Source organism: Cetorhinus maximus, chromosome 17, assembly GCF_964194155.1.
Source record: "Cetorhinus maximus chromosome 17, sCetMax3.hap1.1, whole genome shotgun sequence".
Taxonomy (NCBI): domain Eukaryota; kingdom Metazoa; phylum Chordata; class Chondrichthyes; order Lamniformes; family Cetorhinidae; genus Cetorhinus; species Cetorhinus maximus.
The window spans coordinates 52,089,507-52,233,685 of NC_135895.1; the positions used below are offsets into that span (position 1 = coordinate 52,089,507).

Consider the following 144,179-nt stretch of genomic DNA (forward strand, 5'->3'; position numbering starts at 1 on the left):
AGTTTGTGGACTTTTAGTGAATATTGGTCGATAGGCTATTCCTAGAAATGGAGGTACAGTAGTCAAGGAAGAGAAGGAAAGATCAGGAGATGGATCATGTGAAGGTGAGGGAAAGATGGAAACTGGAAACAAAGTTGATAAAACATTCCAGTTTGCGGTGAGAGCAGGAAACAGTACAGATACAGTCTTCAATATATTGGAAAAGGAAGAGAGGAAGGGGACCCGTGTAGGACTGGCACAAAGAAGGTTTCACATATCCCAGTAAAAGGCAACTGAGATGAGTAGGTGGAGTCAGAAGAGTTTTCAATATGAGGACAAGTGCAGCCAGGTGGAGGAGGATGGCAGTGGGTGGGGACTGGTTGTGCCTCCATTCAAGGAAGAAACTGTGACCCTAAGGCCATCCAGGTGAGGGATAAAGGTGTAGTGGATTTGGACATCGACGGTGAGGAGACGCCTATTCTTATACTGATTTTCATTAACAAGTTATTATGGCATAGAATGCAATTCTGAATAACCATGAACTAAAGAACTGTTCTCCAGTTTTCTTTCTAGTGCGTTGCAATCTTTTCTGTGCTAATTTACAGACCAGTGAATCCCATTAATTTCAGTCTTGGGTAGGATGTGCCACTGCTGTCAGAGGTGCTTTTAGTTAGCTGTCCTGTAAACACTTTTACAATAAATCACAATTTTAACAAAAACAAAATTCAAAATGGTAAATTAAACAAATGTGTATATATTTTCTTTTTAAGTTGTCATTTAACAGCATATAATTCATTTGATTCATGTAAACATTTCACATTTTACACCACTATCATTTTCTTGAAATGTACATTTTATTTTGAAGTACAGTAGCCACTCACTACAACTCTAATATATACATAATCCTTCCTAATCCTCTAACATAAAACTCATGATATGTCTTCTATTTCCCAACTATAGGCCAATTTGTACATAAAGGTCCCACAGACAGTATTATAGAGAGAGGCTACTGTATATTAGTCACATTATAAAACGTTTCTGCAAGTATTCTTATAAAGCTAGTAACACATAAATTTAATACAGTAAACAAACTAAAAACAATGATTTCCACTATTACATGTCTGATTTAAAAAAAAAACCTACAAATTCCAGTGATCTAGTTTGCATCAGGATGAGGTTTTTCGTAGTGATTCCCGCAGAAGTAGTTTTACCAAGTCCAAAACTACTTTGATGTTCTGAGGACCAAATCCATGTGTGATTAAATTATATGGATGTTCCTGCCACATAAAACTATCCATGATTGTGTCAAGATCTTCAATCACCTTTCTGGAGGAAATAAAAGAATTTGGTAAGCTTACACGAAAACATTATAGCTTCTTTCCCCACTGCTCCATTATATACACTTCTGTAAAATAGATGTCAGATTACAAACAGCATTTCCTGGAGCTTACAAGCACCGTTCAAATCAAAGTAATATCCTTCTAATGTTTCAACTGAAGCAGTAATTCACCTGATATTAAGAAAAATAATGAATACAAAAGGAAAAGATAAACACTCAGCTCCCCTCGACAAAGACAGACTTAATGTTTATGTTTACATGTTTCTATTTTTAAAAGTCAAAACAGAACCAACTGAAAAAAACTTCTGAATGCAGTTTTTGCAATAAATAGAAAACATATTAGTTGGTTATCATTTGTCATCTGAAAGTCACCAAATCTATATTAAGTATCCTAAATAGAGAGGGAAGAGGGAGTGAGTAAGGAATAAATAAACTGAGAAAAATTAGCAATGTTTCACCACATCAAAATTCTGCGAAAAGCTCGTGTGTAGGCAAGTCCAGGAATCAAGTTGAAATCAGCAGATGAAAATAAGATTTTTTTCTGATAAATCTTTGTGCTCGCCAAGGTGATGCATGTCAATATATGAGAATTAAACATTTGCTTCTTGTTTCAGTGAATCATGCAGCTCAGGAGGCCACTCATCCCATTGTGCCTGTGTCAGTTCGTGGAAAAAGCTATCTCAATAGTTCCACCCTGCTGATCTTTCTCCACAGCCATGGAAGCATTTGCTTTTCAACTATATATTCAATTTCCTTTTGAAAGTTACCACTGAAGGTTTGAGAGGTTAACCCTCACTGAATTTTTTCCACCCTTTCGAGCAGTGCATTTCGGATCATCATAACTTACTGAGTAAAAGAAAATCTCATATCCCCTCCGATTCCTTTGCCAATTATCCTCAGATTACTGACCCTCCTGCCAATGGATGCTGTTTCTCCTTATTTATTCCACCAAACTGTGGACATCTCTACTAACTCTCTCCTGGTCAGGTGTCCACTCCTCAAAAACCTCCTGGATTTACTTCTTCTTCAAAACATCTCTGAACCTGGACATTAGATTGTTGATGCTGCAAGCTGACAACAAGTTAACTTCATCCCACATTCATCTCTCAGACTTTAACTTTGGACTCTCTCCCTATTTACATGTAGGACATGCCTTTCCGATTTTTGCAATATAGCTACGTAACCTGAATTTCCTCCATGTCTAACTGTGTGCTGTTTGGCTGTTGCTCTGGAACCAAGGCTATTTATTTATTTTTTTCACTAGGCTGCTCTCCTTATTTCCTGTTTCCCATTCATTCAGTCCCCTCCTAGGTAGTACCCCAATGCATCACTGCTCAATTGCTTTTCTACTCTCTTGCTGCAGTGCTAGTCTTTAATTACCCCTTAGATAAGTCCACAGCTACACCTTGCAGCATCATCCAGGTGTGAGTGGACATTGAGACACTTGCTACCCTCCTTACGAGCTGCAACTTCAAACGTTCCCTCCTCTTCCTTCACTGACCTGGAGGTTAATCTCGCAGACCTTCTTCCCACCCTGCTCTCTCAACCTACCATAGCCTTCTTAGACTCTGCTGGCAGATCAACAATCACTGCCCCTCTCCACATTTCCTTGCAGCAAGTTTGTTCATTTGCTAATAAGCCCCTTGCTACCCACAACCTTATGATGGACAAATATGTTGACATCATGACTTTGAGTAAAACTTAGCTCATGGGTGGAGACAACTTGCCCCTTACTACTTTTCACCACCAGGTCGGGCCAAACCAGTAACATCTGATCACCCATTCACATCTTCTCTTCTCTTAAGCACCTCACTTGGCTCCATTCCCTCCTAATCTCATTTCTGCTTTAAAACTTCTGTTCCCTAACGCTCACCAAACCCCATCTCAAATTTCTCCCAGAGAGATCCACCCTCCTTTCCTCCCTCAGCTTAGGCAGAGTGACTCTTCATCTTTAGAGATTTCAATTTCCATCTGAACTCACATCATCTCTCTTAGCTTCACCCTCCTGGTCTCCCTCAAACTCTCCCTCCGTATAAACACTTCCTTCCACTTCCTCACACTTAACCATGCTATCTCACAGGGCCTTTCTACTCCAATTCTCAATCTACCTCAATTACATAACATCTGCCTCAGAAGAGCAAGTCCTACTACAGATGGGATGGGGTTAGGACTGCTAACAGGAAAAATATGTTTTTTAGGCTGGAGGAAGATGTGTAGTGGAGTTCCACAGGGGTCAGTATTGGGACCCTTGCTTTTCCTGATATATATTAATGAGCTAGACCTTGGTGTACAGGGCACAATTTCAAACTTTGCAGATGATATGAAACATGGAAGCATTTTGAATTGTGAGGAGGATAGTATAGAACTTCAAAAGGACATAGACAAGTTGGTGGAATGGGCGTACAGGTGGCAGATGAAATTCACTGCAGAGAAATGTGAAGTGATTAATTTTAGTAGGAAGAGCATGTTGATACAGTATAAAATAAAGGGCACGATTCTAAAGGGAGTCCAGGAGCAGAGGGATCTGGGTGTATGTATGCGTATGCCTTTTAAGATGGCAGGGCATGTTGAAAGAGCAGTTCATAAAGCATACAGTATCCTAGGCTTTATTAATAGGGGCATAGGGTACAAGAGCAAGGAGGTTGCGTTGAGTTGGAGTATTGCGTCCAGTTCTGGGAAGGATATGAAGGCATTGGAGAGAGTGCAGAAAAGGTTCACCAGAATGGTTCACGAGAAGTTAGGGCTGTTTTCCTTGGGGAAAAGGCGGCTGAGAGATGATTTGAAAGAGGTATTCAAGATCATGATGGGTCTGGACCGATTAGATAGGGAGAAACTGTTCCCACTTGTGAAAGGATCGAGAATGAGAGGGCACAGATTTAAAATAATTGACACAAGAAGCAAAAGTGATATGAGAAAAAACTTTCTCACTCAGTGAATGTTAAGGTCTGGAATGAATTGCCTGACAGTGTGGTGTAGGTAGGTTCAATCAAAGCATTCAAAAGGAAATTAGACTGTTAACTGAAAAGGAAGAACATGCAGGGTTACGGGGATAAGGCAGGAGAGTAGCATAAGGTGAATTGCTCATTCGGAGAACTGGTGCAGACATGATGGGCCAAATGGCCTCTTTCTGTGCTGTAACAATTCTGTGGAAGTTAGTGCCAACAGACTGGTTGGGCTAAACAGTCTGCTGCCACATTGCAATTCCTATGTAATTCTATTTACAGTCATTTCCCACTACCCAGCCTTACTCTTAGCCTGAATGATACGGCCAATACAATGCTAAATTAGGGTAGTTTTATGACTCAGTGCCCAAGCAGAGCTGAACTGAGATTTAGATTCATGAAGCTCACTTCACTTGTTATTTATAGGACACAGAGGTGAGATCTAGTGTGCTCGCCCACTGTGCCAATGTTGGTGCTTTTGAAATAAATCAGGGAAAGAGTGCCAACTGAAATATTAATCTATGTCGTCTCCTCTTTTAGTTTCTTACAAACTGCAGTACATTTCCAGAATTATCTATTTCATATTTCCAGCATTTATGTAGATCTTTTCATCTTTGTAAATTGTATGGTTTCATCTGAAACAGTTGGACATTTATTCATTCTTGTGATTCTCCAATCAGCTACATCACTGTGGAGAAAATATAAATAAAAGTCGAGTGCTTTCCAATAGACTGTAAGGTTATTCACAGTCCTTTTGTCTATGACATCTTTGGCAATCTCTTCTTTGCCTCCACCTATCGCTGGCCCTCTATCCAGCTCTACCTGTCTCACCCCCCTCAACCAGCTTATATTTCACATAATTTTTATATTTCTTAGTTCTGACGAAGAGTCAAACGGACTCGAAACGTTAACTGTATTCCTCTCCACAGATGCTGTCAGAGCTGCTGAGTTTTTCCAGCTATTTTTGTTTTTGTTTAAGGTTAATCACAGGTTACTTGTGTCTTGGCACCTAATTTCAGAGTGGCACTGGTGTATATCTGTCACATTTTGCTTGGGAGTGACTCCAAAGAGGAAAATTTCAAAAGCATTAACAATATAAAAGAGGTAGATTATACTGAACAGCTCAGCGAAATCATTAATCTTTTGAAACCTTGTGAAACTTTGAGAGCAGCCTACCACAATGTCACGGTGTGCTTCCCTACCCAGAAAGTGCCTTGAAAGCAGCCTTTGGAGTCACTATGCCTCACTGAAATGTAGCCAAAAGTCCTGGGTCAACTGCTCTGATTCTCTCTGCCCTGGTTCAATGCTTTTATTTGCATAACAGATGTTTTACAGCTATGGCTCAGTTCCTCAAATGTCCTGTCAGAAACTCAAAAGGGTGATAGCTCCCAATCTAAGCTTCAGGTGTCTGCATACTAGTGGAGGGAAGATTCACCTAATACCCTTCCACCAGTATAGGTCACCTTCTTATCCAGTAGGTTATGGTTCAGCATTTAACATCTAGCTAACTATTCCACAGGCTACAGCAACAGAGCTGCAATTAAAAATCACATTTGGCCCATCACGATTGCATCAGTGCTCCCTTTCCAAATACTAGAGTAGATGGAACCATTTACTCTAATCCCATTTGCCTGTGTTCTTTAATATTCTCCCTTTACAACTAACTATCCACTTCTGTTTTAAATGATATTCTGGTTCCTGCCACAATAGCCGCTTGTAGGAAAGCAGTTTACGTCCTACTGACCCTCTGTTTAAAAAAAAATCTAACTTCTCCTTTGTTTTTCCAGAGATAATATCTACCAATTTTCCATCAAGCAGAAAGAATCCGAAACTATTTTATCCTGAGAAAACCTTTCAGATTTGATGACATTTATTAGAGCCTTTAACATTCTTTGAGCTAGTTAAGAAAAGACCAGGGTTTCAAACTTTTCTTCATAATAATGTCACCCCTGGCTTAATTCTAGAAGTCCCTGCTGCATCCTTTCTATGGTTCTAATATGCTTTCTATAATGTGCTTTATGTGAAATGTTCTTTCATAGGTCACCTTTCTAGCCACATGTTGACACATCTAGGTTAACGTTTCAGGTCTGTTTCTCTCTCCACTGATGCTGCCAAACCTAAGTACTTTCAGCATTTTCTGTTTTTATATTGAATTTCCAACAGTATCTTGCTTTTCTGTTCACACATCTAACCTGTTTCAACTACAAAGCAATTCTGATAGTGCCTTACTTTTAATATAGCTATTGTTCCAGATATTAGAACTTGAATAAATACGCAATTATAACGCTATTTTTAGTTCTCAATTTTGCAATACCATAAACAATTAAAAGGGAAAAAAACAGGGGGCTAGCATAAATTGTGCTGAGTAGCATAATTATATGGAGAATCAGTAACAACTTCCTAGTCACATATACATTATAAAAAGATTGTAATAACCCTCTACCAGACAATGTTGCTCATGTTGATAAAAAGCACTGAGGAATGTAGAGAAAATGAGTATCCATTTTGTAATGATTGCTAACAGGGTAAGTTAAAGGGCTTTAGGTATGTCAAAAACACTTGAAAATGTTCAAATATCAATCTTGTGACAATCAATGTTGGGAAATATCTGTCTTCCAGTTGTTCCTTTTGATTTGTTGGTTAGGTACAGACCATATGCAGATCTTTTCAAGGTGACGTGAAAAAAATGTGACATTATGAAGTTTTGTTCTATTACATATAAGCTCTGGGGTCCTAGTTTACTGTTTGTAATACTCCTAGAGTAAACCATAATGTCACAAAAGAAAAGAGTTCAACATACAATATCTGCTCTCATACTGTCTCCAAAATGTGAAATACTAATAAGGGTTACAAAAGAGATAACAGTACAACAATTAATCTTAAAAAATACATTTAAGATTACAGGATATTTATAAGGATAAGTATCATGTTGAATGGTTTAAAATTCAAAGTGAACTAGAAAAGTAAAAGCTTCTGACAAAGATTGCCTTATGAAAACAATTGTGGATGATGAGGGCTGGTAAATCATTTAAAAGATACCCCAAATGCGACAGGATGGAAATATGCAGACCTGGAACTGTGCCTGTAAATTGAAACCTATGAAAAACGCATTCAAAGGTATGTTTTAATTTGCATTTGAATTTAGTAGTAAAGCTGTGACATAGCTACAGTAGGTGGAAACTACCTCAGTAATTAAATGTTTTTGGTTATAAATACATAATTGGTTTATAATGAAGTTAGATCAAGTCCAAATCTTCGTGAAAGTTGTTCCAGCTTGAATGACATCAATGTTTACTCCCAACATGTACACATCCACTGAAAAAATACCACAGATCTGGTGACTGGATTTTTATTACCTGTCATTTATGAGCAGACGACAAGAACAGTTCCAGGTCTCATCTTTTTGTCTTCCCTTTATTCTTTAATTTTTTTAAGTCAAAATTTCATATCAATGTGGGAGAAACAGCACTTATTCTGTTTTGGGTACCCAGTATCAGCATTAGGAAATAAGGTTAGATGACTAAATTAAGGGTAAAATGCTCTCCACTCACCTCTACCTCAGAAAAACACCCCATATGCATCAGTATGAATTTTTCAACTTCCCACACCAGCCATCCTTAAAAACTGTGAGGGCGAGATTGCAAATTGTGATATGAGCCAGTTACAAGTTTGTCAGATATTCTCTGTGATACTGTAATGCTGGTCACTCCTGTAAAGGCCCAAACAAAAGCTGCCATTCAGACCATATTTACACAAATCCCATCATTCTATTTGATTTGAGTAGCTGTCTCTCCTTCAGACAAACTACCTGCCAAAATGTTCACAAAATCATATGAAGTTAAGCAGGAACGTGATTTCTCAGGATGATATTGGTTTTTAACCCCTCTAAATTCTTACTGAATTGAGTAAACCGATACAAATATTGGACAAATTATTCCATGATTGCCGCACTGAGGTCACCAACTTGCTAGAAGGAATTATGCAGGCAAGTTAAAACTTACCCTTTCTTACTACATGTTTGATAGGCGGACTTTACATGGGAAAATATCAAGAAGGGAAGTTGCTATTTGTTTCCATGGTACCTAATATTTCTACCATGAAAACTATCTAAGCAATAAGTTCAGACGTAAGTCTGCACTGAACCAAGTTCATATGAAACCAGCTTGACGTTACAGATGAAGAATATTACCCGATATGTAATTTAAATCGTACCTAAAATAACAAATAGTAACCAGTAACTTCAATACAGTAAAAAAAATGGTTCACATGAAATCGATTAAAATTGGACAACCTAGCTGCCTGCATTACTTCAATCATTTGCTGAGGATAGGAAGGAAGGCGGGTCAGAAACCTCAATGTATCATCTGTGTTCCAATCTATTTTGTATGTAGTATATTGAAAATATTCTCTGTTCTGAAAATTACATTATTGTAAACTTCACATGATAACTCATCAATTTTTCTTTCACTCAAATAATAACTTGTATTATGATTTCTATGAATTATGGAAATTCACTTTAAAGTAAAAGCACAATACCTGGCTGTGATTAAATAGACAACTGAATAGTTTGAAAGGACTTTATACTTTCAGCGCTTTGTTTAAAAAACACAAACATTATCAAGCTGTCACAATTCAAGAGGCATGTCGATAAATTTTATGAATGTGTAATCACAATTTTGAGCCTCATCTGCCAGGAGCATACATCTGCAAACCACAAACTCACTCACCATGATCTTCTGTTGGATTTATAAAATTAGCCCTATAGATTCCTAGCTAACAACTGGCTGCTCATGGCCGTAAATTCAATAGTTGAGTTTCCCTCACCCACTGGATCAGTAATATCTTACTGTTGTGCAAAATGCTGCTTTGCTTTTCAAAGCAAATAAGATCCAAAGTAGTTCTGCAGAAAAAATGTCGACCTTTGTAGCATTTAATCATCTGTTTTTAATAATTATTAGGATTCTCCCACATGAGATTTCTGCAATTGCTTTGATTGGTGGGACAAATTGATTCAGGAGTTGGACGTCTCCTACCTGCCATTAATGCAAACCTTTGAGCACTTTGCCCGAATAGAAGGGGAAACAAAAAAGACTTCAACTTCTCCACCTACCATAAATAATTTTCTCTCCCAATTTCCTACTAGGGAATTATCTATATCTGATAAAACTCACCTCCTATGTGAATAAAAAAGTCAGCCAAGCTTGGGATTCATACTCAGGTCTTCTTGTGATGGGTCCAACATTGAACTCACATTAGCTAATTACCTTGGGTCGTTCTCAATTAAATAGAGATTAGCCACTTGCCTTGCTGCATATATTTCTGACGCTGCTGCATGCTCTGCAATCGTGCTGGCACATTCATCGACAGGAAAGTAACCAAGGTTCAGCTGATGAAAATTTTCAGTCAGTGTTTTTGCCTCACCCTCACAGAGTCGAGTAAATGACGTGTGCAGAGTCCGGTCATAACCAGTTACAGGCAGATCTAGAAGCTGACGAATGTCAAAGCGGTTATCCCTCCTTAGCCTCAGGTAGCTTTTAATGACCGTTTTAGACATTTTTTCAGGAGGGATAATACGTCTCCGAATCTCCCCCTTAGTTACAGGATATTTAACTTTTCTCTTTTTATCATCTGCCGAGGGGAGCAAAGCAGGAACATGGGCAACAACAATTTGTTCTGCAGCAAAAACAAAACAATAATGTTATGTATTTTCTGATTTTCAACTGAGGGACTAGAAAATTGTAATTCAATTAAACGGGATCTCGTAATACACTTATGTATATCTTTCAGCCTAGTAATCCTAGACTCATGGAATGGATGAGAATATGAATCAGTGGGCAGGACTGCTGGAAAACACACTGCTGTTTACATTACATCACGGTGACTTCATCTGATTAAAATGCAGGTGATGCTCAGTGACCAAAGTTCTGATGTTATGGATCTTTATCTCATATTTTGATTGATAAAGTTCATACTACACACAATCTAATCCAATCAAAAATTTACTTTATTATGTTTGATATGGGAAGGGAAAGGTAATCAATATATACAATTATTTTCCCCTATACTTCCACATACAGCAGAATTTAATTGGGTCTGTGTTAATACAACAATTTTAAGCACCATTACTGATCTACACGAAAGAGATATTTGTTAATCAAATTAGATTATGTTAATAGAACTGCTAAAACAATTTAAGTTATGAATAAACTATGTAGTCTTTTGCCATAAACATTAATACAAAATTGAAATGTCCAATTACAATGTTGTGGATGCCAGTTAAAAAATTATATACAAGATTTGAACATTTTGAATGTGACATAACTTCTAATTATGAAAAATTATGGACATACGAACTAGGAGCAGGAGTAGGCCATTCGGCCCCTCGAGCCTGCTCTACCATTCAAGAAGATCATGGCTGATCTGATTCCCAAACACCCCATATTAAATATAAATTGAGATGAACAACTGACACTTTCTAATTGGGAAACTATGATTAAGAAGTACATCATGACTTACAAAATATATTTAACTGTGCATTTTCCTTACATTACTCAGCAGTATACTTATACCAATATCACACTTATTGTTCCTGATAAAATCTGCATTTCTCCTTTTTAAATGGAGTTGCAAACAAATTTTCCATCAATAAAATTAAACCTAAAATAAATGCACCTATACATTATTAAATATTGCAAACAGCTTAAATATGCCGAGAAACATTTTAAAGAAACAATTACTTTAAGTAAGATAACTTGATAAGTTTGTGATTTTATTTCTGAAAGTAGCAAAAATATTTTAGGGCTACTACAAAATAAATCCACATCCTGAGACTTGTAACTTCCTAGTTAGATGTTTTAAAAGAAATAGTACCTTCATCCATTGCTGCAGCATTAAGCATATTACAAGATGGATACGGATTCACGATCATTAACTCTGGTCCTGAATCTGAAACTTAATATTAGAACAGTTAGCTGATATGAGGAAAATATGTTCAAATAATTTTCACATTTTCTAAAAATATTTTGTTCTATTAATTTAAATAAATTTAATTAGCCACAAAATCTGACTGCACAATTCCTTTACTAATGAACAAATCTGGGTGCATTGTTCCTTTCGTAACGAACATTCAAACAAGAGCACTGAAGAAAATGACTATAAGCAAAGTCATTTCAATTTGCATATGGGCTTTATATTGAATCAGAAAATCTATTATAGAATATTAGCATATGAAATTCCTCCTCCTTTCACAGTATTATCAGATGTAATCTATTTGTTTTAAATGGGGTAATTAATATCAGACGGCTTTGAGAAAAACAAGTGTTCATAAATTAGCATCCCAAGGAATATCAAGGCCATAGATTTTCTTGCTGTTTCCACAGTATGACATTTAAGCATAAAAGTGTTCCATACTGGAATAAATACAATGGGTAAAGAAGAACGCAATCCTAACTTCTTCATACTTGTGTCTGCATTAAAACTTTTACCATTATCCCAAAATGTATTCAACACAACACGGTCAGAAGCCTAGCACTACCCTACACCCCCCAGAGTGGAGCATAGTTTATGCTTCAGACATGATTGGGTAACCTTCCAGCCCTAGGATCAATATTCAGGGTGATTCATGAACTATATAGTGATGTGGCTTTGTATCAGGTCCTTCACTCCATGGGCAAGAAATTTACATGCAACTCCAGCTAGTTCCACATATGATTGACAGCACACAGTGTACATTTGGATCAAAAATTTTTCCAAACACCTTTTTTTTTTGCAAACACTACAGAGTTTAATGCCCCTCCCTGCCACCCAAGACCTCAGCAACCTGCACTTCTAAGAGATAATAAAATCCATATAAAACTGGATAGCCCAGTTCATTTGATTTCTGATGCCACAAAATAACTTGCACCTCAATCAAAATATAGGGCATTTGAAACTTAAGAGGATGGAGAGCAGGAGAACTAGAATTTTTACAGAAAGACAATTCTGAAAGGTTTTACTCCAGACCAGGATTCATAACTACTGAGCGCCTTAACTTGACTCATGAGATCCAAAGCGTTATTATATACTTGAGTTCTGGTAAAGCCTTATGCTTGACAGATTCCCTGCCAATTTCTACAAAGTTCAAGTTCTTGAACTAAACCCCTGCCAACAAAACTCTCACTATATTTTGGAGGCAGGTATGACCAAAGTTCTTGAAGTCAGCCGTATAGTCAAAATAAAACAGAAAAGGGAAAGATCCCTAAAGCTATGGACCTTACAGTTCCATTATACTTCCTTAACTGATAATAAAACACTGAACACTGCCCTCTTGCTTGATACCTTTCATCTTGGCTTAGTCCATCTGGAACAAAATAAAGACAGGTTTTGGAGGATTAATACCACTCAACATAATAAATCATAACTCAAAAGCACCTCCACTATGTTCTCCCTGAATGCAAAACAAGTCCTTCTACCAGTTAGAGAAGAACTTCCTTTTCACTATGTATAGAACCAAGTGAGCACCCAACATCCACAGTTAACACCAATGGCTTCTGCAAGTTTCCTCTCTATATATGGAGCAGGCAGAAATGCTTCTGGCTCTATCTGCTCACTCTGGTTTAAAAAAAAACAGCAATAGCTGTAAGAAAGCAATGATTCATGGTACGCCTGCCATAAAAGTAGGACACACACTGCTCTAATGTATTGACTATCACCACCATCTCACTCCCTCACGTTTCTCAAACTATTAATAAATTTGAACAGTCTTTGGATTATGAAGCCAACTTCACTGAAATGGAGAACAGTCGTTGCCTAAGGTATCCACAAAGCTGAAGCTGACCTTTCACATAGACAAAGACAGACGTTGACTGCCTAGGTAAAACAGTAAAAACCAAACTGTCTGTTCTGTACAAGAATATCTCTCTGATACCCTCCACCAGCAGCAATTACACCATCCTGAAGAGATACCCATCTCCACTGCTTGGAAGATCTAATATTACGAAGATTAATGATCATCTTCTCTATTTTCCGTTTCTAGCAGCACTATGGGTATATCTTACACCACACAGAATGCAACAGTTCAAGTTGGTGGCTCACCACCACCTTCTCAAGGGTAATTAAGCATGGGTAATAAATGCTGGCCTGGCCAGCAACGCCAAATAAAAAAATTTACAAATGATGCTTATCCACATTTCTGAATAGCAGTTCTGACAGCTCAACAATTACATTTGCTGACTCTTCTGGGCATGGAGATTATGGGTATAATTACAGCAGCTCCAATTTCTCTACCAGGAGTATGGGGTGTGGGCCAAGTCCCATTAGCTTCAAACATTACGCCTGATGAATACGAATGCTGCGCACATTCAGATACAGAGCTTTTAATTCTGTCTTTTTGCCATGTTTCCCTTCTCTGTTCTCATTTGCTGATGCACTTTTATTTTTATACACTGTCCTTTCGTGTCATATTCTGGTTGTCATCACTTGTATTGCTACCCTACACTATTGCCTTGTCCTTTCACATTAACTTTCTAAATCTCCCTCACATGAACCCTCCCCCTCCAACTATTTGAAGTTTAAAGCCCTCTCTATAGCACAGCATGGTTCAAGTGAAGGCCGTCCCAACGGTACAGCTTCCTCTTTCCCCAGTACTGGTGCTAGTGGCCCATGAATTGAAACCCATTTCTCCCACACCACGCATTTAACTCTGCTCTTATTGACTTAAACCAATTTGCTATGGGTCAGGTAGTAATCCAGGGATTTTTACCTTGGTGGTTCTGCTTAATAATATCACCCCCAGATGCTCATATTCCCTCAGCAGAACCTCTTTCTCAGTTCTATCTATGTCATTGGTACTTACTTGGACCACAGCAACTGGATCATTCTCCCACTCCAAGTTCCTCTCCAGCCTCAAGGAGGTGTCCTTAACTCTGGCACCAGGAAAGCAACACAGCTTTCAGGACCTGCACTCCTGGCTGCAGTATTTATTTCCTCTAGCTACACTGCCTTCTACATTCCTTTTTACTTCTCCCACTTGAATGGTCCCCTGTACCATGGTGCTGTGGTCAGTGTGCTCAACCTCTCTTCAGTCTCTTCTCTCTTCTCACACAGGCTACAAGAACCTCAAACCTGTTGGACAAGTACAAGGACTGAGTCTCCTCTCATGCTACCTTCTGGATCCCCATACCTGCCTCACATGTAGTCACACCCTCCTGTCCCTGATCATGGACTAAATGTGATTTACCTAACCTGAGGAGTGTGACTGCCTCCTGTGTCCAGGTACCCATCCCCCTTCCTGATGCATCGTAGTGTTTGAAGCTTGGACTCCAGCTCATAAACTCTGTTCCAAAGTTCCTCCAGCTGCAGACACCTACTGTGGATCACACTGATGTCTATCAGAACCCACATGCTACAGCTGCAACACATCAGCTGCTCTGCTACCTTTATTGTATTTTGTTCATCTAGTTAGGGTTTCAAATTTAGAAACACAGCTCAATGATAATTTGTAGTTATTTCAAGTAGTTTAGCTAGTTAAGCTATAAATGTAATATCGTATTAATATTTCCCCAGTGCTACTTTAAACTACTGCCCCATTTTGGAGAAAACCTTAAAATTCACCAACCAATCACTTACCTGCTTAGCTAGTTAATGCCTCTGGACTTTAGCTCTCAGATCTCACTGTGTTTCACTCCCTCTTTGACCATCATTGTTCTGCAAAAAACCAGACAGCACCTCTTCCCTCACTGCACTGAATTCCCTCACTCACCAAATCCACAAGTTCAGTACACTGTCTAGCTGACATCTGTGCTACTTAGATGCCACTAATGCATATACCAGCACTGTTCACATATTTGAAAAAGATGATAAACAAAGTGGCAAAAATACTTTATTGCATTAATATTTGATCCAGTAAGTTATAAATCCTGTACTGCATCATGAAAATTTAACATAGAAATTCAAATGGATTCCTAGTAATGTATTTGTGGATTTTTTATGGACGAACATTAAAGATTATTATAAATTAATTGTACATATCTAAGTTAAACTTGCTTCAACAGGGCAAGGGAATCAAGCCTATTTTTAAAACGTTTTACATAAAATCCAAGCGTCATCCCCCAAGTAAAATTCCACAAAATTAAAATTTATTCAGAAAAAGAAAAGTAATGTTCCATCTTCTTTTCACACTGCATACCTTACGATTGAGGGGATCGGCTTATTCCCAATAGAACAAAATTTCACACAAAAGCTGCAAACTTCAGTTGTATTTCATCCTTTCTGTCCTATTGATGCTGTTTTTGGCTCCAAAATTGACAAACGCATGAACTTCTGGTGCGAGCCTCACAGATGCCATTTTTGAGGTTGTCAGCAAGTAGGCAGCATATGCCGGAAGTATGCAGAATAGACAGATCGTGACTTCTAATTTAACACCAACGCTGCCAGCAGCAAGATGGAGCTCCATTCCAATAGCACTATTTAAAAGGAATTATGTACTAGTTTCAGATTAGCTGAACCAACGCTGCCAGCAGCAAGATGGAGCTCCATTCCAACAGCACTATTTAAAAGGAATTATGTACTAGTTTCAGATTAGCTGCTGTTGCTGAATTTGTAGAAGTGTTTGGTGGTTTCTACTGTTATTTAAAGTTGGTGTGGTCTATAGGGTGTGACAGGTACCAGAGAGATTTCAATGAGTCTGCACAGACCAGTTGCTCCAGACACAGGTGCAGTATTTTGTATCCCCTTTGGTCTGCAGCATGTCAGGGAGAATAAGCAGGGAAGATGAACTGCTGGAAGAGGAGGAGTGGGGGGAGAAAAGGCTCTTAGCAGTGTCCATATCTATCCAAGGTCTTTAGGGAGCAAATTTCCTCCCTGAATTTCAGCAAGGAACAGCGAGGTAGATGTCTGTGCTTTACTAAGGATGCGCTCACTAAAATCTGCCATCTCTTGCATCCAGAACTGAAGCCGCAGAGCAAGAACGGCATTACCAGTGGCTGTGTAGGTGACTGTGACCATGAACTTTTATCCATCTGCCTCCTTCTGGGCTACAGCAGACAATTTTTACAACATCTCCCAATTCATCATGTTGCACAGGGTTGGGGTGGGGATCGCTGAGGCTTTGTATGCAAAGGGAAGTAAATACATTTCATTCCCTCTTGTCAGAGTAAAGTAGGTCGAGTGTGCATACCCCTATCATGTAGGTCAATGTCCAGCAGCAGTCAGGATGCCTCCATTCTGCTGCAGTCTGCTTTACCACCTACATTTGAGCCATCTCAGCAAACCAGAGGATGATTACTGGGCGACATGGCTCACGACTCCTGTGCACAGCCTCCACGGTGGATAGCATGCAAAAGCGAGGCTGTGACAAGAAAACTGATTGAGCAGACCACTGAGGTACTTAAAACAGTGCTTCTGCTGCATGGACCTCTGGCTCTCTGGATGTACCCTGTAGCATTTGGCAGAATGGGTGTCAAGACTTGTGTTCTGTTGCATACTGCACAATCTCATCATCACAGGGGCACAGCTCTCATCATTAGGAATACAACAAACAGCTCAGGAACAGGAATCAACAAACACATCTCCTTTCTGGCCAGACTGTACAACTCATCCAACTTCAGCAGCAGTGAACTCAACCTCAATTCTCCATTCAACAGTCCCACCTTCACCTTCCCTGTTACTGACTATCACAGCATCCTCTTGGCCACAATGCTGAAATGAAAGTCACCACAAAACAAACATTCAAAGTCAAATTTATAAATCAAACCATCCAATATTCAATACAAATGTTAACTAATCACCCTTGAACGTTCCTCTGGTACCTACCTTCCATGTGTCTTTTCCTGTTCTAGTGTCCCTACATGAGCCTAGTGGCTGCAACATGGCTGTTGGATGGCTGACTTTCATTGAGGGAAGACTGCGAGTGGCCTTACAAGACAACCTCAAGCACCTTTGGCGTTGGAAGGTCCAGCTTTGGTCTGCACCACATTGGCATAGGCGGCTGCAGTCTGGGCTGGCTGGCTGACAGGCAATAGAAACATTAGCTCTTCATCATTCCTAGTAATTTGTTGGGGAGCCAGATGCTGGACTGCTATGATATCTTAGTCTCTTTGAGCACTGGTGTCTACGCTATGATGGCAGCAGTCAGAGTCTTTGTGGCAGCAAGTTAAGCTTCCATGACTTCAGTCTGAGCTTCCATTGCCGCACCCAAATGTTGAGTAAATTCTGCTTGTGCTGCAATGGAAGCCGAGGCATCAGCTATCAGACACTGCATCATGGCTGGGTCAGCAAGTGCGCTCATGGAGCTGGCAACTATTTCCATGCTAGAGAGGATGGGCTCCAAGTCCTGCACAAAGCCCTGTGCAAGTTCATGCTTGACTCCTCTATTCTGCTTGACACTTAAAACATCTTTTTTGGCAGGATTGCCAAGGCACCAAGCATTTCAGTGTACATACTCTCAGCCTTCTTCTGTAGGCTGCCCCATCAAAGTGCTCATCTGAATCTTCTGCAGTAGAACTCAGTGTGACCTCGCCCTCTGGCGAACTGGAACCTGCGTTATCCTCGTCTCCTGCACTGCATCCCAAACTGAGCAACCGTGAGTTATTTTTTTATTATTCTTTAACGGGATGTAGGCTTCATGGCTGGGCCAGCATTTATTGCCCATCCCTAGTTGCCCTCGAGGTGGTGGTGAGCTGCCTTCTTGAATCACTTGCAATCCATGTGGTATAGGTACACCCACAGTGCTGTTAACCTTGATGTGATCCATTGGTTGTGGGATAGGCTGAATTTGTCTATGGCATGTAGCTTTCTTAGTCTAACGTGTATATGGAGTTCTATTGTAGCTTCATCAGGTTGGTACCTCATTGTTAGGTACACCCAATAGTGCTCCTAGAATGCTGTTCTACACTCTACATTAACCAGAGCTGGCTTGATGGTGTTGCAGTAGTGAGTGATGAGGTTGCAGCAGTATACAGTTCTGCTTCAGCTGATGGCCAACACTGTCTCATCAGAGTCCAGTATTGAGCTGCAAGATCTGTTCTTAGCCTATGCCACTTTGCTTGCTGTTAATGTGAGCAGCACCATGGAAGGTGTCCTGAGTGTGAAAATAGGGCTTGGTCTATGTGAGGGCTATTACATCAATTCCTATCAATACTTTCATGGAGAGATGCATTCTGTGACAATTGGCTCAATGAGTGCAAGGTTGAGTAGTTTATTTCTTCTCTCACTCTCTTCACTTGTCACAAGCCCAGCCTGGCAGCTATGTTCTTCATGATTCTGCCAGCTCAGTCTTGGTGGTATTACAGAATTAGCTTTGATGATGGGCATTGGCATCCCTTGAAGCAGAATACTTGTGACCTTGCTACTGTCAGTGTTTCCGCCAAGTTGAAGGGCAAAAGGTGATAATGAACAGGATTTTTAACCTGTTTGACCTAAAGTCATTTATTGGATTCCAGAATCAAAGTTCTGGTCTTCCAGATTCACTCTCCCCTGACTGTATGCCATTGTATTCCCCACCTCTTGATGTATCATCCCGTCAGTGGAATCTGGGATGTTTGTCGATGGGTATGATTTTCTAAGTATGACTATGTCAAGTTATTGATTGAATAGTCTACGGGCAAGCTCTCCCAACTTTGGGGACTGATACCAATTAGCAGTGAAGAGAACTTTGCAGCATCTAGTGGGTATTTGTCATGTCCCGATTTAATGTTTAGATTGCAGCCAAGGAATCCCTACAGTTTGATTCCCATCTTTCTTTCTAGCGTTTTATACAACCATATTGGTTGCTAGGCCACTTCAGAGGGCAGTTAAAAATCTACATTTGTATTACAACAGGTGAAGACACAGGTTTCCATGTCTAAAGGACATGAGTATACCAGTTAATTTTTTACAGCAATCCCACAGCTTCACGGTCACTTTTGCTGCTATCAGCTCTTCAGTTTCTTATTTTTTTAAAAAACTGAATTTAAATTCTTGAACTGTCAAAATGGGATTTGAACACCAGCTCTCTGGATTATTAGTCCCAAAACATAACCACTACATCACCATACTTATGTTGCAACAAGGAACCAAGAATAGCAAGGGGAAAGTATAGATATATCTACGTTTGGTTTTCCATATAATCAAAACTGTAAATCGCTGTTCGCTAGTTAAATACATAAGCAAGAGAAAAAAGTATAAGCACATATTTCAGCTGTTAAAAAAAAAAACTTGCATTTATATCGCCCCTTGCACAACTTCAAGACTTTCCAAAGTGCTTACAACTAAAAAGTACTTTGAAGCATGGAACCTGCTGCACTGTAGGAAATGCAGCAGCCAATTTGAGTACAGCAAGGTCCCACAAACAGCACTGAGAGAATGACCAGATAACATGTTTTAGTAATGGTGGATTATATTAGTCAGGATAGTGGGGAGAATGCAAATAAAAATTCGATAGATTTATTATGAAAACAGATCTTGCAGTTGAAGATGCATTTTATTTTTAAAAATTAGATACCTTCTGTTATTCTGTCTTCCATATCGTGGTCACCTTTGCTCCTTTCCAGCGCTGCTGTCGTAAGGAACACTGGCATTAGAAAAACTGCTATTTTTGCAAACTTTTTAATTTTAACTTAAAAAGTTTTCCTTTTTTTCTATATAAAAGGTATCAAATGTGTTGCTTTTTTTATACAATTTTTTTACAAGGCTACTCATGAGGGATTAGTGGAAATAGATTTAGTTTGTGATTGGATTCGAGGATACTTGCGGACTTCTAATGATCGAAGGTAAGAGTACAACTTAATAAATCGGCAGTTCTTTTAAAATTCCTTTAATAGAGAAGGTTTGATTTTTCAAGGGGGAACTCCTTTCACAGCCTCATTCAGCCGGAGTGCTCAGCAGAGTTTGTGTTCACAATTTCCTGAAACATGTGCTGGTCGATTGAGGTTCCACATCAGGAACATTCAAAAAATCGACCCTGTAGTCTTCAAGTTAGGATCTACAAAAATTCTCACCGAAAGTAGTACTTGTAACATGATGTTAAAGACATAAGGAAATGTGCTGGGAAACAGGAGAATATTCAAATTATTAATGTATCAACTGCTTCACTGATTTCAGTTAAAAACGTTGAGGTAGTGGACAATGAAATACTGAATTCACAGGACTATTTCAGCAAAAATCAGGTTTTCCAACCTTCTTTAAAAATATTTCCTGTTTTTATTCCCTTAACTTCAAAAAAAAGTCAATTCCCCCCCTACTTTTCAGTAAGATCTCCCTCCGTCTACAGATTTTTTCTTTCCAACAACATCACGGAGTATCCTTTGCTTTTTCACCAACCCAGTAAAGGACCTTTGTTCTTTCATTTCACCTTCCCCAAAGAGTATGATCGATCACTTTAAAACAAAGTTTCTCCAAGATGACTTGTCAAGAGATGAGAAATTGGACCTAGTCAATTTTTCCTGAAAGGCTTAGTAATCCAATATAATAGCCAGAAAGACCAACAGAATTTAAGGTTGGAAAGTGGATCAGTTAGTCTGATGATCCAGAAGATAGATAATCACAGGGACCTGGGATTCTTCTTCCTCCCCCAAAAAACCTTGCGAGCCACTGCCTTAACAGTCCAACTTGGAAAGCATTGTAAAGCTTATCAATGTTCTGTACTGGTAAACTGTGGACTCTTAACCAATTAATATCCAGCAGTACCCCAATGCACCACTGGACATCCCTCAGACTTTTCTCTTGCCAACCTGTACCAAGATTCACTGGCTTAGGTAAGTAGGTTTGTTACTGCAGAGAATGAATGCAAAGTTCACTTCAGGTAAACAGAGTGGTTTGGCCTCAGAGTGTTCTAAGTAGTTAAGGAAACTCTTAAGCATGGTGATAAGCATCTTTTTTTGTTCGACAGGCAGAAACCAACAAGTTGTCTCTCTGTCTCTGACACCAAGTCTCCCGAGAAGGGATCTTGACCTCTCTCTACTATCCCACCTCATCAGCATTTCTTTCTTTTTTGCCGTATTTCTAGAGTGTAACATAGCACATGGCTAATACTTGCCCCTCAAATCGCTATAATGGAAGTGATTGACGAAGGAATCTCTTTACGGCATGTAATGTGCAATTTAGGAATCAAAATTACTTCAAGCAGGATTTTGTTTTGTCTGCAACAGCAGATCTGCCCTGTATGCGAAATAGAGAACAGTTAGAAATCATAATAAACACGAAGGCTCACTCACTTCCCAATACTTCAAGTGTTGCCGAAACTGCTGCCCATCCACCAGCACTGAAATATAACCTTGCATTTGTTTGGATTCCAGCATCCAGCAGCAAATCTTCTTTTCCACTAAGATTCTCTGTCAAGACTTCAACATCAGTTTCATTTGCTAAACGAACATTAGAGAAGACCTCATCCACTACATCAGCTTTCAAAATAGTGTGCAAGAACTCTGGCAATACAAAAACAAGGCATCATTAGGGCTATTTAAAGTACAGTATTAAATATATATATTGTTACAAATCAACATTTTTTAAAATCTAAGCTTGGCACTACTACTTATCAATTTTCTACAATTTTCAACTGTAATGCTGTCCTGACTTTTTGCAGGCTTCAGCCCTTTGCATTGGTTTAATTTAAAAAGAACTATGATTCATCAAAATTACAATTTTTGTCATTGACCATAATTTCCCTTCACTGATGTAAAATGACACAGCTTCTATATTGTGATAATCCTGAACATGTGGGAAAACACATTGCTTCAAATCTGAATCTGCATTTTGAATTCCAAATTAAAAATTGATCATTTGGTCTTCAGCATTCATAGTGAATGAATTTAGAAAATAATTTGAATCAGGGTCATACAAAGGTTTGATCCTGAATCAGTCTAGAGCAGCCATATAACGAACTGCCACACATCCCTGATGTAGATGATAGTTGATGCAGACTAGGACCTTAAAAATGCTTCCTGACCAAACTGTACATAAATCTGTTGGAAACAGATCCACTTATCTTATTCTGCTATTCTTTCCTGATGCAATTTTGATTTTTAGAAGAGACTTTAAAATAATGATCGGTTATTTGCAACAGGCGCTGTATTACATTATTTAAAATGGGGCAGGAGGAACCTTCGCATGAGTTTTCTCCGTCCAATTATTTTACAATATAAAAAAGGTGGAATCATGCACCCTTACCAGGCCCACCATGTTTCATTAGCAAAGAATGGGTATTTATGACAGCGACTGTTTAACAATCTAATCCCACTGGTGGCATAACTTTCCCAGAAGGTATGTAACCAGTATTGCATGTGATTGGCTCAAAAACGTATTCAACACTGCGCTGGGTCATTGAATGATTAGGGAAAATATAGAACATTCAATGTACTTCTTAAAGAAACAAAAATCCTTGCCAGCTGAAATACAGCAAATAAACCTTTTATCCTCACATAAAAAATAAAGTAGTAAAAAGGCAATGGTACTTCTACCAGAAACATCAACAATTACTGAGGTAATAAATGAAACTGATGCCCTAATTAGGTCACCTCCACAAATGAAGCTTTGGTCTAGGTTTTCGTAAAATGTGTATTGCAAAGTAATATTCTTCTTACTAGGAATACAACAGCTTACGTTATTCTGTATTGAATATATTTCTAATTAAACAGTGATATAAAAGCAAAACCCTAGACAGTCGACTAATGAACATTTAAGCATCAATCTTTCTTGACGGTAGAACCATCAAGCGTGGATGAACATTCACAAAAATACATTATGTGGTCTGCGAAAGCAGTTACAAAGGAAAGGGTACAAAATACAGTAAACTTGCATAGTTACTAAACAGCAGTTTAATTGACCATGAAACCACAGAATTACTCTTGGAACACTTTCTTGTTTGATAGCAAAAGTAAAAAATACATTGTTGTTACCTAAAACTCCCTCCTGTCCAGATGGTTCTGGAGGGTCACACTGTAATTCAGGATTGCCAACATCAGAATTTACACGATTATGGGTTAAAGGCCTAATATATTCAGAATCTAAAAGTGGCCCTAGATTTGATCCACTCCGTTCGTGATTTGCCAGGTTGGCCGACCCAATGCAGTACTCTCCAGCTGACACATCTGATGGTTTCATGGTGTTCTCCACTAAGCTTCCAGTTAAACAAGATCCTCTGGACATAGGATGGGGGGAGTGGTGTAGTTCTGCAATGTGAACTTTCCCATTATTACAGTGAGACATTATTGATGAACCAGAGCATTGATCATCTGGGACGGATGATGACCGTTTTCTGTAGCCATTTGATACACTACAAGTGTCAGCTGAAGATATATTGTGTCCAGCTGATTGTCCTGCAGCCAAGGAACTATTACCCAAATGATATTTTTTCAATTCTCGATTTTGACCTCTATTTTCATCTTTCATTACACATTGATCATTAAAGTCTGAGATTTCTTCTTTTTCAGTTTTTATGTGCAGAATATCTGGTTTCTTACCAGCTTGTGCTTCACCCATTGTACCACTGACACCCAATTTCCCTCTGTCACCACCAAACATCGTTTCTCTCCATGAATGGTGTGTAGAAGGAATTTGTGAAACCGATGCTCCATTTCGGACTGCTTTGTCAGAGGATAGAAAAGGCTTACAAGGGCCATCAAATGAATCAGTTTCTTTAGTTAAATCACCATCAATAGTCTTAATTCTATGTGGTTTTCTTATTTGTACAGCTGATGCTAATACATCTTCCAACTGCTTGGATTTTGATGGCAGCAGGCCTCTGGATTTATCTTGATCACATGGTAATTGACAAATGCCTCCAGTCCACCAATGGTAGGAGTGACCAGCTTCACACTCCCATAGAATAGCCAGGATTCCATTTTGGTCTTCTTCAACAATCTCCCTCCAAGTTGGGGTAAATGTACACTGGTTACCATGACAATGGGACCAAATCACCAGCAGTTCAAGGTGTTCGCGTGTTAAGTGAAACACTGAATTGGAATGGCTTTCTTTTGAAAATGTATAATCTGAAAAAGAAAGGAAAAAAAGTTGAGAGGTTCACCAAAAATAGTGCAAATCCTTGCCTGGGTGTATCAAACACTTCTAATTCAACATACCTTTATGTTTGACTTCCATATTTTCAATGTCAAATTCCCTCTAGTATTACCTGCAACAAATAACAAATGAAATGCAAAGTTGCTAGTGTAAACTACATCTTAAATGAATAAGGAGCATCTTTTCACTCAGAAAAAGTACAAAACCATTACAAGAACTGCCTAATTCCACCTCCACAATATTGCCAATCTCAGCCGATACTCAAGGAAATAGATAGGGTAGGTTGAGAGAAATTACTTCCACTGGTTGGGAAGCCTAGATCTAGGGAGCATAGCCTAAAAACCAGAGGCAGACCTTTCAGAACTGAAAATAGAAACACTTCTACACAACAAAGGGTGATAAGAGTTTGCAACTCTCTTCGTGAATGCTTCTAGATCACTTATTAACAAAATTCTTTTAATCTCTGATTAAAGTTAACCAAAGCTATTCAGGAATATGGAAAAAGGCAGGCGTATGGAGTTGGGTTGCAGATCAGCCATGATCTCACTGAATGGAAGAGGCTGAAAGGGCTAAATGGCCTACTCCTGCTCCTATGTTCTCTCCCTACACCAACCCATCTCCTGCTGAAACCTTCATCCATGCTTTTTCATCTCTAGATTCAATTTTTAAATATTTATTAATTCATGGGATGTGGACGTCACTGGCTAGGCCAGTATTTATTGCCCATCCCTAATTACCCTTGAGGTGGTGGTGGTGAGCCATCTTTTGAACCACTGCAGTCCATGTGGTGTAGGTATAACTGTGCTGTTGGGAAGGGAATTCCTGGATTTTGACCTAGCGACAGTGAAGGAGCCTCAGTTCCTTCGCCTTATGGCATGTGGCTTGGAGGGAAACCTTCAGCTGATGGTGTTCCCCTGCTGCCCTTGTCCTACTAGGTAGCAAAGGTGCGGGTTTGAAAGGTGCTGTTGTAGGAGCCTTGGTGAATTTCTGCAGTGCATCTGTTATTTTATTCATTCATGGGATGTGGGTGTTGCTGGCTATGCCAGCATTTATTGCTCATCCCTAATTGCCCTCAAAAAGGCAGTGGTGAGCTGCCTTCTTGAACCGCTGCAGTCCATGTGATATAGGTACATCCACAGTACTGTTAGGGGGGAGGGGGTGGGGGGAAGAGTTCCAGGATTTTGACCCAGCAAGTGAAGGGACAGCAATATATTTCCAAGTCAGGATGGTGAGTGGCTCAGAGGGGAACTTCCACGTGGCGGTGTTCCCATCTATCTGCTGCTCTTGTCCTTCTAGATGGTAGTGGTCGTGGGTTTGGAAGGTACTGTCTAAGGAGCCTTGGTGAGTTTCTGCAGTGCATCTTGTAGATGGTACACACTGCTGCTACTGTGAAACACTGAATTGGAATGGCTTTCTTTTGGAAATGTATAATCTGAAAAAAAATGACAAAAAGTTTAGAGGTTTACCAAAAATAATGCAAATCCTTGCCTGGGTGCATCAAACACTTCTAATTTAACATACCTTTTTGAGGGAGGGAGGGAGTGAATGTTTGTGGATGGGGTGCCAATCAAGCAGGCTGCTTTATCCTGGGTGGTGTTCAGCTTCTTGAATGTTGTGGGATCTGCACTCATCCAGGCAAGTGGAGGGTATTCCATCACACTCCTGACTTGTGCCGTGAAGATGACGGACAGGCTTTGGGAATCAGATGGTGAGTTACTCTTCGCAGAATTCCCAAACTCTGACCTGCTGTTGTAGCCACAGTATTTATGTGGCTATTTCAGTTCAGTTTCTGGTCAATTGTAACCCCAGGATTCAGCGATTGTAATGCCACTGAATGTCAAGAGGAGATGGTTAGATTCTCTCTTGCTGGAAATGGTCATCGCCTGGCACTTGTATGGCATGAATGTTACTTGCTATTTATCAGCCCACTGACCTGCTGTCCAGGTCTTGATGCATATGGACATGGACTGCTTCAGTATCTGAGGAGTTGCGAATGGTGCTGAACATTGTGCAGTCATCAGTGAACATCCACACTTCTGACCTTATGGAGAGCCTTTGATGCTCTCCTGGCTAATCTCCCATTCTTCACTTTCCAAAAACTTCAGCTCATCCAAAATGCTGTTGCCAATATTCCATCCTGTGCCAAGTCCCACTCACCCAATCACACCTAATGCTGATCTAAATTGGCTCCCACTCTTCTTCATCTCAAATTTAAAACTCAAATTGGGGTCAAATGCATTCATGGCCTTGTCACTCTCTATGTCTAATCTCCTCTAACCTTATAAACCTCCAAGAACTCTGCTTTCTCCCAACTTTGGCCTCTGTACACCCCAAAATCCCTTTGCCCCACTATTAGCGCCACACTTTCAGCCATCTAGGACCCAAGGTTTGGAATGCTGTCACTAGGCCTCTCTACCTCCCTCCTCCTCATAACCAATCTCTTTGACCAAACTTTTAATCACCCTTTCCAATACCTCCTCTTTCAGCTTGGTGTTAACTTTTGTCCAATTACACTTTCAAGAAGCATCTTGGGACATTTTTCTACATTAAAGGTGCTACAAAGATGTAGCCTTTAACATCACAAACTATTCTCAGAGATCCTGTTGTTCAAACAAAAATCTATACTGCAACGTCTGATAATTGGAGGCAGATGTGTGAGCTTCTACAGACCACCAGGGAATATGGAGGCATTCATCTCCCCTCCCCCATTGTAATAAGAACCAAACTCACTATTAAGGTTAGACTGTCAAAGAATCAGGCAAACACCATTAGGAAACTACTATGACAGATTATCTCCTCACCACAGTCCATTACATAATCCAAATAAAAACTTGTCATATGATTACGAGTGAATTAAACATAGGCTTGAAGGAAATTGGATCCTTCCATTACACTAAATAATAGATAGTCATTTGGTAACACAGAACTTGAGTGAAGCTGAAAAAAGACTTGTCAGAGATTTTCATCTTGCACTCATCAGGACACTTTGCAAGAATACAAGGGGAAAACAACAATTTATACAGTATGAGAAGAGAGTGTTGATTGGTTGGCAAGCAGACTCTGATGGGTAGAGGTGTTGCCATTGATAATGCACCAGTTGATGGTGACTGATAGTTAACTGCCAAGTATTGTTTGAAATTGAAACCAGTCAGCTTGACCCTGATTGGTCAAGGCATTGCCCTGAGGAAGGAGTCAGCAAATGGCCATCACTTATTTTGTTTAGCTTAAACAGGAGCAATGTGTGCGCATGTTCTTTCTATCTGCAAAGAACAGTGCCCTGGGTATTAATATATGTAGCTTCTATTGCACGCAAATGTGCTACATAATGAGCCTGACTGACTATTTCAAATTGGTTGTCAGCATAATTCTTAACATACTGAGGATTATTTAGCAAACGTTGCCCAATCGTGAAATCACATCTAACGTTGGACACTGTTTTGAGTTTTGCAAGGTTGGCTATGGTCTGTACCTTGCCCATTGTGAACAGCGACCGAGTGATGCTGTTTGATATCATCCGTCACTCTTTGGGACATACAGCCTACATACCAAACATCCCACTGGCACTGAAATTCATATACCACATTACTCATTTGTGTGATTTGTTTTTGGCTTGATGGTAGCAGCCTGTTAGTGGCAAATACTGCTCATGTTGCTTGCTACTGCATAGTAGCAGTGTGAAACGGCTAGCTTCACCTGCTGCTCAAATTTTTGAGATACCTTACCCTTCCAGGTAGAGTGGGCATTTTTTTTTAGGGACAATAGTGGCAGCCTTAGCCCCGTTCATGAGTTTGTGTGATATACAGCGGGAAATGATCTGATCAGGGTAGCCGTTATCCCGCAGGATGCGTCTGATGTGCCCTATTTCAGCATTACGTATATATAGTGAACAAATGGCTCGCGCCCTATTTACAAGGTTTCCCATAAGACCAATCTTATTGCGCGTGTAAGAATCCCAACGCGTATATTGACCAGTGAAGGTAGGCTTGCGGTAGATTGTGGTAGAGATCCCCTGACAGATTTTTCAACTAGTACATCAAGAAAGGGGAGTTAATTTGACTGTTCCATTTCAAAGGTGAATTTGAGCACAGGATGGAGCCCATTAAGACATAAGGAAATTATTACATACAGCTGCAGATAGTGAACTTATCATCCACATATCAGAAATATGCGAGAGGTAGGTGATTAGGTGTCATTCTATCGAAGACATGTTTCTCATGGGACCGACAAAGATGTTTGCGAGAGCTGGGTCTAGAGCGGATCCCATGGCAACACCTACATGGGCATACATGGTGTCGTCAAAACTAAACTCAACTGCGGAAGTGGCTGAGTTCATAAGTTCAATGAATACTAATTCACACAATGGTAGCAGGTCTAGATTGCCATGATATTGTGCTGCAGCGCGAATATCTACAGCTTCCTTAAGTGGAACATTGGTGAATAGGCTAGTACTGTCAAATGAGCACATGGACACAGCATTGCTATCAATATGCAAGTCCTGTATGGCCTTCCCAAATGTGAAGGAATCTTAATGTCTTAATGGGCTCCATCCTGCACTCAAATTCACCTTTGAAATGGAGCAGTCCACGATTGGACAACATTTGCTAAATAATCCTCAGTGTGCTAAGAATTATGCTGACAACCAATTTAAGATGTCAGTCGGGTTCGCAGTGTGCATATTTGCGTGTGCTGGAAGCTACATATATTAATATACAGGGTGCTGTTCTTTGCAGACAGAAAAAACCATGTACACACATTGCCCCTTGTATGGGTATTCTTGCAAAATGTCCTGATGAATGAAGGTGAAAGCTTTGATATGTCTCTTTTTTCAGCAATAAATAACAGATTTTTGTATTTAAAAAGTTGTATTTCTCCCTCTGAAGAAATTGCATATCTGAAGTCCAAGTCCAAGTTAACTAGTCTGAACCATATCAAATCAGGAAACTTCACAACCAGATTCCGCTTCAATATTTATTACTTATAGTAGAGCCAACAAAAATAGTAACTGCCAGTGAGGAAGGGAGCTGTACACTCCCAAGTTGAAACTTAATCTCCAGAAAGTGAAGGAAAATAACTTAGGAAAGCCTTTGAAATAAATTATTTCTGAATATGCAATGTCATTAGTTAGCTGTTGATTATTAAAAACATTGAGTATTTTACTGCTTTTGTTGAAAGAGAAATTTTGTCCTCAATATTTCTTCGATTAACATTTTGCTTCTATTCTGATCAGAATATATTTATACTCATGCAATTAGTACTATTGGCTGAATAACTATCTTGCTTGACAAAATAAGTTGCTCCTACACCCTTGGCCAAGTTCATGTCAGCACTCACCAATTTCTTTTTCTTGCCTGCACCATCAATTCAGATGATCATTAAAGAGCCCATAGTAGCATTGAAGGAGTTCACCCGGTGTCCAGATAACAATCCTCTCTCAACTAACATCGCTAAAAAATTGATTAACTGGTCATTAATTTCATTGCCTGCTTTTGATACATTGCTGGTGCAGAACTGTTGCTGTACTGCCTACATATACTTCATTTCTTTACAGTGATGTTTGAGAAAAGGGTGACTGCCTCAGGTCTTTAATCTGCTGAAGAGAGAAAACTGAGGGGGAATATGATAGAAGTCTTTAAAATTATGAAGTGTTTCGACAGATTGGATTTAGGTAAGCTTTTTGCCATTTTTAGAAGTTAAATACAAGTCAGCTACAAATTAAAGACAAAATGTGAGATGTGGGAGGGACTTTTTGTGAAAAAGATTACAAGTACGTGCAACAGATTATTGGCATAGAAGGTTCAATAAGAAACATTATTGGCTTTCAAGAAGGAACTAGACATGTTGTCAACAAATAAAATTCAGGGTTTTTAGAATTCCATTAAAAGAACACGAATATAGGGGCAGGAGTAATTTAATTGTTTCAATTTATGTGGTGTCCTACACTATGGGTCCAGGAAATGAAATGTATTGTCAAATTTACTGCATGATAAAAACGTGCATCACAACCCACTCAACTAAACGTCTGAATAGATTCAGTAGGAGGAAGGCAGAACTATACAACCCAACAACCTTGGTGCCAATCCTCACCAAAAACTGCAGATAGCATTGCAAACTCACTGCATTATCTACAAGCGACTGGTAACACGCCCAATGTGTAGAGGACAGGGCAAATGTGACTACACAATATGTGGAATATCATATTCTATAGTTGCACATTTTTAAACAATATATTCATCATACATAACGATAAAATGTTGGAGAAATTCAGTGGGTCAGACAGCATCTGTGATGAAAGAAACAGTGACTGACCTGAAACGTTAGCATGAGGAAAGAAAAACAGAGTTAACTGTCCTGCTGAGTATACCCAATATTTTCAGTTTATATTTCAAACTACCAGCATTTTGGTTTCGCAATATTAATTGATTTAAAAAACCAGATGTTTACAAACATGGACATTTAGATCTTAAAATTTTGTTCGTGGGCATCTGGATTAGCATTTACCTTACTGATGCCAATTCACACATGGGCAGCCCTCCCCCCCCCCCCCCACCCCCACCCCCCCAGCAGACCACCCACCTAGCCCAAGACCCCTCAGACCACACCCTCAAGTTCCAGCCCCAACCGTCCACAACCCTCTCAGCTCCAGCCTCCCCGATGAACTCTCTCCTGCATCTCTACTCCTTTTTTAATCCAATTTTTAAAATTAATTTAATTTTTACTCATTTATTTTCAGTTTTTATTTATTATTTTATTTTTTCATTTTAAAAAAATCTTTCTCCCCACCCCACAGGGCCACCTGTCACTTGTTTCTCTGTTGTGATTTCACAGAGTGCTCACCCTTGTTCCGCTATTAACACATTCGCCATTATCAGCAACTTGTTTAGTCCTTACCACTACCATTAAGACTCCCATTGTCTTGTGTCCATGACATCTTTGATTGACAAAGATCTTCTTATCTCCCACCTATCCCTCACATTTCTACTTCTCTTCAGCTCTGAAGTCATACGACTTGAAACGTTAACTGTTTCTCTCTCCACAGATACTGCCAGACCTGCTGAGTTTTTCCAGTATTTTGTGTTTTAATTTATTCTAGCCCCCTCTCCCAGCCCCAACTACTCCCCCCCCCGCCTCCCAGCCCCCCGCCAGCTTGAATCCCCACTCCTCACCCCACCCAGCTCTAACACCCCCTCACAGCCAACCCAAGCTCTTGCCCCCCTCCCAGACCCCTCAGCTCTAACCCCCCTCCCAGTCAGACCCCCAGGCTCCTACAGCCCCCTCCCCCCAGCCACCCCGCAACTCTAGCCACCCTCAGCTCCAGCCCCCCCGCTCTAGACCCTCACCTCCCCCCCCCCCCACCCAAGTTCTAAACCGCCTCCCTCCCTCCAAAAGCTCCGGGCACATGCCAATGGGATTCCTCCCCAGGTTACAAACATTTTAACTAGAACTTTCCATCCGGTTTCCCCGCTGACACTTCCAACCAGCTGCGAGCAAAGTGGTCGGGGTGAATCTTACCGGAGGCGGGGGAAGCAGAGGCTCAGTCTGGGGCCGGGGGTAGGGCCGCTCGCCTCGGCTCACTCTGACTCCCGGAGCCGCTGTGGCTGAGTGAGGCCTCGGGGAGCGGGTCCGGGTCAGCGCGGCGGCCTCTCCTCCTCCTGTCGCTGCTGCTGCCGCCGGCTGGGCTGGGCTGTGCTGTGCTGTGGGAGCCGGGGTCTGGGTCTCAGCTGCTGGAGCCTGATCTGGATTGAAGATGGAGGATGCCCCGGTCAGACTACAGTGTCTCCTCTCGGCCAAACTGCAGCCCGTTCACACCAAACGCAACTTTCGAAATGTGCCTCCCACCAACAAGCCTCACTTTCTCAAAAGAGTGTAGGAGGGACAGAAAGCTTCGCATTTAAATGAGCAACTTTTTTCCCTTTTTTTTAAAAAAAAAGGAAAAGTAAACACAGCTCTGTCTAAATACCTGGAATGTCGACGCTGATTTGTTTTGTTCTCTCCACGGATATTACCTGACCTGCAGAACATCTCCACATTTCAAGAAAGATGTGAAGAATTAAGAGGATGCAGAAAAGATTCAGGACAAGAATGGTTCCAGGGATCAGGACCTTCAGTTACGTGGATAGATTGGAGAAGTTGGGACTGTTTCTCTTTGAGAAGAGCGGGTCGAGAGGCAGGTTGGCCAACTGTTCTGGGTTTTCCAGAACTGTCCCATAATTCAGCCTTTTTGTCCTGCTTCCCAGATCAGGCCTTCCCAGGACATAGTTTGTCCCAGATTTCTTCCGCCTCTGCAGACTGTGTCTATGCATGCATCACTGTGGCAGATTGGTGGTTTGTGCTCAGGGCTCTTCAGCGGGTGTAGGGTGACCAGATGTCCCAGTTTTGCTGGGATATGCCCAGATTTTCATTAAATGTCCAGACAATTTCCTAAAAATTAGTTCAAACATCCTGGTTTTCATCTTTTCCCTTTTTGTCAAATATAAAATAGGCCTGAGAGGAGAAAATCTGTGTGAAATTTTGTCCTTTATCCTATAAACACCCATCAAATTGCATTGCATGAAGCAGACCAGTATCCCTACCCCCCGTCCTCTTGATGTCTCCAAGAGAGTTGTCACTATCTTTTTGCTGTTGACGGCTCCATTGCTGATGACAGCTTTTACATGATCTACAGAATAGGTTTGCCAACTCTAGCTGGACATATTCTTCAAGGTGTCATCACATGACCTCCCACATTCAACTGCCCTCCCCCAGACTCCTGCCATTGGTCATCCAACATGTCAATCATCATGGAGCCCTGTCTTCCCATAGCTTTTCAATGTGTTCTGAATTCACATATGAACAAATGAATCAGAAGCAGGAGTAGGCCATTTGGCCCCTTGAGCCTGCTCCACCATTCAATAAGATCATGACTGATCTGATTGAGGCCTTAACTCCAGATGCCTGCCTAGCCCGCATGTCCTTTGATTACATTGTTTATCAAGAACCTATCTGGCTCAGCCTTAAAAATATTCAGGAAAGCCTCCACCTCTCTCTGAGGAAGAGAGTTCCAAAGACTAACAACCCTCTAAGAGAAAAAAATTCTCCTCATCTCAGTTTTAAATGGGACACCCTTTATTTTTAAACTGTGTCCCCTAGTTCCAGTCTCTCCCACAAGGGGAAATATCCTTTCAGCATCCACCCAGTCAAGTCCCCTCAGGATCTTATATGCCTCAATAAGATCACCTCTCATTCTGCTAAACTCCAATGGATACAGGCCCAACCTGTTCAACCTTTCTCCATAAGATAATACCCCCATCCCAGGTATCAGTCAAGTGAACTTTCTTTGAACCACTTCTAATGCATTTATATCCTTTCTCAAATAAGGAGACCAAAACTGTACACAGTATTCCAGAGGTGGTCTCACCAGCTGTACACCTGTAGCAAAACATCTTTGCTTTCCTTTCCCCTTGCAATAAACAACAACATTCCATTTGGCTTCCTAATAATTTGCTGTACCTTCATACTAACTTTATGTGATTCATGTTTCAGGACACCCAGATCCCTCTGCACCTCAGAGTTCTGCAATCTCTCTCCATTTAAATAACATACTGCTTTTGTACTCTTTCTGCCAAAATGGACAAGTTCACTTTTTCCCACATTATATGCCATCTGCCACATTTTTGCCCACTCACTTAACCTATTCATATCCCTTTTCAGGCTCCTTATGTCCTCTTGATAACTTGCTTTCCTACCTATCTTTGTGTCATCAGCAAATTTAGTAACCATATATTTTGACTTTTGAAAAGCTGGTTATCCTAAGTGAATGTTTTGGGGGTGCAATCCGAGCTAGCATTATCAGGCTTGGGGTGGTTTGCGGGGCTGTGTCAGTAGTCTCATGTACAAATTAAGGACTGATTCCTCCCCCTCCCCTCCCCCCATTCCCGCAGTCTTGGCAGCACCCATTTCCACTGTTTTGCCAGCATGCTCCCCCCACCCCACTCCCGTGTCCTCACCAATACCATCCCTGCCAAGGTGAAGTGTTCCCTACTTTAATCGTCCAGGGTTGGTCATCCTGGTGAGAGGAGATTTGATGGAGATATACAAAATCATGAGGTATCTGACCAGAGTAGATATGGAGAAACCATTTCCATTGGTGGAAGGACTGAGAACCAGAGAGCACCGATTTAAGATGATTGGCAAAAGAAGCAATGGCGACATGAGGACAAACTTTTGTTACACAACAAGTGGTTAGGATGTGGAATGCAGTGTCTGAGAGTGTGATGGAGGCAGATTCCATTGTGGCTTTGAAAAGAGAATTGGATCATTATCTGAAGAAGAAAAATTTGAAGGGCTATGGGGGAAAGGTGGAGGAGTGGCACTAGGTGAATTGCTCTTGCAGAAAGCTGGCACAGACATAATGGCCAGCATCTTCCAGCCCGCCTGTGGCGGGTTCCCCCGCATCAGGGCCGGTGAGCCATTGAAATCTCCGTTCACACTGGCGGAACTGGAAGATTCCGCTGGCACGAGGGGCTGGAAAATTCCAGCCAAGAAGCCAAATAGCCTCCTTCTGTGCTGTAACCATTATAAGATTCTCTAACAATGAAAAAATAAACATAATGAGCCAGAATTTGCTGAAAAAATAACAGCGTGCATCACTCAGAAATTTGTAGCAACGAAGAGACACCCCATGAATTGTGAGACGCAACAAGTTGCTGGATGATTTGTGCTGCTCTGCTATTAGTATTGCAAAAACAGCATCTCACGCTTAACATCTTCATAAGTTTCATGAAGTTGCTTCAGTTGCACTTGAATTGACAATTAAATTATTTCGAGTTATCAACAGTCACAGATTGCAACTCTTTCGAGTACAATCACAGTTCTTGGTTTCCGGGAGTGGGACATGAACCCACAACCCTCTGATTCAAAGGCGAGGGTGCTATGAACTGAGCCACAGCTGACACCTCAATTGACAATTAAACTTGCTACAGAAAGTTAAGTTTCATAATTAAAAGCTTTAAGTACTCGTTTAATGATGTCATAATTCTTAATGATTGCCAACCAACCTCTCTGGCCCATTAAATGAATAATATAGGTGTGAGATCTCATTCCATTAGGCAGTGAATCCTTGTTGGAGGTCTTAAAAATGCCAAGTTTTATATGTTTTTTAATTTAGTTTCTTGCTTTTCCTTTCTGTCTCTTTTTTCTCTCTCAATTCAATCATTCTTTCCCTCTATTAATTTCTCTTTTCTGTACCTAATTTGATATTGTATTTCCCTCATTCACAATCCTTCCTCTGTTTCTTTCTCAATCCTTAAAGCCCATTGGTTAAGCTTAAACCAAGATTCCGGATGACCTGTTGCACCTACAGCAACTTCAGGGCAAGAACAAATTGAGCTGAAGAGTGCAGGAAAATATCTGTCTAATCAGGCATGCCATGAGATGCTCTGCACTAGCTAATTCTGTGCTAATATGCTCACCATTTCTTCTCCAAGACAGATAATGTCCTATGAATTCCACAAAACACCCAATTTCTGGATCAAAGCTCCTGACAATTTAGCCCTTCAACATGGTAAATAGATTGACTGCATGGATTTTGCCAATTTGCTTCATAATCTTTAAGACTTAAATTATTTGAAAGTTTTTGATTAGATTTCTTTGAAGTTTCTCATGAAGACACTACCCTAGGTTTCCCACCTCCTTCCTCCATTTTTCATTCAGCCTTTGCGCTAAGTGACTTCTCATCCATTGGTGATTTCAATCTCCTTTCAGCTCATCTTATTCTCTCTCCCTCCATATAAATTTCCTTACCAATGTTCATGGCCAGCCCTGTGACACTACCATTTCATGTGGCCTCTTTACAGGCAAGTGCATCCCTGGCCGCTTCCTTGCATCCTTCACCACCCACATTCCTATAACCCCTTTCAAACCGTCTGAATCCATCCTAAGAAAAACTCTGCTCTAAGTCACTTACAACCGTACTTTCAAACATTTGCCTTTGGTACATTAGTGCAATGGTTACCTTACTGGATGAATAATCTAGAAATTGTGACTTGAAATATTAACATTTCATTTTGAGAATTTGAAATCTGTTTTAAAAATCTGTCAATTAAAAAAGTGGACATGAAGCTGTCAGATTGTCACAAATTAAACTTGTTCCAATGGGGAAGTAAACCTGTTATCATCTCTCAGTCTAGCCTTTATGTGAGACTGTCCCATGCCAAAGTGGTAACATTTAATTGCCCACTGACGTGGCCGAGCAAACCATTGCAAAAAATACCTTCATTGAACAAACTGCAATGATTCAAGGAAGTCTACCACCAGCTTCTCAAGGCAACTAGGGTTGGCCAGCCTTGCCTGCATCAACCAGAAGATTTTAAAAAAAATTTACCATGATATATCTGTAATTGTTAATTTACTCAACCATTCCAAGCCTGATGTCCTTCTCTCCAGTAAAACTTGCTCTTTTCCAGTCTGGTTGTTCTCCTTAGTCTGGCCCCAGCCTTCACTCTTAAAATCCCATGGACACAGACATGGGTGTATCTGATGCATAACTGATGATAGTTGATGCTGTCAGTGAGAAAGAAGGTGAGGATGTGAAACTGGCTTGTCAGAAGCTGAAGTGGAAAAGGGGCAGGAGGTGGGCTCCATGGCTAAGATGAGTATGTTCAGAGAAAGATGAGGAAGAAAATGGATGGGTGCACAAATCAGTGGTCAGAAGGAGGGTGAACTGAATGTTGAAAGGGAAGGTAAAACTGAAGGATAGTCGGGAAGAAATGGCAGCTAGGTGCATTTCTTCATTTCGGACAAAAGAACTCATGGGTTCCTTGCATTTACACACCCCCCCCGCCAGTGTGATTGAAGACAGGGGTGCTCATTAAATCCAGCAAGAAGTCTAACGGCCTCCTACCTGCCTGCCCTGCCCCCACCGTAATTATACCCACAACAGGAGTGGTGTTGGGTGGCCTGCCCACCAAGGGCCAATTATTTCCCACTTAAGGGCCTCATCCCGCTGCCACTGGGAATTAACTGACGGCAGAAGAGGCCTGTGCCAAGTGGCCAGCCTGCAGGTTTTCCTGTGCAGGCTAGTGGCAGGCAAGGAGGGGGTATCCCTCCTGGGCCCTTCAGAGGGCCTCCCACCCCCCAGGTTTTACCATCATCCCAGATTGTCCTCCCGCCTTTGACTTCTTTAACCCCAAACCCCTCACTCCCCTTGCCAGTTTGGCACCTGGCAAGAATCGCCTCACCCAAATCCTGATCCAACGTCACACGCCTCTGTCCCAAAGTACTGGAGAGCTGCCAGACTCTAATTGGCTGGTACTTCCCTGAGGTGGGACTTCCTGTTCCTGAGGTACAGAAATCCCATCTCCCACCTATTAATGGACAATTGATGGGGACAGGCAGTGTTCTCACCAGTGGGCTTCCCCTCCCCAAGCATAGGGGTAGGGAATCTGGAGCCTCATAAAATTTAGCCTTCAGAGTCTGAAGTTAGGATGGAGGAGGGAAAAGTCTGTAAGTAGTTTATAATGGACAGAAATAATTTGGAGTCGTTGTTGCTTTCAATTATGACAACTGAATAATATGTAGTTTTGGCCAAGGAGACGGATCAGCGGAACAGAGGTTGTCCAGCCAAGTCTTGTGGTGGACAGAAGGCCAGTTGATTGCCAAGTGCATTTGAGGCATTTGGACAGAATCTTGTGCCTACCCTGTGATGAGTTTGGTGACGGGCACGGATTTAATCGGATGGAAGGGTGACAATGGGGGGACCCTGCCACCTTATTGCCTCCTCCCATATTAAATCCATGGTGGAAAGGTCCATAGACAGCCTTCCAGCCTGCCGCCAATTGAGGCCTTGAATTGGGCATTTAATACATAAGGGTCCCATCCTGCCATTGCTGGCATTAATCCCACAGTAGGCAGGAGGCTTGCCATGCGAGGAGCATGACAAGCAAACCCAGGCACCTTTGCTTGGGGGTTCCTGGGGAGGAGGGGGGGATTTCCCTTGTTTCCTCGTTCAAAAGCACTCAGCTTGATTGACGGACCCAGCACTGGGAAAGGTGGAGGCAGCTGAAAGCCACTTCCATCCCTTGTTGACGACCCCACTCCCCAGCAAATCTTGCAACCCCCTCCCCTACATCACTCACCTGTGCCTGGGTCCCTTCTCAATCCTAGGCTGCAGTTGGATGTAGTACCTCTGATTGGCCAGCAGCTCTTGGTGGATGGGACTTCTGTCCCAGGGTCCTTGATCTGGGGAATGCCCACCATTGGGCTGTTAAGTGTCTAAGTGGCACAAGAAGCAGCGAAAAGAGGCAACTTGGGGGTCTTGCCAACTCTCCAGCCAGAGGCCAAAAACCCCCTCGCCTCCACAAGATTCTGCCCATTGTGTTACTAATTAAACACATAATGCCCCCACGCTACCTGTAATTTTATTTTAAACATTTCATTAATGGACTTTTTCAAAACATGAATGTAAATAAAGGTTCGAAAATAAAGGAAACAAAGCTTTAACTTTAATAGTAATGTAACAAAACAGGAAATGAATCTAGTTTGGACATCAACTTGATTAATTACCCAATAGATCCGTGAACTTTGGGCAGAATCTTGTGGAGGCGATGGGGGTCTCGGCTATCGGCTGGACAGCCAGTGAGACCCCCGTGCTGCCTCTTTTTGAGAAGGCCCACCACATCTTGTGCCAATCAGGCACTCAACAGGCCAGCGGCCCTTACTCCAGGATCAAGGACTCCAGGGACAGAAGTCCTGCCCGCCAAGACCTGCCAGCCAATCAAAGGCCAGCAGCTTTTCTGTACTTACTGCCTTCATGGAGGCAATGGTTGTTGCTGGTACTACACCACCCGAAGCCTTAGATCGAGGTGGGACTCAGGCACAGGTGAGTGATGATGGGGGTTCTTGCGGGATGGGGGCTTGTGAATGGGAGAGTGAGGTCATCAGCAAGGGAAGGAGTATGGTTTTCAGTTCGCCTCCCTCTTCCTGATGCCCAGTCCCTCAATCAGGCAGACAGTGCCTTTGAATGAACGACCCCTCTGCCCAGGAGCCCAGAAGAAAACACGCCAGAGTTTGCTTGTTATGCTCCCTGCATGGTGTGCCCTGTGCCTGCCGCTAGGTTAATACCAGCGGCGTCGGGATGAGGCCCTTAAAGGCCTCAATTAGCATTGGGTTAGGTAGGCTGTCATTTGACTCATGATTAACCTTTTTTTTATATTGCTTGATTTCACCATTCAAGGATTAAAAGTGGGGGAAAAAAACAAGAGCTGGCATGCTATTCAGTCCATTCGAGTGTCTAAAAAATGGCAGAATCACAATTATAATGCAAATAAACTTGGGCCTCGGGGTTCTTCTATCACACTGAGAGCAAGAGACTAAGATTACAACTTTACTCCTGTATTCTAGGTGAAGAGTTCACTGGTGTTGGGTGGAGGGAGTACAGTGAATCTACCCTAGTGAACAGAGTTCAGGCATAAAAGGCTAACATTAATACTTAGCAGAGGGACTCGGGGTGTAAAAAAATATTTTCCGGCAACTGAAATGTGAACATAATCTTTGCCAACTGAACAACTTTCCAGATCATCTGAGCCCAAACACACCATGAGGGAAAGTGCACCTGGTGCCATGTGACAGGAGTATTACAAGGCATAGCGTAAAGCAAAACATTCAAGTCTTGATCTCTAAAGGGTGGTTCTTTTGAACTCTTGAGAGATGATGGTGATTGACAGCATTGTAGTCCTTTATTTTCTTGGCAATAGAAGCCTTTGTACTTGGTAGGAAAGGGGACGCTGAAGGGTGGGACATGGACAATGCTGCTGCAAATATCACAGCAATTTAAATAACATTGAACAAAGGAACCAAGTGCATGAACAGTGAATTGAATAAAAACGGTCTATTAGGTCCTCGCTAAAGTCATCAAATTTCTGTTCTATGTATAATTAATCCCATCATTGCACAGCTGACTGAGAAATAAATGGTTGCCAAGAGAAGTCAAAAAATTGAATGGTTTAGATCATTTCCAGGTACATGCTGCTTCCTGATTGGTAGTTTTGGAAAAATTTCAACAATAATTGTTTGATTTTCTGGTGGCTGGTTGTTGATTGAAAGCATTTCCTGTGTGTCTAGTAAATGGTAATTTAAAATATCAGCCATGGCACATTGGAGGCACTTTCCCTTCTGAGTCAGAAGATCATGGGTTCAAGTCCTGTACCAGGACTTGAGCACATAATCTAGGATTTCACTTCAATGAGGTACTGAGGGAATGCTGTACTGTCGGAGAAGATGTCTTTTGATTAAATGTGAAAACCAGTTACCCTCTCTGATAGATATAAAAGATTCCATGGCACTATTCAAAGAGCAGGGGAGTTTTTAGTGTCCTGGCAACATTTAGTCTTCAACCAGTTGCATCAGAAAACAGATTACATGCTCAGTTGTCTCACCGCTATTTGTGGGACCTAGCTGTGTGCAAATGGGCTGCTGCACGTGCTTATAAAACAATAATGACTACACTTTAATAGTACTTCATTGTTTGTAAAGTTCATCCTGGAGATGTATAAAGCACTATATAAATAGTTTTGGATATATTTGCATTTACTCAATGGATGCTTGAGTCAATCATCATACTGATATCATACAGAACAGTCATTTTAATCTTTTGTGAGTGTTGTCCTATTGATTTGTGATACTTTTGAGAGATGTGATGCTATGGAATGTGTAGGTTGCAAGGCTTTCAATGAAATAGATAACATGAACGTTTTTTCAGCTGTTGGGACCTTATTCTATAGAATTCCGTTGCTAAACCCCTCCAAACCTCTCTTCCTTTAAGCCCCTCCTTAAAACCCAATTCTTTGATAAAGCTCTTTTAACCCCTCATAATGCCTTCTTTGGCCTGGTGTCTGTTTTTATCTGATTTTATCTTTATGAATGGCTTTGGGATATTTTTCTACAGTATAGGTGCTCTAAAAATAAAAGTTGTATTGTCCAGATACTCTGTGTTTTATTCAGTGATGTTGATTGATTGGTAAATGTTGACAAGGAAAGCAGGAAAATTCTCATGCTCTTCTTTGAATACTGCACATGGATCTTTTACATCTTCCTGAGAAAGCATGCCGGGCCTTGGTTTTATGTCTCATCTGGAAGATAGTATTGTTACGATCCCAGCTAAGGTTACCCCTGGACAAGCCTGATCCCAGAGTGGAATCCAGCTTGATAGATCCTAACTTTTACTTGTTTGTTTAGATATGTGGAAAGGGGCTACTGAACAGAGTCACTGGAGTCAGCTAATGAAGTTTTAACAAAAGCATAAAACACTTACTAAATAAGAAAAGATGAACTATATTACAATACTCCTTCACCTACAACTATACCATTACCGATATGTACAGATTTGTAAGGACAACACAAGTTACAAAAACCATTGAATACTCTAATGTTCCCAGTAGGTACACAGTCCATGTACATCTACGGCACCCTGTGGTTAGACACACCACATTGAAACCAAGTGACAGATGCCATCTCAACCAGATGCTATGGATCTCTCATCAACACCCCTCAGATGTGAGGCAACCAGTCCCACTGAACTCCATCTTTCACATGAGGGTTTCAAATCGCCACTCTCGAAGAACTCACTTTGAAATCTTCTCCCAAACCGACGCTTTCTCACCGATGCCTTCCGTAAGGGTTCACCTCCAGGTTTCAAACTCTCCTTCTGATGGTCCTTTCCCCTGTTACCACATGCATTCAAGCTGTCTTCCATGCACTCTCTCCCTCACCAACTCAGCTGTCAACAGTACCAGAGCTTCACATGCCCATACCTTCAGCCGTCTCTTTGGACCTTCTTGCCTCTTGCAAGCTGTTCCCACTTTAAATCTGCTTTCTGCAGCTTGAAGCTTGGAGCCTTTCTCTGCCCCTCACTCTTAACTTCACTTAACAGGACTTTTTCCAGATTCCTGTCCTTCCTTTGACTAGAAGGTCTGCTTGGAATTTCCTCCTATTCCACTCCCCTGTATTTTGGGATCTTTTCTTTAGGTTGGGACTGGCTATCAGTCCCCTTTGCTCCAGTCTCTCCTGGCAGCTACTTGCAAAACCAAATGAACTCAAACAGCTTCCAAAATCAAACTGCTATTTTTCTTCTTCTCTGTGTCTTTCTACGGGAGGGACCTGCCTCTCTGGTCTCCTGTTGCTAGGCAACAGTACTTTTTTTTTTCTACTCTTGTTTGCTTAACTTAGCTTGCAGTCATAAAACTCTCATTAGAAATGCAAGCAACTTTTAAAGTGAAACTAAAACCTCAACACACAAATACAGAAATACAAATCAAGCTTAAACTTTAAAGCTAAAACTCATTCCTAACACCTAAAAATACCAATATAACTTACTTAAACTATCTCTATTTCCTAACAGTATCTCCAACAGTGCAGTACTTCCCCAGTATGATGTATCCCAGATAATGTGTTCATATAAACGTGTAGATTAGGATTTCAGCCCAAAACCTCCAGACTCGGAGACGTGGGGCCCAATTTTAATGCTATGCAAGTGGATAGGTTTTTAGCAGATCCCTGTGCAGTTTTCACAGAAGACCATGAGAGTATTCAGCATGCAGGAGTGCTACAACTGAGTCAAGACTGAAATAATGCAGGCAGAATAATTAGTCTTGTCATTGTACTACATGTATTGGTTTGATATCTGAGCCATTTTGTTTGGGGTAATACAAGTGACAAGATTCTGACAAAATTTTAACATTTGTGTTTGTAAAAGCTAATATATTAGCTCTTTTCTAACAAAGTTGGGAAGTTTAGCAGATTTGGCTTTGCACTCATTGCAGTTAAACACATAATTTGTGGCTGCTTTGTCAGTACACAAATCACAAGAAAAAATCTCCTTACTTTCTTATGAAATAGCTTTTGTAGGTCTTCTAAAAGATAATACAATAGAAACAGCCTAGTGTTCATCTTGAACTATGCCAGAATGTTCATCATGTTTATGTCAGGTGATTGTAGGTCAATAGCCTACAATATTTGTTTAAACCACCTTTATAAATCTCAGTAACCTTCATAAAAATTGCTCAAGTTTGTTCCACAGCACACAGTATCTGCATGGCACTAAAGGGAATGCAAGAACAGAAAATATTATGCAACCCTGCCAAGTGTTGCTAATTTTTAATGTAAATGTATTTGTTTTGTACTGATTTGTATTGACTCCCAACTTGTGTTGCTAACATTGGAGCACTATTTCAAAATGGGAACAACTTTACGCCTAATAAAATAAGTCTGAGGAGCTTTTGCCTGCAATCTTTCTCTTCAGTTTGTGATTCCGCCCTCTGACAGGCAACTTGCATATTGGTGAGTACTGAAAATTGCCATAAAAGTGGTTCAACACAAATTAATTATTTAAATAAAATGTACACATAGCGCACATTACTTTCACATAGGCTTACTCAGAGGCAATGTTCCCTCAGTTGAACACTTGCTTTCAATTTGATAATGCTTAGATTATGAAATGAGTATTGACACTGCTCATCACCATGATTCTTGTATGCTACTTTGTCCCTGGAAATTAGTAAACATCAGTAAACCACAACAGCAAAATTCAAGTCATACATTGGGAAATCTCTTTCAAAAAGCAATGAAGGAAGTAACTTCAACCTAATTGAATCAAACGCCAATTTTACTTTGTAATTTTACTTTCTATTGACTAGGTTTTGCTCCCAGGTGATAGGTTAAAAATCTAACCCTATAAATCCATGAAAATAGTCTAAAGTAAACCGTGAAGATAATTTAACTGCGTATGTTTACAAGGAAGTTATGTTAAACTTGTATTAAACACTGGTCCAGCCTCACCTGGAGCACTGCGTCCAGTTCTGGACACCACGCTTTAGGAAAGTTGTGAAAGTATTAGAGAGGGTACAGAAAGGATTCATGAGAATGGTTCCAGGGCTGAGGAAATTCAGTTATGTAAATAGATTGGAGAAATTGGAGAATAGGTTGGTGGGCAGGCGGGGACTCCTGGTGGGCTTCTGAAAAAGCATGAAACCTCATCCACAGGCCAAATGAAGTTTCATGAGTGAACTAAAAATCTTGGAATATTTCAAAATAAAAGTTATGGACATGTCCCGACTCATGTGACAATGTCACATGAGGGGACATGGCAGCAAAATTTTTTTCTCATGTTTATTTGAAGTTTCAAATCTGAGCTGATCTCCCTGAGGCAGCACTTTGCCTCAGGGACGTCTGTGCAATCTTTCGCGTGCATGCGCAAAAGAGCGCACTCCCAGCTCAGGGCCTTAATTGGCCCGCCCACGTAAAATGGCGGGGCGCCCCAGAGCAGGGGTGCCCATCGGGAACCTGTCCGCCCACGCCCACTCCCACACATCCCTCCCGACGGGGGGAAAACGTTGCCCAGGGTGACGCAAGGTGAATTGCTCATTCAGAAAGCTGACACTGAAACAGTGGGCTAAATGACTTCCTTCTGTACTGTAACAATTCTGTGATTCTATATAATAGTATTTGCTATTGTAACAGCAACTGACCCAGAATTGCTGGAGTGGTGCATGTCAAAACATACCCAGTTAGTTAGTCTGTTCACTTCAGCTCAAAGATGTTTTCCTTACAATGTTGCTTGAAGAGTGATTTGTTGCAAGGACATCAGGGCATTTGGGACCTTGGTGAATAATAGAACAAACAATGCATCGCCTTAACCAATGAGATTAAAGAATTGAGGACTGAGGTGAGGCAAATTAAAGTGAGTGAATTCAATCAGGTACTGGAGAACTAGAAAGAGGGTAAGAAAGATTGGATTAAGAGAGGCAGAATAAAATGAGACATAATGGAAATGTAAGCAAAATATGAAATTTAAAATTTGATTTTAAAAATCCTCAATAACACTTTGCAACCTGAAGAAACTCTACATTTTATTTGCTCACTTTCTGGGCCAAAGAGGTTAATTTGAAGTCATTAGAACGGCTATTATACTGTTAATTACTAATATTCTCCGTTGTTTTTAATGGATGATTAAATGCAGCAGTATGTGAGATGCCATTTTTGCAACGCTAACAGCAGAGTAGTGCACATTGTCCAGCAAGGTTTGGCTATTCGCAATTCACAGGCTGTTTCTTTCTTGTCACAAGTTATTGGCCAATTTGCACATTAATAATGACATACATTGTCCTGGTGCCATTACTTTCTCAGCAAATTCTGTGCAATTGTGTCATTCTGAGTAGTAATGGTTTAATCACAAAACATTATCTACAGATTATTAGCCAGTTGTACTAATTTAAATGTATTACCGTTGTCTAAACTTTTATTACTTAAATGTTATCTGCGTGATGCTTTTTGATCAAAATACTGTAATGCCTCTCTAAATGTAAGAGCTAATCTTTGAACAGTGGACTATCATCTCCCTACATGTTCTATCAGTTATTAACCACAGAAGTTAAATTAAATACATTTTCTACAGAATTAAAAATTCTAAGTATTTCCAACTTAAAACATCCATTTGAAAAGGACACGAGTATTTTGAATGTCTTTGATTAATTGATTAGTCTGTTGCTAGCTTTGTTACTGTTTAACTAAGATGATTTGATTTGTCATTTCAATTTTGAAGAGTAGCATGCCCGTTTGATTATCAGGTAATACAAGCAAGCTGGGTTCATTCTCCAAACACACACCACTCCAGGATGTTGCCGCAACACTACTACTGTCCCAGTAGCAAAGAAACAAGGTAGGAGCTGAAAGTGATTACTCTGAAGTAATTATATCAGATGAAAGTAAAGTATATGGGAACAAAACTCCTCATTATATTTTGTGCTGGATTTCACTTTCCTGTTAAATTTTTTACTGAATCTTCCTGATTTCCTGCAAAGCCAAGTTTATTCTATTAACTTCCTTGTTCAATTATATCATTTATTGCATTTTTAAGCTGAATTTTTTATGTATAGGCACTATGGATATTGTGTGGTAGATTTCATGCCGTGTCTTTTGAGTATAATTTCAATATATCTTCTTGCTGTTTCCCCACCTTGCTCTTAAAAAACGACTTATATTTATATAGTATCTTCCATATGTGCCTTTGTTGCAACTCTACTCACCTTTCCCACCCCAATTATTCTTATTCCCCTGTTCCATTAGTTAGATCAGGGCCCTGACAAGGCAAAGATTGGAAGTAGAAGTCCATCTCCACACCTGGTTCATTAATTTTCCAGGCTCTAGCCAACTTCACTTGAGGTTTTGGTCCTGATCCACCACGTGCAATTCCACAAGAGAGTAATTAACACCCTTGAGTCAATGTGTGAACTTGCTTTTACAGGGTGCATTAACCAGGCTATGGCAGTTGGACTAAAGGACAGCCCTCATTTATGTTTCAAAATGTTTTTAAAAATATTTTATGTATTAGATCTGCTTTACATTAAGCTTGCTCAAACTATCTCACAGTGTTGTAAAAAATTTACATCACCTTGCATGACTTTTAGTGGTAATAGAATTCCTTCCTGAAAATTAAAAATAATTGTGACAAAAATAATTTAGAATTCCACAAGGAGAAATAGATAACATATCGATTTTCTTGTGTTGCTCTCAGTTTATTAGATCATCACAACCCCATAATGTTTTACTGTCTTACACAGATATCAATTTCTTATAATTTATTTTGAAACATAACTTGTATCACCGCTCATATTGTATAAAAGCTCTGTGCTAGGCTGCACTCTACAAGGTATCAATCAATCTTTCGAATAGCAGTAAATGGAATGTATCACAGTATAAGTGCTGTCTATTGCATTCTGATTGTATCTAATGTAATGACTTACAATAGCACTTCCAAATTCCATGGTAGGGATATGCTTGTAACTAACTCCTGCTGGCTGGTTCATGCCTTATATTCTGTTCTGATATAAAGTTGCCAACTATTACAAAACTGTGGCTGAAAACAAATCCCTCTGAACTTCTAGGGTACTGTATAGAATAGAACAGACAGTTGCTAAGAATATCCAGAGGTAGGGTGACATTCTTTTCTTGTGAAGTGCAACCATGCCACAACTAAATTCTTTTCACTTTAGCTCCTGGTTGCAATGGAATGAAGTCACTAACTCAGGCCTAGTTATGTGATATACAGCTTAGACACGAGGGACACAAGGGTGCACACTGCCGACTTCAGGGATACTCAGGTGTATACTGCAGGTTCCAGGGAAATGAGAATGCATTGTTTAGCCTTCCAGAAGGGACTGTAGTATAGTCATTCTGTTACTGGACTAGTAATCCAGAGTCCTGTACTAATAATTTAGGAATTTGTGGAATTTAAAATTCAGTTAATGAATTTGGAATAAAAAACTAGTATTGTTAGTGGTGATCATGTAACTACTAGATTGTTGTTTATAAACCGATCTGGTCCTTCAGGGAAGGAACATACGAATTAGGAGCAGGAGTAGGCCACTCGGCCCTTTGAGCCTGCTCTACCATTCAATAAGATTATGGCTGATCTGACTGTAACCTCCCGCCTGCCCCGGATAACCTTTAACCCCCTTTGTTAGCCAAGAATCTATCTAGCTCTGCCTTAAAAATATTTAAAGACTCTGCTCCCACTGCCTTTTGAGGAAGAGAGTTCCAAGGACTCACAACCTTCTGAGAGAAAAATATTCTCTTCATCTCTGTCTTAAATGAGCAACCCCTTATCTTTAGACAGTGACCCCTAGTTCTAGATCCTCCCATAAGGAGAAACATCCCTTCCATATCCACCCTGTCAAGACCCCTCAGGATCTTATATGTTTCAATCAAGTCACCTCTTACTCTTCTAAACTCCAGCAGATACAAGCCTACCTTGTCCAATCTTTCCTCATAAGACATAAGACAACCCGGCCATTTCTGGTATTAGTTTGGTAAACCTTCTCTGAATTGCTTCAAATGCAATACACCCTTCCTTAATTAAGGAGACCAATATTGCACAAAGTACTCCAGATGTGGTCTCACAGTGCCCTGTACAACTGAAGCATAACCTCCCTATTTTTTATTCAATTCTTCTCGCAATAAATGATAACATTCTATTAGCTTTTCTAATTACTTGCTGAACTTGCATACTAGACTTTTGTGATTCATGCACTAGGACACCCAGATCCCTCTGAATCTCTGACCATTTAGATAATACGCTTCTTCTTCATTCTGCACAAAATGGACAATTTCACATTTTGCACATTATACTCCTATTACAGATGTTAAGCTAACTGGCCTGTAGATGCCTACTTTCTGTCTCCCTCTCTTTTTGAATAAAGGAGTTACACTTACTATTTTCTAATCTATTGGCACCTTCCCAGAATCCAGGGAATTTTAGAAAATTAAAACCAATGCAGGAACTATCTCACAAGCCACTTCTTTTAAGATGCTAGGATGAAGTCCATCAGGACCTGGAAATCTGCTATCCTATCTAGAATGGCCTATATGTAACACTAGATTCACAACCATATGTTTGACTCTTGTCTGTCTTCTGTAATGGCCTAGCAAGCCTCTAAATTAAGGGCAATTAGAGATGGGCGATAAATGCTGACCTTAACAGAAACATCCACGTCCTGTGAATAGATAAAGAAAAAAAGGGACATACGGGCGCACCAAACAGATTTCAGGACACTCCTTGTGTTTTTGAGGTCATTCTGGGAACTGAGTTTTCAGATCCCCACCGCACCCCCCCACCCCGCCGAAGCTGGGAGGGGCCCGAAAATACTGGTCCTGGCAAGCACGACGGTTTAAAGATGCTATTCCCAGAGATAGCTCTTGAAAGCATGGCTACTCACCAATATATGGGAGACCCATATAAAGGCACAGAGGTACATGGCAGTCAATACCACCTGCTCTGTAGAACAATCATTGAGCAGGCCATTGTGCTTTTGAAGATGTGATTCTGGTGCTGAACTGGTAAGTACCCTCCAGTACCCTACTATAAGGGTCTTGGTCAATGTGTTGATATGCTGTGCTCTCCATAGCATGGCCCTCCAGAGAGGTGTGTGGACCTTAAGGACAGTGAGGCCCTCATTGGGGCAAAAGCAGGAGCAGGAGATAAGAAAGGAGGAGGAAGAGGAGACAGAGAGAGATGACACTGAACAGAAAAGTGCCCCAGCTGCACTGTGTGGCTGGACACGATTCAGCGTGCAAAGGGCTCATGAGGATGCCATGAATGTCAGGGATCTCCTGATCCAGGAATGCTTCAACAGAGTACCTCTGACCCAGATTGAGGGGCATGGCATGGAAAAGACTCTGAGATATCTGTGCTAACACATCCATGGAAGATGTAGCCTAGAACATCTAATCACTTATTGCCAATGAAGGAAGCTCATCTGCCCAGAAGCTTTGCCCTGGAGAATCCCATTAGCTCATTCACTATCTCATATCACTTTTCCTGGCATGGCAGCAATAAAAGGAGTCCCAGATGTGTGGCTTAAAATGTCAATATTTATGCAGTGCAAATCGAGGAAAACAGTAGAACACACATCAGTGACACACTCAGTGCTCTGTGTGACCCACTGACCTTCTCCTGCCACCTTCCGGGGACAAGACCTCCCTCTTCTTCCTTGTGGCCTCCAATTTAGATCCAAGGCAGCATCAATGAAGGAGCAGCCCTACCCTGAGTGCCAGGCTTCTGGCTTTCCTGTGACATCTCACTTCCCTTGATGGTGTTGAAGGCTTTGGTACAAACCAGCAGCATGGGGAGTCTAAATCAGTCCTATACTTCATCTAACCCAACTCTGTTCCCATTCCCACTGGCTCTAATTGGACAGGGAACACAATCACCCGCCCAACCTATCAATTATGGGCTCACCCCAAGAAAATCTTGATTTTAATCAGTTTCCTACCAGAGCTGGGTTTCTGACCTGAAAACAAACCCAGGGAAGGGAATCAAGGGTTATGGGGAAAAGGCAGGAAAGTGGACTTGAGGATCATTAGATCAGCCATGATCTCATTGAATGACGGAGAAGACTCGATAGGCCAAATGGCCTACTTCTGCTCCTAAGTCTTATGGTCTTATAGCTCCTGTTTTCTGCCTCTGTGGCAAAAGTTCAGCCTCAAGTTGCAACATATGGTTGATAAACAGCTCTGAATAAAGACCTGAAGCCCATTATCTCAAGGTAACTGAATAAGCTAAATTAGGACCACATTTCAGTTTTAGAGTTATTTTGCCCTCACCCGCCCAACCGTGAACTCATGGGATTGATTGGATTAAATTGGATTGGAATCTAACCATCTACCCTTGACATTAAATGGCATTGCCATCGCTGAATCCCCCACCAAAAACATCCTGGGGTTTACCACTGACCAGAAACTGAGCTGGACTAGCCTATAAATATTGTGGTTGCAAGAGCAGGTCAGATGCTAGGAATCCTGCGGCAAGTAACTCGCCTCCTGACTCCCCAAAGCCTGTCCATCATCTATAAGGCACAAGTCAGGAGTGTGATGGAATACTCTCCACTTGCCTGGATGAGTGCAGCTCCACCAACACTCAAGAAGCTTGGCACCATTCAGGGCAAAGCAGCCGCTTGATTGGCACCACATCCACAAACATTCACTCCCTCCACCACTGACGCACAGTAGCAGCAGCGTGCACCATCTACAAGATGCACTGCAGAAACTCACCAAGGCGCCTTAGCAACATCTTCCAAACCCACGACCACTACCATCTAGAAGGACAAGGGCAGCAGAGCATGGGAACACCACCATCTGCAAGTTTCCCTCCAAGCCACTCACAAACCTGACTTGGAAACATATCATTATTTCTTCACTGTCACTGGGTCAAAATCCTGGAACTCCCTTCCTAACAGCACTGTGGGTGTACCTACGCCACAGGGACTGCAGCGGTTCAAGAAGGCAGCTCACCACCACTTTCTCAAGGGCAATTTGGGATGGGCAATAAATGCTGTCCTAGCCAGCAATGCCCACATCCCATAAATGAATAAACAAAAAAAAAAATCGCCTGTTCACAACTCCACTGGAATTATAGAGTCAAAGAGTCATAGAGGTCTACAGCACAGAAAAAGGCCCTTCGGCCCATCGAGTCTGCACCGGTCAAACAAGTACCTAACTATTCTAATTCCATTTTCCAGCACTAGGCCCATAGCCTTGTATGCCATGGCATCGCAAGTGCACATCCAAATACCTCTTAAATGTTATGAGGGTTTCTGCCTCTACCACCCTTTCAGGCAGTGAGCTGCAGATTCCCACCACCCTGTGGGTGAAAAAATTCTTCCTCACATCTCCTCTAAACCTCCAGCCCCTTACCTTAAATCTATGCCCCCTGGTTATTGATCCCTCCACCAAGGGTAAAAGTTCCTTCCTGTCTACCCTATCTATGCCCCTCATAACTTTATATACCTCAATCATGTCCCCCCCTCAATCTCCTCTGCTCCAAGGAAAATCACACCAGTCTATCCAATCTCTCCTCATAACTAAAACTCTCTAGCCCAGACAACATCCTGGTAAATCTCCTCTGCACTCTCTCTAGTGCAATCACACCCTTCTTATAATGTGGATTCTAGAACTGCATGCAATACTCTAGCTGTGGGCTAACCAGCATTTTATACATTTCCAGCATGACCTCCCTGCTCTTATATTCTATGCCTCGGCTAATAAAGGCAAGTATCCCATATGCCTTCTTAACCACCTTATCTACCTGTCCCACTACCTTAAGGGACCGGTGGACATGCACACCAAGGTCCCTCTGATCCTCAGTACTTCCCAGGGTCCTACCATTCATTGTGTATTCCTGTGCCTTGTTTGTCCTGCCCAAGTGCATCATCTCACACTTATCCGGATTAAATTTCATTTGCCACTGATCAGCCCATCTGATCAGCCCGTCTATATCATCCTGAAATCTAAGGCTATCCTCCTCACTATTTACCACCCCATCAATTTTCGTGTCACCTGCGCACTTACTGATCAACCCTGCTACATTCAAGTATAAATTGTTTATATATACCACAAACAGCAAGGGACCCAACACTGATCCCTGTGGAACCCCACTGAACACAGGTATCCAGTCACAAAAACACCCCTCGACCATCACCCTCTGCTTCCTGCCACTCAGCCAATTCTGGATCCAATTTGCTAAATTGCCTTGGATCCCATGGGCTCTTACCTTCGTTATTAGTCTCCCGTGCAGGACCTTATCAAAAGCCTTGATGAAGTCCAAGTAGACTACGTCAAATCCATTGCCCTCATCTACACACCTGGTCACCTCTTCGAAAAATTCAATCAAATTGGTCAGACACGACCTCCCCTTAACAAAACTATGCTGACTGTCCTTGATTAATCCCTGCCTCTCCAAGTGTAGATTAATTCTGTCCCTCAGAATTGCTTCCAATAGTTTCCCCACCACTGAGGTTAGACTGACTGGCCTGTAGTTTCCTGATGTATCCCTTCCTCCCTTCTTGAATAAGGGTACCACATTGGCTTTCCTCCAGTTGTCTGGCACCTCTCCTGTGGCCAGAGAGGTATTGAAAATTATTGCCAGTGCCCCTGCTATCTCCTCCCTTGCCTCACTCAACAGCCTGGGATACATTTCATCCGGGCCTAGAGATTTATCTACTTTTAAGCCTGTCAGACCACTTCAAACCTCCTCCCTTTCTATGCTAATTTCTTTAATTATATCACAGTCCTTCTGCCTGATTTCCATACCCACGTCGTCCCTCTCACTTGTGAACACCGACACAAAGTATTCATTTAGAACCCCACCTACGTCTTCTGGCTCCACACACAAATTACCACTATGGTCCTTATTGAGCCCAAATCTTTCCCTAGTTATCCTCTTATTCTTCGGCCAGGATCTTTAGGTTGGCAAGTGGGGGGCAGGGCTCCCCAGGGCTTCCTGGTGCTTCCTGGCGGACGTCACGCTGGGCAGGTCTAAGTTGGCCGACGCATTCTATATTCTTTTAGGGCTTCCGCTGTTTTGAGCCCTCGGTATCTGCCATAAGCCTCCCTTTTTCTCTTTATCCAATCCTGTATATCCTTTGACATCCAGGATTTGTTGGTCCCACCCTTTATTTTTACTGTTTGTCTTTGTCCTTTGTCTTCATTATCTTCATAGTGAACTCAAAGGAAATTAAAATCTGGCAAGGTGTTAACTGGTTTTTTGTGCTCTTGCTCAATTTGAATTTCACGACCTCCCTCCATATATTTTGCTAAAATAATCCTCTGAATCATAAAGGTAGCTTTCCCCAACCCAACCTCACTATTTTCTCCCACCTCTGGGTGCCATTTTTCAATGCTGGGATATAGTGCCAAAGGTACAGACCTATGGTACCTTGGTAAGTGGCTGTCCATGATATATATGCATAGAGTTAAGACAGTCTATTGCACAGAAACAGGCCATTTGACCCAACCAGTTTATACTAGCATTTATGCTCATCATGAGCCTCTTCTAAACCTCCCCTCTTCTTCTCACTGTTTCAGTATATCCTTCTATTCCTTTTTCCCACATGTGCTTTATAGTTTTGGACTCCCAACACTGGAAGAATTTTCTTTATGTTTACCCTATCAAACCTCTCGAATTATGACCCTGCACAGTAAATGCTTGCCAATTATTTGAGCATGGTGGGGGGAGTTGGGGGGTGGTGCAGGGCAGGGATGGATTTTAGGCAAATTCGCAGATGAGCACAATTTTATGTACGCCTACCATACATACAAATTGCTTTCTAACACAGATCTAGAAATTTTAAAAGAATTAATGTACATCAGTCAGGAGCAAATATTCTGACTGCTTTTTCCCCTTCCTTGTCGAGGTCAACTGTAGTACATGGCTACTGAGATCCCCGCTCATGATCTAGATCAGGGGTGAAATCAAGATCTTTCTAAATAATATGGGTTTATTTATCCAGCAGCAGTGTTAGCTTCTTCATTACTGAAGACCACACTAAATGCCACTCTCACTCCAAGCAATGTAGTGTATAGAGTGGCTGGTGTCACAATGCAGGAAATTAGTTAATCCCTTAGCAGTTTGTAAATCCAGCAGTCACTTTATGTTTTGGTTTAAATGGGCAAAAAGTTCCACACTGAAAGGATTCCAAGATCAAATATTAGATTTGTAATAAATGACAGAACTCGTAGTTAACTAGTAATTTTGGAGCAATCTTTAGCTACTAACTGAAGTTTCTATGAGATTGCATGCATCTTACTTAATTGCACACATAGAAGCTATGAACGAAATTTGGTTAATTTGGGCTTGAGCATGATATCACTGGCATTACTGGTAGTGTATTCTAGTTAAGATCAGGATAGAAAAGGGTGAAGTGGAGCTACTTTTTAAAGATACAACTGGCCTATGGAAGGGGGTTTTTCTTAAGAAAACTAAACCTGGTAGAAATCAAAAGACAAATAAGTGAAAGTCCATAATTGCTTCCTTTTTCATGGTCTGGAACACCAGACTGCTAACATTTAAAGAAAAAGCATGTATTTATATACCACCATTCTCATTTTTGTCATGCCTCAAAGCACTTAACAGCCAATGATATATATTTGAAGTCTAGTCATTATTGTCATGTTGGGAAATGCAGCAGCCAGTTTCTCCACAAAAAGTCTCACAAACAGCAATGAGATATGTAAACAAATAACCTGTGTTAGTCATAGTGTGATATAGCACAGAAGGAAACCACTTGGCCCATCATGCATGTGGTAATTCTTTGAAAGAGCTACCTAATTCATTCCACTCTCCTGCTCTTTCTCCATAGCCCTTCAATTTATTCCTCTTTGTGTATATCTCCAATTCCCCTTTGAAAATTACTATTGAATCTGCTTCCACCACCCTATCAAACTGGGTATTCCAGGTGTCATTTTCAAGCAGGGTATTCCAGGTGTCATCTTCTTTCCTCATGTCTCCTTTAGTTCTTTTGTCAATTATCTTAAATCTAAGTTGTATGTTTACTGATCCTTTGGACACTGAAATCAGCCTCTCCATATTTATCCTTTCAATACCCTTCATGACTTTTTACACCTCAATCAAATTTAACCTTCTTTAATATAAGGAAACCAATCCCAGCCTCTCAAGTCTTTCCACATTACTGAAGTCCCTCATTTTGGTATCACTCTGGCAAATCTCCTTTGCACTGTCTCCAAGGCCATGACAACCTTCCTAAAGTGTGGAATTGAACACAATATTCCATCTGGGGCCTAATCAGTGATTTATAAAAGTTTAGCATAACTTCCTTGCTTTTGTACTCTATGGTCCGATTGATAAAGCCAAGGATCCCACATTCTCTTCTTCCAACCTTCTCAACTTGTACTGCACTTTCAAAGATTTGTGTGCATCCACCCCCTAGGTCTATTTGTTCCTGCACTCTCTTTGGTAAATGGTACCATGTTGTTTATATTAATGTTGGTTGAGTTATGCTTGTTGGTTAGGTTGCTGGGAAAACACCATTGCTCTTTTTCAAAATAGTGTTATGGGATCTTTTGCATCAATTTGAAAAGGCAGGTGGAGTCTCAGTTTAGCATCTCATCCAAGTGATGAGCTCTCCAAAGTGCAGCACTCCCTCAGTACTGCACTGGAGTGACAGCCTAGATTTTGTGCTCAAGTTTCTAGAGTGGGGCTTGAACCTACAACTTGCAGACTCAGGCATGAGTGCCATGACTAACCTATGGCTGACACTTGGAATTTGTAAATACTATGGCCTCAAAATAAAACTATGACAGAAATCTTATGAACTGTAATTCAGTTAGTGCAAAGTTTCAATGAATAATTACAAGATGTCAATGTAAAATTAAATAGCACAAGTCAATATTTGTAAGCATTGTCACTATCTCTTTAATGTTTAGTCACTAATTTCAAATTATTAGGAAAGGCCACTTCCTGTGATAAGAGGAACAAGAAAGAATGCCCTTTGTACTGGAGAAATCCAATACAAGCCATTTCACTGAATTTGATTATATACACAGGGTGAATTTCAGCAAAAGCTGTTTATTATTAATTCAGAGAAGCAGAAATAGTGACGTAACCACATTGTTACTGAGTTCTTAATTCAACTCACTTATCAATTGTTTACCATGTTAGCCCATTTTCTTACCTGGGCTGGATGAGGGAGGGCTGGAGAATATTGTTAACCTAGGCTAGTTATACCTCATTTACAACGAAGTATTGGTCTCATTCTAAATGAGAGTTTTAATATGAACATTTTTTGAAAAGTCTTGAAGGTTTTATTTCAAAGTTTGAAATAAGACTGCAGTTATATGTAGAAGTTTTAGCTAAAGCTTTTGTGCTAATTGAATTATGACCGTATTCCATACAAAACTGACCCCATTTAACTTTCGTCCTTCAGGTTCGACCAAACCAAGGACACCAGAAAGGTAAAAGGTCTGAACAATCGATGCCTGGGCCAGCCAAAGGACAACTATCAAAATAATTACACAGTGAGTGCATTCTTATTTCCTCATATTGCGGCTTATCTAATTACAATGTACACAGAACTTGGTCTTTACTTTATGACATTGATCACCAGTGTTTCAAGAGGAACAGCTCATGATGGTTTCCAATATTATAGGCTATCGATGAAGTCTGTGTTTCCACTGGTCCAGTCCAGCACAGATGGCACTATATTTTGTGGGGCAGGATTTTATAGCTTCTCTGGGAACCGGAATGGATGTGGATGGGACCGGAAAATGCTGGCAGCAGCTGGTGTGCTGGTTTCCTGACCCCATTCCTGATGCTAGCCATTTATGCTGAGGGGGGTTTCAGGGCCACAAGGCTATTTGCCTCTATTAGGCTTGTTAAAAACCTTGTTAAGGCCAATTAATGAAAATCTGAATGGAATTTTCCAGTCGGCTTCCAGTTTCCCAAACTGGGTGTGGGTAGTTTAACCGCCTGAGGGCTCAGCAAGGCCTCCTTTAGATTCTACCCCACCCACCAAGAAATTAAGATGTCAAAGGGCTACAGCTGCGCTGCAGGCCATCCACGATGGAGCTTGCAGATGTGGTCATGTTTATTTTTTAAAATTCCTCAGTGGGCACCTCCCACCCACATGAGCAATGCCCATCTCTCCTGGTGGAGGTGCCAGCTGCCCCTCTCCCCCCTCCTCAGTGCTTTGATTGGCTCCTCCAGCTTGTGGAGCTTGCCCACCCTCCCTAATTGGATGAGGCTCCTGGAGGCGGCCTCTTATCATTCACTTCCAAGTAGATCACTCAGGCTGGCGGACTTGGGACACCATCAGAGTTGGGACCCTCAAATGGTCCGACACTGGAGAATTTTCTAAGGTGATAAGATTCCACCCATTGTGTCAACAAAAGTAATCTATGGGCAATAAACATGTTTTACATTAATTGACTTTGTTCAGTTTAATGACATTTAATGTATTGGAAATTAGAATGAGCTATAGATGGTGTCAAACCATCATATTTATAAAAATCCATTGTTGCCAGTCAATGAAAGTTAGATATTAAATATTTATAAGATAATCAAATGATAAAATTGATGCTTATCAATTCTAAGATATTTCTTTATGTTTTGTTCCAGGAATTGCAATCCTCTGCTAAATCTAATTTCCACAACGATCTGCACTGTCCAGTTTGTCTCCAGACCCCCATGTTTCCTGTGGAGACTAACTGCGGCCACTTGTTTTGTGGTAGGTTTGACCAAGTGAAGGTACTTACACTGTTTTGTACTGAGATGTACTTTTGCTGGGTAAGATTCCTTCTTTCTATTTCTCTCTTTCCTAAGTAGATCTGCCAGTGGTACACAACAAATCTAATCAAATGAGTAGGTTTTCAACCCTAGTTCTTGTCTCTCCCTAAGTCTCTTTGAAACTTAAATATTTCAGATTCACTTGGTGTTTCCTCAGGCATGTGGAATGGTGTGGATGTAAAGTCAAATCCAACCATCTTGAGTTCTTGGTTCACTGGTGGCCTGAAATGATTTAAAACAACTAATGCATTCTCTCTCCCAGTGGATAAGTTCACTATGTGGTGTAAGTACAATTCCTGCCACTGGGAAACACATATGTTTGGATGTTGGCAGAAGACAAGATCAGGCTAAGCTTGGACTCTCCCTGCCCCATGTTTAAACAGCATGCCTATATTCACTGTCTCTATTTATATATCAAGAATAGCAACTTGGGTGCACACCACAGCATGAGTAAGTAAGGCGGGAGAAATCTTTTCTCCACTTATTTCTATTCTGAAAGAGACATTGATAAGATTTCTGTGGGTACCAATAGCCTTTGATATCTTATTCAAGTAGACACTCTTTGCGTGAGATTGCATAGTGATCATCAGCAGCCTATTTAACTGGGGGCCATCACAGGTCGCAACTGGGAAAAGAGATCAAACTAATTTTTTTCATCGTAGTGCCCAAATTATCTATCTGAATGAGATCTGTTAACTCAATACAGCCTGGGCATTGATCCTGGAGTCTTCATTAGTCTCCATTCCTCAGTTCCAGATTGGTTGATGCATTGGCAAAGTGCAGCCTGGCATTTCCAAACGGTCCTTTTTTTGGCCTTAAGTTTCAACTTCTTGCTCTAGGTTTGAAAATATAAGTTCTGAATGAACCAGGATGGGCATGTTTCACTGTAAAAAAAAACTGGAGCTCAGCAAACCCTTTAGATTTAATATTTTGCCATTGCTACAGGAGCATATTGCTACATAAGGTTTGATTTTAAATTATGATAACCTAACTACTGTTTCAAAACAGTTTGTGCAAGATTACTGGCTACCACAATTCTCTTCCCAATAACAGACTTTGTTATCTTGTGTATTATAAATGCTTTGGTCTTTGCTAGTTCTCAAAGTTACTCTTTTCTTTCTCCACAAAATGATACATTCAAGGGGAAGTTAGATAAGTACACAAGGGAGAAAGGAATAGAAGGATATGTTGATAGGATTTGATGAAGCAGGATTGGAGGAGTCTTGTGTGGAGCATTAACACTGACATGGACAAGGTGGGCCAAATGACTGTTTCCGTGCTGTATATATTTTTATTCATCCAAGGGATGTGAGCAAGGCGGGCAAGACCAGCATTTGTTGCCCATCCTGAATTGCTCTTGAGAAAGTGGTGCAGAGCTGCCTTCTGGAACCCCTGCAGTTCAAGTAGGTACACATGAAGTGCTGTTAGGATAGGAGTTCCAGGATTTTGACCCAGTGACATTGAAGGAACAACAATATATTTCCAAGTCAGGATGGTGTATGGCTTGGGGAACTTGCAAGTGGTGGTGTTCCTATGCATCTGCTGTACTCGTCCTTCTAGAAGTTGCAGGTTTGCAAGATGCTTTGGAAGGAGCTTTGGAGATTTGCTGAAGTGCATCTTGTAGATGGTACACACTGCTGCTACTGTGCATCATTGGTGCAGGGAGTGGCTGTTTAAAGTGGTAGATGGGACGCTGATCAAGCAGGCTGTGTTTTCCTGGATGGTGCTGAGTTTCCTTAGCATTGTTAAAGCTACCCTTATCCAGGCAAGTGGAGAGTATTCCATCCTGGCTTGTGCCTTGTAAATGTTGGAGTGGCTGTGGGGAGCCAGGAGGTGAGTTACTCATCATAGAATTATCAGCCTCTCACCTGCTCTTGTAGCTTCTGTATTTATATGGCTGGTTCAGTTAAGCTTCTTAGGATATTGATGGTGGGGGAGCTCAGCAATGGTAGTGCCACTGAATGTCAAGGGGAAATGATTAGATTCTCTGTCCTTGGAAATGATCACTACCTGGCACTTGTGTGATGCATATGTTACTTGCCACTTATCAGCCCAAGCTTGAATGTTGTCCAGGTCTTGCTGCATGCAAGCATGGACTGCTTCAGTATCTGATGCATTGAGAATAGTGCTGAACACTGCAATCAACAGTGAACATCCCCATTTCTGACCTTGTGTTGGAGAGAAAGACATTGAAACAGCTGAAGATGGTTGGGCCTAGGAAACTACCCTGAGGAACTGAGACAATTTCCGTCCAACAACCTTTCCTTTGTCCTAGGTATGATTCCAAACAGTGGAGAGCTCTTCCCCTGATTTAATTTTTCACTACGGCTCCTTGATGTCAACCTTGGTCAAATGCTGCCTTGATATCAAGGGCAGTCACTTTCACCTCACCTCTGGAACTAAACTTTTTTGTTCATGTTTGATAAAGGTTGTAATGACGTCTGGAGGTGAGTGGCTCTGATCAAATTAAGCATTAGCGAGCAGGGTATTGTTGAGTGGGAGTCATTCGATAGCACTGTCAATGACACCTTCCATCACTTTTCTGATGATTGATAGTAGACTTATGAGGCAGTAATTGGTCAGATTGGATTTATCCTGCTTTTTGTGGACAGGACAAACCTGGGCAATTTTTTCCACATGGTTGGTTTGATGCCACTATTGTAGTTCTATTAGAACAGCTTGGCTAAGGGCTTGGCTTGTACTCGAGCAAAAAGTCTTAAGTACTTCAGCTGGTATGTTGTCAGTGCCCATAGCCTTTGTTGTATCCAGTACCTTCAGCCATTATTTAATATCACGTGGAGTGAATCAAATTAGTTGAAGACTGGCATCTGTGATGCTGCGGACCTCAGAACGAGGCTAAGATGGATCATTTACTCAACATTTCTGGCCGAAGATAGTTGCAAATGCTTCAGCTTTGTCTTTTGCACTGGTGTTCTGGAATCTCCCATAATTGAGGATGGAGATATTTGTGGAGTCACCTCCCGTGCTTAGTTGTTTAAGTGACCACCACCATTCACAACTGGATGTGGCAGGACTGCAGAGCTTTGATCTGATTCAGTGGTTCTGGAATTGCTTTGTTTTCATGCTGTTATTCTGTTGTTTAATATGCATGTCCTCCTGTGTTGTAGCTTCACCAGTTTGGCATTTAATTTTTAGTTTTGCCTGGCTCTTCTCCTGGCACGCTCGCCTATATTCCTTATTGAAACAGGGATGATCCCCTGACTTGATGGTGATGTTAGAGTGAATTATATGCTGGGCCATGAAGTTACAGAATTTGATTCAATACAATTCAACTGCTGCTGATGGTCCACAATGCCTCATCGATGCCCAGTTTTGAGCTGCTGGATCTGTTCTCAATCTATCCCATTTAACATGATAGTAGTGCCATACAACACAATGGATGCTATCCTCACTGTGAAGACAGGACTTTGTCTCTACAAGGACTGTGCAATGGTTACCCCTACCAATGAACAGATGCATCTTTTAAAATTCTTTCTTGGGATATGAGCATCGCTGGCAAGGCCGACATTCCTAATTGGCCTTGAGAAGGTGGTGCTGAGCCACTTTCTTGAACCACTGCAGTCCATCTAATGCAGGTACAGCTACAGTGCTGTTAGGAAGGGAGTTCTATGACAGGTTGATTAGTGAGAGTGAGGTCAGGTATGTTTTTCCCTCTTGCTGGTTCTCTCTCCTCCCACAGGCCCATTATACAAACATATGAATTAGGAGCATGAATAGGCCACTTGGCTCCTCGAGCCTGCTCTGCCATTCAATAAGATCATGGCTGATCTGAATGTAACCTCAACCCCACATTCCTGCCTACCACCGGTAACCTTTCACCTCTTTGTTAATCAAGAATCTATCTAGCTCTACCTTAAAAATATTCAAAGACTCTGCTTCCACCGCCTTTTGAGGAAGAGAGTTCCAAAGACTCACAACCCTCAGAGAAAAAAATTCTCTTTATCTCTGTCTTAAATGAGCGACCCCTTATTTTTAAACACTGATCCCTAGTTCTAGATTCTCCCACAAGAGGAAACATCCTCTCCACGTTCACCCTGTCAAGACCCCTCAGGATCATAAAGGTTTCAATTAAGTTGCCTCTTACTCTTCTAAATTCCAGTGGATATAAGCCTAACCTGTCCAGCCTTTCCTCATAAGACAACCCGCCCAATCCTGGTTTTAGTCGAGGAAACCTTCTCTGAACTGCTTCTAATGCATTTACATTTTTCTTTAAATAAGGAGACCAGTACTGTACACAATACTCCAGATGTGGTCTCACCAATGCCCTGCACAACTGAATCATAACCTCTACTTTTGTAATCAATTCCCCTCACAATAAATAATAACATTCTATTAGCTTTCCTAATTACCTGCTGTACCTGCATACTAACCATTTGTGATTCCTGCACTAGGACACCCAGATCCCTCTGAATCTCAGAGCTCTGCAATCTCTCACCATTTAGATAAGCTTCTTTTTTATTCTGCCAGCCAAAATGAATGATTTCACATTTGCCCAAATTATACTCCATTTTCCAGATCTTTGCCCACTCACTTAATCTATGTCACTTTGTAGCCTCCTTATGTCCTCTTCACAATTTACTTTCCTACCTTTATGTTGTCAGCAAATTTAGCAACCATTCCTTCAGTCCCATATGTCCTTCAGGACTTGGCTAGCTCAGTCAATAGTAGTACTACCGATCCACTGTTAGTTATGGACATTGAAACCCCCAACCCAGAGTATATTCTGTGCCCTTGCCACCCTCACTGCTTCTTCCAAATGGTGTTCAACATGAAGGAGCACTGATTAATCAGATGGAGGATGGCAGGTTGTAATTAAGGAGGTTTTCTTGCCCATTTTGGCATGATGTCATGAAACTTCATCGGATCCAAAATCAATGTTGAGAACTCGCAGGACCACTCCCTCCTGACTTATACCACTGTGCTTCCACCTCTGGTAGGTCAGGACATACCTAGGGATCGTAATTGAGGTGTATGGTATGATTTGGTGAGTATGACTATGTCTGGCTGTTGCTTGACTTATCTGTTTTTGCACAAGTCCCCAGAAGTTAGTGAGGAGGACTTTGCAGGGTCAACTGGGCAGTGTATGCCTTTGACGTTTCAATTGCCTAGGTCAACATGGATGGTCTGTCCAGTTTTATTCTTTGACTTTGCTGTAGCGGTTTGATATGACCTCTTGGCTTGCTAGGCCATTTCAGTGGGCAGTTAAGAATCAACCATATTCTATTTAATTCTGTGGTTTTAACCACCGAACCTTCATGCAGTCCAATACTACTCTGAGTTGCTACAAGATACTCAATGGAGCCAAAATACAGTTGTGTTTTTATACTGAAAATAATCAGTGTTTTACTGTACTCCATGTAGAATGTATTACTACATTATTTCATAATGATGACAATAGCTGGTCATACTTTCATTCAATGTCATTGCAGCTGTACTATTAACGGTTATTTTTCCTTTAAATCTGGAGCATGAATTTTAAAATGGACAAGTTAGAGAATGAGCATAAAATTGTAATTTATTCTTGAGGTCAAAGAACATTAATAAATCACTCTGGCTTCTCTATTTTGACTTCTGATGTCATCTGAACTCCAAGTAAATCACAGTTTTATTACCCACTGCTACCCATCCACAGCACTCACAACATCATCCTTGTGTGCCTTTCACTGGTGCAATGGGGATTAATTTTCTTTGATTAAGGGCAATGAAGAGGGTTTATTCAAAGAAGCAAAGCTCACAAATTATCTGAAATGTTAATGGTTTTTGGGGCTGTAACAGAGTACAGGGTTTTTTTTTACATATTCATTGCAAGGCTTTGCAATATTTTAAATATCACTGCATATTCACTATTCATAAAAAGTAAATTACTATCTACCTAAAAAAAGCAAGTAAGTACATTTTTATATAAACTGTTAGAAAAAACAGAATAAATATGTCATAGAGAGATTTGAACAGAAATGAGAAAGCAAACACTTGCTGCAACTTTACTCAGCCACCCTCCTAGGCTGCACTGAAGACAGGATTTTGCAAAATACTTTGCAAGTCATTGTGGCACTCAAATTTCCAGGGATTTGGCTACTTAAACTGGTTTTACACCAGAATTACTCCGGGACACCTTCTGGTATGCAAATAAACTCACCTACTCCCCCTGCTGGTGAATGCTATTATTTTCAAATACTGCAACAACAATAGAACAGCATCATGGACATTTACGAAACTGAAGGCTAAAGTATCCACATGAACAGAAGTTATTGAGATTGCATTTCTAAAGAGGTGTACTTCCAAAGTGATTCACATACTACCTGGCTGCTGGCTTTTGTGACAAACAAATTATTTAAAAATATCATGCAATCACATTGCTAAGTCACACTGTATGATGCTTAGCTGCAGTGGATGATTTATTTTTTACATGGCATCACGAAGAGCACTCTCCAGTGACAATAAATAATTTCTCGCGTTCTACTTTAAAGAAGATTACAGAATTCATGCTCGTAAAATTCTGCGAGAAGAATTCGGCGGCCAACAGAGTGAGCTTATTTTCAACCCATCAGGGTTAATTCCCTTATTTATCAACACGTTAACATAAATTGTTGTTTGCATTACTTTAGAACAAATGTTACCTGATTTGAAATGAGTTATACTACAGAGGGACACAGCAGCCTAGTGATTATGGTATTGGGCTAGTAATCTACTCACCATAAATTCAAATTACATCATTATTTGAGTTCAGTAAAGCTTATGAAAAATGATTATGAAAGCTGCTGCATTGTCAGAAAAGCCCAGCTGGTTTATTAATGTTCTGTAGGGAAAGGGGCTTGTCACCTCTCTTTAGTCTGGTCTACACTTGATTTTAGTCCACATTAAATGCAGATGGGTATCACAGTGGTGTTCACATCAACATTAGAGGGGAAAAAAAATGCCTAGTCCAACAGAGCTAAGTTATTGACTGTAACTTATATCCTGCTCAAGAAAATATACATATGTACAGTTCCAATGTCAGAGTATATAAACTTGAATGTGCAAGAATGTGGGTGGGACAAGTATGTCTTACCTCGATGTGAGGAGTTAAACGTAAGTTCCCAGGAGCTGCTCCTCCAATCACAGGCCATTTCTCTCCTGCGTTTGCTGCTGATAGGCTCACTACAATTTGTGATTGGAGGAGCAGCAAACACCAGCGTTGGTGAATTCGGGGCCCGGGGAGCTGAGGGCAAGGGAACTGAGGGCCGTGGAGCAAGGCCCAGGGAGTAGGGGTATTGGGAAGCGAGGTCTAGGCAGGCTGTAGCGGGGTGTGAGGCAGCTGGAGCGGAGCACAAGGCAGCGGGAGTGGGGCTTACTGGCAACTGACTGGAGACTGTGTGAGAGAGAATGTGTGAAAGAGAGTGTGTATGTTGGGGGGGTGGTGAAGAGAGTGTGGGAAGGGGGAGAGAGCTTGAGAAAGGGGTGAGTGTGCGTGAGGGGGAAAGTGTGGGAGAGAGTGTGGGAAGGGGGCGAGAATTTAGGAAGGGGGGTGTGAGAGAGGGGTGAGTGTGTGAGGGGGAGAGAGTGTGTATGTGGGGGGAGGGGAGAGAGTGTGAGAAGGGGGAGAGCGTGTGAGAGGAGTGAGTGTGTGGGGGTTAGTGAGTGTGAGAGGGGGCGAGTAAGTGTGTGGAGGGGGAAAGTGAGTTTGTGGAGGGGGAGAGTGAGTGTGTGAGGGGGAGAGTGAGTGTGTGAGGGGGAGAGTGAGTGTGTGGATGGGGAGAGTGAGTGTGTGAGGGGGAGAGTGAGTGTGTGAGGGGGAGAGTGAGTGTGTGAGGGGGAGAGTGAGTGTGTGAGGGGGAGAGTGAGTGTGTGAGGGGGAGAGTGAGTGTGTGAGGGGGAGAGTGAGTGTGTGAGGGGGAGAGTGAGTGTGTGAGGGGGAGAGTGAGTGTGTGAGGAGGGGAAAGTGAGTGTGAGGAGGGGAAAGTGAGCGTGTGAGGAGGGGAGAGTGAGCGTGTGGATGGGGAGAGTGAGCGTGTGAGGGGGAGAGTGAGCGTGTGAGGGGGAGAGTGAGCGTGTGAGGGGGAGAGTGAGCGTGTGAGGGGGAGAGTGAGCGTGTGAGGGGGAGAGTGAGCGTGTGAGGAGGGGAAGAGTGAGCGTGTGAGGAGGGGAAGAGTGAGCGTGTGAGGAGGGGAAGAGTGAGCGTGTGAGGAGGGGAAGAGTGAGCGTGTGAGGAGGGGAGAGTGAGCGTGTGAGGAGGGGAGAGTGAGCGTGTGAGGAGGGGAGAGTGAGCGTGTGAGGAGGGGAGAGTGAGCGTGTGAGGAGGGGAGAGTGAGCGTGTGAGGAGGGGAGAGTGAGCGTGTGAGGAGGGGAGAGTGAGCGTGTGAGGAGGGGAGAGTGAGCGTGTGAGGAGGGGAGAGTGAGCGTGTGAGGAGGGGAGAGTGAGCGTGTGAGGAGGGGAGAGTGAGCGTGTGAGGAGGGGAGAGTGAGCGTGTGAGGAGGGGAGAGTGAGCGTGTGAGGAGGGGAGAGTGAGCGTGTGAGGAGGGGAGAGTGAGCGTGTGAGGAGGGGAGAGTGAGCGTGTGAGGAGGGGAGAGTGAGCGTGTGAGGAGGGGAGAGTGAGCGTGTGAGGAGGGGAGAGTGAGCGTGTGAGGAGGGGAGAGTGAGCGTGTGAGGAGGGGAGAGTGAGCGTGTGAGGAGGGGAGAGTGAGCGTGTGAGGAGGGGAGAGTGAGCGTGTGAGGAGGGGAGAGTGAGCGTGTGAGGAGGGGAGAGTGAGCGTGTGAGGAGGGGAGAGTGAGCGTGTGAGGAGGGGAGAGTGAGCGTGTGAGGAGGGGAGAGTGAGCGTGTGAGGAGGGGAGAGTGAGCGTGTGAGGAGGGGAGAGTGAGCGTGTGAGGAGGGGAGAGTGAGCGTGTGAGGAGGGGAGAGTGAGCGTGTGAGGAGGGGAGAGTGAGCGTGTGAGGAGGGGAGAGTGAGCGTGTGAGGAGGGGAGAGTGAGCGTGTGAGGAGGGGAGAGTGAGCGTGTGAGGAGGGGAGAGTGAGCGTGTGAGGAGGGGAGAGTGAGCGTGTGAGGAGGGGAGAGTGAGCGTGTGAGGAGGGGAGAGTGAGCGTGTGAGGAGGGGAGAGTGAGCGTGTGAGGAGGGGAGAGTGAGCGTGTGAGGAGGGGAGAGTGAGCGTGTGAGGAGGGGAGAGTGAGCGTGTGAGGAGGGGAGAGTGAGCGTGTGAGGAGGGGAGAGTGAGCGTGTGAGGAGGGGAGAGTGAGCGTGTGAGGAGGGGAGAGTGAGCGTGTGAGGAGGGGAGAGTGAGCGTGTGAGGAGGGGAGAGTGAGCGTGTGAGGAGGGGAGAGTGAGCGTGTGAGGAGGGGAGAGTGAGCGTGTGAGGAGGGGAGAGTGAGCGTGTGAGGAGGGGAGAGTGAGCGTGTGAGGAGGGGAGAGTGAGCGTGTGAGGAGGGGAGAGTGAGCGTGTGAGGAGGGGAGAGTGAGCGTGTGAGGAGGGGAGAGTGAGCGTGTGAGGAGGGGAGAGTGAGCGTGTGAGGAGGGGAGAGTGAGCGTGTGAGGAGGGGAGAGTGAGCGTGTGAGGAGGGGAGAGTGAGCGTGTGAGGAGGGGAGAGTGAGCGTGTGAGGAGGGGAGAGTGAGCGTGTGAGGAGGGGAGAGTGAGCGTGTGAGGAGGGGAGAGTGAGCGTGTGAGGAGGGGAGAGTGAGCGTGTGAGGAGGGGAGAGTGAGCGTGTGAGGAGGGGAGAGTGAGCGTGTGAGGAGGGGAGAGTGAGCGTGTGAGGAGGGGAGAGTGAGCGTGTGAGGAGGGGAGAGTGAGCGTGTGAGGAGGGGAGAGTGAGCGTGTGAGGAGGGGAGAGTGAGCGTGTGAGGAGGGGAGAGTGAGCGTGTGAGGAGGGGAGAGTGAGCGTGTGAGGAGGGGAGAGTGAGCGTGTGAGGAGGGGAGAGTGAGCGTGTGAGGAGGGGAGAGTGAGCGTGTGAGGAGGGGAGAGTGAGCGTGTGAGGAGGGGAGAGTGAGCGTGTGAGGAGGGGAGAGTGAGCGTGTGAGGAGGGGAGAGTGAGCGTGTGAGGAGGGGAGAGTGAGCGTGTGAGGAGGGGAGAGTGAGCGTGTGAGGAGGGGAGAGTGAGCGTGTGAGGAGGGGAGAGTGAGCGTGTGAGGAGGGGAGAGTGAGCGTGTGAGGAGGGGAGAGTGAGCGTGTGAGGAGGGGAGAGTGAGCGTGTGAGGAGGGGAGAGTGAGCGTGTGAGGAGGGGAGAGTGAGCGTGTGAGGAGGGGAGAGTGAGCGTGTGAGGAGGGGAGAGTGAGCGTGTGAGGAGGGGAGAGTGAGCGTGTGAGGAGGGGAGAGTGAGCGTGTGAGGAGGGGAGAGTGAGCGTGTGAGGAGGGGAGAGTGAGCGTGTGGGGGCGCAGAGAGGGAGGGAGAGTGTGTCCATAAGTCTGGCTCACTCCCAGTATCAGGGTTCTCATTCACCCTCACCTACATACACCATCATGCACTCTCATCCACTCTCAAAGTGGGTGAGTGAGTGAGCACCTCAGACTGGGAGTGAGCCACACGCACCCTATTATACTCTATTACTCTTCTTCATTTATTACTTATTGTTTTTTTTGCTCTGAAAGCTATTTATCTCCCTTTTTTTTTGAAATTCATGTTTAATGTTGTGCCAAATTTTATCTTTCTGAAGTTTGCTCATCCGCCCTATGACTGAGAAAAATGTTGAAATGTGGCTCGCCGCGTGAGAAGGTTGGGCAAGCCTGGTTTAAGGATTTTGATACAGTGACATTGAAGGGAGAGCAATATATTTCCAAGTCAGGACAGTGTGTGAGTTGGAGGGAAACTTGCAGCTGATGGTATTCCCATGTCTGTGCCCTTGCTCTTTTCAGTGGTAGAGCTTGCAGATTTGGAAGGTGCTGTTGAAGGAGCCTTGGTGAATTGCTGCAGTACATCTCGTAGATGGTACACACTGCTGCTACTGTATGCCAGGGTCGGAAGAAGTAAATGTTTAAGGTGGTGAATGGAGTGCTGATCAATTGGTAGCTTTGTCCCAGATGATGTCAAGCTCCTTGAGTGTTGTTGGGCCTCCACTCATCCAGGCAAATGAGAAGTATTCCATCATACTCCTGACCTGTGCCTTATGGATGTTTGACAGGCTTGGGGAGAGAGGTGGTGAGTTACTCACAGCAGAATATCCAGCCTCTGACCAGCTGTTGTAGTCATGGTATTTATATGGCTGGCCCAGTTAAGTTTCTAATCAATGATAATCTCCAGGATGTTGATGGTGGGGGATTCATCGATGGTAATGCCATTGAATACCAAGGCAAGGTGGCTGGACTTTCTCTTGTTGGAGATGGTCATTGCCTGTGTTACGATCCCCGTAGAGATCAACATTTAAAAAGAAATTCAAATTTCCAGTTAATAGCTGAAAGAATGACACAATAAGATTTCACATATTAAGACATTTACTGTAACAATGACTACCAACACTATTGACTAAACACCATCTTTGTAGATAACTTATACTTTAAACCATAGAACAGAATACCCCCCTTCCTATTCTTACCCCAACCAAAGAAACACACTTCACAGCTATTATTTACATTATCTTTTATGCAGACATTAAATTGTCCCAGAATCAATCCAAAGTGACTGTTAGCTCCTGAGGGTTTATTCCTGTTCTTTACTTTTCTCTTTTAAGCCTGGAAACTTGCAACCTTAGAACTATCTTTCACAGTCAGATTTGCATTACTCGGGGACTCTTTCTCTAGCCCAAGCTGGGCAACTCTTCCAGTCTCGTTTTGGTACCCTACAAATTTGGTCTTTTCAGTCTGAGCGGCAAACCATAGAGACCTTGTTGCCCTCCAGCTGCTCCCTCTCTCTTGGTTCCAGGCAGGCTAAAAGCACTGTGATATTCTGCAATGTTCTAGGAGAGCCTCTAACTTGATCATTTCAATGGCTGCCTCTGTATCCTTCCCCATGACAATGTGAGTCACATGGGCCTTGTATCTAAGTAGAAATGCTAATTAGCTATCTTTGAGAACCCAACTCTCTTCATCTTGGAACTAAATTGGACAGTTTAAAGCACAACTGGTTACAATTTGACATCCTCAACACTTCTCTGGAGCTTTGGAGACTCTCAGTCTCCACTGTTAACACATCAGCTGCTGTCAATGTATCCAAGTGTAAACACTGGGGAGATGGTGATGCAGTGGTTATATCACTCTACTAGTAATCCAGAGGCCCCAACTAATGCTCTGGGTTCAAATCCCACCACAGCAGTTGGTGGAATTTAAATTGTTAATAAAATCTGGAATGAAAAACTATTCTCAGTGATAGTGACCATGAAAACATTATAGATTATTATGTGCAACAAATGCTGGCCTGTCTGTGGTGACCCCATCCTATTAAAGAATAAATTAAAAAATACTTTGCACCTTCTTCCCAATGAAATAATCTAAGCCTTCCTTTGGTCGTTAAAAATCAAACCACCCAGGCAGACTTCAGAACAGGTCACATTACCCCCTTCATTTTACCTTAAATTTAAAGACACAGTCCCAGAACATAATCTTATAAAACCTTATAATTGTACATCTGACATTATGTGATGCAGGTGTTACTTGCCACTTATCATCCCAAACCTGAATGTTGTCCAGGTCTTGCTGCACTGAGCCAAATTACTATTCCTTTCGTATCATGTTCCAGCCTGTCTTCTGAGTTGTACAGTTAATTTTGCATCATTGTGCACAAGGAACCATTTTACAGTGACACAAATCTTAAAATATAATTATGGCCTTGGTGCCAGTTTGTGTCAAATTATGGACTGATTTATTTTATGCTGTTGGCCCAAACGCCCTTGGAACTAGGTTAAAATTGTCTAAACTCATCCCATCAGTCTGACCTGATTTTGCACCAGGTTCCAGAACGCAAGAAATAGGAGCAGGAGTAGACTACACGGTCTGTCGAGCCTGCGCTGCCATTTAATTCATTCGTGGTTGATCTTGGGCCCACCTGCTCTCCATATCCCTTGATTCCCTGAGATACCAAAAATCTGTCTACCCCAGCCTTAAATGTATTCAATGATGGAGTATCCACAAGTCTTTGGGGCAGAAAATTGCAAAAATTCACAACTCTTTGAGTGAAGAAATTTCTTCTCATCTCAGTCCTATATGATCAGCGCCTTATCCTGAGACTGTATCCCTGTGTTTTAGATTCCCCGAACTGCAGAAACAATCTTTGAGCATCTACCCTTTTAAGCGCATTCAGAATGTTGTTTCAATGAGATGGGCTCTCGTTCTTCTAAACTTCCAGACAATATAGGTATACTTTCTAAAAGTGAAAGGGCAGTATCACAGCACACTGTCATTCAGTCATTTTATTTTCTTGTTTTCTTTCACTAACAGGGCCATGTTTGATTGGGTACTGGGGACATGGTTCGTGGTTAGGAGCTGTGAGCTGTCCTCTGTGCAGACAAAAGGTATGCTTCAGCCAATATGAATGGATTTCGATGACAAGAAACTGAATTGCCTTAAATCTAATAAATACAAATGGAATGTAAAATGTTGTTTAAATTTGAATTGTGAAATGATACAAATGTGCCAAACACTAGGGATCAGGATGTGGGAGGTGGACTTGTGACTTCTTTCACCCCTGGGAAATTTGATACATAACATGTTGATCAAGAATGGAATGAGTTCTCTGTGTAACTCATTGGGAAGAATTTTCCCAGGCAAGGGGAGGCAGGCTTGCGTGCGTGCAGGGAGTTAAATCCCCTAAAAGAGACTTCGGGTTGGGACCCCAACATCATGCCGCTAGCTTCCATATTTCACTGGGCAGGATTAAAGGTGAAAAGGGAACCACTTTGGATCTGTTGAGAAACCAATTGAGATGCTTAAAAAGTCAATCAAATGCAGTTTTAACCTTTGATGTTGGATTTCACACCTAAGGTACCTGTTTCCTGACGTGTCAGCAATTCGCCAGGGTCACCGAGGCTAGGGCATGGCGGGAAGGGCTTCTTCAGTGAAACTGACAAGCTGGAAAGGCTTTGATCAGTTACACTGAAGAGTTTTAGACATGTCCAGGTGAGAGATTGCTGGCTAAAGCACTTCTCTCAGAGAGGGCTATCACTGTTCAACACATGATTGCTAACTTCTTGGAAGGCACCTCACCTGTCTAGCACTTCACTCACCTTCTGATGTACTTCCAGCTGCCAGCCTTAACCACGATATAGAAGCTTATGCAGCTGCACATTCCATCTATGCTGAGGGGGAGGGGCAAGAGTAAAAGCAACACCACTACCAGCAGCACTTGCAGCAGCACCAGCTGCCTTCTCCTGAGCTGTATTCTCTTCCATAGGGCAGAGGGAGTGGACACCGAGATCCAGCTGGAAGAAAGTGAGATTCCCAATGCAGGGTCGACAGAGAGAGGACCAGCTCCCTCAACATGTGTGAGCACCAGTTACTCAGGAGGCTCAGGTTCACTGCCAACATCTGCACCCTCCTGGAACAAGATCTCCTTCCCATTGGGAGTAGTTGGGTGGGAATGCAATACTAATGACCAGTAAGGTGCCCGTCACTGGAAAGCCATTCTGCCAGCCCCCCTGACCCCCACCCTCTTGCTCAAAAATCCAAGTGCTGGTGAACCATTGTAGCCCATGTCATGGTTCCTTTAATTAGAAATCCTTCCTTACAGAATAGATGTATCAACCCGCCCACATTCCCTAATTGGTCAGGGAGCCTAGAGGTGTGATGATAATGCCATGACTGAGTTAATGAGCCTCAGCAAAGCCTGCTCCTTCATTATTTGGGTTCCCAACCCACAAATGATTCCGCTGTTATGGAAAATTCTGCCCACTCAGTCAATTGTCAGCACTTAAGGTAAGAGTGGGCAAAGAGTGAAACCTGGACAACTATCCAAATCCTTTATTATCCAGAAGGAGATCTATGGCAGTTTTCCCAGGGGAAATTAAGATATGGAGAAGAGTTTACCAAATTTTATAAACAAACATTAGCAGCATCGTACAGGATGATTATACTGTGAGAGGCTTTGGGTGAAGGCAAAAAGGTAGTGAGTCCCCAACTTGAACCCTCCCAATCAATTAAATTCCCCCCACCTCTAAACTCACTGCCAGGGGTGAGTATTAAATTCTGCCCTATGTTTGTGTCCTCCTTTGCAAAACAGTTCAGAAGTTGAAGGTAGACATTGAGCGGAGAAAGTCAAGCATGAATCCAAAAGCCACCCTGAAAACTATATGTAGTGGATAAGTTATGAATTCTTTACCTGAGGAAATTCCATGAGTTCGTGCATGAGTATACATTTGGGTATCACAATTTAAAAAAAAAATTTTATTCATTCACAGGATGTGGGCTTCGCTGGCTGAGCCAGCATTTATTGCCCATCCCTAGTTGCCCTTGAGAAGGTGGTGGTGAACTGCCTTCTTGAACCGCTGCAATCCATGTGTTGTGGGTACACCCAAAGTGCTGTTAGGGTGTTCCAGGATTTTGACCCAGTGACAGTGAAGGAATAGCGATATATTTCCAAATCAGGATGGTGAGTGACTTGGAGGGAAACTTCTAGGTGGTGGTGTTCCCATCTATTTGCTGCCCTTGTTCTTCTAGATTGTAGTGGTTGTGGATTTGGAAGGTGCTGTCGAAGGACCTTTGGTAAATTCCTGAAGTACATGTTGTAGATGGTACACACTGCTGCTACTGTGAGTTGGTGGTGGAGGGAGTGAATGCTTGTGGATGTGGTGTCAATCAAGCGGGCTGCTTTGTCCCAGATGGTGTCAAGCTTCGAGTGTTGTGGGAGCTGCACTCATCCAGGCAAGTGGAGAGTATTCCATCACACTCCTGACTTGTGCCTTGTAGATAGTGGACAGGCTTTGGGGAGTCAGGAGGTGGGTTACTCGTCGCACTATTCCTAGCTCTGACCTGCTCTTGTAGCCACTGTGTTTATATAGCTAGTCCAATTCAGTTTCAGGTCAATGGTAACCCCCAGGATGTTGATAGCGGGGGATTCAGAAATGGTAATGTCATTGAACATCAAGGGACGATGGTTGGATTCTCTCTTGTTGGAGATGGTCATTGCCTGACACTTGTGTGGTGTGAATGTTACTTGCGACTTGTCAGCCTAAGCCTGGATATTGTCCAGGTCTTGCTGCATTTGGACATAGACTGCTTCAGTGTTTGAGGAGTCGCGAATGTGGCTGAACATTGTGCAATCATCGGCGAACATCCCCACTTCTGACCTTGTGATGGAAAGAAAAGTCATTGATGAAGCAGGTGAAGATGGTTGGGCTGAGGGAACTACGCTGAGGAACTCCTGCAGTGATCTCCTGGAGTTGAGATGACTGACCTCCACCAACCACAATCATCTTCCTTTGTGCTAGGTATGACTCCAACCAGCGGAGCGTTTTCTCCTGATTCCCACTGACTCCATTTTTGCTAGGGCTCCTTGATGCCACACACTGTCAAGTGCTGTCTTGATGTCAAGAGCAGTTACTCCCACCTCACCTCAGGAGTTCAGCTCTTTTGAACCAAGGCTGTAATGAGGTCAGGAGTTGAGTAGCCCTGGCGGAACCCAAACTGGGCATCAGTGAGCAGGCTATTGCTAAGCAAGTGTCGCTTGATAGCACTGTTGATGACCCCTTCCATTACTTTACTGATGATCGAGAGTAGACTGATGGGGTGGTAATTGGCCGGGTTGGACTTGCCCTGCTTTTTGTGTACAGGACATACCTGGGCAATTTTCCACATAGCTGGGTAGATGCCAGTGTTGTAGCTGTACTGGAATAGCTTGGCTAGGAGCGTGGCAAGTTCTGGAGCACAAGTCTTCAGTACTGTTGCTGGAATATTGTCAGGAACCATAGCATTTGCAGTATCCAGTGCCTTCAGCCATTTCTTGATATCACGTGGGGTGAATCAAATTGGCTGAATACTGGCATCTGTGATGCTGGGGACCAGCTGAGGAGGCCGAGATGGAACATCTACTCGGCACTTCTGGCTAAAGATTGTAGCAAATGCTTCAGCCTTATCTTTTGCACTGATATGCTGGGCTCTTCCATTATTGAGGATGGGGAGTAAGTTGTTTAATTGTCCACCACCATTCACGACTGGATGTGGCAGGACTGCAGAGCTTAGATCTGATCCGTTGGTTGTGGGATCGCTTAGTCCTGTCTATCACTTGTTGCTTATGCTGTTTGGCATGCAAGTAGTCCTGTGTTATAGCTTCACCAGGTTGACACCTCATTTTCATTTTTTGGTATGCCTGGTGCAGCTCCTGGCATGCCCTCCTGCACGCTCCGTTGAATCAGGGTTGATCCCCTGGCTTGATGGTAATAGTAGAATGGGGATATGCTGGGCCAAAGGTTATAGATTGTTTCAAGTATAATTCTGCTGCTGCTGATGGCCTTCAGCACCTCATGGATGCCCAGTCTTGAGTTGCTAGATCTGTTCAAAATCTAACCCATTTTAGTACGTGGTAGTGCCACACAACACGATGGAGTGTATCCTCAATGTGAAGGCGGGACTTCGTCTTCGCCTCCAACTGTGCCTCCAACTACCGATACTGTCATGTACAGATGCATCTGCGGCAGGTAGGTTGGCGAGGATGAGGTCAAGTATGTTTTTCCCTTTTGTTGGTTCCCTCGCCACCGCTGCAGACCCAGTCTAGCAGCCATGTCCTTGAGGGTTCAGCCAGCTCGGTCATTAGTGGTGCTACCGAGCCACACTTGGTGGTGGACATTTAAGTCCCCCACCCAGAGTACAGTGGGGGACACAGAGTACAGTGCTTCCTCCAAGTGTGTTCAACATGGAGGAGCACTGATTCATCAGCTGAGGGAGAGCGGTATGTGGTAATCAGCAGGAGGTTTCCTTGCCCATGTTTGACCAGATTCTATGAGACTTCATGGGATCGGAGTCGATGTTGAGGACTCCCAGGGCAACTCCTTCCTTACTGTATACCACTGTGCCGCCACATCTGCTGGATCTGTTCTGCCGGTGGGACAGGACATACCCAGGGATGGGATGGTGATGGTGGTGCTTGGGATATTATCTGTAAGGTATGATTCCGTGAGAATGACTGTCAGGCTGTTGCTTGACTAGTTTTTAAGACAGCTCTCCTCCTGATGTTAGTAAGGAAGACTTTGCAGGGTTGACAGGGCTGAGATTTCCATTGTCATTTCCAGTACCTAGGTCGATGCTGGGTGGTCTGTCTGGTTTCGTTCCTTTTTGTGACTTTGTAGTGGTTTGTTATAATTGAGTGGCTTGATAGGCCATTTCAGAGGGCATTTAAGACCACATTGCTGTGGGTCGGGAGTCATTGTATAGGCCAGACCACACAAGGATGAGTGATTCCTCCCTAAATTAGTGAACCAGGTAGGTTTTTACAAACAATCGACAATGGTTTCATGGCCATGATTAGACTTTTAATTCCAGATTTTTATTGAATTTAAATTCCACCATCTGTCGTCGGTCCCCAGAGCATTATTCTGGTCTCTGGATCACTAGTCCAGCGACAATACCACTACACCATCGCCTAAATGATGCCATGACTCTGCCAACAAACCTATTGGCGGGCCTGAGAGTAGATGTAATTAGTTATGTAAAGTCACAAAATATAGTTACTTTTCCTCGATTAAAGGAAGAGGAAAGATTTTGCATTTTATATTTTGCCACTTCATATCCTTAGGTCATCTCAAAGTACTTCATATGCAATTAGGTGCTTTTGAAGTGTAGTCACTTTGTTCTGGAGGCAACTATGACAGCCATTAACATTCAGGATGTTCCCAGAAACAGCAGCAATAACTGACCACTTAGTGGCCATATTTTGCTGTCAGCAGTGAAGCAAGGGCACTTTCAGCTGCAACAAAATAAGTCTCACTGAGAGATCTAGCGATCGTTCTGGCAAGGATTTCAGCTCTATCACCATGCAGTGGTACATTAACTGATTGCAGTGTTCTATAGTGGGCATTCCCAGTGTGGATCAACAGTGATAGCATCTGTCCAATTAGTCAATCAAATTAAAAGATTTTCAAAGATCACCCCACCACAACCGCCACCCCACTTCAAACACGAAACTAAAAGCAATAAAATAAAGTCACTTCTAAAAAAAAATCCATGGAGCAATTAAAAAATTTGGACACATACATAGGGTGAATGTAGAAGCTAAAATACTCTGAAAAACTTTTGAAAACAATTATTGAAAAAAATTAGCTTTAAAAACTACGAATTAATCATTTAACAGCGCTCCACGATTATCAAGGTTTTTTTAAGAGTCAGTCCTGTTGTCCATCAAATTATATTAATCACTTTGCCATTAAAAACCCTGTTACATCTCAATGAACAAGATATAACTTTGTAAGGAGTTGAAATTTTCACTGACATCAGTGATTGCTGGTTCTGGGTAGAGCCATAGCCATCCTGTGACAGAGCCCTGAGTGACAGACCACAAGTTCAGGATTTCCATCTTAATTTGTACGTGCCCAATATCCTGAAATTCTGGTCAGTTTTACAGGTAATGACAATGAATGCTGGCAGTTCACTATCAAACCTATTCCCCTACACCCACCCTCACAAAATTCAGCTTAATGTGTTTTGGTGGTGTTGATTGAGAAGTAAAAGCTCAGCTGGACACTAGGAGAGCTCCCCTACTCCTTAAGTAACACCATGACCCTGGCTTTTTCTTCTGATGGGGCCACCTCTGCCCATTAATTAAGATGCCTTCTAAAAATCAGCCTATCAGCATCCAGTCCTGTGCCAGGTCCTGATGGTACCAGCGAATTGGGTAGTGATTCCCTACCTTTATAATAATTTACTTTGTAAGGGGCAGGCAGAGGCTCTGTTCCTTACAATGCTTCCCAGAAATAGTGGGTACCTGGTCCAACAGGCTCCTTGATGATTTGCAGTGGATTCCATTGGGCTCCCACTGGAGTTATAGTGGGAAACTAGTTGAAAGCCCCCAACAAATTCACTGGTTTCTCACAGGTTGAAACCCCTACTTGAATTAGCAGTCAAACATATCCACCATTAATGGGTAAGTTTACAAGCCCTTCAAAAGTTAATCAAGCTAAAATCTTTTGCTTCCATCTTAGCAGAGGGGCCTTAGTTTCACACCTCATCTGGAAAACAGCATCTGTGACAATAAACCCCACCCTCAGTACTGTTCCTGAAGTGGGGTTTGAATCCACAACCTACTGGCTTAGATGCTGTCAATAAGTGAAGCTGACAGTGTAGAGGTTTAGATGGCTCTTACAAAGACTGCCTGAAGACAATATTGGGACATACATATCAGTTAGAAAAAGACTATTTGACAATGTTGGATACCATTCAATATGTTGAATAAGTGGTTAATTGCTTTGATAGTAGTGATTTTGTGAAAGTAAGAACCCATTCTACATCAAGGCAGTACAGAATAGAATAGCAAAACTAGATCCTATCTTCAAAGATCCATATGGAGTGCATGAAAAATTACTGGACATGAATTATTGGCTTCTGAGGGAGATAAGGTGGCTACGAACTTCCATGTATGTGATCTGCTACCTGAAGTCAAGGTAATGAGTTACCAGAAAATCCTGAGATGACACAGGGAATGGCTGTCATGTTATTGACATAATTATCATCATGTTTTGTATTACCATCTAATGCTCAGTTAAGAGAAATACTACAAGTGGGTATGGGTGTTGGTATTTAGATGTTAAAAGAAAGCACAGCATCTCCACTGAGCCAATAATAAGTATTGAATTTAAAAGCATACATAGCAGACAGATTTGCATCCATATCCTTGACACTTCCTAAATCAAAATATATATATATATGTGCAGGAGAATCCAGACTGAAGAGGGGCCAATTGTTCAACAAAGAAATGCTTAATAGCTGAAAGAGCCCCTGACTCAATCAGGAAAGAAGTTTAGCCAAAATTGATAGAAATTTGACAAACATTTTTCTAGTGAAGCATCGATCTGCCTTTACTGTGTGAAATTGCTTCCTAGTGTTAAATTATGATATCTATATCAATTGAGTAATAGCAAGTACTCAATAATGTGCATGAACAACAAAATGTAATGTTTGCAAATCTGATTATATGTCATTTTAATCCTATTAATTTGAAGTATTTTTGTACTAAAATATTTGAATTATTGAATAAAACAATGCTGGAGTTTATTCACAGTATCCAGTAAATCAAATTAAGGGATAATAAATTAAGCAAAATTAATAAATAAATTAATGAGTTAAGAGTTTGACTATGAAATTCCATTGAAAAGAGCAAAAGCATGCTGCATCCTTCTGTGTCTGCACTCAGATAGAGCAAACTAATTTCTTTCTCTTTTCAGGTGAGCCTGCTCTATAGCCTATTCTGTGAGAACCAACAGGGAAAGCAGGGTCAGCAGATTATACGGGATATTAGAAACTACAACAAGCGCTTCTCTGGACAGCCTCGACCTGTAAGTGTTGTCATATACAAAATCAACCCAACTGTTTGAAATTAGATTCTATGTGAATGAGGGAGGCGTACCACAAGATTATAATCAGATTATTGAGTGGAATCTAATTTTGTAATTTAGGGCAAATCAATGGTGTAACAACATTATCAATGGTGTATGAACAACCATCTTTAATTTTCTTAATCCTGTATACATTCTTAAAATTATACTACAAGATAAAAGTAAGCAATACTGAAAATATAGATTATTTATTCAATTTTAGAACATATGTAATTTTATCATGCTTTGGTTTTATTTGGTTTACTTCGTTTTTTTTGGTTGGTAATTCACCAATGGAGGCAGCATACATTAATACATTGTTCTCTTGCTAAAGGCAATAGGAGAGTGCAAGTGCTGACAAGAATATCAACCTGCCAGGAGCAAATTAAGATTTCTGCCCTCTTGCATTCCCAGTGTCAATCATTAGATGTTGAAGGGATGGATCATAAAAATTCTGTCGAACTTTCAGCAGTGAAAGCAGTTGGACATTTGCTTATGGCTGTTTTGTGTCACATAAACAAGTCAGCTGCTGATGAAAACAATCCCATCATAACACAGCACAATAATGTTTTCAAATGCAGTACCATTCCATATGTTTTACTTACCAGGCTCTTGTTGCCAGCAGCAGTTACATACAATAAACCAACTTTCAATTAAAAAAAAGTTATTTTTTCCCTTTGTAATATATTTAAAACTGAACCTAGTTCTGATGTTGGGGGATACATTGGCTGTTTATTATGGTTTTGCTTCATTTTTAAACATCCAATATTATTTTTCTGTTGTCTTTAACTTATTTTTGAGTGTTTATTTGGGACCAATAATACTAATATTTGACCATTTTTTCTCTCTGACTCCCAGCTCAGTTACAGTGCAGGCCAGCTGCACAGTAAAGGTCCTTCTACTCTGTCTCAATTTCCTATACCAGACATCTATGTGACCCCTGAATAAGACTATTGTTTTATTGTCAAGTTATAGTTAGTTTAATGGTGTGGACTGTGTTCAAAAGTATGAGACTGCTTAGACTAAATATACTTCGATCAGCAGCATTTAAAAAAAAATTCTGTCAGGTTGGCCTGAGTTCCAAATCGGTTCACTGAGCTTTATGGTCCATGACCTCTGCTCAGACCTCTGATTTTGGGTCTCTCAGAATTCCATGTTCTTATCAAAGCTAATTGTAATTTGTGTTCTGACCATTCTCCATCCCCCTTATTCTCTGTCCTTTTGCTCAGTTTGCAGATTACGTCTGTGACATGCCCCTGTTACTCCAGATGGCTTTTAGAGGACTCTTCACAATGGCCGGATTAGTGTGGATCTTCTGTTTGAGGGTTGCAATTTGTTCCATTGGAGCCATCATGTGCCTCACTTTCCCTCCTGATATAATTCCTGAAACATTCAATGGGATCTTGAGAACTGCTGATGACCTGACCGTTGTAACCCTGCTGCTTTTCTGCATGATTAATATTTGCCAGTAGATGGGGCCAGAGCGAACTAGTCTAATCAGTACTACTACCCAAATTAAATAACCAGACTTTTTACAGGATGTGGGCTATGTGCTAAATAAAACTGTAGATATATTTAACAATGTTCAAATTGTTAGTTGTACCTAGGATTTTAATGTTACTATTGCTTGCAATTTTCTATCCGTGTTTGTTGATAAACAGAAACAGTAGAGGTGTTTTTACTTTAACAAATCTGTAACTATTTATGTATTCTCCCAATAATATAAAATGTATTTTGAAAGATCTGGGACGTCCAAACTACTTTTTGGTTTTCTCCGCCACTCTTTTAAACCTTGTGCTCTACACTATGTTTCCTCATATAGTTTTTTAAAAAATATATTTTTTGAAAGAGAAAATTCAAGTGATTTTATGTTTCGAAGTTGGTAGTGATGAAATGCTTTTGGGAGAGCTTAACTGAAAGCTTTATTTCTTCAAAAAGCGAATTAAATCTTTCTTGCTGTTAAGTTCTATTTTCCAACTTCAATATGATGTACGTTTGTGTTTCGTGGGGAAAAAAGTTCATAACATAGATGTTGCATTGAGAGTGGGTCTCCTCAATAAATCCTCCTTGCTTGAATTCTCTCCTTTAGCTGTTAGATTATATGCAAATCCTAAATCTTCACATTCTTCTGATTGATTAACAAAATATTATAGGCTGCTATTTCTAACAGTTAACAGATTGGATCCTGGAAAATGCATGGCATGTGCAATTGCTAAACTGTTTACTACTTTCTGGCAATATTACAGTCACATTTAACCTTGGCAAAGCAGCTTTTACCCCTCCACCACTTCAAAATCAAGATAGGTTTGGTGCAAATTACATTTTTCGAAGTAAAATTAAACAATAATAGGCAGTTTCCAGTAATTTACTGTCCATAATATTTACATGCTGCTCATGCACTGCCCTAAATGTATGTTGAATCCTTTTTAATAGTCTAGAATGACAATTATCATGATTATTTGTGCAGGGAAATGATACTTAAGCAAATGGAGTTCAATGAAGTCAGTAACTTTGAAGAGATGACTTATGGAGCAAAATATGCTTCTCACAGGAGTTTGGTGATGGCTGGGAGATCTTTTATGATGATAAGGGGTCAGGACAAGGTGAACAATGGGTTGGGTTTGGGATGAAGAAGGAAACAGAAGACAACTGGACCAGGAATTTCATTGAGACCTCTACCACTCACCTGCTGCAGCTTTGGAGCCATTCTCTGCTGGTTGGAGTCATACCTAGCACAAAGGAAGATGGTTCCAGGGCATCATTGTAGGAGTTCCTCAGGATAGTGTCCTAGACCCAATCATCTTCAGCTGTTTCATCAATGACCTTCCTTCCATCATAAGATCAGAAATGGGGATGTTCGCTGATGATTGCGCAATGTTCAGCAGCGCCATTCGCAACTCCTCAGATACTGAAGCAGTCCATGTCCAAATGCAGCAAGACCTGGACAATATCCAGGCTTGGGCTGACAAATGACAAGTAACATATGCACCAGTGCCAGACAATGACCATCTTCAACAAGAGAGAATCTAACCATCGTCCCTTGACATTCAATGGCATTATCATTACTGAATCCCCCACTATCAATATCCTGGGGGTTACCATTGACCAGAAACTGAACTGGACTAGCCATATAAAGACTGTGGCTACAAGAGCAGGTAAGAGGCTAGGAATCCTGCAGTAAGTAACTCACCTCCTGACTCCTCAAAGCCTGTTCACCACCACAAGGCACATGTCTGGAATGTGATGGAAAACTCTCCACTTGCCTGGATGAGTGCAGCTCCGACAACACTCAAAAAACTTGACACCATCCAGGACAAAGCAGCTCGCTTGATTGGCGCCTCATCCACAAACATTCACTCCCTCCACCACCAATGAACAGTGGCAGCGGTGTGTACCATCCACAAGATGCACTGCAGAAACTCACCAAGGCTCCTTAGGCAGCACTTTCCAAACCCATGACTTCTACCATCTGGAAGGGCAAGAACAGCATGTTCCCCTCCAAACCACTCAACATTCTGAGTTGGAAATATATTGCCATTTCTTCACTGCCGCTGGGTCAAAATCCTGGAACTCCCTCCCTAACAGCACTGTGGCTGTACCTACACCACAGGGACTGCAGCGGTTCAAGAAGGCAGTTCACCACCACCTTCTCAAGGGCAATTAGGGATGGGCAATAAATGCGGGTTTAGCCATCAAAGCCCATATTCAGTAAATGAATAAAAATAAATGTGCTCTTCTGTCAATACTTAATCAGGTGTTTTCCCTGACTGTCTATATAAGCCGCTTGGGACCTTCCTCTTCTGGTGCTTATGTCCTGAGATGACTCACCTGCTGGCTGCATTTCCTGTTCATTTACTTGGAAAGCCTGAACCTGCTAGAACACTGCCACATGGGGATTCAGCTGGATATTTACTTGCCAACATGACAGACAGCATAATTCTTCCTGACAAGCCTTTGGTATTGAACAATGGCACCACATTCCTCATCAGGAATACAGACTAACTGGTATTAAAGATAACTGTGGTGCATGCTCTCATAGACCTCTTCCACCTGATATCTGTCCAATCCAGAAAAGACAGTCCTTTGAAATGTAGTTGTATCATAGACAATTTAATTCATAGTTTTTATGTTACTACACTACATAGTCAGGCCAGGCCAATTAGGCTTGGAAATGTTGCAGAAAATCTGGATGTGCTGACTACTAGGAGATACGATTTACATAGGAGTTTAAGAAATAGGAATATGAGAAAAGCATGGTACATGGTACAAGTTTCCTGGTATACTCCCCATGGCAAGGCCTCGACCGACCAAAGTTAACTTGCCTTTCTAAAATTTTAATTGATGCTTGGGGGATAACTTTTGCCGGATGTATTCTCCATAGCAACACCTCGACCAATTAGAGTGCACTTGCCAACCAATCAGCACCCTTATCTCATGCAGTGTAAATTGTTGTTCCCTTTGAAATTTGGCATTCATGTGTCTGTCCTGATGAGTGCAAGATGAAAAGCTTCAACAGCATGTCTCGTTTTTTTCAGAGACATTATTATTTTCAGAAAGACTGATTCACAGAATCACACAGTGCAGAAGAGGCCCTTCGGCCCATCAAGTCTGCACCAACATGTGAGAAACACCTGACCTACTTACCTAATCCCATTTACCAGCACTTGGCCCATAGCCTTGAATGTTATGACATGCCAAGTGCTCATCCAGGTACTTTTTAAAGGATGTGAGGCAACCCACCTCGACCACCCTCCCAGGCTGTGCATTCTAAACCGTCACCACCCTCTGGGTAAAAAGGTTTTTTCTCACTTCCCCCCAAACGTCCTGCCCCTCACCTTGAACTTGTGTCCCCTCGTGACTGACCCTTCAACTAAGGGGAACAGCTGCTCCCTATCCACCCTGTCCATGCCCCTCATAATCTTGTACACCTCGATCAGGTCGCCCCTCAGTCTTCTCTGCTCCAACGAAAACAACCCAAGTCTATCCAACCTCTCTTCATAACTTAAATGTTTCATTCCAGGCAACATCCTGGTGAATCTCCTCTGAATCCCCTCCAGTGCAATCACATCCTTCCTATAATGTGGCGACCAGAACTGCACACAGTACTCCAGCTGTGGCCTCACCAAGGTTCTATATAAAAACAAAAAGCTAAAAGCTACTGCGGATGCTGGAAATCCAATATAACTCTATATATAGTTCTATATAACTCCACCATAACCTCCCTACTTTTGTAATCTATGCCTCGATTGATAAAGGCAAGTGTCCCAAATGCCCTTTTCACTACCCCACTAACGTGCCCCTCTGCCTTCAGAGATCTATGGACACACACGCCAAGGTCCCTTTGTTCCTCAGAACTTCCTAGTGTCATGCTGTTCATTGAATACTTCCTTGTCAAATTACTCCTTCCAAAGTGTATCACCTCATACTTTTCAGGGTTAAATTCCATCTGCCACTTATCTGCCCATTTGACCATCCAGTCTATATCTTCCTGTAGCCCAAGACCCTCACTGTTAACTACCAGGCCAATCTTTGTGTCATCCGCAAACTTACTAATCCTACCCTCCACATAGTCATCTATGTTGTTTATATAAATAACAAATAATAGGGGACCCAGCAGAGATCCCTGTGGTACGCCACTGGACACTGGCTTCCAGTCACTAAAGCATCCTTCTGTCATCATCCTGTGCCTCCTACAACTAAGCCAATTTTGAATCCACCTTATCAAATTACCCTGTATCCCATGTGCATTTGCTTTCTTTATAAGTCTCCCATGTGGGACCTTGTCAAAGGCTTTGCTGAAATCCATATAAACTACATCAACTGCACTACCCTCATCTACACACCTGGTCACCTCAAAAAATTCAATCAAATTTGTTAGACATGACCTCCCTCTGACAAAGCCATGCTGACTATCCCTGATCAAACCTTGCCTCTCCAAATGGAGATAAATTCTCTCCTTCAGAATTTTCTCCAACAGTTTCCCTACCACTGATGTGAGGCTCACTGGTCTATAGTTCCCTGGCTTATCTCTACAACCCTTCTTAAATATCAGAACCACATTAGCTGTTCTCCAGTCCTCTGGCACCTCCCCAGTGGCCAGAGAGGAATTAAAAATTTGGGTCAGAGCCCCTGCGATTTTCTCCCTTGCCTTCCTCAGCAGTCTGGGACACAAATCATCCTGACCTGGAGATTTGTCCATTTCTAAGCCTGCCAAACCCTCCAATACCTTGTCACTCCCTATATCAATTTGCTCAAGAACCTCGCAGACCCCCTCCCCGAGTTCCGTACCTTCATCCTCATTCTCTTGGGTGAAGACGGATGTGAAGTATTCGCTCAACACTCTACCGATGTCCTCTGGCTCCACCTATAGATTGCCCCCTTGGTCCCTAATGGGCCCTACTCTTTCCCTGGTTATCCTCTTCCCATTGATATACTTATAGAATATTTTGGGATTTTTCCTACTTTTACCAGCCAGAGCTTTCTCACATCCCCTCTTTGCTCTCCTAATTGCTTTCTTAAGCTCCACCCCACACTTTCTGTACTCCACTAATGCCTCTGCTGATTTGCTCCTCTTGTACCTGCTAAAAGCCTCTCTTTTCCTTCTCATCGTATCCTGAATATCTCTGGTCATCCATGATTCTCTGGGCTTGTTACTCCTTCCTATCACCCTAGAGGGAACATGTTGAGCCTGTACCCTCCCCATTTCCTTTTTGAATGCCCCCCCTCTGCTCTTCTGTAGATTTCCCCACAAATAGCTGTTCCCAGTCTACCTTGGCCAGATTCTGCCTTATTTTACTAAAATCCGCTCTCCCCCAATCCAAAACATTTTTTTGCAGCTCGTCTATTTCTTTGTCCATAACAAGCTTAAATTGTACCATGTTGTGGCCGCTATCACTAAAATGCTCCCCCACCACCACCTCAGCCGCCTGTCCGGCTTCATTCCCCAGAATTAGGTCCAGCATTGCGCCGTCCCTTGTTGGACCCTCTACATATTGACCTAAAAAGTTCTCCTGTACACATTTCAAGAAATCCACTCCATCCAAGCCCTTAACACTATGTCTATTCCAATTAATGTTGGGAAAGTTGAAATCACCGAATATAATTACCCTATTGTTATTGTTTTTACACACCTCCGCAAATTGTGCACATATTTGCTTCTCAATTTCCCACTGATTATCTGGGGGTCTTCAATAAACACCTAAGAATGTGGCTGCCCCTTTTTTATTCCTAAGCTCTACCCACAAAGTTTCATTCGATGTCCCCTCCAAGATATCATCTCTCCTTACTGCAGTAACTGACTCCTTAACTGATAATGCAATGCCTCCTCCTCATTTACCCCCTCCCCTGTCTTTCCTGAAGATTCTATATCCTGGAATGTTGAGCTGCCAATCCTACCCCTCCCTCAACCATGTATCTGTGATGGCTACTATATCACAATTCCACATGTCAATCCTCACCCTTAACTCATCTGTCTTACCTGTAATACTTCTGGCATGAAGGTAGAGGCTTGCCTTACTCCCTTGAAACTTAATGCAGCTGTACTCCTTCTGACTTGATTGTTTTACTATATTATGATGTGTCCCTATTCTGCTAACATTCTGTGTCCCCTCCCCCTGCCAAATTAGTTAAAACTCCTCCCAATAGCACTAGCAAACCCACCCGCAAGGATGTTAGTCCCGCTCTGGTTCAGATGTAGACTGTCCCGCTTGTACAGGTCCCATCTTCCCCAGAAACGGTCCCAGTGATCCAAGAATCTAAAACCCTCCCTTCTGCACCAACTCTTAAGCCACGTATTCATCTGCGCTATTCTCCTATTTCTGTGCTCGCAAGCACGTGGCACTGGGAGTAATCCAGAGATTACAACCTGAGAGGTCCTGCTTTTCATTCTACTGCCTAACTCCCTGAATTCCTGATGCGAGACCTCATCCCTCTTTCTACCTATGTCATTGGTACCAACATGTACCATGACCTCTGCCTTATCACCCTCCCCCTTCGGGATGCTCTGCAGCCGTTCAGTGACATCCCGGACCCTGGCACGAGGAAGGCAACACACCATCCTGGAGTCACGTTGACGGCCACAGTAGTGCCCACCTGTTCCCCTGACTATAGAATCCCCTATTGCTTTTCCTCTCTTCCTGTACAGACAGGCTGCTTGTGGTGCCAGAAGCTTGGCTCTGTCTGCACTCCCTGAAGGAACCAGCGCCCTCATCAGCCTCCAAAATGCAATACCGATTTTCAAGCAGGACCCCAGGCAACTCCTGAGCTACCTGCCTGTTTCTCTTGGATTGCCTGGCGGTCACCCATTCCCTTCCTTCCTCAAGTCCCTTCAGCTGCGGTGTGACCACCTCTCTAAACGTGCTACCCACGATGCTCTCAGACTCGCGGATGCTCCACAGTGTCCCCAGCTGCCGTTCCAGCTCTGAAACCCGAACTTCCAGGAGCTGCAGCTGGACACACTTCCTGCACACATGCTGGTCCCGGGCACTGGAAATGTTCTCGGCTTCCCACATGGAGCACGAGGAGCACACCACAGCTTTGTGCTCTCCTGCCATGACTTATCCCTTTAAATTAAACCTTTTAAATCAATTACTCTAGGGCCTTTCTTTCCGGATGCTCGTTACTACAGAATATACAAACTCTAAACTACAAAAAGACCTTAAACTATAAGCGATAAAAGTAGTAAATACTTACACAACCTTACCCATTACTTACCAGTTATTTCTCTCCCTTGTAGCCTCTACTGCTGCAGAAGGGCAAGACCACTCTCTGAAGATTTAAGAAGTTGGATAGCAAAGAAAAAATGCAAAGAGCACCTCTTCCCCTAATTCCCACTGTGCACCAAATTGCCAATACCCACACTCACTCTGGCTGTATCTCACTCAGGATGAGGTCTCTCCCCTGCTCGTGTGTCATATTAAAAAGAATGGGGGTCAATTTCTACAGAGGTTCTCTTGCTCATCTGCTGTCACTCACTTGGAAGAGCGATGAAAACCTCAGAAAATTGGGTTTGCTGTTTTTCCAGGATTTAAGTGGCACTTTTGCCAAAAAGTGGTATACCAGGAGAACTGCTGAAGCAATTCATTCCCATTGTTTTCTCTCATCTCTGCAGTTGCTGCTGCTGCATACATGGCAGGATGCCATTCAGTGCTGGCATCAGCCAAAGAACCAAAAGTAATAAGTGGCTCCATTAAAAAATGGATCAACATTTTTTAGCTTATTTCATTATTTCTGAAAGGGAAAGAGAGGAAAAAATACAAAGAAGCTGCTTTATAACAGAAATCTACAATAATACAATGGCGATAAAAGCAAAATCAGGCAAGATCATATGAAAGAAAGACTTCTTTTGGTCCTGGTTGCCAACTGTAAGAAGTTGGAAAACCTCACTATCTAGGAACTGGAACTGAAAGAGATTTCGTAATGTTCTCAGGTTCCTGGGACTCAGAGTTTGCAGTATTTACATTGAATAGTGGTTTTCGTAACACGAGTCACAATGGAGAAAGAGCTGCACAATTAGGATACATAACACTTAAATGTTGCAAAATGGCTTTGAATTCTGCCCTCAGATCTTCTCTGATGTTGGAGAGTACTTGGTCTGTCCAAGGCAGCATTGCAAAACTCTACAAGTGCACTGAATACTTAACTGCACATGGCCTGCAGAAATGATGGCCTAAATAGCTCACACCATCAGAAATGACATCTAAGTCTGTCATCAGAGAATGGTACCTCATTATCATAGCACATCCAACAAGTTGAAGCACACCCGCAACAGTGGCAGCAGCATTGTGATATGCAAGAACCAACAAACTGGTGGAGAGTGAGAAATAACTTTGCGTTTTAAATATCTCCTGTCAGGTAGAAATTAGCACAACCATACATGCACCATATCAAGCATTTACTCTGTCATGCAAATTGAAATAGGACCAGTAATGATAGTTTATTGGTGTTATGTTTACATGCTCGTGTTTCTCTTAAATAGAGTATTTTGAGATAGGCTGACAACTTTAACAATTTGAAGTCAGGCTGTGACCGTGGCGTGCATGGGCCTGGGAGAGCAGGAACCACCAACGAAGGTGTCAATGTCACCTCTTAACTCCCAGACCTTATTTTAATCTTTCAAATTAGATTGGAATGATGACACAGCCAACAGGCAGGAGCAGGAAATTACTGACTGAAGGTGTAGAAAGGGGTGTGCTCCTGCTCTTCCTGGCTGACAAGCTTCCAAAAATCAAAAAATGAATTTGCTTGGGTCTCTCCTGGCCTCAGGCACTGCAGGTCAGGCAATGAGTGCTATTGTCACAATCGGTAGTTATGATTGTGTCAGATCTGAATAACCCGCGACATAAAGATAAGGCCTCAGGCAGACAAAACTGAAGGAAATCTGGCAGTTAAAATGGTGGTTGCACAGAAGTGTTGGGAAAGCAGCATTGAAATTTTAACACCCCCCATCCCTACACATCCCTTTCCCAACATGTAGGAAGGGTTTAAATCAGGCCTTCTGTCACTTATATTTTAAGAACATTAGAATTGGTCTATTGTAACAGACTCTAGCCACCTTGTAAACTCACTAGTACCAAGTAATTAATCCATGACTAACAGTAACCTAAAGTACATTTTTGTGTAGATTTACATTACAAGGATAGTGCAGTGCAAAATAAAACTGAAACTGCAGTTGTAATGTACAGCACGGAAATGGAATCTGGAGTCAGGTTCCAACCCAAAGTCTGAGTAAAATTCCTTGTGCATTAACATCCAATTTATAAGAAGCAAGTTTAGTGATAACATGAAAGTGAAACTGCTTACACATTTTAATTGTTTTAAATTAATTTTTTTTGGGGGAAGGCATATGATATTACTTTTCTTCAGTCTTGATTATTAAGAATTCATGTTCATGTTTTAAAAAGGTTCTCATGCAGTACAAAGGTAGTGATGTAGTAATTGCAATTTTATTACCAAATAACTTTTTCACTTGGAAAGTGGTAAAGGATTGAGTGAATTCTGGCCATTTCCTCGCTGTGGCAATCAGATGTTTTGCATGATAGCTCTGTATTTCTTCTGGTGCTCAACAAGCTTCAGGAAGACTTTGTATTTGTTGTCATAAAACCTACAAAAATGTGTTGAAACTATTTTAGTAATGCAGTAAACTTAAACTTCTAAGAAGTTATACCAGCTGTTTTGGTCAGATTTTCTGCAGTTGGAAGACTTTATACTGGATTTAAATAGAATCCTAACACAGAAATGTTCTGTTGCATTTTCAGCTAGAAAACAACAATCTCAGACAAGCTTCATAGGTCCTTAGGCTAAAGCCAGTTTCCCCTCAAATTTCCCCTGAGCAGCATAGATGAGCAGAAACATGGGAATGATGTACAACATGCGTGCCTGCTTAAGTTTGGTCCCCAGATGTTTCCTGTGTTGTGTTTCAATGGCGGAAGAAACACTACCTTATCCCAGTAGTTTTTCTAGAGTTTAGTGGCCGTGTAACGTTAACTCAAATGCTTTGGGGGGAAAAAAGAACTACTAGCAGATTTTTTTTTAAACAAGTGTAAAAAGACACATAACTAAAACTATAAATGCAGCTATTTATTTATAAAAGGCATTAAGTATATGTGAATCATTTCATCATGAATAAATAGCCTGCAGGCAGGAAATGAATTCTGGACAACAATCTAATAAAGGGGTTCACTATAGGTTGCAGTCTAATAGAGGGGTTCTGTAGGAGCAAAAGTCAATTGATTTCTAACTACTAGTGAATCTGGAGGTTAGATCAAAGGTTTGAAATTATTTCCTTTTTATTTGTTACATAGCAGACATTTTCTTCTGTTATTGATTGTGCAATTTACTGATTACAGCTGTGATACTAGGAGCGTGAGAAATTTTAGGAGTGTGATGAACTTATAATTGCAATCTTACTTAAACAATTGGACCGGGTTCTTTTCCTGATTTAACTAACAATATTGTATCATTATGCAAAAGAAACAATTTGTGCAATGTATATGGTTATAAGAATGACACCAATATGTGGAGTATTCCAATCCGCCAGGGTATTCAGCATTGCACTTGTGACATCTGTTCTCCATTGTGGATTGTGTATGCCTAGACCCCAATTCATATGTTTGATAATCTCTACTTCAAAGGAATTAGGTGTTGAGTTTGATACTTAATAAAGTAAAAGATGGAGTTTGAAGAAGGGTGGAGGTTCTTCCGATTTTTGATGACTGAACAGATAAAAGGCTGTTTCACTACCTTATTTAATATACTGGCAGGGGGACGGATTTTCTTTGGCTTTGTATCAAGAAGTTATGCTAACTTCAGAAGTGCAAAGCAGAGGAAAATAGGTTAGGGACCCCTGATGCCAGGAATTCAACCACTTTCCGCTGCAAGCAACGTTCCAGGGATTTTCCAAGGGAGGGGGAAAGAGTGCTTGTACCTAGGAGTGAAGACAAAAGTGAGACCAACTAGTGATGCAGAAGAAATAGAAGAACTTGTTTTTATATATTTTTCACCGCTTCTAGGATGTACAATTGTATGAATGTGATTTGTCCGCTATATGCAGTGGCTGACATAACACCCAAAGAATGTTTATTTCTCTCTCCCTGTAACCAGTTTCCCACAGCTCCCTGATTTCCAGCCCTTTTATTGGAAGCGGAAAAGATGTTAGCAAAAAGCTTTGGCATCAGCAACAGTGAATAGATATGTTTGGATAAAAACATGTGGAAATGTCAACTTTACAAGAACAACAAACTGGAACAGATGTGGAAAAGGCACAAAAATCAAAACTAATGAAGGCTTGAGGAATTGGAAAGAAAGGGCTGAGTATGGAAGTGGATTTAATAAAAAAAGAAACCCTTATTGGTTGAGAACTAGTGAGTAAGCACAGCTGCTTCTCCCCAAAACAAACAGGGCACTTAAGATACACGAATGCTAGAACCAGCAGCTTTCAAATCAATGTGAATGCAAATAGATATTGGCTATTGATTTTTTGCCGATATAAATGACTCCCTCCGTTTTAAATGTGGATGTTTGAAGTGGTGGGAACGGTAGTGTCTTTCACAGCCTCGGGGTGTCCCAAACTGCTTCATGGCAAATAAAATACTTTTGAAATGTAGTCACTGTTGTAATATTCAGAAACAGAAAATACTGAAACAAAATTATTTTTAAAGCTGTGGATTTGCTTAGTATAGCTTTCCTACTTGTTCAGCTTGAGAATGCCAGAAATACCTTTGTGGCAGAAGCTACTTAGGGCGGAATCATCCGGTCCCAATGGCGGTGGGCGTCATGGCCGGCGCTAAAATGGCGAGAAGGTCAAAAATTGGTTTCACGCCGCCCTGAAACCAGTTTGCGATCGTCCACTCCACCTGTCAATGGCAGGCTACGTTTACCACCTCTGCATTTCAAGAGCCTAATTTCAATACTATAGCATCTCATTATAAGCCCTACTCGCCAGAATCATACTGCCACGTCAAATTTAGCGTCCAGAAGTACACAAGCACATGCTGGAGGGCGGTGGGGGGGAGAGGGGATGAGGGAAGCAGCTATGCACTTGGAAAAGCTTGTCAAAAGTGAGTATTCTTCCGCAGTCAAGTGGCCAAAGCTGCCACCAATCGGTCAAGTGGAGTGGGGCGCAGGTGGGTGGGGTTTTGGACAGCCAATGAGCACATTAGGCCAACCAAGCCGTCGCCAGCAATGTCCTGCATGCATGAAGGGGCCTTCAGACTTAACCAAGAGATGTTCCTTGTACACCTTTGCTAACTCACATGTCTCTCTCTTTGATCCTGCAGAAGGAGAACAATAGGATCATGGAGATTGGTGATTTAGTGGTATGCTTCATGGCTTAGAGAGACCAGAGAAGAAGAGAGCAGTAGAGGCGCCTGGCTCAGCAAAGGGAGGAGCATCTCCCTCAAGATTAAGGGGTGGCAGGGCCTTCTGCGCACTCAGCTAAAGGTCCACTGAGAGCTGTTGATCATAGGTGCTTTGCTGGACCCAGGGTCTAGAGATAGCGCTTATCGTTGCTACAGATGATTGAGAACTAGTGTCACCGAAGACTGCACATGTCTAGGGAACTGGTTGGTCACATATGCCACCTGCTGCAGGATTTGGCACCACGGGGACATGGAGGGCATCCATTGCCAGTGGCCAGGAAAGTGATTGCGGTGCTCAATTTTTACTCCAGTGATTCCTTCCAGGGCTCCACAGGTGATCTGTGGGGATCTCGCAAGCCTCCATGCATGAGTGTATCCAGGAGGTCACGGACGCCATCTTTGCGAAGGCATAGAACTTTGTGCATTTCGCCCGGGATCAGGAAAGCCAGGAAGCAAGAGTGCCTAGATTTGCGCAGATCTCTGGTTTTCCACAGGTGCAGGGTGCCATCGACTGCACTCACATGGTGCTTAGATCGCCATGGTAACAAGCAGTCAACCACGCCTACCAGAAGGGTGTCCACTCGCTGAATGTTCAGCTGGTGAGCGACCACCACAAACGCATCCTACAGGTCTGCGCACGATTCCCAGCGAGCATCCACAACTCCTATATCCTTAGCAGGTCTCAGATCCCCAACATGTTCCAGGATCTAGAGAGGCTGCAGGGTTGGCTCCTCAGGATCAAGGGCTGCCCACAGAGGATGTGGCTGATGGCGCCCATGTGGCAGCCTCAGACTGCAGCAAAGCAATGGTATAACAAGGCTCATGCCATGACTCGGACTTTGGTGCAGCAAACCACAGACACTTTGAAAGTGAGATTCCGGTGTCTCGACAGGTCCGGTGGAACAATGCAATACATTGTTTGCTGTGCGCTACACAACCTGGCACTGCAATAGGTGGAGGACTTGGCTGAGGAAGAGTTGGAAGAGCTGCATGTCTCCTCTGATAAGGAGGACGTTGAAGGGGAAGATGGTAATGAGGTCCTCGAAGGTGAGGATGCCGGTGATGGGGTCATCGTGCTGGCCAGACGAGTCAAGCGTGCTCCAGTGGCCCTCATAGCCACAAGATTTATGGAGGATGAGGATGAGATGCAGTGAGGACAGTCTTGAACATTTGACTCCTGTGTGGCTGATGGCAGCGTCGGTGCTCAGGCTCATGTCATGGAGACACAGCAGAGGCCCTAATAGTCGCTAGATTCCAGAAGGATGACGATGATATGCAGTAAGGGCACTCCACAGATCTTCACATTGCCTCTGTGAATGTCTAACTCCTGTCTGGCTGAGGGCAGCTCGCTTGCACCCTGTGATCAGGGTCATATCATGGAGACACAGCCATGAAACTTTAAATACACCTGATCCTTTGTCAGCTTTCAGCACCTGACCTCTTTGGGAGCACAGCGTCAGATGCTAACGAGATGGGGGCCAGCCTCACTTTAAAGATGCTGAGAGCACACAGGGAGAATGACTGAATTCTGTGATGCCTGCACACGACATTCTGGCAGCAATGACAAGCACCATCAAGGTGTAGGCATCACTAATGTGTCCAGTGAGTGTGAAGATGGACCATCACTTTGGTCTGGAGGTTACACACTGCACAGGGAAGAGGCCTTGGACTAAGACACCTGCCTTTATCATGGGCAGGGAACAGCGTTTCATATCTGAGTGACACAAACACTGCTCATCATAACAAGGAGCCAAATCAAGGAAACATTCTTGGGAGTTTATGTACAATCGTGAACATTATGTACAAGTGATTAACACCCATGCCCAGGCTGTGCTGTGGCTCAGTTCATAGCACCCTCACCTTTGAGTCAGAAGGTTGTGGGTTCATGTCCCACTCCCGGAAAAAAAAAGGTCAAGAACTGTGAATGTACTCGAAAGAGTTACATATTCTTAACCTTCCTAACCCTGCCGCTACATTTTGGTGCTCCCCAATATCCACAGCAGAGGTGGAGGCAGCCTGCTTACTGCTACGCCATTTGGGAAGATCTTGGCAGCCGTCCTTTGGAGGGCCAAGACCTGGAGGGCTCCGGCCTGCTTTTGGGTCCTGCTGTATGGAAGTGGTACCCTCCTCAGCCTGTTGAGCTGGAGCTGCTGGGGTCACATGAAGAGGGGATTCAGATGGGCTGGACAGTCCCTGAGTCGCCTGAGTGCATGGCCCTGGGGTGTGCACCTGCTGGTCCTTCTCCCTATGGGTGCCCGTCAGCCACTAGCTAACTCCTTGAGGGCTGGGGGAAGCTGGAGTGAGATTGTGCTACTCAGCTCTCCTTTTGCATTGACACTGTTGGAGGCCAACTATGGCATCAGCGATGGAGTTCAGCCCATGGAGTAGTGCAGGTCCGATGTCCTGGGCCAAGGTCTCCATGGCGGTCGCCATCCTACTAATGTTGACCTTGGTGCATTGACATGCCAGCACTATGATCTCACACTGAAGGTGGATGGACTCCTCCATTGAGCCTTGCAATCAGAAGAGTTCAGCAGACATCCATTCCTGATGTTCCCGAGCTTGCCTTTGCTGAGATATGAGCGAGTCTATAGGCTCCTCATCTGACTCGAGCTCAGCAGATTTCAGGCCTCCAGCAGTCCTCTGAGTGCCAGGAACCTGAGAAGTCCCTGCCTCTGCCTGATGTGGATCAGACAGGCGATGGGCACACCAGGTTGTGACCCCGAGGCTACTCTAGAACTAGGTCGCACTAAGTGTGTGTCTCTTTGCAGGTGGAGGGTGTGGGCGAGGGTGTGGGAGAGCGCTGTGATGGGTCTTCAATTAGGGTGTCATCAGATTCATCTTGCGAGGTGGTCTTGGGGCTTAAGTCGAGGACCTGGCTCCCGGACCCTCTTAGCTGTTTCCCAGATGTGCCTGCAAAAGCAAGGAGAGATAATCAGTGTATGACAGGGAACTGCGGAACAGGGAACTCACTCACAGCATGGTTGTCTGATGGATGTTGCACTGCTGGACCCTCATGGTTGAGCACTGCTGACCTCACCATCAGCACAGGAATGGTCCAGATCATTACCAGCCAGCTTGATAACTCTATTTTTAAAGTCTGTGAGGGCCTTAATGTTGGGCATTCCTCTGACAGTCTGCGACCTCTCCTTTTGGTTGTGTGCCAGCTTGTCCGGCACAAATACAGATGGAGAGAGTGTAAGCAGCACGCCTGCCTGGCCAGATGAGAAGGCTGCCTGGTATGTATAGCTGGTGAGTGGTGGTACAGATGGGATAAGAACATGATCCGCAGGGCAGATGAAGGTGTGTCTTCAAACTGGCAGTGTGTGAGACCCCTGTGACCATAAGATGTAGGAGCAGAAGTAGGCCATTTGGCCCATTGAGTCTGCACCGCCATTCAATGAAATCATGGCTGATCTGATAATCCTTAACTTCACTTTCCTGCCTTTTCCCCATAATCCTTGATTTCCTTACTGGTTAAAAATCTGTCCATCTCAGCCTTGAATATACTTAACGACCCAGCCTCTACAGCCCTCTGCGGCAAAGAATTCCAGATTTACTGCCCCGAGAGAAGAAATTCTCCTCATCTCTGTTTTAAATGGGCGACCCCTTACTCTGAGATTATGCCCTCTGGTCCTAGACTCTCCCACAAGTGGAAACAACCTCTCAGCGTCTACCCTGTCAAGCCCCCTAAGAGTCTTATATATTTCAATAAGGTCGCCTCTCTTTCTTCGAAACTCCAAAAAGTACAGACCCAACCGACTTTACCTCTCCTCATAAGAAAAACCCTCTGTACCGAGGATCAACCTAGTGAACCTTCTCTGGACTGCATCAAATGCCAGTATATCTTTCCTTAGATAAGGGGACCAAAACTGTTCACAGCATTCTAGGTATGGTCTAACTAGTGTCTTGTATAGTTTTAGCAAGGCTTCCCTATTTTTATACTCGATTCCCTTTGAAATAAAGGCCAACATTCCATTTGTCTTCCTTATTACCGGCTGAACTTGAATGCTAGCTTTTTGTGATTCATGCACAAGGACCTCCAAATCCCTCTGTGCTGCAGCTTTCTGCAGTCTTTCTCCATTTAAATAATATTCAGTTCCTCATTTCTTCCTGCCAAAGTGCATAACCTCTCATTTTCCCACATTATATTCCATCTGCCAAGTTCTTGCCCACTCACTTAACCTGTCCATATCCCTCTGTAGACTCTTTGTGTCATCCTCACCACTTGCCTGCCCACTTATTTTTGTGTCATCCGCAAACTTGGTGACGGTATATTCACTTCCTTCATCTAAGTCATTAATACATATTGTAAATAATTGTGGCCCCAGCACTGATCCCCGTGGCACTCCACTAGTTACAGGTTGCCATCCTGAAAATGCCCCCCTTATTCCAACTCTCCGTCTTCTATAAGTTAGCCAATCCTTTATCCATGCTAAAATACTACCTTCTGTGTGGCACCTTATCGAATGCCTTTTGGAAATCCAAATATATTGCATCCACTGGTTCCCCTTTATCTATACTGCTTGTTACCTCCTCAAAGAATTCTAATAAATTTGTCAGACATGATTTCCCCTTCATGAAGCCATGCTGACTCTGCTTGATTATATTATGTATTTTTAAGTGCTCTGCTATTACATCCTTTACAATAGACTCTAACATTTTCCCAATGAGATAATGATCTGTATAAGTTAACTGGCCTATAGTTACCTGCTTTATGTCTCCCTCCCTTTTGAATAAGGGTGTTACATTGGCAGTTTTCCAATCTTCTGGGACTTTTCTAGAATCTAAGGATTCTTGGAAGATTGCTATCAGTGCATCCAATATTTATATAGCTATTTCCTTTAATATCCTAGGAAGCAACCCATCAGGTCCAGGGGACTTATCGACCTTTAGCCCCATTAGTTTCCCTCGTACTTTTTCTCCAGTGATCAGTGATAGTTATTGTATTTATTTCCTCCCCACCTTTTGCCCCTTGATTATTTAGCATTTTTGGAATGCTATTAGTGTCTTCTACTGTGAAGACTGATGCAAAGTATTTATTCAACTCCTCTGTCATTTCCTGGTTCCCCATCATTATTTCCGCAGCCTCATTCTCTTATGGGGTCTATGTTCACGTTGGCCCCTCTCTTGCTTTTTATATATTTAAAGAAGCTCTTACTGTCTGTTTTTATATTACTTGCTAGTTTACCCTCAAAGTTTATTTTCTCCCTCTTTATTATTTTTTGGTCATCTTTTGTTAGTTTTTAAAACTTTCTAATCCTCTGGTTTACCACTAATCTTTGCCACGTTGTATGTTTTTTCTTTCAATTTGATATTATCCTTTACTTCCTTGTTAACCATGGTTGGTTTATCCCCTTCTCTGAACCCTTCTCCCTCACTGGGATACATCTTTGTTGTGAGTCATGGAACTATTTTCTTAAACATCTGCCATTGTTCATCAACCGTCTTTTCTGCTAAACTCCTTTCCCAGTCCATTCCAGCCAACTCTGCCCTCATTCCTCTGTAATTACCCTTATTTAAGTTTAGCACAGTTGTTTCCGACCCTCTCCGAAGTTTCTCACTCTCAAACTGAAAGCTAAATTCTACCAAATTGTGGTCACTGTTTCCTACGGGATCCTTTACTCTGAGATCATTTATTAAACCTGCATCATTACACATTACAAGATAAAAAATAGCCTGATCCCTGGTTGGATCCACAACATATTGTTCTAGGAAACTGTCCCAACTACACTTTATGAATTCTTACTCATGGCTACCTCTGCCAATTTGATTTTCCCAATCTACATGAAGATTAAAGTCACCCATGATTAATGTACTGCCTTTTTTACATGCCCTCATTATCTCCTGATTTATTCTCTGTCCTACAGTATAGCTACTGTTAGGGGGTCTATAGACTATTCCCACCAGTGTCTTCTTTCCCTTGTTATTTCTTACCTCCACCCATATGGATTCTACATCCTCTGATCCAAGATAATTTCTTGCTATCATACTTATTCCATCTTGTACTAACAAAGCTACCCCACCACCCTTTCCTTCTTGCCTGTCCTTTCAGAAAGTCACATACCCCTGAATATTTAGTTCCCAGCTTTGATCTCCTTGTAACCATGTCTCCATAATGGCTATAAGATCACACTGACTAACCTCTATTTGTGCCATTAATTCATTTATTTTGTTTCGAATACTACGTGCATTTAAGTAAAGAGCCATTAATTTTGCCTTTTTACCATTTTTTCCCCCCTTTAACCCTTTTTGCTGCTGCTTTTTTATGTTTGTACACTCTGTCCCTTACGGTCACTCTCAGTATCATTACATAAATAGCTTCCCTGCAATGCTGCCAAATCCTTTTTGCTTTGTAGGCCCTCTCCAGAACCCTCCCCCGCTCAATTTATTTTAAAGCCCTCTTTATAGCCCTAGTTACTTGATTCATCAGGACACTAGTCCCAGCATGGTTCAAGTGAAGTCCGTCCTACCGGAACAGCTCCCTTCTACCCTAGTACTGGTGCCAGTGCCTGATTAACTGAAACCCATTCCTCCCACACAAATCTTTGAGCCACGTATTTAACTCCTTGACTTTATTTACCCTGTGCCAGTTTGCCCGTAATAATCCTGAGATTATTACCTTGGAGGTTCTGCTTTTTAATTTAACTCCTAAGTGTTCAAATTCTTTCAGCAGAATCTCCTTTCTAGTACTATCAATGTTATTGGTACCAATGTGGACGATGACAACTCGATCCCTCCCATCCCACTCCAAGTTCCTCTCCAGCCCTGAAGAGATGTCCTTAACCCTGGCCCTGGACCAGCAATCCAGCCTTTGGGACTCACACCCATGGCTGCAGAGAGCAGTATCTAGCCCCCTAATTATACCATCGCCTACTGCTACTACGTTCCTATTTCCTCCCCCCATTTGAATGGCTCCCTGTATCACGGTGCCATAGTCAGTTTGCTCATCCTCCCTGCAGTCCCCGTCCTCATCCACACAGCTTGCAAGAACCTCATAACTGTTGGACAATTGCAGGGGCTGAAGTTCCTCGAACCCTACCTCATGGGTCCCCATACCTGCTTCACCTGCAGTCACACCCTTCTGCAGAGACCAAATTTGAATTACCTAATTTGAGGGGTTTGACCGCCTCCTGGAGCAAAGTGTCCAGGTAACTTCCCCCCTCCCTAATGTGGCGCAATATCTGCAGCTTGGACTCCTTAACTCGGGTCCAAAGTTCCTCGAGCTGCAAATACTTACTACAGATGTGTTCACTTTGGATCAACTTGGCATCTAGCAGCTTCCGCATGCTGCAGCAGCAATACATCACTATCTTGCCATCGCTTTCTTATTTTATTTTATTTTTAAATTAATTACTCTAGTATCCCTGCTCTTTATACTTGAAGAATCCCCCAGTCTTTACACTTCATTGTAATCATTTGTTTTACACACCAGTATTGATCTTATACTTAACAAGCTATTTTTTAAAAAAAGAGAAAAAAAAGACTAGAGGCCTAAACACAAACTTAAAGACCTTACTTTTACTTTTAGTGACTAAAACTACTCACCAATCCTACTCACCAATCAGCTACTTTCCCTGCACTCGTGTCTCTCTCTCTCTCCGCACTCTTTATTGGTCTCTTGTCTCTCTCTCTCTCTCTCCACACTCTTTATGGCACTCTCATCTCTCTCTCTGCACTCTTTAATGGATTCTCGTCTCTCTCTCTCCGCGCTTTGTGGATGTGTGATGGGCTTGTGAGTGTGAGAGTTGAGAGTGATGAGAAAAGTGACTTACCCTAGCTCCACCCAGAACGGGGGAGATTTTTCATCCACTTTCGGCACAGGTTAGCTGTCCTCTTTTGCAGGGCATTGGCGCTGACCACCACTGCCACTGCCCCCATGTTGGATGCTGCCATGCTGCCTTCCTTGCTTGCTGACCTTTGCCCAGAACGGGTGGAGAGGACTTCACGGCGGCCCTCCCCTGTGTCCAAGAAGCGCCCGAGGGAGGCATCGCTAAATTTGGGGGCAGCATGTTTCCACCCTTTGGCAGTCATGACATTCCAGCAGCTTTTGATCCCTTAAAAAGTGCTAGCTCTATGCAGGGGCACCCGTTAAATATGGCATCCTAATTACTGAAGGCCTGAGGTGACCGCGGGACGGGCAAATCAAAGGCCACCCCGCCAACTATCCGGCGTGTTTCCCATGAATGCATTATTAATGAGGCGGGGCACGTTGGGAGTGGGATGATACGGCATGAGAACCTACCATTGAGGCTGGCAGGTAAAACAACTTTTTCATGCCCACTGCCAAACTCAGTGCAAATCTTGGACAATTACTTAAAGGGAATTGTTATACCCTGGGCAAAATATTGTCACTGAACTAGTAATCCAGAGACCCAGGCTAATACTCTGGGGGCACGAGTTCAAATCCCACCACGGCAGCTGTGGAATTTAAATTCAATTAATAAATCTAGAATTAAAAGTCTAATGGTGACCACAAGACCATTCTTGACTGTCGTAAATACACATTTGGTACACTAAGGTCCTGTAGGGAAGGAAACCTGCTGTCCTGGCCTACATGTGACTCCAGACCCACAGTAATGTGGTTGACTCCTAAATGCCTCCTGAAATGGCCGAGCAAGCCATTCTTTCTTGTTTTCATTCATTCACGGGATGTAGGCATCGCTAGCTGGGCCAGCATTTGTTGCCCATCCCTAGTTGCCCTTGAGAAGATGATGGTGAGCTGCCTTCTTGAACTGCTGCAGTCCCTGTGGCATAGGTACACCCACAGTGCTGTTAGGGAGCTCCAGGATTTTAACCCAGCGACAGTGAAGGAATGGCGATATATTTTCAAGTCAGGATGGTGAGTGGCTTGGAGGGGAACGTCGAGGTGGTGGTGTTCCCATCTATCTGCTGCCCTTGTCCTTCTAGATCATAGTGGTTTTGGGTTTGGAAGATGTTGTCTAAGGAACCTTGGTGAATTCCTGCACTGCATCTTGTAGATGGTACACACTGCTGCTACTGTGCGTCGGTGGTGGAAGGAGTGAATGTTTGTGGATGTGGTGCCAATCAAGCTGTTGTTTTGCTCTGGATGGTGTCAAGCTTCTTGAATGTTGGTGGAGCTGCACTCATCCAGGCAAATGAAGAGTATTCCATCACACTCCTGACTTGTGCCTTGTAGACGGTGGGCAGGCTTTGGGGAGTCAGGAGATGAGTTACTCACTGCAGGATTCCTAGCCTCTGACCTGCTCTTGTAGCCACAGTATTGATATGGCTATTCCAGTTCAGTTTCTGGTCAATGATAACCCCTAAGATAGTGGGGGATTCAGCGATGGTAATGCCAATGAACATCAAAGGGTGATGGTTGGATTCTCTCTTGTTGGAGATGGTCATTGCCTGGCACTTGTGTGGTGTGAATGTTACTTGCCACTTGTTAGCCAAAGCCTGGATATTTTCCAGCTCTTGCTGCATTTGGACATGGACTACTTCAATTGTATCAAGCCAGTACAAAGTCTAAAAGGAATGAAACCAGTTGGACCACTCGGCATTGACCAAGACATCGGAAAGGGCAATGGCACACCCAGCTCTGTCGACCCTGCAGAGTCCTCCTTACTGACATCTTGGAGCTTGTGGCAAAATTGGAAGTGCTGTCCCACTGATTAGCCAAGGAACAGCCTAACATAGTCATACTCATGGAACCATACCTTACAGGTCAAACATGGGCAAGGACACCTTCTGTTGGTTACCATCTACCATAACCCCCCTCTGCTGATCAATCAGTACTTCGCCATGTTGAACAGTACTTGGAGGAAGCACTGAGGGTGGCAAGGGCACAGAATGTACTCTGGGTGGGGGACTTCAATGTCCACCACCAAGAGTAGCTCGGTAACACAATTGACTGAGCTAGACGAGCCTTAAAGGACACAGCTGGTACACTGAGTCTTTGGCATGTGGTGAGGGAACCAACCTACATGACCTCATCCTCACCAATCTACCTGCAGATGCATATGTCCATGACAGTATTGGTAGGAGTAACCACAGCACAGGCCTTGTGGAGATGAAGTCCCAATCTTCGCACTGCTGTGTGGGAGTACCACCATGCTAAATAGGATGGATTTCGAACAGATCTAGCAACGCAAAATTGGGTATCTATGTGGCGCTGTGGGCCATCAGCAGCATAAGAATTGTATACAACCACAATCTGGCATTATCCCACTCTACCATTACCATCAAGCAGGGGGTTCAACGCTGGTTCAATGAAGAGTGCAGGAGGGCATGCCAGGAGCAGCATCAGGCATCTGTAAAAATGAGATGTCAACCTGGTGAAGCTACAACACATGGACTACTTGCATGCCAAACCATGAAACAGCATGCAATAGACAAGTTAAGCAATCCCATAACCAACGGATCAGATCTAAGCTCCCCAGTCCTGCCACATCCAGTCGTGAGTGATGGTGGACAATCAAACAATTCACTGGAGGAAAAGGCTCCACAAATATCCCCATCCTCAATGATGCGGGAGCCCAGCATATCAATGCAAAAGACAAAGCTGAAGTTTTTGCAGCCATCTTCAGCAAAAGTGCCGAGTGGATGTTCCATCTCAGCCTCCTCCTAAGGTCCCCAGCATCACAGATGCCAGTCATCAGCCAATTTTGTTCACTCCATGTGATATCAAGAAACGGAAAAGGCTATGAGCCCTGATAACATTCCAACAATAGTACTGAAGATTTGAGATCCAAAACTAGCCGCACCCCTAGCCAAGTTGTTCCAGTACAGCTACAACACTGGCATCTGTCTGGCAATTTGGAAAATGTCCTGTGTATGACCTGTCCACAAAAAGCAGGGCAAATCCAACCCAGCCAATTATCGCCCCATCTGTCTACTCTTGATAATCAGAAAAGCGATGGGAAGTGTCATTGGCAGTACTATCAAGTAGTAGTTATTCGGCAATAACCTGCTCACTGATGCTGTTGGGTTCCACCAGGGCCACTCAGCTCCTGATCTCATTAAAGTCTTGGTCCAAACATGGACAAAAGAGCTGAACTTAAGAGGTAAGGGGAGAGTTTAGACTCCCCAGTGTAGAGGATACCACACTGTGAACAGTGAATACAGTCGACTAAATTGAAAGAAGTGCAAGTGAATTGCTGTTTCACCTGGAAGGACTGTTTGGGGCCTTGGATAATGAGGAGGAAAGAGGTAAAGGGCATTACACTTCATGAAGTTGCATGGGAAGGTACTGTGGGAAGGGGCATTTGACTGTGTGACATCAAGGAGCCCTAGCAAAACTGAAGTGAATAGGATTCAGGGAGAAAACTCTCCACTAGTCAAGAGTCATACCTAGCACAAAGGAAAATGGTTGTGGTTGTTGGACGTTAATCACCTCAGTCCCAGGACATCACAGCAGGTGTTCTTCAGGGTAGTGTCCTCGCCAGGTCAATATCAGCTACTTCATCAATAATTTTCCTTCAGTCATAAGGTCAGAAGTGGGGATGTTCATGGGTGATTGTATAATGTTCAGCACCATTCACAACTCCTCAGAAACTGAGGCAGTCCGTGTCCATATGCAGCAAGAACTGGACAATATTCAGGCTTGGGCTGATAAGTGGCAAGTCATATTTACGCCACACAAGTGCCCGACAATGACCAACAAGAGAGAATCTAATCGTCTACCTTTGATGTTCAATGACATTACAATCATTGAATCCCCTACTGTCAACATACTGGGAGTTACCATTGACCAGAAAATGAACTGGACCAGCCAAATAAATACCGTGGTTACAAGAGCAGGTCAGAAGTTGGGAATTCTGTGGAGAGTAAGACACCTTTTTTTTCACTTTATTCTTCCAAGGGATGTGGGCATTGCTGGCAAGGCCAGCATTTGTTGCCCAGCCCTAACTGCCCTTGAACTGAATGGCTTGCTAGGCCACTTCAGAGGGCAGTTAGGGTCAACCACATTGCTGTGGGTCTGGTGTCACATGTAGACCAGACCAGGTAATGATGGCAGATATCCTTCCCTTAAGGACATTAGCGAACCAGGTAGTTATGACAATTATGACAATCTATGATAGTTTCATGGTCACCATTACTGAGACTAGCTTGCAATTCCAGATTTATTAATTGAATTGAAATTCTACCAGCTGTCATGGTGGGATTTGAACCCACGTCCCAAGAGCAATGGCCTCTGGGTTACTAGCCAAGTGATATTACCACTACGCCACTGTCTCCCCCTAAACTGACTCTCCAAAGCCTGTCCAGCATCTATAAGGTACAAGACAGGAGTGTGATGGAATACTCTCCACTTGCCTGGAAGAATACAGCTCCAACAACACCCAAGAAGCTCAACACCATCCAGGACAAAGCAGCATGCTTGATTGGCACCCCATCCATCACAATAAACATTTACTCCCTCCACGACAGAAGGACAATGGAAGCAGTATGTACCATCTACAAGGTACACTGCAGCAACACGTAAAGGCTCCTTCAAAAGCACCTCCCAAACCTGCGACCTCTGCCACCTAGAAGGACAAGGGCAGCAGATGCATGGGAACACCATCGCCTGCAAGTTCCATTCTAAGCCACTCACTATCCCAACTTGGAAATAAATAGCCGTTTTTTCACTGTCGCTGGGTCAAATTCCTGGAACTCCCTCCCTAACAGCACTGTGGGTGTCCATACAACACATGGACTGCAGTGGTTCAAGTAGGCAGCTCACCGCCAGCTTCTCAAGGGCAATTAGGGATGGGCAATAATTGCTGGCCTAGCCAGAAACGTCCACATCCCACGAATGAACATAATTTTAAATATATATTCTTCAATGGAATAGCAGTGATGGAGGTTAGTAAAGAAAATCTGGCAGGACAGTACGTTTAAAATTGCTCCTATGTTGTTTTTCATTTATGGAAGAAATCCAGATTATATGGTATATGCTATACTGCTTCTGGTGAACAGCTCAACAGTATGGTTTGGTCTCTGGCATGCGAACCACCATAATCGACTCACAAAATCAAGTTATGGTTCGTAGGAAGTGTGGGCTTGTCAGTGGAAGATGCTGTTTATATTGAGTATGAATCAAGTGTAACATTGTGAAACATATGAATCTAATATCCAGATGACTCAGTGCTTTGGTACATTCATGCTCCACAGAACGGAACAGAAATGTGACCAAGCACCTCCCATAAAACTTGCTGATTGCTGTTCAACAATTTGAGGAGGTACCATGTAGCAAAGGATCAAAGAGGAGTCAACCCAGTCCACTCTAATGATCATTTAGAGGATAGTACAAGATTGTGATTAATAAAAGTCTGGCCAAGCCTCTCTTTTGAAAAACAGCTCATGATGGCTGGAAAGGCAGGAAAATAAAACTATCTAAGAAAATTTTAAAATTAAGTACCTTTTTTGCCTTGGATCTGGATGAATTATTTCTCCAATTTTTCCCATTTTTTCCATAGCTTCCTGTTGAATACATAGAAAAAATGTTTCCATGTTACATGTCATTTAATTTCTATCAATTTATAACATGGTACTGGGACATTAGTCATTTATTTTTCAATAGAGGAATTAAATACAATTTTTCCTTCAAAATGAGGCCCAGAAATAAGTCACCAGGGCCTTACACTAACAATATCTGGGAAGAGGTGGGGGTGGGGTTAGGCTTAGGGTTAGGGTTAGGGCTGGTGGAGGAGGAGGACTTGCCATTTGTTGTGCCTCTTTTTGGCCCAATTCCTGCCTGGGGTTAAAATTAAGGCTCAAATTCTTAATAACCAAACATTCTGTAATAAATTTTAAATGCTAAGTGGTGGTAGGGTTGTGTACTGAAGAGGGTGGGGTGGGCTTAGGGGCAACACGTGGTGTGCCAAATTCCAGAGTGTAGCAGCGGGTTGGGAAATTAGACATGATCCTGTCACTTCCGCACTTTCCGCTTTAATCCACAAAGGTTTGCAGGCAAGAGAGAAACACCACAGGGAGCTGTTGGCCAAGTAATTAAGGTATTTGACTCAGGATTTATTCTAGAATTCTGGCTTTAACAGCCATAGTTGCATGAAACCACCAGGATCAACAAGACAATGGGTGGTCATTGTTCAATGAAGCTAACAGGCTGGGAAGCCTTCAAAGAATTAAGCTGAATAGCTGCAGTTTGACATACATACATATGAGTTAGGAACAGGAGTAGCGGGAGGTTATAGTCAGACCAGCCATGATCTTATTGAATGGTGGAGCAGGCTCAAAGGGCTGAGTGGCCTACACAAGCTCCTAATTCGTATGTTTGTATGTTCGTATTCCTTCCTATGTTTTCTAATAGGGTGCTTCCCCGGGTAAAAATCTAGGTGCTACTAATTGTTGTCTTGCATATCTTCTAATTGTTACCTTGGTGCCAGGAGTACCTGAGATGGCTTGCTGTAGTGTGAAAATAAATGTCACTGTGATTGAGATGGAACCTAGCATCTGGCTTTTGAATCCTGAGATGGACCTGCTACAGGTTTACATTTCTGCTACTGAACCTGTGTGCTTTCTGCCAATAAGGCAGAATATTGATGTCTTGGGAAACTAAGTACACCATCATCATTGTCCATTCCAGCCATGCAACTGCTACCGGCCAGGCCTCTTTATAGCCACTGCTTGACAGCAAACCTAATAGCACCAATGGTAGCACTGAAGCCCTCCCTTGGAGTTCTCTGTAAACAATTCTATTGATCTACCAGCCAAATAAGCCAATAGTCTAAGTATGGGAAAAAAAACACCAACTGCTTTAGGATCTCAGCCAAGATGAAACTCCACTGCAGATGTTTCTGGAGTTGCCATGCACTCCATGGTGGACTGGAGAGTTGTGAAATATCCAAAGTGCAGTAGACTCTTCCAACTACACCACAGTGTTTGACGCAGGCCACCAATGCTTGTACCAAAGCTTGGACGCCATTATTCTTTTTAAAACAGATTCCATGGGGTCTGAATATTTAGGGTTATCAGTCGAACTGTGATGCATGTCAGCCTTCTGAAAGAAAGTCCCTCATCCTGCACTTTCCCCACATGCTCTTGCTCACATATGCTCTTTGCCTCAGCCAATGTACTCCCCTATGACTGATCGCTAAATCTTGCAAAGTGGTTGTAGCTGTGCTGGCGCTTGGGAGGCAGAGACCCATTAATTATGTGTGCTAACTTTTACTGTGCCTTGCTTGTCTTGATTTGACATATCTATAAAGAAGACATGTTCCAAAAGGGCTAAATAAGCAAGGACTAAATAAGTACAATACAAGGGCAAATTTTCAGATTATATGGTCTCAGTGTGGAGCTTTCCCCAAACAATCAGAAAATCTCCCTACAAAGTTGAATAGAAGGAACAACCTAGTGAAGGGGTTCAGTAAAACAAATGCAAAAATGCTGTAGATGCTAGAATTTGAAATAAAAACAGAAAATGCTGGAAATACTCAGCAGGTCATGTAGCCTGTATGGTGAGAGAACAGAGGGCTGGGGTCCCTGCCCTTTGGCGAAAAATTCGGGGTCAAGCCCATCTTCAATTTGGTGGTTCGTCTCGCTGCGATTCAAGGCTTGGAGGGATATTTGTTGGTTTAACGCAGACCAAACGCAAGAACCAATCAGAGTTGATGTGCCAACCAATCAGCACCTCTTTTCTCCTGCAGTATAAATTCTTCTGATTGTTTGGAATTTGGGATTCTTGCACTTGTCCAGATCACTGCAAGATGAAATGCTTCGCCAACATGTCTCTCTTTTCAGTTATATTCAGTTCCTGTACTGTAAAGCTGATGAATTAACATAACAATCGTAGTTAGGTCTCCCATAAAATCCTTCTCTTCCTGTTGTGTATCCATCACTCCTCTCGTAAAGTGTACTAAGGTCTTCTTTTAAGTGAAGAACGCTGTATGAAATGGAAGGTCATCAACCTGAAACATTAACTCTGTTTTTATTTTATTCATTCATGGGATGCGGCTGTTGCTGGCTAGGCCATCATTTGTTGCCTATCCCTACTTGCCCTTCAGAAGGTGTTAGTGAGCTGCTTTCTTGAACTGCTGCAGTCCATGTGGTGTAGGTACACCCACAGTGCTGTTAGGGAGAGAGTTCCAGGATTTTGACCCAGCGACAGTGAAGGAATGGCAAAATATTTCCAAGTCAGGATGGTGAGTATCTTGGAGGGGAACTTCCAGGTGGTGGTGTTTCCATGTGTCTGCTGCCCTTGGCCTTCTAGATGGCAGTGGTCATGAGTTCGTAAGGTGTTGTCTAAGGAGCCTTGGTGAGCTCTGGCAGTGTATCTTGTAGATGGTACACACTGTTGCCACTGTGTGTCACTGGTGAAGGGAGTGAATGTTTGTGGATGGAGTGCCAATCAAGCGGGCTGCTTTTTCCTGAAAGGTGTCAAACTTGAGTGTTGTCGGAGCTGCAGTCATCCAGGCAAGTAGAGAGTGTTCCATCATACTCCTAACTTGTGCCTTGCAGATGGTGGACAGGCTTTGCGAGTCAGGAGGTGAGTTACTTGCCACAGGATTTCTAGTCTCTGGCCTACTCTTGTAGCCACAGGTGCTGCCTGACCGCTTGAATATTTCCAGCATTTTTTGTTTTTATATTATATAAAATGTAAGGTATGTCAGTGTATCTTTTTAAACTGCAAAAATAAAATCTGTGACACTTGGTTTGGGATAAAGTCTTAACCTTTAAACTTCATAACAGGAAATACAAAAAAATCCAATAGTTTCAGCATTTTGTCTTATTAACCATTGTTGTTTCACATCCACAATACTTTCCAGGATGTAGCCAGTTACAGGTAGCACTTGGCCACTTACAGCAGTCAAAAAAAAAAATGTAACAAAAAGGCTTCCATAGCATTGAATTAGTCATACTCCTTGACATTTTATATTGTTCTATGAATTACAGCATTGATTTATGATAAAAGTTTGATCAAAACCATTTGCCTTAAAGATATATGTGCCACCTAAAATAAATGATAGTCTATTTCCTTCTGGTAATTTAAGTTAATTGTCATTGCTAAGACACTTTTAAAAAATTAATTGCTTCAAAGTACATTTTTACAGCACTCGGGAGGGAGAGGGGGAGGAAGATGGTCATGGGCAAACTATTTGAGCTTGCAATTGTCCTTATCCTGTCGTTACGTCCATTTAGGTGGTAGCAGCATAAACAGTAGCTCTCAGCATCCTCTTTTAAATAGTTAGTGTTAAAAATCAGACAATATTCTAACTGACAAAGAAATATTTCCAGGATCAACTCCTCGCTTATTTAACTATTGATTTCTTCTAAAAGTGAAATACATTAGCAGAGATTTTCTGAAGTTATGGGAACCTGATCAGAAAATTCAACACTTCTAAATAAACTTCTGCTCAAATACAATTTAAGACAGCTCAAGGCAATTTTAATTTCTATTCCACATATTTCCATTCCCCATCTCCTGCTGTTTTAACACAGGACTTCTGTTGGGCAGCCTAGGTTCCTACTAAAATCAGGTGGGAGCCTCCTTAATATATGCAAATAAAAGTTCCACAGTGTACGGAGGACCCTGATGTAATTAAGAGGACCAACTGGGTTTAAAATCTGGAATATGGACGCCCTCTTCAGTATAACTTGGTGTTGAAAAGGAAGAGGCCAAGTCGAAAAGGTAAGTCTAAAATTATTTTCTGGGACCATGACCAGCAAACTTCACAAGGATAATGTGGTACTTGCCACCCGTAATCAGCCCCCTAGGAATGGTACTCCCGCATCTGTCTTTCTGTCAGTAAGGGGGGCACAAGAAGACAGGAGACTACTCCTGAGTGAGACTGAGACTGAGTGAGTAGCAAATTAGGTTCACATGGGAATTCAGTACATGGGAGAAAGAGGTGCAGTATACATAGGAATTATTCTAAGTTAATTGAGAAGATAATTAAATTAACCAAATAACATAAATAACAATGGCAGCACAGGTGTTATGTTGTAGCTGTGGAATGTGCGATCTTTTGGATGCCAAGGTGATCCATGACAAACACATTTACAGGAAGTGTAAGCAGCTAAAGGAATTATCGATCAGGATTATTGATCTGGAGGCCAAACTGCAGACACTGCACAACATAAGGGTGGAGGAGAAATACTTAGATACTTTGTTCCAGAAGATGCTCACACCTTTTAGAATAGGGCCATCTGTTTTGGTCAGCGTTGAGGGACAGGAGGATGTGACCATGACTGAGGCAGGTAAAGGAACCAAGCAGACAATAGTGGAGGACCTCAGACTTTATATTATCAAACAAGTTTGAGGTGCTCACAACCTGTGTGGATGAAAGCGAGGTCTGCAAGGTGGATGTGCAGGCCGGCCATGGCACCATGGTACAGGAAGCTGTTCAAGCTGGAGGAGCAAACAGGAAGGTAATGGTAGTAGGGGATAGTACAGTGAGGCGATTGATATCGTTCTGTGCAGCAAAGAGCAAGAGTCCAGAAGGTTGAGTTGCCTGCCCATTGCCAGGGTTTGGGACATCTGCTCAAGGCTGGAGAGGATCTTGCAGTGGGAGGGGGAGGTTCCAGTGGTTGTGGTCCATGTAGGTACCAACGACATTGGCAAGATAAGAAAAGAGGTTCTGCATAGTCAGTATGAGGAGCTAGGTACCAAATTAAGAAGCAGAACCTCAAAGGTAATAATCTCTGGATTATTACCTGAGCCACATGCAAATTGGCATAAAGCAAATAAGATTAGGGAGATGAATGCTTGGCTCAAAGGCTGCTGTGGGAGAAGTGGGTTCAGGTTCGTGGGGCACTGGCATCAGTACTGGGGAAAGGGGGAGCTGTACCATTGTAATGGTCTACACCTGAACCATGCTGGGACCAGTGCTCTAGTGAGCTGCATAATTAGGGAAGTATATAGGGCTTTGAACTAAACAAAGGAGTGAGGGATCAAGCTTGGGTAGATGTAACAAACCAATGGGTAGAGTCAAGGCAGGAGAGCAAAATAGTAATATGGGAAATGAGGGTCAGAGAATGGCATGAAGGGACAGAGAGAAAAAACCTAAGAATGCACCAACAGTCAAGACTATATGTTACAAAGATAATAAAAAGGCAAAACTAAAGGCTCTGTATCTGAATGTGCATAACATTCATACCAAAGTAAATGAATTGATGGCGCACACTGAAGTAAATAAGTATGAACTGATAGCCATTATGGAGATGTGGCTGCAGGATGACAAGCATTGGGTCCTGAATATTGAGTGGTGTATGATAGTCAAGAAGAATAGGAACCTAGGTAAAGGTGGAGGGGTAGCACTGTTAATCAAAGATGGCATTGGTGCAATAGTTAGAGATGACCTTGATTCAGGAGATCAGGACGTAGAATTGATTTGGGTGGAGATGAGGGATAGTAGGGGAAATAAGTCTCCAGCAGGGGTGATCTACAGGCCCCCTAACAATAACCACAATATAGGACAAAGTATACAAGAAGAAATATTGGGTGTTTGTGATAAAGGGACGGCAATAACCATGGGTGATTTTAATCTACAAATAAACTGGAAAAATTAGATTAGCAGTAGTAGCCTGGATGAGGAGTTAATTGACTGCTTTCGAGATAGTTTCTAAGAGCAGCACATTCTGGAACCAACCAGAGAGCAGATTATATTAGACTTGGTATTGTGTAATGTGACAGGATTAATTAATTACCTCAGAGTAAAGTCACCCCTAGGTAGCAGCATCCACAATATGTTTGAATTTTACATCCAGTTTGAAAGGGAGAAGAGTGGGTCTGAGACTAGTATTTTAAACTTACATAAAAGCAACTATGTGGGCATGAAAGCTGAGCTAGCTGAAGTGAACTGGGATTCTAGGCTAGATCAATAGAGAAGCAGTGGCAGACATTTAAGGGGATATTTCAAAATACTCAGAATAAGTATATTCCTACAATAAAGAAAATCATAAGGTGAGGACCTATCATCTGTGGTTAACTAAAGAAGTTAAAGAAAGCATATAACTGCACAAAGATGAGAGGCAGGATAGATGATTGGTTAGAATATAAATAATGGCAGAGAATGACTAAAAGGTTAATCAGGAGAAAGAAGTTAGGGTATGAGTGGAAGCTAGCTAGAAGTTTTTTTTTAAATAGCAAGAGTTTCAACAGGTATTTAAAAAGGAAAAGAGTAAGTAAAGTGAGTGTTGGTCCTCTAGAGAGTGACAGCGGGAAGTTAATAGTAGATAATAAGGAAATGGCGGATGAAATGAACAAATATTTTACTTCTGTCTTCACTATAGAGGATACAAAAAACATTCCAGTAAAAGCTATAAATCAGGAGGCGGAAAGGAGAGAGGAACTTGGTGAAATTACAATCACAAGAGAAGTGGTACTGAGCAAACTGATGGAGCTGCAGGCTGACAAGACTCTGGATCCTGATGGACTTCCTCCTAGGGTCTTAAAAGAGGTGGTTAATGAGGTAGTGGATGTGTTGGTGTCAATTTTCCAAAATTTGCTACATTCTGGAAAGAAGCAAATATAATGCCTCTATTCAAGAAGGGAGGGAGGCAGAAAACAGGAAACTATAGGCCAGCTAGCTTGACGTCTGTTGTGGCGAAGGTGTTAGAATCGATCATAAGGAGGTTATAGCTGGGCACTTAGAAAATTTCAAGGTAATTGGGAAGAGTCAACATGGCTTTGAGAAAGGGAAATCATGTTCAACCAATATTAGAGTTCTTTGAAGAAGTAACATGTGGTGTGGATAAAGGGGAGCCTGTGGGCGTACTGTGCTTGGATTTCTAGAAGGCATTTGATAAGGTACCACATCAAAGGTTATTGCAGAAAATAAAAGCTAATGGTGTAGGGGGTAACATATTAGCGTGGATAGAAGATTGGATGGCTGGCAGAAAACAGAGCATGCATAAATGGATCCTTTCTGATTGGCAGGATATGACGAGTGAAATCCTGCTGGGGTCTGTGCTGGGGCCTCAACTTTTTACAATTTATATCAATGACTTAAATGAGGGGGTACGAAGGCTTGGTAGCTAAATATGTAGATGACACAAAGATAGCTAGGAAAGAGGACATGAAGAGGTCATAAGAAGGTTAGAGACAGACATAGATAGATTGAGTGGCTAAAAATCTGGCAGATAGCGTATAATGTGTGAAAATATAAAGTTGTTCACTTTGGCAGGAAGAATTAAAAAGCAGAGTATAACTTAAACGGATAACAACTGCAGAATTCCGAGGTACAGAGAGATCTAGGTGTTCTAATGCATGAGTCACAAAAGGTTAGCATGCAGGTACAGCAATTAATTAAGAAGGCTAATAGAATGCTAACCTTTATTATGAGGGGAACTGAACATAAAAGTACGGATGTAGTTATATAGGACTTTGGTGAGACCATATCTTGAATACTGCGTGCAGTTTTGGGTCTCCTTATTTAAGGAAGGATGTAAATACATTGGAGGCAGTTCAGAGGAGGTTTACTAGATTGATACCTGGAATGAGTGGGTTGTCTTATAAGGAAAGATTGGACAGACTGGGTTTGTTTCCACTGGAGTTTAGAAGTCTAAGGGGTGACTTGATTGAAGTATATAAAATCCTGAACAAAAACAGAATTACCTGGAAAAACTCAGCAGGTCTGCCAGCATCGGCGGAGAAGAAAAGAGTTGACGTTTCGAGTCCTCATGACCCTTCAACAGAACTGAGTAAAGTTAGGAGAGGGGTGAAATATAAGCTGGTTTAAGGTTGGGGGGCGGGGGGTGTTGGGGGAGAGAAGGTGGGGGGGTGGTGGTTGTAGGGACAAGCAAGCAGTGATAGGAGCAGATAATCAAAACATGTCACAGGCAAAGGAACAAAGAGGTGTTAAAGGTGGTGATATTATCTAAGAGAATGTGCTAATTAAGAATGGATGGCAGGACACTCAAGGTACAACTCTAGTGGGGGTGGGGTGGAAAGACTGACAGGGCATTACAGGTATAGATTTAAAAATAATGGAAATAGGTGGGAAAAGAAAAATCTATATGAATTATTGGAAAAAACAAAAGGGAGGGGGAAGAAACGGAAAGGGGGTGGGGATGGAGGAGGAAGTTCAAGATCTAAAGTTGTTGAATTCAATATTCAGTCCGGAAGGCTGTAAAGTGCCTAGTCGGAAGATGAGGTGCTGTTCCTCCAGTTTGTGTTGGGCTTCACTGGAACAATGCAGCAAGCCAAGGACAGACATGTGGGCAAGAGAGCAGGGTGGAGTGTTAAAATGGCAAGTGACAGGGAGGTTTGGGTCTTTCTTGCGGACAGACCGCAGGTGTTCTGCAAAGCGGTCACCCAGTTTACGTTTGGTCTCTCCAATGTAGAGGAGACCGCATTGGGAGCAACGAATGCAGTAGACTAAGTTAGGGGAAATGCAAGTGAAATGCTGCTTCACTTGAAAGGAGTGTTTGGGCCCTTGGACGGTGAGGAGAGAGGAAGTGAAGGGGCAGGTGTTGCATCTTCTGCATGGGCATGGGGAGGTGCCATAGGTGGGGGTTGAGGAGTAGGGGGTGATGGAGGAGTGGACCAGGGTGTCCCGGAGGGAACGATCCCTACGGAAAGCCGCCAGGGGACGTGTTTGGTGGTGGCATCATGCTGGAGCTGGCGGAAATGGCGGAGGATGATCCTTTGAATGCGGAGGCTGGTGGGGTGATAAGTGAGGACAAGGGGAACCCTATCATGTTTCTGGGAGGGAGGAGAAGGCGTGAGGGCCGATGCGCGGGAGATGTGCCGGACACGGTTGAGGGCCCTGTCAATGACCGTGGGTGGAAAGCCTCGGTTAAGGAAGAAGGAGGACATGTCAAAGGAACTGTTTTTGAAGGTAGCATCATCAGAACAGATGCGACGGAGGCGAAGGAACTGAGAGAATGGGATGGAGTCCTTACAGGAAGCGGGGTGTGAGGAGCTGTAGTCGAGGTAGCTGTGGGAGTCGGTAGGCATGTAATGGATGTTGGTGGACAGTCTATCACCAGAAATTGAGACAGAGAGGTCAAGGAAGGGAAGTGTCAGAGATGGACCATGTGAAAATGATGGAGGGGTGGAGATAGGAAGCAAAATTAATAAATTTTTCCAGGTCCCGACGAGAGCATGAAGCAGCACTGAAGTAACCATCGATGTATCGGAGAAAGAGTTGTGGGAGGGGGCTGGAATAGGACTGGAACAAGGAATGTTCCACATGCCCCATAAAGAGACAGGCATAGCTGGGGCCCATGCGGGTACCCATAGCCACACCTTTTATTTGGAGAATATATTATTTGGAGATATAAGATCCTGAACAGTCTTGACAAGGTGGATGTGGGAAGGGTGTTTCCTCTTGTGGGTGAGTCCAGAACTAGGGGGCACTATTTTAAAATTAGGGGTCACCCTTTTAGGACAGAGATGAGGAGAATTTTTTTCTCTCAGAGGGTTGTGTGACTTTGGAACTCTCTGCCTTAGAAAGCAGTAGAAGCAAGGTCATTGAATGTTTTTAAGGTAAAGGTAAATTGATTCCCTTGCCTAACAAGAACTTCTGTCCAGTGTGTAATGTTTCTGTGGAAAGTAAGGAGTCAAATTGTCCATTCCATGCACTGCTTAAACTTCAGAGGGTGGGGGGGGGGGGGGGGGGGGGCAATGCTCCCCAAATATCATAGAATCACAGAATTGTTACAGTGTAGAAGGAGGCCATTCAGCCCATTGTGTCTGCACTGGCTGTCTGAGCATTTTAACTTAGTGCCAATCTCCTGCCTTTTCCCGTAACGCTGCACATTGTTTCTGTTTAAATAATCATCCAATGCCCTCTTGAATGCCTCAAATGAGCCTGCCTCCACCACACTTCCAGGCAGTACATTACAAACCCTAACTACTCGCTGTGCAAAGAGGCTTTTTCTCACCTCGCATTTGCTTCTTTTGCAAAACACTTTAAAACTGTGCCCAGGCCCCTCATTATTTTGAAAACTTCTATCAAGTCTCCTCTCAGCCTTCTCCTCTCCAAGGAAAACAGTCCCAACTTCTCCAATCTTTCCTTATAACTGAAGTGTCTCATCCTCGTAAACTCATAAATACATCAGATCCTATACAGGTAAAGAGCTGGCCAAGATCGGGGTCTTAAGTCTAGTTTAACCACATTTAGTGCAAGATCGGTAAAGGAATTGTAACCAGTGCCAGGAACAGCCATCTGGAGGCTTGTTAAATAGCTGATTGTCACTTAGAATGCCTGCTAGAGCTCATTAAAAGAGGCTGCATGGTATTTTGGTGGCTAACACTTCAACTAATATTCTCTCCTAAAAATGACCACTAAATGTGGTTAAAATAGCATGTGCCTTACTATCTGTTTGAGAGTAAGCATGGCACTGATGTTAATTTCAATTGCTCCTGGAGCTGTGAAGAGAATCTCTCAAATACATTGAAAGACTTTCTAGGCCGCTTTGTCAAGACTTTGCCAAACCTCAAGCAAGATTCATTTTATAAATTCTCTGAGGGCTTCACCTGAAAAGAGTAAGAGCTTTGCTTCTCCAATTTATTGGACACCACATAGTAGTCACTAGGAGAAAAGGCCAGGGGCCCGCCTAGTCTGAATGAGGTTTGTGGGCAGGGCACGGCCAGGCAAAGAAGCACCAGCTGCTGCATGAAAGAGATACAGGAAATCTTCCTCCTATAGGACATCTCTCCTTCTCTGGGCCTCCTTCACCAGAACCTCCAGGACTGCATCTGAGAATCTGTGTGCCCTCTCCCTTGGTCCCTGAACCATTCTGCAATATTCTGCTGTGTGCCAGAGCACTCCACATCTTCAGTGGAATTGAGTGTGAAGAGTCCATTTAGAACTTAGAACCTGCATGTTAGTACTTCCAGGTAAATTCAAATAATGGTAATCAGCAATTAGGACCAAAATTGTGCGCTAAATCTGGATTTTCAAAGAGACTAGTCTTATTAGCACTGCACCAATTTAGGGTCTGTTTTCACCCTTTTGGCTACACTAACCTCCCAGAAGTGCTAAAGATATACAATTTCCTGCGAACAGCTCCATGATAATACATGTTTCATATTACTTATATTTTCTGAGTACTACATATTTCTCTCGTATCTCCTCAGAGATCTCTCAATATATTTTAAAATTGAATCAAAATATTTAAAGTTATATAATTGCTTCCATACCTTAGAATTTAACTTCCACTTGCATCGGTCTATGCATTCATATAAAATAAAGCTAATGGCATTAAAGTAATGCACAAAGAATTTTACACAAATGCTAGCAATCAGTATAATAACAAAGGAAATTAAATCGCTTGGAATATGTACATGGAGCTATGTCAGAAAACTATAAATAAATTATGGGAGCAGGGAAACATATACAGAAACAATCTGATACTGATCAAAGAACATTTGCATTTTCTGTTATTACAGGCAAATTCTAAACTTTTCAGACATGGATTATAATGATTAAGGAGAGCTGGGCCTCGAGAGATATTTCCCAGGAATGTTTAGCCCATTCCTTAAGAATGAGGAGCAAATGGACCAAATGATTTCTATTGTCTATTTAAAAAAATATATATAGTAAATTCCTGGAATTCTTAAGAGTAAAAGGGTTAAAGTCTGTGTGAGAACAGATTAGTGTGTGTCTCCATTACAGTCCAATCACTGTGTAAAAGCCTTTTTCTTTTCATTGAGATTTTAAATAGCTTGATATTTTGTTTGTAAGTTTCAGTTGTTACTTATCCTGAAAAGGAAAAAAAAAACCATAAAAATTTCAGATGTAATTTTGTTTGACTGACTGGCGATAATCCAAGGTTGAATTCTGGGAAGAAAATAAGACTTCAAAAACACTTAATGACAAAAAGAGAGACTGGTACAAACAGAAGCCATTCACAATGACTGTGGCTTTGTTGTATACTATTTCAAAGCAGCCTTGCTTATGCCAATGCTGGAACAAAGATGCCATTGCTTTGAAAAGATCAAAATGCCATTTACTTCTACTTCAGCTCATGCAATCTCAATAACTGTCTGGGGAAAGTGAAAACAAGCAAAAATGATACACACCAGTACATAGCACAGTATACCATTAAATATAACAAGGCTTATTGTTGTCTGTGGTTAATCTATACAGTTCATCATAATTTGGGCAACATTCTTTAAAACAGATAAGACTGGAACTCTTAATATTTTCTTATTTTTTAATGAATGACAAATCCAAAGGGGTATTTATGTACTTGGATACTATGTAAAAAAAAATTATATCCTTATTCTGCTGCATAGGTAAAATGCTTTTCCAGTTCTTGAACAGGGAAAGCAAAGTTAGTTCTTCAAAGTCAGGAGCTCAATGGTAATAAGGGCTATATGGCATTTGATCCACTTTGTTGCAGTCAGTTGGTCTCTAGAGAGTGGCTCTGCTGTGAAAATGCCTTTGAGGCCAAAGAGCTAATTTTATAAATGTGTGCCCCCAGCACAGAGACTTGCCAACTGGGCTACATATCAGGCATTTTGGCACTTGCCATCAACAACTTTCTGCCCATTCATTTTAAAGTTATAGGGCAGAAATTTTCGCTCGGTGGTCAGGCATTCACCCGGTCCGCGCGAGTGTAAAATGACGAATGTTGACGTCGGCCAAGCGTGCTGATGTCAACGCGCAGTCGCGCGATAGTTCGGTCTGCGGGCGCACACCGAAGTCGGCAGTGCGCCCGCTGACAATTAAAAGGCCTGTTAATTAATGACAAATAAATTATATTTTTCACTGCCCATTTTTTTGGAAACCTCATCCACGGGCGGGATGAGGTTTCTAAGAGCAAATCACAGAATCACAGTGCAGAAGAGGCCATTCGGCCCTTCGAGTCTGCACCGACACGTGAGAAACACCTGACCTACCTACCTAATCCCATTTACCAGCACTTGGCCCATAGCCTTGAATGTTATGATGTGCCAAGTGCTCATCCAGGTACTTTTTAAAGGATGTGAGGCAACCCGCCCCCACCACCCTCCCAGGCAGTGCATTCCAGACCGTCACCAGCCTCTGGGTAAAAACGTTTTTCCTCATATCCCCCCCTAAACCTCCTGCCCCTCACCTTGAACTTATGCCCCCTTGTGACTGACCCTTCAACTAAGGGGAACAGTTGCTCCCTATCCACCCTGTCCATGCCTGTCATAATCTTGTACACCTCGATCAGGTCGCCCCTCAGTTTTCTCTGCTCCAATGAAAACAACCCAAGTCTATCCAACCTCTCTTCATAACTTAAATGTTTCATTCCAGGCAACATCCTGGTGAATCTCCTCTGCACCCCCTCCAGTGCAATCACATCCTTCCTATAATGTGGCGACCAGAACTGCACACAGTACTCCAGCTGTGGCCTCACTAAGGTTCTATACAACAACTAATAATACAAGTTTTAAAATGTAATCAATGTGACAGTGTCACACGAGGGGGCATGTTTTATTACATTTTTATTTTCTTCATTTTCTTTTTAAAAAACATTTCATCTCCCTGAGGCAGCTCCGTGCCTCAGGGAGATTATGCAGTGCTCACTCGCGCGCATGCATGAAGCTCGTGCTCGGCCGGCTCGCCCTCTTCCTCCCCGCCCGCACAGGCAGCGTTGCCGCTCGCGTTTCACATTGGACGGGCCCTTAATTGGCCCACCAGCATGAAATTGCGGTCCAGTGCCGATCGCGGGTGGCGGTTGGCTTCCCAACTGCCCCTGCCGAGCCCGCCCGCCAAGGGCAAAATTCTGCCCATGGTGGATGAAGCTCTGTACCAGAAGTGAAAACTCATAAAATTAGCCCTCAAATCTTTTCAATTCTATTGGGCAAATCTATCTGAAAATTATTTTAAAAAATTACAAACTGACATTTTTGACATAGGCTTGGTGGATCTCAATTTTTAAAAAAATCAGTAAGCTAATCAATAAAGTGTGTGAGCACTGGTAGATTCCCTCTTAGAGTCAGCCAGCAAAGTGTCATATAGATAGCACAGTGTTATCCAATTAGTCCAATTTGTCTGCTCTTTCCCTGTAGCCCTGCAAACTTTTCTGTTTCAAATATACATTCAATTCCTTTTTGAAAGTTACTATTGAATATGCTTTCACCACCTGTTCTAGTTGTGCATTCCATATCATAATAACTTTTTCCCTAGAATATTGTACAAAGATAGATTCTTTTGGTCAATATGGCTTGTGGCATAGGAGCAGATGAGCACCATGGAACTGGAAAACCTGTTTCAGATCCATTGGATCTGTACCACTTCAGCACTGATCTTTCTGACCAGCCTAATGTGGTCTTGCTGAAAATAGCCATAGTTTCATTTAAAGGTGAGCTGTGAGGAGGATGCAGAAATGCTTCAGTTTGATTTGGACAAACTCAGTGAGTGGGCAAATGCAAGGCAGATGCAGTATAATGTGGATAAATGTGAGGTCATCAACTTTGGTAGCAAAAAAAGGAAGGCAGATTATTATCTGAATGTCTATAAATTGAGAGGGGGGAATGTGCAACGAGACTTGGGTGTCCTCGTACACCAGTCGCTGAAGGTAAGCATGCAGGTGCAGCAGGTGATAAAGAAGGCAAATGGTATGTTGGCCTTCATAGCCAGAGGATTCGAGTACAGGGGCAGGGATGTCTTGCTGCGATTATACAGGGCTCCGGTGAGACCACACTTGGAATATTGTATGCAGTTTTGGTCTCTTTATCTGAGGAACGATGCTCTTTTTATAGAGGGAGTGCAGCGAAGGTTTACCCGACTGATTCCTGGGATGGTGGGACTGACATATGAGGAGAGATTGAGTTGGTTAGGGTTATATTCACTGGAGTTCAGAAGAATGAGGGGGGATCTCATAGAAACTTATAAAATTCTAACAGGGCTAGACAGGGTAGATGCAGGAAGGATGTTCCCGATGGTGGGGGAGTCCAGAACGAGGGGTCACAGTCTGAGGATACGGGGTAGACCATTTAGGACTGAAATGAGGAGAAATTTCTTCAGCCAGAGAGTGGTGAGCCTGTGGAATTCACTACCACAGAAAGTAGTTGAGGCCAAAACATAATATATTTTCAAGAAGGAGTTAGATATAGCTCTTGGGGCGAAATGGATCACAGGATATAGGGAGAAAGCGGGAGCAGGCTATTGAGTTGGATGATCAGCCATGATCATAATAAGTGGCGGAGCAGGCTCGAAGGGCTGAATGGCCTACTCCTGCTCTTATTTTCTATGTAAATACGACAATGCATTTAAATGAAGACTGGATCAGGGTGTATTATAAATTCAGAGATCCCACAGATACGTACTTCAGTTCAGAAGTATCAGTTCCTCCCAAAAGCAGTCTGATTATATGCTTTATTTTTTAAAGGAATTAACTCCCACTATCCTGTAACTGTATTTGTTAAACTTTGGAAAGTAACAATAAAATTTGTGAGTGTCACCACATGGCTTTCTTTCACGTAGGTTCTAATACTTCTTTTAAGTGCAACCTGAGGGGAAGGATTGCAGGAGGTGGCTGGCTATTCATGCTCTACAAAAAGGTGAAGAGACTGAGGTGGCCTACCTCTCATAGCAGTATCTGCTGTAGGTTGAATTTTCCATGGGTGAAATGAAGCACTGAGTACAGTAGCATAGTGGTTATGTTACTAGACTAATAATCAAGAAATCTGGATTAATAATCCAGGAAATGTGAATTCAAATCCCATCATGGCAATTTGAGAATTTGACTGGACATGAAAAGCTGGTAGCAACAAAAGTGGCCATGATGTTATTGGGTTATCATAAAAACCCAAATGGTTCATTAACCATGTGAGAACATGGCTCACTCTTGCCTCTAAGTCAGAAAGCAATGAGTTCAAGTCCCACTCCAGGGATCTGAGCACAAATATCTGGGCTAACATTCTAGTGCAATATAGATGTTTGCTGATGGTTGCACAATGTTTAGCACCATTTGCAACTCCACAGGTACTGAAGTAGTCCATGCCCATTTGCAGCAAAATCTGGAAGTGGCATGTAACATTTGTACCACACAAGTGCCAGGCAATGACCATCTCTAACAAGATAGAATCCACCCATCTCCCCTTGACATTCAATAACATTACCATTTCTGAATCCCCCAATATCAACATCCTGGGAATTACCATTGGCCAGAAACTGAACTGAAACAGCTATACTGTGGAATGGTGTCATCTTTTCCTTTGTTGTTTAAGTTAATTGAAATCTCAGATCTTCAATGACTTTTCAGTCTTCGATTCAGCATTGGATGCTGCAGCTGTGACAGTCTTCCCTAGAGTTGAAGGTCATTCCTCTTCTGAAGCTCTTTCCCAGTGTGCTTCAAGGGAGCAACAAGTTCTGATGAAGAGTCATACGGACTTGAAACGTCAACTGTATTCCTCTCCGCAGATACTGTCAGACCTGCTGAGTTTTTCCAGGTATTTTTATTTTTGTTTCAAGTTCCTCAGAGCGTCTTGAGTTCTTCTCTTCTAGTCACAGAGAGTCCAAAGATCAATACTCTTCAGTCTTCTCTCTCACATCAATCTTTTGTTGAAAAGTCTTCATTGTCCTTGCAATTCAGTCATCCTGAACCCTACACTCTGCTTTCTAGCAATGCTGTTAAATTGCTGTCCCATTCTGCTGAGGGTGATGTTCCTCCAAGAAAAGAAGAAAATCCACATCTCTAAGACATCTTTCCTAAGGGCCGAGAATACTGTGGGAGATTGAATCCCTCAGGACTGTGACTTAGGGAGGGAGAAGAGCAGGAGATTGAATTGGGTAAGATCTGCAGTTGTAAAAAGGGAGTTACAGAAATACGAGGAAACTGAGCCCTGAGAAACTCGGCCCACTATAGTTAAATTTAAATGGCTTACAAAATATGAGGCGTGGAGCCTCATTTAAATATTATAACTACTGATCTACCTCTCCCGAGAAAGCTACTTGGCTGACCCCAAACCCATCATGGTTAAACCAGATGTAGATGTGTTCATTGCAGACAGTGGATCGGGTTTCACATTTTTATCAAATTAACCCTCCCAACCCTCTCCTGCCTGTCATGGTTGGGTGGATATGGGGAGGGGGGTATTAAAATTATCCCTACGTTATGTTAGTTCCAACAAAACAATACTATTGTTAGCATTGTATCACCCGCACAAATTATGAGCTAGGGAGTAAAGGATCAATGTTTCACTCACTCAAATCTATGAGCATTAATTAATTTGAAGTATAGGGGTGGATTTGAGCTCATTTTATGTTGTAACAATGTTTTCTCCTAAACAGCTTTCTGTTCTGTTGATGCAGTAAAATTCTGTTAAATGGAAAATTGATTTCTCAGGATATTTTATACACAATCAGCCTTCACTCAAGAGGAGTAGAATTGAAGTACAAAATGTAATTGATTTGGAAAAGTGCCATTGTGCATTAGCAGTAATGTGACAATCCAAGATTGCTTGAAGAGCTCATCGTGCCAATTCTACTGACCACAGTTCACAGGTGAAGAATTAACTTCAGCATTAGCAATAGTCGAATAATAGACACACACTTCTACAACTATATGCTGAAAACAAAATGATTCATTGCACTTGAAGCAATGACTAGCAACAACCAAGTGTAGGTTTCCATCTGCAACCCCTCCACTGGCTGATTTGCTGTACAGCTATGGAGAAGCACTAGGCAGGGGAAAAGAGCTCCATTTACTAAGTTGTCCAAATTTTCGCTATAGGCTGAGAACCAAAAATGTTGACTTTAACCTTCCATACCTAACAGGAATGGGGTGGTTGGATAGTTAAATTTGTGGTAGAATATTTATTGCTGCATTCTTGGTACACTTCCACCAGTCCCAGCTGAACCGCACAGTTTTCTGTGTCTTTCAAAGTTCTCCACGACTGCTGCAAAGAAGACAGGATGGCCCCGAAAGGCAAAAAAACTGCAGCCTCCATGTTCAAAGACACATCCCTCCAGCGCCTTTTGGACGCAGTGGAGGCTCGCTGCGACATCCTCAGCCCCCGTACTGGTACTAATCTGGCTTGGGAGGCAGTGGTTAGCACCAATGCCCTGCAAAAGAGGACAGCCACCCAATACCAAAAAAGGATGAATGGTCGCCTCCATTCCACCAAGGTAATTCACTCTCCTCATCACTCCCAACTCACATACTCACAAACCCATCACACATCTACAGGGGTCTAACACCTCAAGGGACAACACCACTAACTCTCACACACACCCTCATATCTCCATCAGGCTCATACCCTCTTGAGATCACGTCCTTATCCAGTCCATGGCTCTGCTCACCACACCAACATTCCATACAGTGCCATGTGTCTTGCTCACACTCTCTCCATCTGTTTTCATGCAGGAGAAGCCTACTCTCATCAGCAGGAAGAGGTCCCAGACTGAAGGTGGAGTGGCCCACATTAGGCTCCTCACTTGTACCATTGCACTGATTGGTGAGGACCGTGCCTGTGGTGACGGTGAGGTCGGAGGCGAACATCCTCGTAAAGATCCTGCACCATATCATCCCTTTCTCAACACAAATGTGAGTGCTCTCTCTCCTGCTTTTGACTCTGCACTAATTATCTCTACTTTGGTTCACAGGGAGCTCTGCCAAGTGACCGACACCCTCAGTAGCCATTCCCTCAGTTCCATCCACGTCCTCATCTCCAGCCAAGAGGATGCCCTCTCCACTGGAGAGTCAAAAGATGGCATGGGGATATCACGCAGAGCTGTTGGAAGCCATCAGAAAAGTGGCATGAGAGTCAGGGGAGAGCGTCTGCCTGCTCTCGGATGAAGTGGTGCCCACATGCACAGGTATGGTGGTCTCCATGGGGAGGATGGCAGATGCCATAGAGACCCTGGTCCAGTAGAACGCAGAGATATGTGCAGACCTGCACTCCATTGCAGGAGCCATGGGTGAGTTCCTGCAGTGGCAACGCAACAGGGAAACAAGGCACGTCAACGTCCCTCCAGGTGCTCCTCCCCTCAAGGAGTCAGGACAGGGCCCCTGGGCACCCGAAGGGAGGAGGAGCGGCAGCTGGACACCGCTGGGTCATCCGCTCAGGAATCTCAGAGGCTGTCCATTTCCTCCGAGTCCCCTTTGCCTGTGAGCTCCTCAACCTCCACCTCACCGTAGAGGGAGCAGCTGGCCAAAGAGTGATTCTGGAGGAAGAAGTGTGTATATGGCTGGGCCTTTCGGAGCCTCGTGCAAGCACTCTCCTATGCACACGGATCCTTCACATATCATACTCACCTCAATGTCCTAAGCATTTTGAATGCTGCCTGCTGGGGTTCGCTTTCAGTTGTCTATCTGAGCTGACCTGCATCTCTGCCCACCCACTGATCACCCTCCCATGTTGCTCCTCATATTGCCTACCATGACTGTCGTTTCACTTTCAATTTGGATAGTATGGTTTGGGTTCAGTTTCTCGTGAACTGCCCTGTCTTTTCCCCTCCCTCAGTCACCTATTTCCTCTCCCCCATCACAGTTGACTCCCCTGGTGTCACCTTCCACCTCCCCTCTGTGACCAACCAGCCACAACCCTTTTCCTTTGGGGATATCCAGGTAATCGTGCACGTTCCCTTCCTTCTCGAAAATCCCACCCCATCCACATTCACCTCCCCAACCTCCTCCTTCCCATCCCCAGGGTCCGTGTCTGCCTCCGAGTCACAACCAACCACACTTGTCATCCCTGCTACTGCTACCATCAAACCCTCACCCTACCGCTTCACTCTGCCCTCGGTCATTCTCACCATTCCCTCATACTACATCCTCTCTCAGATTGCTCCCCAGGAGGCAGTCATGGACCCATCAGACCCCTTCCTTGCACGTTCACCTGGACATCTACCCCTCCAGACCCCTTCCCCCACAAAACCCCTTCTCCCCCTGGAACCCCTTCCCCCCAGAAGCCCTCCACTGCCCCTTTGTCCTCCCAACCCCGGACTCCCCGCCTTCTTAGTCCCTCCTCCATCCTGACTCCCTCAGACACCCTTACTTCTTCCGCCATCCTGAGTCCTCCCCCCCTCCCAACTTCTTCCTTCAACCTTACCTATTCCTCCAGTCTCACTTCGTCCTCCAGCCTTACTACATCCCCCTTCCTGACTCCCTCAGATACCCCCACTTCTTCCTCCAGCTTTACTCCTTTTCTTTTCCAACTCCTTCCTCCACCCTTACTTCTTCCTCCACCCTTATTCTCTCCTCTCTCCGCACTCCTTCCCCGCTCTGCTGGACTCCCTCGCGTCTTGGCACTTCTTCTTCCCCTTGAACTCTCTCCCCTCTCCATTCTCTCCCTGAACTCCCTCTCCTCTCTACACTCTTTCCTCCCCCTGGAATTCTTCCTCTCTCCGCACTCCTTCCTCCCCCTGGACTCCCTCCCTTCTCTGCAGTCCTTGGGCCCCCTGGACTCTTTCCCTTCTCCACACTCCCGCCTCCCCCCAAACTCCCTCCCCTCTCCACACTCCTTCCCCCCATCAAACTCTTTCCCATACACCTTCCACCCTCCCCCTTACACCTACCTCCCCAGTTGCCATCTTCTCCCTCGTTACCCCCCCTCCCCCTGTACTCCCTCCCCATCACCCCAACCTTACCCCCCTGACACTTTCATTCCCTTCCCTCCCAACCTCACCCTCATAACACCTTCATTCCCCCTCTCCCAACCTCACTCCCTCGGCACCTCTTCCTCTTCTAGTCAATCCTAAACCTTCTCCTCCCACCCACTTGACCATCATCCGTTGTGACCATTAACGGTGACTTTCCAACTTCCGTGAGCTGCTGAGCAGCAGAGTCATGTCCATGAGAATCCACCCAGCATGCCATGGATGTTCCTCCAGGATCCTGTTGCTATAAGGCTCCAGCATCTTTTGCTCCTCGGATGTCCGCGATGTGAGCAAGGACCTGGAGGTAAATCCCAACTTTTGCACGTCACAGTTGTCAAGTTGTGTTCTGTATCAGTGTGTTTTCCCGCCAACATGGGCGGATGATCCAGCGGGAGCAATGAGTCTGGCGGGATGGCCTTATAATGATATGCTGATGCATTACAATGAGGTTCCTGATGTCCGATGGCGAGCACAAACTGGTTTCACGACATCGTGAAACCGATTTTTGGCCTTCTTGGTCTATTGTCCGCTCACGCTACCGAACACGGCTAATGCTAGCAGGCACGGAAAATCCAAGCCTATGTTTTGCCAGTGGCTGTCAAAGTCATTGAGCATACCAAAGGGCTACTGAATCAGAACTTTCAGGTTGGTATGTCCAGGGACTCTCTATACTAAACTCCACAAAGAGTCATCCACATCAGAGTGATGTCCAGCATCATGCACTACCTTGCTACATAGAGAGAGCTGCATTTGGAGAGGGCAGAACAACAGCAGTCCTCATCGGACAATGAAGACCAGGATGAACCCGAGGAAGTAACGCCACCTCAACACTATGCATGAAAAGATGTGAGGAATGAGTTGAGTGCTAAGTGATTTCAGTGACTGCACAATTCCCTGCCCTTAAGAGTCCATTAACAGTCCTTTTTACATCCTCACAACTCCCTTAATCCTGCATTAGAGGTCACTGAAATCATCCAGCAACTCCTTTGTCAATGGCATACAGGCAATGCAGACTTAGATGATATAAAATTGCACTGCAAAATAAATTTCCAAAGTATGACAAAGGTGATGAATTTAATTCCAAACACAATGGGTCGGGTTTCAGGTCATTGGGTGGGCATGGTGGGCGGGCCCACGAATAGCCAGGAAACGGCCCGCTGCCCACATTTGGCCCCTGACCGCGATTTCACGCTGGCTGACCCATTAATAGCCAGCCAGCATGAAAAGTGCGCAAAGAAGCTCGGCGCTGCCGGGGTGGGAGTGGGAGGAAGGCACGCGCTCGCCTTCAGCGCAGGTGCAGGGGAGCATGCGCTTTCCTTCAGCTGCCTCAGGGAGCTGAAGAATTTAAAACCAAGAAATAAGGATATAAAAACACAAAAAAAATGTCCACACATCAGATTCACCCACCTAAACATATAGATAATAAAAATTCTGTCCAAACATTTTTGTTTGTCTTAATTGATATCGGAAACCTCATCCCGCCCTCGGATGAGTTTTCCTCAAAAATCAGAAGGCCACCTGGCCGATTCGCCAGCCTGCCAACCATGACATTGGACAGGCAGTGAAAAATCACTGCTAATTGAAATTTTAATGGCCTTAATAGGCCTCTTAACTATCGGCACCCGTTGACTGAAATATCACATGAGTGAGCGATGACTTCGGGACACCCACCCGACGTCATTACATGCTATTTTGCGCCCGATCAGGTTGGGCACACGTCTGCCTGTGAGACATAAAGTTCTGCCCAATGATTGCCTTCTAGTCATATTTCACGAAGTATCAACCCATGGTGCTTTAATTTCTAATAAGAACATTTCCTAAGTCTAACTCTCTTAAAAACGTGCTCTTCTAGTGGCCACAGTTTCACTGGTTCAAGGCTGCTGTTACTCATGGGGAACATTAAGGTGCCTGTGGCTGGTGACTTCTGGATGTTCAAGTCTGTGAGGGCCCAGCTGCAGACTGCTGATCTTCAGCTACTGCCCTGGCAGTCTGGCCCAGCTGACCTCCTGGCACTAGAGCAGATTTTGGTTGGGGGCTGGCAAAGCGGAAGACATATTCGCATCCTGAGGGAGCATGTTCCATGTGGTATGTAAAAATGGCCTCTGCCTCAATCCTTTGTTTTACCCAAGATGACCTCAGAGGCCACGTGATTATGGCAAGCCACAGTATACAAAAAAAGCAGTGCACGGAGGCATTTCTCCAAACACCCCCCTTTTCATGAAAAGAAAAAAACAAATTCCACGCACTATCCTTTTCATTTACAAGTTACCCACATACATGGTCTATAAAGAAAGTCATCATGCATGAACAAAAAGCTGTTTGTTCTTCGTAGTCTATACTGGGATGCCATGCGTCATGAGCAGCACATTAGCTGGCTTAGCTTGATGTTGATTACAAGCACTGCACTGGCTGATGTGGTCCTTCATATCATTGCTCATGTTTGGCCAGTAGAGCACTTACTTTCTTCAGACTAGACTTGATTCTTTGATGGCTTGCATGGATGCAGTTCAGCATCAATTTTCTCAACTCCATAGGGTTGGTAACTCTAGCTCTTTTGTACAAGGTGCCATCTTGGGCAATCACTTCATCTCTCCCAATACTCCCTTATAGCAACAGGTGCGTCCTTAATGGTTTCAGGCCATCCTTTCATCACTACTTCCTGTAACACTTGGATAGTTGCAGCTGGTTACGTACTTTGCTTGATCTGAATAAATCTGTCAGATTCAATGGAAGGAATCATCCCAGATTTGCGTTAAATGCGGTTGCGGGCGTGAAAAAAGATACTTTACTGCCAGCCACAATGGCGGGGTTTCACACCATATCATCCCCTTCCCGGCACGCCCCACCTCATTAATAATGCATCCCGCATTGCTGGCGGGCTGCCTCCTAATTGTCGGTGGGCGCACTGCTGACCCTCGCACGTGCCCACCGATTGAAATATCGCGCGATTGTGCGGTAACGTTGGGATGCTCACCAGACGTCATCGCGCGCTATTTCACGCTCAAGCGTGTCGGGTACGCGCCTGAATGCTGAGCAGAAAATTATACCCAATGTCTCTGGAAAAGAAGTAACATCGTTTGCAGGCGCTTCGAAGCAGATAGAAATGGTTTGAGAAAGATGGTTTGAAGTTGTCAGACTCTACTGTCACTTTGGCTCTCCCAAACAGGTACTGACTAAAATGCCTGCAAGCAAAGACAATAGCCAGGTGCTCTTTTTCAAACTGGGCATAGCATCGTCCAGTTTGCACTCTGGATGCAAACGCAACTGTTTGTCCTTGCTGCATGAGGATTGCTCCAAGTCCTGTTTCACTGGTATCACACTTCAAAGTGACTTTGTCATTGATATTGTAGTACCTCAGAACTGGTGTTGTCATCACTGGTTGTTTGAGGTGAGTAAAAGCGGTTTCTTGTTCAGTGCCCCAGTACCACTAAACATCCTTTGCAGTAAGCTTGCCTAGAGGTTCACTGACTGGAGAGAATAGGAATCTGCAGGAAAACACCATGCTAGTTGGAGTCATACCTAGCACAAAGGATGATGTTGGAGGTCAATCATCTCAGTTCCAGGACATCACTGCAGGAGTTCCTCAGAGTAATGTCCTCGGCCCAACTATCTTCAGCTACTTTATCAATGAGCTTCCTTCCATCATAAGGTCAGAAGTGGGGATGTTCGCTGATGATTTCACAATGTTCAGCACCATTCACGACTCCTCAGATACTGAAGCAGTCCATGTCCAAATGCAGCAAGACCTGGACAATATCCAGGCATGGGCTGACAAAAGGCCGATAACATTCATGCCGCACAAGTGCCAGGCAATGACCATCACTAACAAGAGAGAATCTAATCATCGCCCCATAACATTCAATGGCACTAATGGCTGAATCCCCCACTATCAACATCCTGGGGGGTTACAATTAACCAGAAATTGAACTGGACTAGCCATGTAAATACTGTGGCTAAAGAGCAGGTCAGAGGCTAGGAATCCTGCAGCAAGTAACTCACCTCTTGACTCCCCAAAGCCTGTCTACCATCTACAAGGCACAAGTCAGGAGTGTGATGGAATATTCTTCACTTGCCTGCATAAACACAGCTCCAACAACACTCAAGAAGCTTGACACCCACCAGGACAAAGCAACCTGCTTCATAGGCACCACATCCACAAACTCCCTCTACCACCAAAGCACAGTAGCAGCAGTGTGTACCATCTACAAGGTGCACTGCAGGAATTCACTAAGCCTCCTTAGCCAGCACCTTCCAAACCCACGACCACCACCATGTAGAAGGACAAGAACAGCAGACGCATGGGAATATCACCACCTACAAGCTCCTTTCTAAGCCATTCGCCACCTTGACTTGGAAATATATTGCCATTCCTTCACTGTCACTGGGTTAAAATCCTGGATCTCCCTCCCCAGTAGCACTGTGGGTTTACCTACACCTCATGGACTGCAGCGGCTCAAGGAGCAGTTAGGGATGGGAAATAAATACTTGCCTAGCTAGCGACATCCACATTCCATGAATGAATAAAAAAAAAGGTTCACACTTTGATAACAAATTGGATAACAGCTCCCATCTTTTCAGACTCCTCTTTCTTGTCTTTCGGGCTGGACTTGAGGGCAGCTGGAACTCTCCTTGAAAGATGGTGAATTGGACTCACACTCAAATACTTCAGATGATATTCACCAGGAAGACAAGGATGGCAATGGCATAGTGGTATTGTCGCTGAACTAGTAATCCAGAAACTCATGGTAATGCTCTGGGGACCTGGGTTCCCACGGCAATTGGTGGGATTTCAATTCAATAAAAAAGTCTGGAATTAAAAGTCTAATGATGACCATGAAATTATTGTCGATTATTGTAAAAACCCATCTTTAGGAAAGTCTCATGGCATCAGGTTCAAAGGTTAAGGCATTTGCTACAATCTTCAGACAGAAGTGCTAAGTGAATGATCCATCTTGGCCTCCTCTGGAGGTGCCCAGCATCACGGGTGTCAGGCTTCAGCCAATTCTATTCAATCCACGTAATATCAGCAAATGGCTGAAGGGCACTGGCCCTGACAATATTCCGGCAATAGTAGTGAAGACTTGTGCTCCAGAACTTACCACGCCACTGTTCCAGTATAGCTACAACACTGGCATCTACCCGGCTAGCCCAAGTATGCCATGTACGCAAAAAGCAGAACTAATCCAACCTGGCCAAGCAGTCTACTCTCGATCATCAGTAAGGTAATGGAAGGGGTCATCAACAGTGCTATCAAGTGGCACTTGCTTAGCAATAACCTCTCACTGTCATCCAGTTTAGGTTCCACCAGGGCCACTCAGCTCCTGGCCTCATATAGCCTTGGTTCAAACATGGACAGAAGAGCTGGGTCAAAATCCTGGATCTCCCTACCTACCAGGTGAGGTGAGAGTGACTGCCCTTGACATCAAGGCTGCATTTGACCGAGTGTGGCATCAAGGAGCCCTAGCAAAACTGGAGCCAATGGGAATCAGGGGGAAAAACTCTCCACTGGTTGGAGTCATTTCCACAAAGGAAAATGGTTATGGTTGTTGGAGGTCAGTCACCTCAGCTTCAGGACATCACTGCAGGAGTTCCTCAGGATAGTGTCCTCGGACCAACTATCTTCAGCTGCTTCATCAACGACCTTCCTTGCATCATAAGGCCAGAAGTAGGGATGTGCGCAGATGATTGCACAATATTCAGCACCATTACCACCCATCAGATACTGAAGCAGTCCATGTCCAAATACAGCAAGATCTGGACAATATCCAGGCTTGGGTTGACAAGTGGCAAGTAATATTCGTGCCACACAAGTGTCAGGCAATGACCATCTCCATCAAGAGAGAATCTAATCATCACCCCTTGACGTTCAACGGCATTACCATCACTGAATCTCCCACTAACAACATCCTGGGGGTTACCATTGACCAGACACTGAACTGGATTAGCCACATCAATACTATGGCTACAAGAGCAGGTCAGAGGCTAGGTTTCGTGCGACGAGTAACTCACCTCCTGACTCCCCAAAGCCTGTCCACCATCTACAAGGCACAAGTCAGGAGTGTGATTGGCACCACATCCATTCACTCCCTCTACTACCAACGCACAGTACCAGCAGTGTGTACCCTCTACAAGATGTACTGCAGGAATTCACCAAGCCTCCTTAGACAGCACCTTCCAAACCCACGACCGCTACCATCTAGAAGGACAAGGGCAGCAGATAGATGGGAACGCCACCACCTGGAAGTTCCCCTCCAAGTAACTCACCATCCTGACTTGGAAATATATCGCCATTCCTTCACTGTTGCTGGGTCAAAGTCCTGGAACTCCCTACCTATCAGCACTGTAGGTGTACCTGCACTACATGGACTGCAGTGGTTCAAGGAGGCAGCTCATTACCACCTTCTCAAGGACAACTAGAGATGGGCAATAAATGCTGGACAAGCTAGCAAAGCCCAAATCCCGTGAATGAATAAAAGAAATTCAAACTCTGTGAAAACATCTTTATAATTTTTTGAGGGCCTGCTCAGCAGTCAACGATTTGGTGCTGTGTGAAACACTGCAAATCTCTTCTGGTACGTGGTGGGTTACCAGTCAAAGCTTTTGGCTTGTTTCAGCTGAGATGAGTGGATTTTGCTCTGTGTCTACTATCTGGATCTTCTTTCTTCCCATTGCATTAGGCTCTCAGCTTTGCCTGTCGTCTTGTGATTGATCATCGCTCCATCACATAGCTTCAAATTTACCTTCGACGGCTTCATTTTCAGATCACCATCTTGAGCATCTTCATGTGGGTCTGCAAAGCTAATGATGTTGCACGTAGCACCAGTGTCTATCTGACACTTCACATTAACTTGGTGCTCTCCTTCTGCAGTCATCATTCCAATAGTCACAAGACATTTTTTACCTTGAGACTTGACAGTGCTAAGCTGTTCGAGGAGGTATAGAGTGATTCGTCAGCACCATCGTCCGACATCTCTCCAGCAACCATTTTTATAGGCTTGCTCTTCTTCTTTGTAGCAATACACTTGTGTGCAAAGTGATTCAGCTTCTTGCAGTTAGAACACTGCTTCCCCCACACTGGACATGATTCCTTTTCTTTTGTGTGGTATCCTCCACAATATTTACATCCTATACTCTGGCCCTGATCTTTCTGCTGGCCCTTCTGTGAATATTCCTTCCTTTTCTCTATTGTCTTGTGCTTGTAAGGCCTGGAGTACCTCTCAGCACAGTGTAAGTCTCATCAGTTCTCCCATTAACACTCTTCAGCTGATGATTAACCACTTCAGAGCTTCTGCACGTCAATGGCTTTCTTGAGAGTAAGTTTCTGTTCTCTTAGCAGACGTGCTGTCATGACAGGATCTCTTGTTCATAAGACAATCCTATCTCTGATCAGATCATCCTTTGGTTGCCTAAACTCAAGATTAAGCTGGATGTCTCAGGATAGTCATATACCGATCAATATTCTCCCCCTCTTCCTGACCTCTAGTGCTCAACACTTAGCGTTCATAAATAACAATAGTAGAGGGTTCAAAGTAGGTCTGCACTTGCACTGATCTTCAAAGTAGGTTACCACTTGCACTGATCTTCAAGGCCGCCAAACTTTCAAAAGACTAGCTTTTCTGCTCCTCAGTGAGGTCTAGGATGCAATGCAGCTTGTAGCACTCTTTGCCCAGCACTGATGACAGAGTTGCTAATTTTCTTTGTTCGGGTTTCTTGTTTAACTCTATGGCAATTTCATAGTTCTGCCAGTGAGACTGGAAAAATGTCTAATTCTTTTCAAATCTCCCTTCATCTCTACAGGACCAAGTACTGATATATTCAAAGCCACACTGACTCATTGGACAGTCAATGTACTGTACAAAGCCACAGACTGAAATTTTAACTATTAACTGCCGCTTCTTACTGAGGCTGGCTTCCTTATCAAAATCACTCTATTTTAGCTGCACACTCCTGACACCATGTTTAATGTTGTGCATAAAAATGGCTTCTGCCTCAATGCTTTATTTTACCCAAAATGAACACATAGGTCACATGACTATGGCAAGCTACAGTACACAAAAAGCAGCAGTGCACAAACACGTTCTGCTCCCAAACTCCCTTTCCACTCTTGTGGGGCTGGGGTTCACCACTTGCACTGATCTGTGGTAGAGCAGATAGCAGGAAATGAATCACCCCTCAAAAGCCCATATTCATTTATTCCATCAACCTCTCTAAAATGGACCTCTATCTGTGCACTCAACTGTTTCCTGGTGTCACATGGAGTGAACTGAATTGGTTGAAGGTGTTGCTGGTGATCTCAGGAGAAGAACAAGAAGGATCATCCACTTGGCACTTCTGGCTGAAGATGATTGCAAATGTTTCAACCAAGATGTACCGTAAGAATTCACCAAGGCTCCTTAGACCCACGGCCACTACCACCTAGAAGGACAAGGGCATCAGATAGATGGGAACACCACCACCTGGAAGTTCCCCTCCAAGTCACTCACCATCCTGACTTGGAAATATATCGCCTTTCCTTCACTGTCACTGGGTCAAAATCCTGGAACTCTCTTCCTAACAGCACTGTGGGTGTACCTATACCACATGGACTGCAGCGGTTCAAGAAGGCAGCTCACCACCACTTTCTCAAGGGCAACTAAGGATGGGCAATAAATGCTGGCCCAGCCAGCGAAGCCCACATCCCATGAATGAATTAAAAACTGTGGGCCATCAGCAGCAGCAGAATTGCATTTATCCACAATCTGTAACCTCGTGGCCTGACATATCCTTCACTGTACCATTACCATCAAGCTGGGAGAACAATCCTGGGTCTATGAAGAGTACAAGAGGGCAAGCCAGGAGTAGCACCAGGCATACATAAAAATGTGATGTCAACCTAGCGAAGCTACAACAGAGGACTACTTGGTCCAAACAGCAGAAGGAGCATGTGGCAGACAGAGTTAAGTGATCCCACAACCAACATATCACACTGTTCTGTCACATCCAGTCGTGAATGGTGGTAGACAATTAAACAACAAACAGGAGGAGGCTTAATAAAAATCCGTATCCTCTTTGCACATCCATGCAAAAGACAACGTTGAAGCATTTGCAGCCATCGGCAGCCAGAAGTGCCAAGTGGATGATCCATCTCAGCCTCCTCCTGTGGATCACAGCATCAATGATGGCAATCTTCAGTCAATTAGATTCTCCCCATGTGATATCAAGAAATGGCTGAAGGCATTGGATAGTGCAAAGGTTATGGGCCCTGACAACATCCAGGCAATAGTACTGAAAACTTATGCTCCAGATCGAGTTGCGCTCCTAGCCAAGCTGTTCCAGTGCATCTACATAGGCATCTACCCGGCAGTGTGAAAAACTGCCCAGGTGTGTTCTGTCCACAAAAAGCAGGGCAAATCCAATCTGGCCAATCACCGCCCCAACCGTTTAAAAAAAACATTCATTCATGGGATGTGGGCATCGCTGGATATGCCAGCATTTATTGCCCTTGTTCAGAAGGCATTTAAGAGTCAACCACATTACTGTGAGTCAGGAGTTATGTAGGTCAGACCAGGTAAGGACAGCAGGTTTCCTTCCCTAATGGATTTTAGTAAACCAGATGGGTTTTTACAACAATCATTTCATGATCATCATTAGACTTTTAATTCCAGATTTTTATTGATTTCAAATTCCACCATCTGCTGTGGTGGGATTTGAACCTGGGTCCCCAGAGTATTTACCCTGGGTTGGTGGACTACTAGTCCAGCGACGATGCCACTATGCCATCACCATCATTTACTCTCAATCATCAGTAAAGCTATGGAGGGTGTCATCAACAATGCTAACAAGCAGCACTTAAACAGCAATGACCTGCTCACAAATGCTCAGTTTGGGTTCTGCTAGGGCTGCAGTTCCTGACCTCATTACTGCCTTGGTCCAAACATGGACAAAAGAGTTAAACTCAAGAGGTGAGGTGAGAGTGCCAGACCTTGACATCAAGGCAGCATTTGACCATTTGTGGCATTAAGGGACCCTGGAAAAATTTAAGTCACTGAGAATCTCCGTTGGTTGGAGTCATACCTAGCACAAAGAAAGATGATTGTGGTTGTTGGAAGTCAATCATCTCATTCCCAGGACTTCGCTGCAGAAGTTCCTCAGGGTAGTGTCCTTGGCCCAACCATCTTCAGCTACTTCATCAATGAACTTCCTTTCATCAAGAAGTAGGAATTTTTGCTGATGATTGCACAATGTTCAGTATAATTCGCAACTACTTAGATACTGAAGCAGTCTGTGCCTGCATGCAGCAAGTTGTGGACAATATCCAGGCTTGGGCTGATAAGTGGCAAGTAACATTTGCACCACACAAGTGCCAGGCAATGACCATCTCCAACAAGAGAGAATTCAACCATCGCCCCTTGACATTCCACTGTTGAATTCCCCACTATCAACATCCTGGGGGTTACTATTGATAAGTTCTTAAAAACAATGCGAGACAAAGGGCAAGATGTTGATCATTTGAAGCAAACAGGAGTGGGGTATAAATCTGTCAGTAAGTTCTGGAAATTTGCAACTCCCATTGTATCCCTTAATCCCCTGAACTTGCTTGCCGGTTAATAACTGTGTGTGTCATTAATTAGATTTGGATCCTTCTGTACAATCATGTTACCATTACTTCCCTAGGCCACCATAAGAATGTTGGCAGTATACTTGGAAACCATTCGGAAGTACCCAGTAGAAAGGGAGGGCCTTGAAGGAGTCTCTTCTCCCTCTATTCTACGCAATGTCCTACCTCCACTGAGGCCTCCAGGGATGCTGTTCCTGTCATCAGCACTACCAGCATTTTCCTTGGGGCCGATAGCTCAGGTTTCCTCCTGGCAGTGGTAATGGCCAGTGGTCCACCATGCATCAATACTAAGGCCTGGCCCAGGGAACTGGGTCAGTGTTGGAAATTAGTTATGGCTGGGGCAGAATTAGGGGGCAGAAGGCAGTCATGGTCAATCTGAATTCAGCCTATAAGTCTATGCGGACATGCAGGTGGGAATATTTCCATGTGAACAAACCAGTGCACTACCCTGGTTCACAAATTAACAGGTGTTGGGGGCATACAGACAACTATCCAAATAAGGGCGATACTCTGTAAGGAGAAAGAAAGAGTGATAGATTATGTGTAGCAAAGGGCTCTTTCAATTTTAGGCACATTGCAGCAGGTGGCGATATTGTGTAATGAATGCAAAATTTAACTATGGGATGAAACCAAAATATAAACTAAAAAGGAACATTGTGAAATATTTGTAATGTGAATACTTAAAAAAAAAATGGTAGTCATCATTACAGTCTTATTTTAACTAATGAGCACTGATATTCAAAGTACAAATAATTAAAAAGGAAGAAACATCTAGGCACTGACCATTTTGTTATAGGTATGACCTATATAGATGAAACATATAGAGGTAGGTAAAACAGTTTTGGTGTGGTGCCACAGGGACCACTGCAGTTCTGAGCAGTAGTGAGCACCTGTATTTAAGTGACATGACCTCATACACAATAATGCATGGTCAGTTCATTTAGATACATTTACAGCACTCTGGTCATTTGGCTTACGATATGCTGATTGTAGCCGATGCACTGAGCTGGCCATGCCAGGTACCAGCAACAACGTTCCTACTGAAGAATTGGTTGTGAATGTTGCAACTCTAATGCATTCAATGAAGCAACTTCAAGGTACATGAGACAGCTTCACATCATGGTGTCAGGGAGTGGCCTTTTAGCAAGCAAGTGGGAGACCTGATCTGGCATACCCTTATGGGAATCAGAATATTAACATTTAAAAATATATATTTTTAAAAGTAAATAATGTTGAACTTGTATAAGACCTTAGGCTTCAGTTGGATAGTCTTGCACACAATGTTATGAACCACATTGTAGGAAGAACATGAAAAATAATGGAAAAAGTGGAGCTTAGATAAGGTTCATACCAGGAATAAAAAAGTTTAGGAAAGGGAATTTGTTAGTTGCTTGAAAATAAGAACTATTAAGGGGTGGAGACTGAGCAATAGAGTGGGGAGCAAAACATTCTATGGTTTCTTCTTAAATCATGGCAGAAGAGCAGAATTCATTCAGATATTCAACCCCGAGAAGTTTTGCTATCAAATGACAGTATACTATAATTCATTATAGTTATATTAAAAATTAAACTATTGAAAATTATATACTGTTCTCTGAAATCACCTAGCCAGTCATTCAGTTGTATTAAAATCGCTACAATGCGCCATATCAATAAATCCAGTTGAGCCAGCATATACCGAGGCACCCGGCATGACAAAGGCTCACGCAGCTCAGTCGACCCTGCAAAGCCTGCCTTATCTGGAGGCTTGTGCCAAAATTAGCAGTCATCTCACAGGCTAGTCAAGCAACAACCTGACATAGTCATACTCAAGGAAACATGCCTTACGACCAATATCCGGGACTCCTCCATCCCTGGGTATGTCCTGACCCACTGGCAGGACAGACACAGCAAAGGTGGTGGCATACTGTTACAGAGTCGGGAGGCAGCGGCCTTCACAGTACTCAACATGACTGGACACCATGGAATATTATGGCATCAGGTCAAACATGAGCAAGGAAGCCTTCTGCTGATTACCATCTGCCCTCCCTCAGTTGATAAATCAGTACTCCTCCAAGTTGAACATCACTTGGAAGAAGCAAGGTCACTAAATGTACTCTGGGTGGGGACTTCAGTGTTCATCATCAAGAGTGACTTGGTAGCACCACCAATGACTGAGCTGAATGAGTGTTGAAGGACATATCTGCCAGACTGGGCTTACGGCAGGTGGTGAGAGAATCAGCATAAGGGAAAAACTTACTTGACCTTGTCCTCAACAATCTAAATGTCGATGATGCAGTTATCCGTGACAGTATTGATAGGAGTGGCCACTGCACAGTCATTATGGAGACAATGTCCCATCTTCACACTGAAGATACCCTCCATTTTGATGTGTGGAATTAAATGGGATAAATTTATGTCAGATGTAGCAGTTCAAAGCTGGGCATCCATGAGGTGCAGTGGGCCATCAGCAGCAGCAGAACTGCATTCCACCAAAAATCTGTAATCTCATGGCTCAGTATATACCTCACTTCACCATTACCATCAAGCCAAGCAAGCAATCAACCTTGGTCCAATGAGGAACATAGAAATGCATAGCAGGAGTAGCACCAAATGTACCTAAAAATGAGGTGCCAACCTGACAAAGCTACAACATAGAAAACAGTTGAATGCATTGGATACAGCAAAGGCCATTGACATTGACAACATCCCAGGTATAGTGTTGAAGTGGAAAATTACCCACACAAATTACCTGTACACAAAAAGCAGGGCAAAGTTAATTCAGCCAGTTATCACCCCATCAGTATACGCTCAATTATCAGCAAAGTGGTGGAAGGTATCATTGGCAAAATTATAAAGTGGCACTTACCCATCAATAACCTGCTCACCAATGCTCAGTTTAGGTTCTGCCAAAAACACTCGGCTTCAGATCTCATCTTACCTTGGGCCAAACATGGGCAAATGAGTTGAATTCCAGAAGTGGAATTTGACCAAGTGTGGCATCAAGGAGCCCTAGTAAAATTGAAGCCAATGGGAATTGGGGGAAAACTCTCCATTGGCTAGAGTCATTCCTTGCACAAAGAATGATAGTTGTGGTTATTGGAAGCCAATCATCTCAGGCCCAAGGCACTGGTGCAGGAGTTTCTCAGGAACATTTTCCCATTATGACAAAGGGTCAGTTTTTTTTCCACATGTTGCCTGACCTGGTGGTTTTGTTTGTGAAAGTGATACTGAAACTGGGTAACTGAAATTGGAAAGGTTCCATTTCCTTGTCCTAAGAACCTTCGCCTTGTAAGCATACAAAAGAAAAACAGAATTAATACTTATTTTATAATATTGTTATTGCAGTGAAGAAAGACCTCAATCACAAACAGAGAATACAGATTTAAAGAGATTGGCAAAACAACCAAATCCGATCTGAGTAAAATCTATTTTTACACAAGGAATGGCTACAATCTGGAATGCACTGCTTGAAACAGTGGTGGAGGCAGTTTCAACCTTGGCTTTCAAAAGGGAATTAGATAAGTATATGAAGGGAAAAAAAAATTGCACAGCTACAGGGAAAGGGAGTGTGAGTGCTACTGGCTAAATTGTTCTTGCAGAGCCAGAACAGGCTCAATGTGCCAAATGGCCTCCTTTCTGCTACGTAGGTGTAACACTATGGGTGGGGTTTTCCCCTCCGTGCACTAAGTGCGGCAGTGGATGTGAAAATCAGCATTTTACCCGCTGGCTGCAAGGGTGGGTTTTCACGCAGCATTGTCCACCAGCCACCTAATTAATTATGCACGCATGGGAAACACACCGGATCGCAGGCGGGTGGCCTCTGATTTGCCCACCGAGCCATGAATTCATCGCTTCCTCATTCCGGGTGCCATATTTAAACGGAACCCTGCAAAACTTTCCCAACGTCTGCAGCCCAGCTCCACGAAAGACATAGGTCCCAAAGGGAAGAAGCATGCTGCTCCAAAATCAGTGATGCCTCGATGGGACCTAGTTCAAGAGCAGTCTCGGGGTCACAATCTGGTGAGCACAGCACACAATCTGGTCCACAGCAGGCAGAGTCAGGAGCATCTGAGGTCATCGCTGCCATTTGGAGGGCTGTTGGAGGCCAGAAATCTGCGGTTTGAGTTAGATGACAAACCTCTGGACTCGTTCCTCAATCAGTTGGTGGAGCAGCTGCAACAATCACGGGAACATCAGGAAGGGATGTCAGCTACATTCCTCAGAATACAACGGACAATGGAGAAGTCCATCTGCCTTCAGTCTGAAGTGATAACGCCGGCATGCCAACGTACCGAGGTCAATGCCGATAGGATGGTGGCTGCCATGGAGACCTGGGTCCAGGACATTAGTCCTGCACTGCTGCAGAAGAAGCACATCATCGCTGTAGCCATTGGTGGCATCCATCGCTGGCTACATGATGGGGGGGTGGGGGGCGGCGCACGGCACCTAGATCTCACTCCAGCTGCCCCTTCTCCTCAAGGAGTCAGTCAGGAGCCCTCGGGCAACCATAGGGAGGAGGACCAGTAGCTGGATACCCCGGGGCCATCCACCCAGGCGACTCTGGGACTGTCCGGCTGATCCCAATGCCCTCTTCCTGTGATCCCATTACTTCCAGCTCCACAGGCTGAGCAGGGTTCACCTGCCCCACAGCAGGACACCCAAAGCAGGCTGGGGCCTTCCAGGTCTCGGCCCTCCACAAGATGCCAGCCAAAGTAACCACAGACAAAAGGATGTAGCAGTCAGTAGGTTGCTTCCACCTCCACTGTGGATGTTGGGGAAGTACCCAGACATAGCAGTAGGGTTAGGAAAGTTTAAAAAATTTAGGAGCACAGCGGTGGCACGTGTGTTCACAACATGTTTATAATGTTCACAAATGTAAATAGGATCGTACTCATTTCACACCTCCTCTTGTGTATGCTTCCTTTTTATGATGAGCTGTGTTGCTGTCAATCAGATGTGAAACCATGGTCCCTCCCCCCACTTACTGCAGATGTAACTATTATGGGCCTCTTGTCTATGTTGTGTGCTTCCATATCACCACAGTGTGTGCCAGTTTTTCAGATCATTCTTGAAGTCAGTGATGGCTCGACCTTCATGTTAAGTGTGCTTGTGGAAGGAGTCTCACTCACATGCCTTGCAGAGTCTTGTCATGTTTATTCTTGGCTGTGTAAGATTGAGGCAGAGGTGTTCTCCTATCTCGTCTGCATTCTCAAAAGTTGAAGGTGTAGTGCACAAGGAGAGATGTGTTTACGCATGGAGAAGGGTCATATATCGTGCAACTCCATGTGCTCACTGTCATCCGGCAGGGTTTTCATGCCATGAGCTTATACTTGGAGATCGTGTGTGCTCCTGTCTGCCAACCGCATCTCTAACTTTCTGAGTGTACAATTGCTAAGCTGACCAATAGGTGGGCGCACCTTGCCACATCAAGGCGCCAAAGCTCTGCCCCTCTCAGCCATATTATTGCCCTGGCGCTCAAATCTACAACTTTGAGCATTTCTCAACCTGCAATTGTCCGTATTGCGACCACAAGGGTCTCATCACAATGTTGAGATGCAGCACTGTGCGTCCCATCACATAAGCACTCGTCGAGACGAGTGATGCTATTTGAAAATGGTGACTTTTGGCAGTCAATAGAACCTTTGAGCATGCTTTGGAAGTGCTTTAGACAATGTTGAGGGGAGCAATGGGATAGGAGTGAGGGTATACTGAAGTTGAAGTGTGCTCTTTATTAGCAACAACTTGTCACCTTGAGGGCTTCATGGCTTCTGAGCATTTTGGAGTTCACAAAGCCCAGGACTCACCATGAGGGCATAACGTGTGTCTTGAAGAGGAGGCATTTTAATGCCTGGCATCCAAATGATTGAATGTCCTCATCCTCAGATGGTCCACATGCATATAGTAAGGTAAGGATAAAAGCAGGTCAGCATCCCTAACTAAGAGTGTCGGATGTTAATGTGATAGAGAGGAAGGTGACACAGAGGATTGAGTCATTTCCGGTTAGATGCACACCTGCAGAATGCCCTTTGCTGCCTTGGCCCAGGTG

At 43.2% G+C, this 144,179-nt stretch overlaps 3 protein-coding genes across 14 annotated transcripts in view; 1 reads left to right on the forward strand and 2 right to left on the reverse strand.

The window, feature by feature from the left end:
• Nucleotides 1-712: 712 nt before the first annotated feature.
• LOC144692395 (uncharacterized) lies at nucleotides 713-32,030 on the reverse strand. 6 transcript variants are annotated; one of them, XM_078561203.1, is made up of 8 exons: nucleotides 31,738-32,030; nucleotides 24,291-24,340; nucleotides 23,109-24,200; nucleotides 21,429-21,638; nucleotides 19,718-19,768; nucleotides 11,131-11,205; nucleotides 9,564-9,933; nucleotides 713-1,305 (listed from the first exon to the last, which is right to left on the reverse strand). In XM_078561203.1, exons 2-8 carry the CDS (start codon nucleotides 24,307-24,309, stop codon nucleotides 1,146-1,148), a joined length of 1,977 nt encoding a protein of 658 aa, XP_078417329.1. In that variant the 5' UTR covers nucleotides 24,310-24,340; nucleotides 31,738-32,030; the 3' UTR covers nucleotides 713-1,145. The 6 variants fall into 6 exon arrangements, with proteins under 6 accessions (XP_078417329.1, XP_078417327.1, XP_078417328.1 ...); XM_078561201.1 differs by having other exon boundaries at nucleotides 11,131-11,211; XM_078561202.1 differs by having other exon boundaries at nucleotides 19,718-19,771.
• An 89-nt stretch (nucleotides 32,031-32,119) lies between these two features.
• Nucleotides 32,120-82,776, forward strand: LOC144692397 (E3 ubiquitin-protein ligase RNF170-like). Its single transcript, XM_078561204.1, has 7 exons — nucleotides 32,120-32,396; nucleotides 45,797-45,913; nucleotides 56,472-56,562; nucleotides 57,662-57,770; nucleotides 71,188-71,261; nucleotides 79,113-79,223; nucleotides 80,492-82,776. The coding sequence occupies exons 1-7, from the start codon at nucleotides 32,284-32,286 to the stop codon at nucleotides 80,732-80,734; spliced, it is 858 nt and encodes a 285-aa protein (XP_078417330.1). The 5' UTR covers nucleotides 32,120-32,283; the 3' UTR covers nucleotides 80,735-82,776.
• Nucleotides 82,777-89,171: 6,395 nt separating this feature from the next.
• Nucleotides 89,172-144,179, reverse strand: part of fggy (FGGY carbohydrate kinase domain containing) — a 371,941-nt gene continuing 316,933 nt past the window's right edge. For all 7 annotated transcript variants that reach the window (XM_078561209.1, XM_078561205.1, XM_078561208.1 and 4 more), the window contains 2 exons: nucleotides 106,488-106,549; nucleotides 89,172-90,363 (listed from right to left, as the gene is read on the reverse strand). In XM_078561209.1, the coding sequence (XP_078417335.1) occupies nucleotides 106,513-106,549 (37 nt within the window). In that variant the 3' untranslated portion in view covers nucleotides 89,172-90,363; nucleotides 106,488-106,512. The remainder of the gene's footprint in view (nucleotides 90,364-106,487; nucleotides 106,550-144,179) is intronic.

Bases quoted from the DNA above. Each gene is read 5' to 3' on its own strand.
- LOC144692395 (XM_078561198.1), bottom strand. The intron at 9,934-11,130 runs GTACTATTTCTT...TTTTTGCTGCAG, and splicing joins TGCTGCAGCAATGGATGAAG to AACAAATTGTTGTTGCCCAT. The intron at 1,306-9,563 runs GCAAGTGGCTAA...TATTTCCTCCAG, and splicing joins TCAGAAATATATGCAGCAAG to AAAGGTGATTGAAGATCTTG.
- LOC144692397 (XM_078561204.1), top strand. From the start codon at position 32,284: ATGCAGAAAAGATTCAGGACAAGAATGGTTCCAGGGATCAGGACCTTC. The intron at 32,397-45,796 runs GTTGGCCAACTG...TCAATTTTGAAG, and splicing joins AAGAGCGGGTCGAGAGGCAG to AGTAGCATGCCCGTTTGATT. The intron at 71,262-79,112 runs GTATGCTTCAGC...TTCTCTTTTCAG, and splicing joins GTCCTCTGTGCAGACAAAAG to GTGAGCCTGCTCTATAGCCT.